At 39.5% G+C, this 144,179-nt stretch overlaps 9 protein-coding genes and 1 long non-coding RNA gene across 11 annotated transcripts in view; 3 read left to right on the top strand and 7 right to left on the bottom strand.

Annotated features, from left to right (window-relative positions):
* insra (insulin receptor a) overlaps positions 1 to 5,144 on the bottom strand; it is a gene marked incomplete at its 5' end in the record, with an annotated part of 45,054 nt that extends 39,910 nt beyond the window's left edge. Inside the window, one exon of the mRNA XM_079223829.1 lies at positions 5,045 to 5,144. Within this exon, the coding sequence (XP_079079955.1) occupies positions 5,045 to 5,144 (100 nt within the window). The remainder of the gene's footprint in view (positions 1 to 5,044) is intronic.
* Positions 5,145 to 17,898: 12,754 nt separating this feature from the next.
* mfsd14a2 (major facilitator superfamily domain containing 14A2) lies at positions 17,899 to 31,408 on the bottom strand (the record flags this gene model as incomplete). The annotated part of the gene is made up of 12 exons (XM_079226814.1): positions 31,298 to 31,408; positions 28,246 to 28,341; positions 25,180 to 25,242; positions 23,681 to 23,808; positions 23,382 to 23,496; positions 22,925 to 23,143; positions 21,916 to 22,029; positions 20,851 to 20,922; positions 20,163 to 20,275; positions 18,579 to 18,676; positions 18,197 to 18,354; positions 17,899 to 18,111 (listed from the first exon to the last, which is right to left on the bottom strand). The coding sequence occupies exons 1-12, from the start codon at positions 31,379 to 31,381 to the stop codon at positions 17,899 to 17,901; spliced, it is 1,473 nt and encodes a 490-aa protein (XP_079082940.1). The 5' UTR covers positions 31,382 to 31,408.
* Positions 31,409 to 32,239: 831 nt separating this feature from the next.
* LOC306738796 (myosin IXb) lies at positions 32,240 to 60,631 on the bottom strand. The gene is made up of 42 exons (XM_079220714.1): positions 60,541 to 60,631; positions 60,372 to 60,462; positions 59,240 to 60,064; positions 53,926 to 54,020; positions 53,662 to 53,724; positions 53,309 to 53,408; positions 52,597 to 52,697; positions 50,466 to 50,589; positions 50,072 to 50,161; positions 49,790 to 49,906; positions 49,368 to 49,502; positions 48,974 to 49,095; positions 47,985 to 48,126; positions 47,481 to 47,670; positions 46,178 to 46,253; positions 45,742 to 45,834; positions 45,591 to 45,630; positions 44,963 to 45,085; positions 44,558 to 44,638; positions 44,340 to 44,450; positions 43,662 to 43,784; positions 43,119 to 43,268; positions 42,679 to 42,824; positions 41,895 to 42,215; positions 41,552 to 41,633; positions 41,120 to 41,317; positions 40,154 to 40,260; positions 39,952 to 40,031; positions 39,365 to 39,549; positions 38,397 to 38,504; positions 37,912 to 38,085; positions 37,754 to 37,810; positions 37,544 to 37,655; positions 37,362 to 37,435; positions 37,077 to 37,269; positions 36,477 to 36,605; positions 36,092 to 36,197; positions 35,750 to 35,881; positions 35,340 to 35,463; positions 34,915 to 35,015; positions 34,692 to 34,807; positions 32,240 to 34,188 (listed from the first exon to the last, which is right to left on the bottom strand). Exons 3-42 carry the CDS (start codon positions 60,017 to 60,019, stop codon positions 33,899 to 33,901), a joined length of 5,691 nt encoding a protein of 1,896 aa, XP_079076840.1. The 5' UTR covers positions 60,020 to 60,064; positions 60,372 to 60,462; positions 60,541 to 60,631; the 3' UTR covers positions 32,240 to 33,898.
* A 20,363-nt stretch (positions 60,632 to 80,994) lies between these two features.
* On the top strand, positions 80,995 to 87,195 carry LOC306753566 (uncharacterized protein; the record flags this gene model as incomplete). Its single annotated transcript, XM_079237451.1, has 3 exons — positions 80,995 to 81,996; positions 83,423 to 84,070; positions 86,567 to 87,195. The coding sequence occupies 2 exons, from the start codon at positions 80,995 to 80,997 to the stop codon at positions 83,966 to 83,968; spliced, it is 1,548 nt and encodes a 515-aa protein (XP_079093577.1). The 3' UTR covers positions 83,969 to 84,070; positions 86,567 to 87,195.
* An 8,061-nt stretch (positions 87,196 to 95,256) lies between these two features.
* LOC306753556 (protein-lysine 6-oxidase-like) lies at positions 95,257 to 98,950 on the bottom strand (the record flags this gene model as incomplete). The annotated part of the gene is made up of 7 exons (XM_079237440.1): positions 98,068 to 98,950; positions 97,640 to 97,748; positions 97,074 to 97,211; positions 96,743 to 96,899; positions 95,639 to 95,734; positions 95,410 to 95,525; positions 95,257 to 95,263 (listed from the first exon to the last, which is right to left on the bottom strand). The coding sequence occupies exons 1-7, from the start codon at positions 98,939 to 98,941 to the stop codon at positions 95,257 to 95,259; spliced, it is 1,497 nt and encodes a 498-aa protein (XP_079093566.1). The 5' UTR covers positions 98,942 to 98,950.
* A 1,643-nt stretch (positions 98,951 to 100,593) lies between these two features.
* LOC306737375 lies at positions 100,594 to 115,587 on the top strand. Of its 2 annotated transcripts, XR_013771000.1 has the most exons (5): positions 100,620 to 100,664; positions 100,904 to 101,091; positions 113,286 to 113,404; positions 113,574 to 113,675; positions 115,455 to 115,587. It is a non-coding gene; the product is annotated as an uncharacterized lncRNA (long non-coding RNA). The 2 variants fall into 2 exon arrangements; XR_013770999.1 differs by lacking the exon at positions 100,904 to 101,091 and having other exon boundaries at positions 100,594 to 100,664.
* On the bottom strand, positions 104,518 to 107,162 carry LOC306736205 (nicotinamide riboside kinase 2-like). Its single transcript, XM_079217814.1, has 8 exons — positions 107,004 to 107,162; positions 106,835 to 106,925; positions 105,946 to 105,994; positions 105,549 to 105,723; positions 105,381 to 105,452; positions 105,185 to 105,291; positions 104,911 to 104,996; positions 104,518 to 104,821 (listed from the first exon to the last, which is right to left on the bottom strand). Exons 1-7 carry the CDS (start codon positions 107,027 to 107,029, stop codon positions 104,911 to 104,913), a joined length of 606 nt encoding a protein of 201 aa, XP_079073940.1. The 5' UTR covers positions 107,030 to 107,162; the 3' UTR covers positions 104,518 to 104,821.
* Positions 109,736 to 119,764, bottom strand: LOC306737366 (caytaxin-like). Its single transcript, XM_079219090.1, has 13 exons — positions 119,665 to 119,764; positions 117,416 to 117,522; positions 115,749 to 115,807; positions 115,442 to 115,669; positions 114,913 to 115,071; positions 113,866 to 113,968; positions 113,599 to 113,730; positions 113,355 to 113,441; positions 113,009 to 113,107; positions 112,507 to 112,542; positions 112,346 to 112,393; positions 111,955 to 112,001; positions 109,736 to 110,465 (listed from the first exon to the last, which is right to left on the bottom strand). The coding sequence occupies exons 2-12, from the start codon at positions 117,490 to 117,492 to the stop codon at positions 111,962 to 111,964; spliced, it is 1,068 nt and encodes a 355-aa protein (XP_079075216.1). The 5' UTR covers positions 117,493 to 117,522; positions 119,665 to 119,764; the 3' UTR covers positions 109,736 to 110,465; positions 111,955 to 111,961.
* Positions 119,765 to 121,894: 2,130 nt separating this feature from the next.
* On the bottom strand, positions 121,895 to 125,809 carry LOC306753547 (excitatory amino acid transporter 1-like; the record flags this gene model as incomplete). The annotated part of the gene is made up of 9 exons (XM_079237428.1): positions 121,895 to 121,988; positions 122,479 to 122,613; positions 122,825 to 123,019; positions 123,120 to 123,353; positions 123,731 to 123,905; positions 124,477 to 124,519; positions 124,637 to 124,836; positions 125,470 to 125,607; positions 125,791 to 125,809. 9 exons carry the CDS (start codon positions 125,807 to 125,809, stop codon positions 121,895 to 121,897), a joined length of 1,233 nt encoding a protein of 410 aa, XP_079093554.1.
* Positions 125,810 to 138,512: 12,703 nt separating this feature from the next.
* LOC306736388 (retinal homeobox protein Rx2-like) lies at positions 138,513 to 143,538 on the top strand (the record flags this gene model as incomplete). Its single annotated transcript, XM_079218021.1, has 3 exons — positions 138,513 to 138,795; positions 142,661 to 142,917; positions 143,101 to 143,538. The coding sequence occupies 3 exons, from the start codon at positions 138,513 to 138,515 to the stop codon at positions 143,536 to 143,538; spliced, it is 978 nt and encodes a 325-aa protein (XP_079074147.1).
* Between the last annotated feature and the right edge of the window lie 641 nt (positions 143,539 to 144,179).

Here is a 144,179-nt window from a genome sequence, read left to right as displayed (position 1 = left end):
TCTTTTGTTGCTGGGAATTGTTGCTGGGAATGTTAAGTCAACTAACCGAAATGTTGAGGACAGAAAAATGATCGTCAACCGTTTAATTTGATTAATTTTGTCGGTTTAAGGAAACGTTGTAGCTTCCTAAATTAGTTTATTTGCTACTTTTCATTGTATTAATTGATAATCTTGGAGACGACTTCTGTGACTCCACTTTTGCAATTTCATGTCACAATTCCATACAATAATGCAGAAAAGATATTGCAGATAAGACCAGATAAGTAAAACCAAGTATAAAAACTGTGGTAACAATGACATGCTCGTAATACATCCAGATAGATCCCATCGTGAGTGCCTGATGTAAATGGCGTCTAGATCACAACATGGCCATAAATTTATGTCAACTATAACTCTGACGCATGAACATAAGTACTGTTCATTGCTATACGAAAGGGAACCAGTCCTATGCAGTCTGAGCTTCACTGTACAAACCCACAATCCATTCGCTACAGCTGCAAGCATCAACAGGCACAGGCGCTTCTGTTCTTGAGAAGGAGGTGTATTTCCAACAGTAAGTTAGACTGATAGTGTATTTCATTGTTTGGCCTCAGAGAGAACGGAGGCCTCAATGAGCATGCATGAACAGAAGCACTCACTGATTGCGACACTTCCCGTTTAAAGGTTTCGCTGCCCTGTTGTTTTCCAACCCAGGCTCAGACTAACTGCAGATCCACAAAATGCAGGGGACACCGAGATACATGTTCACTATAAGTGATGTAATCCACTTTAAGAAGGGTTGTAAAATCTAATCACAGGTCAGTATTAATTGTATATCGTAAACACAGAAAACGACAAATAAAGGATTCTGTTCTCTGAATTAAATAATGACACATAGGGCTGTCCTCAAGCAAAAACATTCTGTCAACTAACCCTCAAACTATTTAGACTACTAAATGATTTAATCAAAATCTAAGTTTTTCCACAAATGCAACATTTCTAATATTGCGTTTACCAAAGATTTTCACATTCGTTTCTCTGAAGTTATTCAGCATGAAAGAATAATGAAACATGACTAATTGACTAACGAAATCTTGGTCGTCAAAGAGCAAAATTACCAATTGGTTGACTAAACGAATAAGAAGGGGCCGCAATTATGACATTATCCAAAACTCCTGTCCTGAAAGCAGAATCAAAAAGGCAAACCAACTGGAATTCTGACAATTGCAATTACAGTTAATTAAGATTACGTTTCTCATCTCCTCAACCACATAGGATTAAATAGAACGGCAGTTAAGACTGTGACATTACTACAACCCTCTTGTCAAGAGTGCAGGCTCTCCTATGTGTCTGGTGAGCAGGGCCGATGGCAGAGCGGGTTATCAAATGTGCCAGCTGTTGGGTAAGGCTGACATGGCAAGTGCAGCACACTGACGATACAATACAACAGTCCAGGGAATACAATTTAACCAAAGTAATTCAGGCCCTGGTCTATAAATAGAGTGAAAGAGAAAGCCTATAAAACCACAAAGTTCCCTCTTGGGGTTGTTTGAAGTGGATCCTATTTGGATGGCTCTGGACCAAAGATCATTTGTTGATTCAGTTGCCCAAAAGCTGCACTCGGATACACATTATTCTCTTTGCCAATGTTGCAGTGAGGTAATTGTTACCTCTAAAGTACGAGAGCACAATAACAAGCACATTTCCTCTTAACAGTGTCAAGGGTAAAGATGTGACACAACAAGACTTCCTTGTCAGACGCCTGTGTGGTCGGAGTGAAACAGTGCAGTTGTGCCACTTAGTTTACTCCATTTTCAAGTGTTATACCATTTCAAACGTAAACTTGTCAACCAGAATTGGTTGAGGGAGATGTAAAGGTCATTCCTTTGTATGCATGTGAAACGTACTCATGACGAAGGTTCTTCAGCAGTGACAGTTTTTTGTAGTGTTTTCGTGAGTGTTTTGGGGAGGTGGTGAGAGGGGTGACAGTTTCATCACCTTAAAATGTCTCTCCTTGTTCGGGAGGCTTAAATCAAGACAACCCGGTCGCTGGATTGCTGCACGCCTTCAAGACCTACTCGGACCAGAGTGGTGCCGCTAGCTTTATTTTGAGACCCTGCTGATTGACTCTTGATAAAGTGATGTGATATAATGGAACAACAATACGCTGCAGTCTGACAACCTGAGACCTCGACACACCATATTATATATATTTTTTTATAAAACTTGTTTTACAAGTTCCAACAGTTTCCTATCCAGATAGTTAGACATTACCTCCTCCGTCCTTGTTTTAAACACGTTATTTTGTATTAAAATACAATATAGCATCGATAAAGACAAATTAAACTGAAAAAAGTTTCAAATTGAGTTCACATTGCAACAGGACAGACAAGACAACATTCACTCATATTAAAACTATCATGAACATAACAACACACTAAACTACACAAAGTACTATAGGAAAAAGGATACGCTAAAAACAATATACTTTAAAGAGTGAGAGGTTTGCAAATCAGAAATCAAATGACCCTAGACATATTAAGGCACCCAAAATACCATAAAAAAGACAACTGTAAACTAAAAGACATGTACCTTAAAGTGTGAATGATTTACCATTCAATAGTCAAACAGCCTGCAGAAATAGAAGCATAGTTGTTATGTCCACCTAACATCTTTATTAGAAAACAGTGGCACAACTTCAGAAATGGTTTAAAATGTTTTTCTTCGTGGAACTGACGGAATATTTGTTCATGCATATTGTTAGGATAGAGATTTTGGAGCCCTCAAAATAGCAGTTAGCGATGTTGAACAACCTACTGGGTTTTTACAAAGATCACGGGGCCTCTTGTGTAGTAACATGTACTATTGAGTCACACAACTGAGCATCCGTTTCTCTGAAAAATAAATACCCAAATTGGGGCGAACTTTAAGTATGAAATATGCAATTGTAACAAAACATAAAGACACATTTGAAGTTGCATGAACACATTGACATAACAATTGTCAACTGCCAGCTGATGCTAAATAAATTAGATCAATTCACGCTGCCACTAAATATAAGCTTCCATTATTAAGGGAATTTTTCCATCAAGCTGAGTTGGACTGTTACCAACAAGTAGCTCAGATGGTTTCCTGACTTCGACACTGGTCAGTCCAGCTTATGAAATCAGCCAGTGTGAGGCCCAGGTTTCACTCTTGCCTTCTGTGGTTCACTCTCAAGTCTGAGAGGAGCACAAGAGGGGGAATGAAGTGCAATTACACAACTTGCTTTTGATTTGTCTTAAAATTCTTGCTCAAACTGGTTTGGTGACATCGCTCCATTCGCCCCTTGCTGAAATCTGATGAAAGGTGAGAGAGGCTGTGCTTTTCCTTCACAGCTTTTAAAAAAAAAAAATCAAAAGACGCTTTACACTGTACAAAAAGGATTATTTACGCGTTACTGCGTAAACGCTTGTGTCAAGATTATTGTAAGACAACACAAACTGTGTAGCAATGTTTGCTCAAGCAGAAAAAAAAATGGATTAACACAAAAGAGCCATTTAGTTGTATTTACTGCATAATACAGTCTCAATAAAAGCATCTATAAAAAGCCTATGATATGTTTTACTAGTGCACCAAAACATGCATTCTCTGTTGTAAAGAGTTGAAGAAAAATATTGAGGGAGACAAAATCAGTCTTTTGTATTCATGACATACTACAGAACATTAATTGGAAGCTTAAGACATATTCATTCCCTATAGTGGAGATTGCAGCATTTATATTTTGAATACATTTTCTTTGTATTTCCATAGATGCCATCTATTGTAGCAATAGTTTGAGTTTGTTATCTTCACAACTCAAAACGAAGTAATGACACATGGACTGAACACAAGCACTTGTTTCTTCCAACTATGCAAAGCTTTATTTTGCCACTTCAACAGGTCTGACAGTAAAGTAACTTTATGAAGAGCTGTTTTTAGACTAAGTTTGATAAGCAAGCCTTGCAACAATAAATCACCATTAAATCCTCTGCTTACTAAAAACAATAACATTTCCAAGTATATGAAACAATGAGTGGGCGGTGCAATGTCACGTTTACCAGACTGATCTCATCTGTACTTTATGTACAGTAGTTTAAACCAGCATGTGATCTCACAGGTTTGCTGTACATTTATTTACTTTAAAAGAAACAGATTCCAACAGCGGGAAACACTGAGTGTGTATTTACTGTGGCGTTTGAGAAATGTGAAAAAGTCTCTGTGTGATCCTAAATGTTGTTCATTCATTCTTACAACACTTTGCTTGTTGGCTGGTGAATATAAAGGGATCGTCAGGAGCTGTAAAGAGGGCTTATTGTTACATTCCTGCACTGACCACAGAAACAAACCAATGCTCTCCCTTTCACACAGCCCTATTTTTTTTATTACAGCCAATTAATTATTTTAAATTCTCAGACTTACTTACTTTTTGGGGACAAAAACATTTTGTTTACAGTTCCTGCAAATAGCCGATAAGTGTTAACCTTTGTCCCTGCATTGCAGTGACTGTCTACAACACGGCTGTTGCCTTCTACGTGCCTTTATCAAGTCGCCATCACTAACAAAACAAAAATCTGGATGCCAATATTGCAGTGCGTCCCAACAGCGTGTCTGCACTTATATCACGAGTTTGTTTATTTCTAAACAATATAAAATGTATTTGCACTGACTACTGCATAGTTTATAATGTGTATGTAGTGTATTGATAATCAATGTCACACAATGTAATTATTCAATTTGATCCATGTCCCCTGTATCTTGGCACCATCAAATAATGTGTAATGATTTATTAGTATTAACCCCCTCACATTCAATAGTCTGAAAACTGAGTCAAATTCGACAGATTCTAACAAATTATTCTAATTAAATGCAAATCTGTGTCTGTAGATTATCATGTGTGGATTATTTGCACATGGAGTAATGTATATTATCTTCAGTATATACACAAACATCTGTACAGATCAATCAGCCGTTTATTCAGACGGTTCAACACAACTAAAATGCTTGCCAGTGAATATGATCCAAAGTGGTAATAAGTGCTACTTACCCTCTCCACTCGCCCGATGACAGCTCATCACAAAGCAGATAGCGGTCAAAACAAAACACAAAGTCCGGAGCCACATAACTGAGTCGGAATAAAACACCATCCACCACTATTCCGGGTCAAATGCAGAATAATCCTGGGCGAGCACAGTGCAGGACTAGAGGAGAAATACCTTCAGGAAATCGGTTGTGTTTTGCGACGTGGGCTGACAGGTAAACAAAAATAAATAAAAGACATCCCGGAAGATGGGCGGAGGATCGAGTCCAACGTGTTCAGTCAAACACAAGCTAACGCTGCTGCTGCTAAAGTTAGCCGCCTCATGGGGAAACAGCACGTTTGACACCCCCACCCGCCCACACCCACCACGGGAAACACGTGCCCCCTTTTGTGTCCTTAATGGGTGAACTGGTCCGGTTGGGTTTGGCTTGTGTCCGGGAGAAAAAACAAAGAGCAAAACCAGAACTTGTTGTTCCGAGCAGAAGCTAGCAGCTAAGCTAACAAGCTAAGCTAGCTGCCGAGCTTCGCTCCACCTATCAGGGTTAAGGCCACAAGTGAAGTTTGAGCTGCTTTACAGCCAACTATCTCACTTAATTTAAACTCGTATGAACCCAGCGCGCACCGCCCAGCTGTAGTGCGTGTTCGTTGATAACAGGAGATAAATTGCATGCGGGAATATCGCAGGAAAAGCGACCGCTAACTTAATTTAGAGGGATTTTTGTTGGAGCTGCTGACTCGATGGTCGTGGCTGCGTGGCGTCACGTTAGCGCGTCTAAAAAAAAAAGAAAAAATAAACAACAATACTCTCAAGCGAGCTCAAAACATCACAGTCGGTTTTATTTCGCTTGTGAAATACGGTGTGTTTGAACTCGTTAACTCCAACGAGACAAACTCCTCTTCAGTCAGCGCAGAGATTTCAGCGAGATGTCCTCTCTCCGCCTCTGAAAGGGTTGACAGGCGGACTTAGTTCGTTCAGCTCTTCTTTCGTTCTTTCTTCTTTTTTTGCTTTGTGAACAGATCATGAATACGATTGTTGTATGCTCCAAGTTGTGTTCACGCTCCTGCCGCCACCTTTGAGGCTCATGCGTGTGTCCGGATGAGAGAAAAGTAGGTGAAATAAAGTTTTCTCGTTATTTCCCCCCACAGACAGAGGTAGATTGTACAGTCTCTAGGTCCTGCAGGATCCCTTCTTCCCAGCCTCTCCGCCAGTAAACAAACCGAGCCAGATGGGCTTTAGGGGAAATACGGACTGGAGCTTATTGGATTACACAACAAACTGATCCTACTGTCAGGCGGTAACGCGTTAAAAAGTTATTAATGTACTTCTACCGGGACTTTGTAGTATCAAAGACTTGAAATGTGAAGTACTGAAGGCTGCTGTGGATGTATTGCCACTTAAATAAAAAATGACCGGATTGCTAACTATGAATATGAATAGACTAGAACTGATACGATTCATTGATGATTTCATTGGGAGAAAAATTATCTGCAACCATTTTAGAATTTGCTGATATTCTTCTTTGACCGTGATCAGTGGTACTTTTTATAGACTAAACAAATTACCGATTCATTGATTAATTAAGAAAATAATGGATATTGAAAATTGACTTCGTATAGTATATAATAACAATAATTATAATACAAATAATACTTTTTTTTCATTTAAAAAATAAATAAAGTTAAAAGGCAAGTTTTGACAAATTGAGTCTAAATAGAATTTAAACTTTCTCCAGTGGATGGAGCAGGTTGTCCTCAACTTCAAAGGTTTGATTATGAACATACTAGGATGATTATTCATGCACAACTACAGTGATTGGCTAGCAGCATTGCCCCCTCCCATCAGGACACAACCATGTAGCAGAGGAACAAATCAGAATGTGTCCACTCTGGACCTTGAACTTAACTCAAGTACCTCTTGCTAACTTTTTACAGTCCTTTCAACCACATCTCCCTGACTTCCTCAGTGGCTGGTTTGCTGTGTTGTCAGGAGATAGAATCAGTTGTTGTTGATCTCCATTAGATTTGTTCTCATTGCGACATCACACAGAAGAGCAGATCTAAGTGGCTTATTCGACTATTTTATTACAAAACAATTGTGAAATTTCATGTTTTTTCAGAATCACTCAACAAGATGTAAGTTGCACAGACATTAAGCATGATTTCTAAGAATTACAAATATTATAGCATAGGTGGTTTAATGCATACTGCAAATCCCGATACAGTTTTGAGAAACATGCAAGGTAGTCCAAGTGTGGAACATTTTAGCTAAAGTAGGCAGAGTTGTAGTTAAATGTCCATCGTAGTGCGATTGTAGCCAAGTAAGGGTGAGATTTTAAAAGACTGTTTGTGAGTGATGATTACAAATTAACAGGATTCTTCTTCAGCACAAACCATACAAAGCAAAAACATGTGAAAATAAACCATTTTCTTTTATCACTGATACGTTTATTTGTAAATTGTGTTAATAATAAAACAAATACAGTACGCAAATATTTAGTGTTACAATAAATTACAGATAATGTAATTTTATAGTTAGAAAGATTCAGTAAACTCAATACCAACAGTACTGACTTCCTCCATGAGCTCAGAAACTGGCGTAAAGGTTTTGTAAAGGCCTTTAATGTGGTGGTGAAGTGGTTAGTAATAATGTTGAAGTGCTGCTCAACTAATTTGACCAATATCAAGACAACAAGTCTGCAAATGCTAATGTTTGTCCAAAAATAAGCACTTAATTGGCCACTATGAGCTGGCTGTATTCTGAAGGTTTTTCCAGTAGTTTTAGGTTTAAGTTTGATTGAGTTTAGGGTTTTGCATTTATTTATACAAGCACAGTAGTTTGGATTTCAAGGTAGTGGTATAACTATAAAGTTTCCCTGTTTGCATTCAACATTTTAACTTTTAAATACGAGGTCCAGGAAAGTTTTCCAAGGACCCAAAACAAAAATCCATGCTTAATTCATCTTTGCAAAGAACTAAAGAGTGCAGTCAGACGTCATACAACTGTACATGTTCAGAAATGAAGAAGATCCTCTGTTATTTTAAGAAGCCGACGGGAAACGACAAGGAAGGAAATCCTTCTGTGATTCAACCATTGTTTAAAAACATAACTTGATTCTTCTTTTGATCCCGTGATGTTCTCACACTCAGACGGACTAATGGAAACACATCAAGATTACTTATTTCGAACATGAGCTCTCGGAAGCTAAAAATATCTGAGATAGTTCTCACTGACGTGTTTGTGAGAGCTGCAATAGTGCCACAATGCTGATTCACTACCTGTTTACATCCTCCATCATCAAAGTAAGAGCATCATGTCCTGTTGTTTATGGTACTGGAATAGATTTGACTGGAATACCACAAAAAAAAGCTGGATTTAACAGGATTTCTGTGGCAGTCGTGTAATCATCGCTTTTTTGGTGAAATATACTCTGGCCAGGTTTTTCTATAAAGCAGGCAGGTGATACGAGTGAACACTAACCGCATGCTGCTGGTGACGCAGGCATCAATTCAGTGGGAAGTAAAACAGGAGAGCAGCTCATTAGTAATATCAGCAATTAGTAGTAATCAGTTATTTACCGAGAGAGTTCACAACAGCACGTCAGAGATGGTGGAAGGAAAACCGAAGCAACCGGGTCAAGAGATGATGCTTGCTAACGACTTCAAAACAACTTGTAACAAGGGGGAGAAAAGGGTCACCAAAAGGGATCATGCGGAACTAATTATTAGTAAGAAGTTCAGGTTGTCAGCTTGAAATGGAAATTCTGTAGAAGAGAAGAAAAGGGTTTGTGAATGGAAGATCATGTTATCATACCCCAATCAGTAAAATAAACCATGCAACATATTCAAACTATTTTTGATATGTTAAATGTGTTGTATGTCCAACAGTGCCACAGCTTCATTATAACATCAACTTTTTTCAGCTCTAGATGTTGATGTTGTGTGGAAGTGAACGTCCATTAACTAGCTGTGAATGTCAGACATCTCTTTAATCTTGAAATATTCCAATACTGTATATATATATATATATATAGACCATTTCACTGTTGAAATGGAATCATTCTCAATGTGTCCCAGGTTATTTCCAGCACTGTATGCGAATGACACCAGCTGACAGGAAGTAAACATGGACCCAAGCTGTTGCCTAGGAACAAACTAAAAAGGGGCCTTTCAGACAATGGACCGGTATATTCAGACAGATAATGTGAGGAAAATAAAGATGTTTTTAGCATTAAAGTAGTTCTAGGAAGAACTTGGATATGAGCACAATGTGTCTTCTTGAAACCAGTGTAGCCAAAGCAAAGTACGTGCCCTTCTTTGCTATTTTGACCAGATTAGGGTCATTATGACTCAGCACTATTGATGTGTTATTGAGGCTGAGATGAACCAACAACAAGTGACTCATAAATGCATGATGTGAATGCTGTGACCAGCCTGCTGCCTGTTGCTGGGGGCAAAGAAAAGCTAATTTCTTTGAGCTGTCTTCTTATCCTGACGACCTCCTAATCCTGACCTCTGCTGGGGCGTGTTGAAGGTGGAGCAGTCCGACTGTGCTAAACTCAACATGGACACAGTGCCTGTAGCCACTTTCCCACTCGACAACACCCCACTAACACCCACTAACATCTGGTTGTTGTCTTCAGTGGTAAAGTTACGATCTGCATTCATATTGTCATGTATTCTTTGGAAACGCTCAAAGGTTGCATGTTTTATATTTAGTTATGGCAAAGAATATTGATTTACTTTAAATCAAAGCTAACTATTTTGCAGATGATGCTGCTGTATTTAAGACCTTCACATTGCTCATACAGTAGGAACATTTAGCAGGTTAATTTAAGGTTATTTCATCCCACAAAGTAAACATTACATCCAAAAATGTATGAGGAAAACTTGTACTTTAAACAAATTTTAAGTTTGTTTTTATACTATTGTTGTTTGAAGCTGGAGCTAGTGTGTCAACAATCTTATAATACCTTTTCATACTGCAAAAAATACCAATGGACACCATTAGCTGCCATAGCCAATAAGGAAAATAAAAAATAAAAACGATATATTTACATTACAGAATGTAATCTGTAAAGTACACATGATTTGCATGGGAGGAGCCTTAACACCTGTTTGTTCTTACAACCATAAACCCATCAGCAAATACTGGGTACTTTAAGTCATTGGTTACCATTTTCCAAAGCACACCAAGTATTTAGAAAGATTTATTCCAACAAGCAATGATTTCCATTCAATTTTTTTTATGAAAGTCATTCTTGTGAGCGCTGAAACTTGCTTAACAATTTCCCGCCATTTGGTTTCCTGTCAAAGGGACGTAAAGTCAACTTATGTGGTGATGCTGCTTGGAGAAAGAACTCTTCCTTTGCGGTGCCTTCAAGGAAGTATCAACATCCGATATTTACATGTTGGCTGTCAAAAAGCATTGATTTCACAACCTATGTTGTCAGGAAATCAGATTCGGAAGACGAACAATAAGTAAACATGGACTTCCTGGAAATTACTCTGAATTTGGCACAAACATCTTATGTGGTTTCATGGCCAAAACAATGTGAATGAACCAGACATAACAGGAAGACAACACAATGAAAAAATAACTAAATGTGTTAAATGGTAAATAAGAATTTGATTAATAAAAACAATACACATTTTAATTTCGCCTCTTAGGTCTCCACGACACCAGAGTTAGATGTTTTAACTGAAGTACAAATTAAAAAATTTGCCTTGCAGGGCTTCACGATCTGTACACATACAACGTCCCTGTCCCGGGACCTCACATGTCAGCTACACATCCAACACACGGAACAACATTGAAGTCTTGTTTCTGGTCACCTGGAAAATGTGAAATCAATATCCTCTGGCTTTTCAAGCTCTAGTTTGGTCTCCACCAATCGATTTTGTTCTACTAAAGTGAGTTGAACACATGTATGGTAACTAATGGTGAAAGGGAACTAAACACATTTATTTATGCACTTAAAGTTTTTAAGGTAATTGTACTTTAATTGAGTATTTCCATTTTATGTTACTTTATACTTTTAATCCACTACAAGTATAAGCGAATACAAATACAAATATACACAAATATTGTACCTTTTGCACCATTCCATTTACTTTAAAGCTTAAATTACTGAGCTGATTCAATTTAATACAAAATAAAAATAAACCGATAAACAATGATAGGTTAATATACCCATCAGTATATTAAGAAATTAGAATCATCTCCACCTTTACCAGACAACTACTTAATGCATCAGTAATTACACAATTATATAATAACATTATTCTGAGTGGCCCCATTTGGCCCAATGAGCACTTTATTTTTGGTTCTTTAAGTATATTTGATGCTAATACATCTGTACTTTTTACTCAAACAAATTTGAATGCAGAACTTTTACTTTACAGTATCTCTACATGATAGTTTTTCTACTTTTACATATCCGAGTACTTCTTCCGCCACTGATGGTAACCCTGAGGCTGACTTTGGTACAGCTAAGTGCAACATTTGAAGTGTTTGATGAGACTGACAAGGAAATAAAAACTGTAATATATAGCTTATTATACACTGTAAAAAAGGAAAAGTGCGCCGCAATTTAAAGTAGACAAGAATTGTGGTAAATAGCCTAAAACACTGAAAACCCACGGATGTGGTACTTTAACTGCCAGTCACAGCAACAGGTGCATTAGTTTACGTTGTTTCTCTCTCAGTAATGACATCCTGTAAATGTGCTTAAATGATCAGCTCACTACATGGAGCGATTAAAGCGCTCCTACTAAAACATGCCTGCAGCCGGCACTCTTTAGGCGTCTGCTGCATGCAGCCGCATTAACGAGGACCTCACTGTACCTCGCTCCAACAGGAAGGTATGTAGCCAGCACCCTGTTCGAATGTGACAGCCAAAACAACAGGGCCAGGGTTCACAGTGATAAGGCTGAGTCACTGTTATTGTGAACACACTGTGACATACTGGTGTCATTTCTGTAAGGCTACAGTATCTATAAGAGTCGAAGAAGATACCTGAGAGGTAAATACAAAAAGTTGCAAATTGATAACACTTTTTAAAGCGTGGCCTTGTGTGTGAAACAACCATTGCCCGGAGGCAGTCACACTTATCCTCGAGTTAATCGTGGAAATACATGCGCTCGGAAGTCATATGAGGGAACATTGGTGGTCTGCATATAGAACATGGGAACGCAGGCATCGTGGCAGAGGTTAGTGACAAAGACAGGTTCACACAGACCTGTTTGACTGGAAGAACAATGAGGTTCACACATGATTCATTCCAGGGCTCTTCCTAGACGCCAGTACGCTACACTTCTCCACCACAGGAAAAGATGCTGCCGTGTGTCAGGGCCGAGTGGGACATCCACCACTGGGTCCACTTCCCCTTCCCACTGTGTCTATGGTGCTAAAGAAAGATTTCTTCCTGCTGACATTCAAAGTATTAGCAAAAACAATACGTTATGTTTTGAGGCTGAGCTTGATGGATGCTCAGCCTCTCTGAGGTTAATGGACACTCACATTTATAGCAACGGTGCCATGGACCGTGTATGGCCTGTAGCCAAGACCAGGAGGCCGGTTTTCAAACATGTAAGCACTCTTCCACTCTCATGCACCTAATTGAAGCCTGGAAAGTAAATGTGCTATGACAGCGACTCTGCATCACAATACATTCCAGCAGCTCCCCCAAATAGTCACATGGCCTCTTTTCATCCCCAACCCGAGCACAACTAAATGACGGGGGGAAACTCTAGAGGGACTCTTGCGCGCGCGTGCACACACACACACACGCACATACGCACACGCGCGCCTTGGAAGTGATCAGGTAGCTCCTCTGAAGCGCTCAGCAAAGTTGTTCTTGTTAAAACATGCTCAATCCCTTCCCTGCCAGAGAGCTGTTAATCCCAACAAAACTGTGAACCCCTAATTCCCATAGAGTTGGCGCCTACTGTTTGTTGACGAGTTGTGTAGCTACAAGCACTGGAGGCTGCAAGTTACAACATCCACCCCCTCGTCCTTTTAGTGCCACGAGTGCTTTAAATGGGAAAATAACATTATACATGTCAAACATGAGTCTGCAAGCCTTTACATGTACAGGGATCTAAAATCAAAGTGGGATATAAAACTGGAGCACGGTGGTCATCTTTCTTTCACCAGCCACTAGATTTATGAAGCTCACAGGCCACAGTATGCACTTTATAAGAAACCCTGTTGTGCTGATGAGTCTATCGGACTAAACCACCACCTACCTCAGTGCCCAGCGCTGTGAGAGGGCTTCTCATGAAACAATGGGCATGGATTACAGTATATCTAGTAATATCGCCTCTATCCCAGGTTAAGACTGCACAGCACCTGTTGCTCCACTTGGACACGTCGCCCCGCTGGTGTTTCCTTCCATCTGCTGGGATGTGATGATGTCGGCAGACTGCTCAGGCATGCAGAGATCACGCTGTAAATGTAGAGGGGAAATGTGGCTGACGATTCTTCTCCGTTCCGTCTCGGTAGACACGTCGCTTTCAAAAATCAAGAGTGGAAGTGATGTGAAAGCACCATTAATTTCGCGGAGGATCATGTTGGCACGTTTTGTTTTAGCCCAATTGTCAACAGTCAATTCACCCACATTTACATTCATATTATGCTGCCGATTTCTGTAGGAAACCAGAAAACACAACATACGAGTGAAACAAACCCTTGATGAATGTATTAAGATTTAAAAAAAATTCTGAATGATTTATTCTCAACCTGTTCATACACCAGGCAACGGTTTCTAAATAAAGCCAAATTCCAAAAAGATAAATAAATACAACTAGACTATTTATGTCTTTATAGAAAAAGTAAAGGATTATAATGCATATTTGTGGTCCGTGTTGTAATGTGGTGCAGTACACCCCAGTGGCGGGCCCAAAGTGTCAATACTACAGACAATAGCTTCAATAGGATCAACAACCTGAATAAACAAATCATGTTAGATTACATCCTGAGCACATGAACGCTCTTGGTAGCATGCTTCTGTGTGCGTGCGCTCAGCAATGACCTAAAGATAATCTATTTACTACAGAGAATGACAAAAAAAGAGATTCAGAAAATCACATCACGCTCCCCTCACCGTAGCTGCTTTTAAATAATAATAAAAAGTTGTATTACTCAGGCCCCGAAATGACTATTGGATCGAACCACTCGCCCCTAGCACACTTGTTCAGGGGAAAGCAGCGTGACGGACTTGTTGAGGGTTTCTGCCAGACTTTACTACTGCCTGCATGTGACCTCAAAGAAAGGCTCAGACCACAGAGAGTAAATAAGCTTAGGGTTTGTGCATTAATAACAGCTGAGTATACACAGCGTCTAAGTGGAGGAAAGCATTAGAGCCTCAATATAACTGAAGGGCAGGATTACTAAACAAACATCCAACATGTTAGAGCATTAAACAAAAAGTCTGGTTCTTTGAATAGTAAGTAAAAGTTTGTAAAGGGCTCTAATGGGATTTAGCAGACATAAAATCCAGGATTCACATTTTAAACATAACACTAAAAGGAATTATAAATTGATAGAGGAACATGATGATACAACATGTATGTAAACACCCCAGAACCCGCAGAGGCAAACTCAAACATTTCATTGTACAATAAACCTTTAATAAATAGTTTGTCATTAGTTTCCCATATTTACATAATAACCACCATTTACTTATGTTGCCATACTCATTTCTTGGCTAATTTTAGGCACACACAGAGAGAGAGAGAGAGAGAGAGAGAGAGCGAGAGAGAGAGAGAGAGAGAGAGAACGAGAGAGAGAGCGAGAGCGAGAGAGAGCGAGAGGAGGTTCAGGCCACAAACCACATCGTACTAAAAACAGGAGTTGCCAGCAGGTAACTCTTGAGAAACATATCATAATAATTGCCCCAAATAGACCGAGAGGTGGCCATCTCCTTGAGCAATAAATATATACACTGTACGTACGAGTAATTTTAGTACATTTACAGTTGTCTGCTTGAAAGCTGTACGAGTGCACATGGGGCTGGTGCAGAATCTACCTCTATCCAGTAGGATCTGAATTCAATGTGTTGGTCCAATAAATGTTAAATAATAAAAAAGTTTGATATTCAGAGATTAATCAACACCAATGGCCTTCTGTCTAGTAACACCCCTTCTGAAATAATGAAAACTAAGAAGTCAAAAATGTTGAGGGTATAGCGGGGTCAACATGTACAGCTTGGCTTTGAACGTTCAGTGACTTTTGTTATCATCTACTGATAAATCTGAGAAAAATATCAAATATAACTAACCACAGTGAAATGCTTGTTATTAAATGACGATTGAGCTCGAAAGACAGACAGATGGACAGTCGATAATTTACCATCTCGCCTTAATGTTGTAAAGACTCCTAAAAATTACTGGGTGAAGTTTTAAAAAGCTATAAAAAAAATAAAACAAAAATGCAGCCCAAACAAATTAAGACAAGAGAAAACAAAACAATGAAAAATATTCAAAATCACTCAATTGAACAAGCACACATTCACACAGTATGAAACCCAGAAAAAAATTGGCACAAAATATATGACGTACATTTCTCTTCAGATAAGGTTAAACAGCATGAAACCCATTGGAAGCTACTAATCCATATCAAGTTGTTTTTGGCTAATTAAATGCACTTGAGGCATTTTATAAATCAACTTCTGAAAATTGGGATTAGGATAATTTACCAGTTACGAGCACAATATGTGAACAAAGGGAACACAGTGTCACTGATGCGAGCCACCAAAACCAGTTCATGTGCAACCAGCGCCGCCTATTGGCAAGAAAGATAACAGCAGCAATTTAGACCTGCAGACAGAAATGCTGACGTCCACCATCCACAGCAAGGAAACAGAACACAGGCTGCAGCTTTGACACGTACGTATTTGAGGTTTTACATTTTGCGTGTTGACTGGATCATACTTCCTAAGGAATATTGGGTCATTCATAATTCTATCAAAGACATTATGTAACCTCTGTCTGCCTGGTTACTTTGTAGGTGGCTAGTTTTTTTTTTATTACATTTTTTTTTCATTTTAATCATTTTGTGTTGGTTTTATCCAATGGGTGTTTATTTTGGTAATGGTATTGTGATTAGGATGCGAGCACTGTTATGTTTTTATGAACTAACTGAATCTTGAGCGCTTATAACTTAATGCTATATTTTTACTCCATCACGTTGAAAAGGTGTGGAAAATGTAAAACCTTATAAAGCACTCATCACACATCATCCTTTAAGAAGACAAATGCACAACTTTAACGTTTGTTAACAGCTGTTACCTTCCTTGCCTGTAGGGGGCGACAAACTTTTCTCTCCCTCTACAAGTCTAAACTACTGTTGCAGCCAGCTGTGTTCCCTCTACGTGGCAGGTTAGTGTGGACTGAACTGGTCTCACAATGGCCAAATGGCTTTTGTTTGTATGGAATCTGAAGGCCGTTAAATGTCAGTTTGTGAGTTCAAAGCCAGCTCCTTGAGGTGCTTCACATCTGAAAGTTCTACCATTTGCTTGTTATGGTTTGATAGATTTCCAGGGCCTGTTAATCGAAGCTTAAATTTCGGGGGTTCTGTGAAACCATTTCATTGTTCATATTATCACTGTAGAAATGTATATCCGCCACATCACACTTAACCTTTGAATAATCTACCGCAGCAGCACGAGTGATATTCTGTTTAACCTAATGATATTAACTCAAAGACTCCGTATTAACAGTCAGTGCCACCACTGACATGCTGATAGCGACACTCTAGCTCCAAAAGGTCCAGAGGCTTGTAAAATAAAACCATGGTTCTGTAAGCCTTAACCCTGATGGTGATATATGTCAGGAAACAAAGAAACAAAAAGGGCATGTAACCAAAAAGGAATTCAAAGTTTGTAACTGCTCCGATGAGAGCGATAGCGCACGATTACTGAGCCTTTTCAGACCTCGGTCTTCATACAGGCAGTTCGAACAGAGAAAAATATACAACCCAAACTGTACTACTAATCTAGAGAATGGCAAGTAAACACTGAAAAACAGCTCCGGCTAATAAAGTGGTCTCTCTCACACACCTCTCTCTCTCTCTCTCTGTCAGAAGTGTGATGTTTAAACAAAGTCTGGTCTTGCGAAGCTTTTTATATCTGAACTGGTTGACCCATCCTGACCTAGATTAGGCAGCCGCCTCTCCCAACAACGGTTCGCAGAGACTCCCCTCATAGGTGTAACGTTGTTGCTGTGCATTCAGAGGAAGAACTGTGTTCCCTTCTCGGACACTTTAACAGAGCTGTATTTGCAAAGACAAGCATCAGAACAGAATTTAGCTTGTGAAAGACCAGCAGGCAAGTGCTCAACATGACTGTTTGTTACACTCCCGTTGGACAAACAGACAAAGTTGCCACTTCACTGGATACAGAAGAATAAGAGGAATCACACAGGTATTTAGTAACATTTGATATCCACCCCACTCACTCTAAACCAAATCACTCCTGTTCTGTTTTGCACCAGGAGGGGACAAGCTGTTGTATGCTCCACTCTGTTACCGCTTTATAGAAACCAAGGATTAGAGTCCAGCTCAGCAAGACACACACACACACCTTTCCACAGCAGCCCAAAAGAATACTCAACACACTCTCGTCGTATAGGGTGTTTAGACAGTCCTCACAATAACCCGCTTAAAAAATAAAAGAAAGAAAAAAAAAAGGTGGCTAAGGAAGGAGTGCTCACTTTTGTGCCGTGGACACAAACACCTCCTCATGGCACTTTAGTCTGATGTGTGCCTGAGGTGAGAGTGTGTCCATGTGGTAAAATGTGTATTTCTGTCCGTGTGTGCGGGGGTGTTGGGTTGGAGCGCTGCCTGCCCCCCTTAGCTGTGGTTATACACTGCTGTCCTCCAGCAGCGGCTCCTTGCCCTCGGCCCCGCTGCCCTGAGGGCTGTGGGAGTGACTCTGTGCCCCGTTGCTGTGCTTCTTATAGGCGCCGGGCCTCGCGCCGGGCCCCGTTTGCTCCGGGATAAACAGTGCCACCAGCAGAGACAGCAGCACTGAGCATGCACCAAATAGGAAGGGTGGACCTGGGATGATGGCACTCTGAGAAGAGAGAAACATTTTGATGATGCACAGCTCCCACATGGGCAACTTATTATTTGCATGCATAACGGTATTGTGTATCTACCTCATCAGTGGGGTTGGCCATGTTCGGTTTGGCACCTTTCTCAGAGCCGTCCGTGTCAGTTAGCTCCACGTGGAACAAGTAGAAGACAAAACCGTAAAGAGCAGGGCCCAAACCGTTACAGAGGCCCCGGATTCCAGTAATCATCCCCTGGACAACACCTGCACGCAGAAGGATACAAACACAACACTGTCAGGAACATCTGTAAAATAAAAGTAACTAAATGTAGCATTGAATGCAGGGAACTGTGATTATAATAACTTAATCAATAGCGGCGCTTATTTAAGACTGTGTTTAAGTTCATATGTAGCAAAATCAAAATCTGATGCATGCTTATTTTATCAAACAGAAAAAAGAGAGAGACGTTAACAGTTGAGTAACTTACCTTGTTGGTCGGGGTCTGCATTACGGGACACGATGGCGCTGATGGCGGGGAAAGTGATGCTGGACATGGCTGCAACCGCTCCAGCGGCCCACATCATCCTACAAACAACAACACAACTTTTGTTAAGGATGCAAACAAAACTTTTTTACCTTTCAAGAAGTGGATTAATACATTTCTTGAAGATCGTTACGCCGACTATGGTTCAAAGATTATGGCTTAAATTTGATTTGTTTTTAAAATCAAATGTGGAAAATGTGGTTCTGTAACCAAACTACATCTATATATAAATAAGCAGTGACTGAGCCTCAAAGTCAGAAATGTCAAAGCTACTTTGACATACTGTTGTACTTCTCATTCAATTTATGAAAAACTAAAACCATGACAAAGATGTGTATGTTTTCGTTTTCAAATCATCATGTGACTGCTTTGGAGTTACAATGTTGAGACTCTAGAAGTCTTTTTTCTTCCTCTTTTTTTGTGAACATGGAACAACCTGACCTCAATTTCCTGGGTATTGACCAAAGCAGAGAGCAGCAACAAGACGACATGTTGTGAATGCTTTCATCCAGAATCAATGGATATAATGGGTCACTCTGCCCTCCCCTCAAGGCAGAAACAGCTAACCAAACTAACGCAGTTGCTATGATCTATGACCGGTGTGTGTCAGGGTGGTGGGTGTTTCGTAAAAGCACCTTTTCTTCATATCTACACACTTCAAGTCAAACAATAGTTGAACTATTGCTTTGGGATTTTTTTTTGAATCTCTAACTTCCCTGACAGTGAAATGCCTGTGCAAAAAAAAATATTTTGACATTGGTCAAACGAAATCTTCTGAGTTACAACACTATATTGATGCCTTTATAGAGTCACAGTTGTCAGATTACAGTCTCACGAACTATTGAATAAGACTATGCTCCCCTCTGGTGGTTTGTCAAGGCATTACAACAACAGCCAACAAACAGCCAGAAATTCTAATGAAATAAATTGCAATAGTGCATGTACTAGTGTCAACTCGAGGATTGGTCCTGAGACACAAAGGGTTGGGTATCTTTAGATGTATAGATTATGGTTGGTATCTGACCGTATCTTTAGGTTCTTGGAATATTATTTGAGTAACATTAAAAGCAAAATAACACACTTTCAGCAGATCTGACTTCCACAAAGATTTGTCATAAAAGTATTTTGTGAATTCTTTACTTGGAAGTTTAAAAAAACAAACATAAATACTCTCCATCTTGCCGTGCACAAGTTAAATATACTGGGGTTGAATGAGCCACCATTATGCCAATGACTGGTTTTGCACAATGCTGCAGGAAATGCCTGTTCATATTAGACAAACTTCCTTCCTTGCTTGCTTGAATTATACTGCTGTGTGATCAGATTTATACGTATCACTTCTAACTCAAGCGGGACATTCGGAATCTGAGCTGCAGATGGAGGCATGTAAATCAAACTTTGCTTCCAGGAATCATAGTGAAATCGAAAACCATATTTCTCAATTCATTTCCGTTTCTTAGTGTGTGGTGCGTCTGCCCCTTTGAATGAATGCAGTGAAAAGATGAACGCGTATTAGATGCTACTAACCAGGGCTGAGACCCGAAGCCGTACCACGCCAGCTGAAGGATCTGGAAGCCGAGGCCGAGCAGGATCGTGTTCTTATTCCCTATGGACCGCATCAGGATCCCCAACACCACCGTCTGCAGAAACACAGCACACGGGTCACACAAGTAAGCTCTCAGGAAGCATAAAGTAATGCAGCAAGTAGTTTGAATCATTTTCAATTCACTGGAGTCTTGACTCTTACATAGAGCTGAAACAAACACTTGATTAATCTACGGACAGAAAAGTTATCTGCAACAATATTTAAAATAAACTATCCACCCAAATGTTAAAATTTGCTGCTTTCTTTTCTTTGTCTCCTGTGATTGTAAACTGAATAGCTTTGGGTTGTTTTTTGGACAAAATAAGCAAGTTGAAGACCGTATTGTTATTTCTGTCTACACTGTTCACACATATATCATGTTTGTCTGTCCTCTGTTGTTCTCTTAGTTTGTTCTAATCCACTGTGGTTTAAGGGTGTGGTTTGTTGTACAGATTCTAAAGCGTGATGCAAATAAGTCAAGACAAATACAATTTGACTTGATTTCAACTTTCGTCAACATGGGCTCTGGAATATGTTAATTAAAAATTAAGAATAACATTAATAAACATTCACGAGGAGGAGATGACTTAATTTGACATGTTATTCAACAACAGTAGTCTTATTCAGTACCTGGGCTATTATTGAGAGGATCCCCACAACAGCGATAAAGGCAGCCACTGTCTCTGATGAGAAGTGTATGACCTGAGGGGGAGATAGCATTCAGATAACATGAGTTAGAACATGTGAAAACAAGCACAGTCACAGACAAACAGGTTGATCAAAGCCTTCCCTCGATTTCCACGGGTTTGTATGTGGCCTTTTGTAAACACATGCTATGTACAACTGCATTTTGGAACAACGAAAAGGTGCACCTATTTTCTCCCCTTGTATTTAGGTCAAATATGCTGCCCTTTATCTCCTTCAATACAGGCAGCCTCAGGTGTAGGGCAGCTGGTGCGAGGTGCGTTTCATTTAAATACATGATAAAGCAACTTCGGCATGAAGGGAACTGGAAGGTGTGAAGAGCAATGTTAGCCTCAATGCTCCAGAACTACTATGTGGTCCTTTTTCAAGATGGTAGGTATTTCAGACTTGCCCGACTGGTTCATCTGACATCGTGAACGCAAACTAAACAATCCTAACTTCAAGCAGTTTGAAAAAGGACTCCACGTCACCTCAAAGCTGCCAGGAGCTACTGTACCTTTAGTAAACAACTGAAGGAGTCTAAATTAGGCTACTTGCGTTTCTAAAATACATCGTTTTTTATTTTTATGGCGGCAAACGTTTGTTGGGGAAAAATTCTCCCAACCGGTTCAAAGATTACTCCTTGAGTTTTTCTGTAGAAACTCCAGCTTTTTGCTAGCAAAAAAATGGTTAAAGTATGACGCTGCCATATTAATACCAAATATAACAAACCCCAACTTCATGTAAGAAAGCAGCGTCTTAGATTCCGAAGATTTTTAAATCAATTTTACACGCCACAAAAATAGATTTAATACGACAGAGAAACTGCTGTTTTTGTCGACTGAATACGGTTTACAGATGAATCCTTAAATCACAATTCCATGTCACATTTGGATGAGTAGATGCTTTTACATGTGGTGTACAAGTGTACATGATGTGTACAAACAATGTTTGGATAACTTCCAGTCATGTTTATGTTCTTTCTGGAAGTGTAAAAGAGCAGCGCGTTACCTGTCTGAGATAGAGGAAGAAGCTGGAGTACTGGCCAGCCTCGGGGAGGTAGGAGAGAAACACTGTGATACAGATGAGGAGCACCGTGGAGTCCTGGCCCACCTTACGCAGCGACTGCCAAGAGAACAGCAAGAACGATTCAACATTAAATTGATAGCTGCATAGCCATGCGCAGTGTTAGTGGAGACCATTTACCATTGTTTTCTACTTAAATGAGCCTTCATTTATACCAAAAATAAATTAAAAAAAAACATCTAAAAAGGCCCAATGCCCTGGCATAATCACCATGGATATTTGAACTGCCATGTGAGTATCTTCTAAATGTATAGTACTTTTAGTACAAAATTCTCTCTGTTTTTTGTTTCGTTTCTCTGGACAGTGTTTCCTAGCGAGCTGCAATGGAGGGATAGGAACCAAAATACAAAAAGACTTGATAAGTCACCCTCATACTGCCGACTAATAACTTACTAACAAACTTACACACAGGTGCTGGTGAGAATTGTTTTTTGACTGCACTTTTCTATAATCAGGTGTCCAGGTTGTTAAGCGACAAAGATGCAAAGTGCCTCACCAATCTGGGAGGCTTCCTGCAGCTACTTCTAGGTTGATCTTACAGGCTACTGACATTAAACGCTTTTGTACGCAGTAACGCACCACTGGTCTTTATTTATTGGTAGAAAGATAAATGATTGGAGAAGAAATGTTTCGCCCATGTCTCTCGTTTAGCATAGCTAATTTGTTTATCCATTTCCATCCAGGTGTTCAAGGAAGAAAAGAAAGAAAAAAAAAGAAAATGGCCGTTTTTTTGCGTATCTTGAAGTAAAAACCCGAACCAGCGTACTTGGATGTCAAAAAGCAGGCAGGCTACACTAAATGCGTACAGGTTGGCAGGTTTGCAAACAAAAACAGAGCTGATCAAACTCACTGCAATCAAACTGCTGTTTGGGAAGAAACCTGTGCATAATACTGGGTCATAGTGAACAACAAAATGTGTGATGTTGTTACTCACAGCGAAGGGGTCTGCCTGTTCCCAGGAGATGGGTGCTCCCCATGATGCTGGCCTCATCTTCTCTGGCAGCGACTCCGGTACGGCCACCAGGATGAAGCAGATGTCCAGCAGGGCAATGGCTGTGGCCAGGATCACCACCAAGGTGTCGCCGTAGGTCACAGATAAGTAGGCTCCGATGGCCGGGCTGGTAACCAGGCTGGCTGCAAAGGTAGCGGATACCTGGAGGTAGCGAGATGCAGAGCTGAGCAAAGCAGGAAGGGACGAATCTGTTTTTTTTAAATGCATTTATTCATATTTTCTAATTGGTTAGGACCCTTTGGTTGAGAACGTATTCAGTTTTGAAAAGTGGAAAACTATACAGGCATAATTCTTCACTGATAATCGCCTCATGAATCACACTTGAGGCATTTAAAAGACACATTGTTTAACATGACTGTTTGGTCAACCATCTCCTTACCAAACCGTATGCTGTGGTCCTCTCATGCTCCTGCGTGATATCTGCCACGTAGGCAAAGATCACAGAGAAGGTGACGGCAAAAACGCCGGACATGGAGATAACTGCAAAGTACCACCTGAAAGAATAAAAGAGCTTTTAACATTGTAATTTTACATTTGGGAAGTTTATAATGTTGTTTATTAGTCATTTTGGGGCTATAGTTTATTCAGTTGTTTTTAGGAAGAAGGTGAAGTACTGTAAAGCAACCTAATACAACAAGACTGAATAACCAGATAGAGCTGCTAGTGTGTTGTATTCACCATGGGCTGATCTTCATCAGTGGAATGGGTGCACACGTGAAGAAGACCGTGAGCAGCAAGAAGGATTTGCGTCCCCACACGTCTGACAACGCTCCAATCAGCGGAGCACTCAGAAATGATAATATACCCTGGAGAGGATGGAGAGCCAAAGATGAGGCACAAGAGACCACAAGTGCACAGCGACTGTGATTCAAGTACACAGAAACCTGCAGGTTTTGCTTTGAGGTCTGTTTTGAAGTAAAACCAGTGGGGGACATTATTATCGACACATGGTTACGCATGTTTTTGTGTGACCTCAAAATTGTTTTTGTCCTCATCAAAACAGGATTTTCTTGAAATGTGGAGAACAGCTGGCAGATCATTTCCATATATTCTGGAGCTGCCCAGCCATTCAGCCATACTGGCAGGTGGTAATGCAAGTAATACAAACTGTTTTTGGAGATGGATTTGACTGTTCCTTTTCCACAGTTTATTTGGGCAATATCGCAGATCACCTATTGGTGCAAGACAAATATTTGCTAAAGATATTACTAGCAGCCAGCAAAAAAGCTGTAACACGAAAGTGACTGCAGGCCAAGCCTCCAACAGAGACTGACTGGACAGATATTGTAACTGATGTTCAAAATATGGAGAGAATGACTTTCTTGCTGAATCTACGGTTTGATAATTTTTTTAAGTATTGGGAAAAATGGATTGTGTTTGTGACCTCACAGGATCATCACTGATCTGTTATTGGGTGAATTTACATTTATTTCCATCAGTGTACCATCAGCATAAATGTATAGGTGACCAAGTTTTTGGTCCATGTATGTACGTTTGTCTTATTGTAGCTTTGTCTCTTTAAAAAATAAAGTATAAAAAAAGAAAACAGGATTTTTTTGTCACAATAAAAGCAATCAATCCATGGTGTTGACATATAGACAACAGATTGTTTTGTGTTCTTCAGTGGTCACGTCTTCTCATCCTCTTTAATTATTGTCACAATCAAATAATTACATATCACTGAATGAGGTCCAATGTTTTTTTCAAGAAAATATAAAATCTAAAATAATTACAAGCATGTACTCTCCAACTATCTTTAGACACGCACTCCTTTCCCCTGAATTGGGACCACGAAGGTGCACTTGAGGCAGTTGGCGCTCAACGAGCTTCTATGATATATTCTGCAGCCAGCTGGGAACCTGCTCGGGTAACTGGACAGTTTGCAGGCGTTTACTTGCAACTACATTGGTGTTAAGCAGGGCGTCGCTGAACAAGCGTGCACATTATCACCCAATCTTCCAAGGGCAAATAAAAGCAGGACAATCTTTTTGAAGAAGAAACAATATTTGTTAACGGCAGCTTTAGTGCTAAAAACAGGCTGCTGGCATGCCTTACTGTCTGGCTTTTTGTTGGATTTTGGGCTATACTAAATACATTGAATAACTTGCTAGCATGGCATCACCGCTAACTTGCCGTCATGAGACAGAATATTCTGTTTGCGTGTACTGATAACTTACCTTGACACCATGGATAAGTCCATTCATCAGGAATGTGTGTTGGGGGAATGTCTGGTGTAATACCTGAAAAACAAACAGATAATGCCACATGAAACCACATTAACCACATAGTTTGCATCACATTTCAAACAATGACCTACACTGTTTTTCCCAGAGTTAAACTATAACTAGGGAACAAAACAACTGGACAAACATCAACCAAATGATGGGGGTTGAAATCCAGAAAAGAAAACCAAAATCATTAAGGCCGATGGCAGGATGTTTAAACTTGTCACAACAAAAACATGAACGACATTAAACATAAATATCTTTTATACGTTTTCAGAGACCTACCAAAGATGTATTACAAATAATAGACAAATAATTCAACATTTGACATAACTATCACAGACAGACACACACTTTTCAGCCTTATCCAACAGTACCATATCTTTGAATTTTCTCTATCAAACACCTGTTAATAGTCTAATGCCTAGCCATTTTAGGTATTTATACATTAATAATAATAAACGTTGTGCTGCATTTATTGAAGGAATGGTTGCTAGACAAAGTGCTACAATACGGGAAAATAAAAAGACTGAACATAAAAACAAGGAAAATAAGATTTTAATTCTTGAGACCAAACGGCACATGGCTTGCTGAAACTTAGTTGAATGTTGGGATCACTCTGCGGATAAACATTGTTGGCATTCCTCATGTGAGCACTAAATCCTGTTACTGTCATAAAATGAACAGAGAAAACCGGAGTATAGATTTAAAATACATTCTCAGCACAGTCTTCCCACAGGAGTTGTATCAAACAAACAAGTTTTGGGTTGAGACGATCCAAATTGTCCACAGCTATGACACATCAAAAGATAAACATTCACCAGGAAGGGAAAGAGAGGAAAGTTGAAGATGTTTTGCTTACACCTGACGGACAAACTCACTCTCCACTGTAGGAGCAGTGAAGTGACCTGAATAGTTTTAGGTTTTGGTCTGTACTTATTATTGGCATGGTTACATGTGACGTCCAGGCACCCAGTCGAGCAACAACCATGAATTAGTACATTTACCCATTACAACTGTGTTTGTTTGTTTCCCTCAGCTCTGCAAAGGTTGAACATGAATTATTTTAGCGGAAATATATCAGGGAAGAAAATAATCTCACTTCTGTCAAATTTCTAATTTTGTAACATTATCTTCCAACATTTGCTGATTTTTAGACAAACCGTTTTACAGAGAAAATGCTCCGATATCAAACTCTTGCCATGCATACCCCGTCAGCATGAGCAAGCCTCTACATTTTATCTTAAAAATGGTAGAAAATGTTTATAATTGGAATTTGGCAGCCAACATCAACAGTAGCAGTTCCAGCTAAAAATGCTGGTGCCGAAGCACAGTAAGCACCCTCTTGTTCCCCTTCAAGTAACCACTGTTAGCTCTGCCAGCACTTTTGCAGTTGTTTACATTATAAGCACTGTTAGCCAGAAGACGCCAGCTCGGCCTTCTCCATGTTGAGAGCTAATAAATGCTCCCAATCTCGTATATAGCATCTTTAATAAAAATGTTTACTCATTGTATAAAAATTCAAATGTATTTGTATATAGCTAAAGCTTTCTTATAAACAAATGATATGTCTCACAACACTTAAAACCCAGTTAAGGGGTGGCTGTGGCTCTGGAGATACAGTCTGATGAGCCGTTTGGCCTCTTCCATCAGTGTATGAATGTGTGTGAGAAACAATAAATGTTTTGTCAAAGCGCCTTGGGTGGAAGACTAGAAAGTATTTCAGGATACGTTCAGACACTGTTCCTACAATACTGTATTTTTGGGAAGAGGGGAAAGGAGAGTCCAGTTCTAAGTCCATACCGTCAGTGTCATTGACACTGGTGTGAGAACATGAAGCCTTGGTGTAAATTAGGACATCCGTAGCTCGACTAAGACTAAATAACAAGATCGAGCTATTGTTTAGGGGTACAGAAGGAAAAGCTCATGGCATGGCTAAGACTCTCTTCCTCTGGGAGTCAGTTACCCAACACACACAGACTGTGAATGCTCAATGACTACTGTTGCTGCTGGATACTAATGAAGCAGTACGCTCATTGGGAGCAGTGAAGCGGTCCCTCTCATCTTCAGGCGCCCTCTGATTAGTCCAAAATGCAAATCCTACCTTCGCCCAGGGATCTTGAGTGCAACAAACCCCTAGTAATTAAGGCTTTACAAACCCCCAGTAATTAATGCTCAACAGTTACACATACAACCTCTTCAAACAAGAGGCTGCTGGAAAGCCTGCATTGCATAAGCCTGTCTGGTTCACATCCTGTGGCGTTCAGAGGTTTACTCATCTGTCTGAGGTACCAGTTTCTATCCAGAGTAATTTACGTAGAGAAAAAACGTTAAAAAAAAGTTTAAAAAAAAACCCAATTTAAATAAATAGAGAGCTTGGCTGAAAAATGGAACGCCACTGTCAAAATAAGGACAACTATTAATACACAATCCTGGCTGTATGAAATAAAGCATGTCACCACTATTAATGATCTTAGCACTTTGCTTACAAATTAGACCTGTCTTTGAGGAAACGACCCATCTGTGTTTTTTTTAAATTTTGGCTTAATGTTCTTCTGGTGCCAAAAAAATTTAAAAACACAGGTTACATTTTGGAAATAATGTTGTCTGAGTTGCATGGAGCAAATATGAAAACCACACCACTCGCCGGTATCTGTGCTGCGGCCTGACAACACAAACCAGTGACCCCCTGATAAGCCTTTTCAACAAAGAACTAGTGCTCAGACAATGTAGCAGTTTGATGCCCTTTTCATATTTCTCAGGCCATTAGCACTTGGCAAAACATCTGCCAATGCACACAAAACAAAACTGCGTCACACAGGGCCTCACTCATTTGATTAGGAATTCAATCATTCACAGACACTGATGGACCTTGTATGATTCCAGTCAATAGGAAATGCCACTCTTTGGCTGGGATACGAGAAAAGAGAGGTGTAGGCGTACGAATATATTACAAACGGTAATGTCCGTTTACATAACAGTGTGTCTACGTGAGAGTGAGTGTGTGTCCGGGCTTACCGTGAGCATTGGGGTGGTGAGAAGACCCCATGCAAAAAACTCCAGGAAGATGACCACCACAGCATGGTAAACACTGGGCTCACCGATTCCCTGTGGCTGGATGGAGACAGACGAATACAAATAGAAAGGTGGTCAGCCAAGAAGCTACAAACAATTTTTGTATGCATCATAAACGGTAACACAATAACAAATCGAACAGCGTTTGCATCACCTGATCCTGTGGCACAGCACACAGTTGGGATCGATTAAGTAAGCAAATATGAAATATTCTTTCTTTCTGGACTTTTGGAATAAGCATGTACACTAAGGCAAGTTTTTTTACTTGATCAATGTTGAACTAAACCACTAAAAGAAATCAGGATTGTTCTGTGATTTTCCTTCAATTAAAATTATAAATAATACCGTCGTACTGAAATCTGCTCATGGGACACAATCAATTAGTGGATTTACATCTACACAAATAATGTGATTACTGCACACAAATAGATTAAGAGAACTTTTCAAAAAGGAAATTGATACAATTCACAGTAACTCCATTAGGTTGACTTTACAAGTTGATGGGAAAATCATACAAAATTAGCTGCATCCTGGAGACAATTAGGTAATAAAAAACCTAATGGAAATTGTATCGTTTTCTAACCTGATAACTTACAGAGAAAATGCTGCATATATGCAGCCAAAATTAAGCGGGTTTATTTTTTTTATTGCCACAAGTCATTCTGCAATTTTTCCTACAACATGAGCTTAGTGGTGCCTGCACAAACTATCAAAATAGAAGATCCAAGAACATAAGCGACTAAGGTGCATAAATGTCAAGACTAATTTAAAAGCAGTATTGTGGCTCTTTTAATCCTTTCATACTTAGTCTAATTACAACATTAATGTGATTGAGACAAGGTTAAGCTGTTTACATGCAATCTGCTATGTCAGCTATATTGCCTTACTCTTATTCCAAATTAATTTTGTTGAGCACAAGTGAATGCACGGACCGTAAATAGAGCGGAGACGATTCATTTAATTTGAATTTCATCCAAGTGTTCTCTGTGATTGTCCCTATTTACAGGCACAATAATTTGTAAAAAAGATTTTAATTCATTACTGACAATTCTTTAACATCTAAGTGAAGCGTTTCTTCATTTTAATTTTTACAGCTGCGAGTCAAAGGGAAAATAACCAAATATTCTGTGCTATAGTTTACTGGGTCACATTAAATATAGACCTATATCTATAATGAGTAAAACACAAATTGCCACCCTTTATGTTTGTAAAACCGACTCCCTAGAGAGGAAGTCACTTTATTGAAGGACAGCAAAATATATACAAGTCTGTATGGTGAAGAGGAAGTTCGATCGAGTGAGCGTGGATGCTGAGCAGAATCTTTGACAGGAATCACAGTGAGGTGTGATAATTGTGGAGAATGTAAAGGAGGCCAGGGCCACCTTAACATAGACATTCGCTGCTAGTTTACTCACTCATGTGGTCTGTCATTTCTCCACTTAGGGAGAGTGAAAGCATCACAAAAAGTGTCGCCAGGTCTAAGTATGACTGAGCGGGCCACAAGTGTCAATGTTAGATTTACTGGGAAGGACTGTATAATTCCACCAATTCATTTAAAGTTGTTGTCATAGGCAAATCAGAGGAAACTTCCCCCCATTTTGTTCTATGTCTATGATCACACCACCTGCTGAATTGGACAAAAGAGGAACAGTCTGTAAACGTCTCATTATAGGGATGTTGCAACTTCCCTTCCACTGAAATGACAAGCAGCTACATAATATACATGCCATCTAGCTATTGACTGGATCAAGGATTGGATGTTGAAAGTGAAATCTTAATGGGCTGAGTAGTCAGAAGAAGCTGCAGTAATACAGTGAGGCAATAACAATGATCTGAACTAAGGACCTCATTGGAAGAAAGCCACATCATGTCAGGTGTTTAACAAATGTATAAAAGGAGGACATAAACAGAATGACAGGATAATTACTGAGAGAAAACAACAGTTTGGGGGTTTTCTTCATTAGGATTGCAAATCTGTGTTTAGATGGATACCCGGAATATTTGGCATGTCCAACAGATTACATAACCACAACTGATGCCTCACTGTATTCATAACAATCCTACCATACACCCTCTTTGCCAAAAGCCTAATTTGAGACCATCACCATCTAAAAACGAGGCAAATCACTAGAACCTCTTCCTGGTTCGCTGTCTATTTGATCTGTGTATCGAGGTTAAGGATGACGCTTCCTGCTGAGGGCATCGCATCACATTGTGGTTGAAGCGCACCTGGGCCACAGGTGCCAGTGACCCAGCGAAGTGTACATGCAAACAACAAGCTGATATTTAACCAATTACGAGCACCACATTATGAACAGACACCATATAGTTATAAGCTTTCGTTACGTCGCAGTTGTTAAACAGTGGCAGTCAATATTGTTGCTTTTCTTGAATGTTGACTTAACGTTAATCGTCGTGCTTTTTTTTTTTCAACCAACATTAGCGAACCTTGCGTTTTAAAGTACTGCCTTTTCCTCATTTATGAAACACATTATCGACTACGCATATTTTACGTTGACCGACAAGTGACACTACTTTGTCAATTAGACACATATGCTAGCGAGCAAACGTCAGTGTGAACCAAGCCCCAGTCTAAGACTCATAGTGAAGCATCGTCATGCGACGTTTTGAGCATTTTACCAAACGCGAGACACCGTGAAACATTACGTGCTGGTTTACAGTTAGATTAACTAATATTCGGGTGAACTGAAATACTGCGGGAAGATAAACAAAATGACACAACGTTGACGTTAGCAAGCTAGCATCACCAGGGCTGACGTGTGAAAACGTAGGCCGCTAACGTTCTAGCTGCGTGAGCGAGACTCAGCTAACGGTGAACGTTATCCATTAAAGACAGACAGATATATACACATGGCGCTGCGACTGATACGTTTTTAGTGAAATAAACAAGGCTACTAACTAACTCCGGTAGCAGAGAGCCAGTTTAGTTCAATGGCAAGCTCACTTAACGAAGATAAATAAATATTTAACTCACACTTCCTCCATCTTTTATTATAATTTTCTTTGCAAGAAGAATGCTGCGGTTCAGCCTCTTTTTCTTCTTTTTCTCCCCCGTCATTGTTAACTTATGTCCATTCTTGGTGTTAGAGGGTCATCGTTTCTCCTATCAAAACTAAAACAATCTATTGATGTCGGCTACAGAGCTCATAACACATCGGAAGTCGGCTATGGGCAGCTAGCAGCGAGCTACCTAAATGATGATTTCTCTACCTCACTTCAACCCTTCTTCCTGTACTAAATGTAGACCCGCCCTTCCAGTGCAACACCGCTCAACGATTGGTTGACTAGTGTGTGAGTGAATCCAATCCGCGATTCTGATTGGTTAAGAAAAAACGTTGGCGCACCTGATCCTCAAATGGCGATTTGGGAACGTCACACCGCGGGTTCGACGTACAAGAGGAAATCCCTTATATGGTGATTGGCTGAGTTTATGAAGAAAGTGTACACGATGTTCAACTACTTCCACTAACACAATAATAACAAAACATCACACCGCGGGTTCGGTATACAAGAAGAAATCTCCTATACTAGATATTTAAAATAATTTGTTGTTGTTATTTGTCATATTGTGTTAATTTGAAAAGGTTAGGTTGTTGTGCCCTGTCTATATTGTACTGGGAAATAAGTAGAAGAGACAGATGTGTACACAACCCAATACAATACAATGTAGGCACACAGTAACACATTATACATGTCTTAGTAGAATGAAACAGTAATCTAACATAATTTTAACAACAACAAAAAACATCACAAGAATGATAAAATGGCACAGTATGGTGTAGTAATGTGTTAAAATATGTTCAAAAGTAGATACAAGGACAAACACCATCAAAGCAAACAATGCCTATAAAGCTTTACATTTTTATTGAATTGCATAGTGTCAGAAATCCATTTGAAAGTAAAGAAGACAGGAGAAAGGCAATTTTCTGGGCAGTTAGTTTATTTTTTTTACTAGTGATTAAAAATATCAAAAAGATTTACTCTATCTTTTCATTTGCATTGGGGTTTTCATCAAATTCAATGAAGTTCAGCATTTTAGATTTCTGGGAAGACAAAGCAGTGGAAAATTGTTACAAAAAAGATTCTGCTGGAAAACTGTCACAGTATGTGTGAGAAATGTATAGCCAAAAAAAATTCTGATTAAGAAAGAGTAATTTCCCCAACAACGTAAGGGGTTACTGACAAGCTAGTTTATATTAACATGTCAGTTACATTGAACAGATAATCAATATTTTCTGCTGGAGGTGTCATTTTCATCCATGATCTCATTGACATAAAAGGGTGGTTCTTCAACTTCCACCTGCAGTACAATTTCAGTTTCCACACATAACACCAAATACATGGTTCTAAAGGTGATATTTGATCTATTTAACCATTCAAAATAAATCATATTACATTTGTTTTTATATTAACTCTCTTGTATCTCTTGTAGGATTAGTGTAGTCCAAAAAAGTATAAAATTGTAGTAACAAAACATGGAACTTAACAAGCTTTTTCCCTATCTTTATTCATGAGCGTGGTCTTTCAATAAATAAAACAGGGATGCATCGGAACCAATGTAATATAGCATCTTGAAATATTAATATAAAATCAGGTCTTTTATTTCTACTTGATATGGCTCTGTTCAGACATTTCATGTTCTTTTATCATGTTGTACAGTTTTTCATGTACAGTATTTTATTTACCCAATGTTTGAACATAATATGCAAAATACTGTGAAGAGACGTATCGCTGTCGAAGCTGCATTAGTGGTTATAGACATCTGTAATAGAGCATGAGACATTTGATAATGGTCAGTTTATTATACAAAAGTCAAACCCTGAGGATGTTCACCCCAATATGCATTATTCCTTATGAAATGTACAGGTATGCATATTTAAAAAATCTACATGTATATTCAAAACATTTACTTTGTGAAACTGCACAGCCTAGCAATACCAAGAGCAGATACAGAGGGAAGTATTTTCAGTCAGTCTAAAAGCCAGCAATAGGACTTTCCCCCTTTCAGGTGTATTGGATCAGTGGTCAGTCAATACCACAGGAAAAGATGAACAACAACAATGCACTCAATGAGAGCCCCGAAACGCAATGTCGCTCTGTATAATGGAGAAGCACTCAGATTCTCCTACGGACCTTTTTGGTACACACAAACGCCATAAAAAACATTAATACCACAGTGGTGGAGCTCAAATGAATGTTCACTAGTAAAGGAGGGACTTGAATCCTTAATTGCTCACCAGTTTTTCTCTATAGATGAAACACGGCTGGTCACACAGCTTCACATAAGTACCTACCTTTTATAAAATGTGACCTGTACAATTTGGAAAATTGTTTTAAAATCACATACATGTAAAGAGACTTTGGATTAATTGCCATTTGTTCTTGTCCAGATCAGTTATAAAAACCCTGACGGGACAGTCCGTACGATCAACCATCCCAAAGCACTTTGTTTCCATAGCAGCATTGAAAAATGGACAAGTCTATAAAACAAAGTGCACAGTTCTTTTTTTTTGACATTCACAAATTTTCTTTGAACACATACTTAAGAATATTCCAATTATTACAACTTGTGGTGTTATGAGCAGGTTAAATCTTCATCCTCATCGATGTAAGGGATGTCCAGGTCATCAAAGTTCCTAATGGAAGTGTTGTTGGTGATTTGGGGCTTGTTGTCGGGAGAGGGGTCCGCTTGGCTGGGCAGGAAGTACATGGATTGGGTAACTTCTGTCTTTCGTCCTGGTGCGAACTCTGTCTGTGCAGCATCTGTCTGAGCCATCAGACTTCTGACTCTCTGCGCCAGGTCAGCAGGTTTAGGTGGGCAGTTTGGTTTCTGGGTTTTTAATCGCATGGTCACCTTTCCTGCGACTAGAAACATCAGATTGGCAAACATTTCTGGCATGAGCTTGTAGTAGATACACACACAGTCAATCCTAAGTACTTGTGTTGGTTTATAGCTTAATTATGGAAACAATGAACAAAAGACATTTGATATAAATAGACTCAGTTATTCTATTAAGGGCAAACATTCTGTATATAGTTAAAGAGTATATATATAAAGAGTTCAGATTGGATTGTTTTTTTGTCCCGCCTTTGGCCATGTTCAGACTTTATCCCTGTGTAAAAAAACACAGCCCTCTAATGTATTTGTTTTAGGCCAGTCCAGTGATGTAGAGCAGTTGACAACATAGAGGGCCCGAGCAAAACAAAACAACAACAACGCAGGAGCATCCTGGGAAAAACTTCAACCTGGCAAAATCTTTATTGGACCACAGTGTGAAAAAACCTGAAACACCCTTTCCCCTTTCTTTCCAATTGAGTTGTCTCTTTAAATCCAGAGGAAGGTGAAAATACCGTACCTCACTACTGACCTTCCGAGTCCAGGCTGTCCTCTAGACTGTCTGAGCTCATCGACGACGATGAGTCGAGGTTGTCATTGTCAGATTGCTCCGGCTCCAGGTCAGGTAACCTGCAGGCCAAGTCCACCCTGAAAAATAACAAAACAAGATATTATTATTCAAACTAATGTAATTTATATGCATTATCCACTGCACATTTATCTTCAATGTAGAAAAAAAAAAAAACTCAGCTTACTTTTCTTGCTTGATGGATTTGATCCTATCGATCAGGGTCCTCTCCATTTCATCAGAATGTCCACAGTCTGGAACATCCAGCTGTGAAGGCGTTTCAACAATCTGCAGAGATCAGAGTGGTTGGAGTAGGCTGGGTTTCCGCTGATAAATGAAGACACTGGCTTCAAATCAGATTCATTTTATTCCCAAACAATTGCTCCAACTGTTAATCTACTCTTTAGAATGTTGTAAACATTATATGTAATAAATATTGGGTGACCGTAGCTAACTCTGGCTATCTCCTAAGATTTTCTTGAATGCTACTTTCCTCAGTATTATGCATCTTAGTCCAGCCAGATCGACAGACGTAAAAACTTACATTTAAATGACAATGACAGAGGCTGCTTGACCCAGGTGTTGTTCTTTGCTCTTGAAGTTTTCTCTCACCGTATTTTGTCTCCTCAGTTTGAGCTGATTGACAGCCAGGGCCTCTGCATATTCCAGCTCCTGGATATTCTGCATCTTCTCATTGTAGCGTCTGAACTGCTCAGAGATCAGGACCTCGACACACCTGCAGGCAACACGGTCAAAGATGAATATACCCCCATAAAAACAATGTCCATCTATAGAGACACATACTGTGTATCCAACAAGAGCACATACAGTATTTTGAAAACAGGCATCCCCACCTAGACTGATCCCTACCGATGACCTCTTTATATCTTTATGATCCATACGAATTATTAAATTGTATATATAAATTTCCGCCTTATTGTTATCTTAGACTTTTTTAATTTGCACTCTTCCCATTTTGTATTGCAACTGCTGCACAGCAATTTCACAGCAGTATCACTTACCGTGTAGTCTTGCCCACATCCTTCATACCCAGGAAGGGGTCATCCACATCCGGTGAACGCAGGATGCAGGGGGCAAACACGATAGCAAGAGAGCTTGGTGACATCTTATTGTGCTCTTCCTCCTTCGCAACCCTGTAAAAAGACACTTGCATGAAGATTTCAAATAACTTTGATCTCACACTAGTCAACAACTGAATCAAATAATCACTGTGAGGAGTGGAGGATTCTTTGCATCACACATTTGAGAATATTGTGGAAATATTTTTCTTTTGGCGACACACAAGACATAAGCATTACAGTTAATGAGTAGACGCAGAAGAAGGGTATAAGAGATTGTCCTACCTGACAAGGTGAAAGATGAGTCGCTCTAACGTGTTGTAATTAGCAGATGGAAGTTCATCAACCTTTTGGTAGACAGCCCGTATCCTCTCAGCTTTCTCTGGCAGCTCTGAGGTGCAAACAAACATGGAGATCAATAGGCTGTATGTCCTAGAGATCAATAAACTTCAAAACAGGTCAGAGTAAACACTCATATCAGGAATTTTGATCATGTATGACAAGTCCATCAAGTAAAGCTGAAAGGATTATTCTTACATATTGATCTGCAACTATTTTGAAAATGGATTCATCGTTAAGCAAATAAGACAAAATAAATGACTAGTCGCAGTTTCTCCAATGTGGGGATTGGCTGTTTTTTCAGTTTGACATACTTTCAACATTTACTCACCCACAGCATGCAGAAAGTCAGTGTAGAGGGCAAAGGTCATGAGGGGGTCCGGCAGCTCTCTGAGCCAACGTTTAACCAGACCTGTGATGGTGTGGATGGGGTAGTTGTCTAAACATGGCCCTTCAGGATCTAATGCCACAAAACGGAACACATGGATGAAACGCACCAACAAAAATTACAATCATGTCATTAGTATATCAAATTACTTTTCATTCTTCACAATCAGGGGACAAAGGATGTAATAATGGAATTTCCTCATAATGATAAAAGTATAGTTTTGTAGTTCCTGAAAAATGTTTTAAAAACACAGCATACAAGTTATCATTTTCCTTCATTTAAAAAACTAATTACTAAACATATACAATAAGAGAGAAGTTTAGACTAAGAAAGCCAAAAAAGAAAGAATCTATATGAATATGGGATATGAGAAATCCCGTGGCTCTCCTTTAATGCACACCAGTCATGCAAATTAACAGTAAAAGTAACCTTGTGTTATGTTGAAGTCTAACATAAACTGACTAATCCCAATAGATTAGTTGGGTCCCTAAAACAACATTTTGTGTATTACAAGTTACAGCTGATGTGCATAGAATTTCTTACCTGTCTCCAGAATCTGGTGGAGCTCCCTCGCTTGGCGGGTTGAGCCCGACTTGCGGTAAATACCCTCCGTGTAGAGGCCGTTTAGCTCCACGTGCATCAGCAACAACTCCACCACTTTGGGCACAGGGTTGGCTTTACTGGTGAGGACGGACACCAGCACCCCAAAGTGAAGGGAGCCTGGCAAACTGTCATCCTATCACAAATAGCAAATACAACAGGAGGTTAAAAGAAAGTTAATCAATCATACTATGGTATTTGTAGGAGTATTTAAAAAAGTTAATCTACCTGTCTCGCACACCGTGTCAAGCAGTCTGTGATGATTTTGCTCAGGCATTTCTTGTGACATATTAACTTGCAAGCTTAAAATAAAAGAAATTGATTAAAAAAAATTGTTTCCCCTCTTTTGAATATTAAAGAAATAAATAAATGCTGTCACATTTTGTGTTTATGCAGCTCTTTGAACTCACCACTGCACATGTAGGCTTTCTCCATTCCCCAGATGTAGGAGCCACACAAGTCACACGACTGCATAATGTTCACCTGGTATGTGCTGAACAGGTGATCCAGAGGACTATTAAGCTGTAGAGAAGAGAGTATGTAACGACAATGCACTGGGATGATTTACCTGGACCTGTAATGAGAACACTTCACAATGCAGATAATGATAATTAACGTACACATGTGTCCTTTTTCCTCCTCCTCTTCTTCTTCTTCTTCTTCGTCGTCTTGGTGGCCTGGGAGAAGCCAGAATTGAGATTTATGAACGAGTCTAGGGATAGTTTATACTCACCAAGTAGTTTGGAGACTGATGGTTGACTGAAAATCTCCAGTTTACCTTTGCTGGTTCAGACTCCACTCGTTTGATCTCTCCTCTTATAAAGCCATCCAGCACAGACTGAAACAAGTTGACCACCAACGAGATCTCTGTCTTCTTCTTCTTGGACCCTGCTAGTGTGTTCACTTTGTTGTGGTAGCTCTTCATCAGATCTTTGTAGCCAATTTGGGGCTTCTGTTGGTCGCAGAGTGTTCATGAAAAGTTAGTGACCACTTTCAACCTTCTTAATTTGGCTTGTTTGTAAGACATTCAGTAGCAGAACAACAGTAAATGACTCAAGGGTGGAACAAACTTGAATGAATCAACATAACAACATACAAAACCCTGTAAAATAACTGCAGAAGCTAAATCAGCAACTCTAAAAAAATTCCGACCATGATCATGATTGATGGAGACATGGTGGTATAAGGTGTAAAATACTATTCCCCTACTTTCTTCCTCCTGGATCAAACTTAATGTTGTGCAGAGGAAGATGCTGAACTCACCTGGAGAGAGTACATGCCTTTGATGGTATCTCTGAACTGCATGGTGGCTGAGAGGAAGATGCTCTCTGTTGGTGACAGATCTTTTATTCTACTTTGCAGCTCATTCACCTGAGGACAAAGAAGATGAATTATGAGCAGATGGAACACAGGGTTTTTCACATTTGATGGGGGTATGACATGCAACAAAGGACAGTTAAGTGCATGTGCCTGAACCGTCCGGCTATCGGGGTAACATTCTTTGGAGATTAGACAATAATAATAATAAAACTATTTATAGAACTCTTCCACTATGGAAATGAACACATTACATCTATTTTATATGTAAATAAGGCATTGTAAAATATATACGTATAAAAGAAGTATCATAAATGGTGTACATTAACCAGTAGATTATGAAATAATACAATACATTTTCAAAACTCCACTCCAAAATGTAGCTATTTTAAATTTTGTACCTTTATTGAACCTTTATTTTAGCAGGATAGTCCCATTGAGATATAAAATCTCTTTTCCAAGGGAGTCTCAGCCAAGAAGGCAGCAAATAAGTTTCACATCAAATTACAAACTTAAAAATAAAACAAATTGAATGAAATATATATATATATATATGTATAATATAGTACTTTTACCAAAGTAATTTCACAGTGGAGTTTTTTTCAGTTACACCTTTCATTTCATAATGACACTTTTAATAACATTGTTGTTGGTTATGCACGCCACATCGCCCCTCAGCCACTCACACTGCCACATCCATGACAGCTGGATGGTTGTGCTGAATGTATGTTTATTCTGTGCAGAGATAAACAGTGTGAGACTATTGCTGGGCTACAGTATGTGACAACCCTGTACAAAACTGCACATCTAAAGCAGAAGCAAGTGAGAGCCATATGCGTTTCAAGATTTGAATGTCCTTTAAGTAAAACCTGAGTCAGCTGCTTTAGATTCCTCTCCTCAGTTGTAGATCTCACCTGATTACCGAGGAATTCGTCCAGGTTTCGCAGCTCGTTGGTGTCGGTGATCTCACGCTCCAGAGACGTGTTGCACTGCAACGCCCGTGTGGCCCGACTGATTCGAATGGTCGGGTTTCGGACGACCCTCTCACTGCTCTGGTTTGTCCTGGGGTAGGGATGCGGAGTGTAGTTGGCCAAGGTGACTGCAGTCAGACGAGGGAGGTAGTGTGGCATTATTAGTCTGACACGACAATTCAAAATTTAAACACGATATCTCCTGGTGATGAATAAGGAATCTTCTTCAAGAAGACCTTGTTTTACATGTGTTGATGGTCAGCAAATAACCTCCAGATGGCAGTAAAGAGAATAAGTGTGTTAACCAGTGATGTATGATGGTAAACGGGGACCTCTACTTGTTAGATCCAGTAAACAACAACATCAGAAGAAAATCTGCATCCAATAAGCTGCGATTGTTTCCTCTTTCCTTTAGACCTTGTCCTACATACATGTTGGTCACTGTTGCTGCCGATTTATAATGTATGAGTATATTTCAAAATCCTCTGCATTGTACAAATAAATATATTAAGATTGCTGCTTTTGGTCACCTGCTGTATTTGATGGAGTCTCGTCGGCTGGGAAATACTTAGGCGCCCGCTTTTTCAGGAATTTACTGAGAAACCAAATCCTATACAAAAAACAGTCTGTATTAAATACTCCATGCAGAAACATATCAATTATATTACTTATTGTTCAAACATAAAGCTTAAAACATTGAACAATTTCCTTTGAACTGAGTAAGAGTTTTACCTCTCAGGAGTTGTGAGTTGTGATTGGTTAGATCCCTGTTGTCCCGACTCCTCATTGGTGCTCCTGGCTAGGTAACTGAACCTTGACCCATCAGTTTCTGTTGGTCTCTGCAACAGTATCAAAACATGAACATGCTCGAAGCCAAAATATAGAATGTGCTCACCAAAGACAAAAAAAACATTGTAGGAAGACCACCTTGCCCCACCATGTCGCCATGCAGCAGCTCATCAGTACCAGCACCAAAGCAGGCGCCATAAACCTGATAAAATATTAGCACCGTAGCGGTAGTCCTTCACCATTTTGAACTCATGCAAAGCTGCACTGTCTCCTGCCACCAGCTGAACGTTGACCTCTTTTGATTTAATCAGTATTAGCAAAGTTAGTACATATGTCAATAACATTGCGTCAGTGTGTTAAAACATTTGTTATTTACAGATTAAAGTAATTGTTTTTTAAAATCTTATTCCCCTGTTTGTAGGTTAATTATTAAATGTTATTTGCTCCAAAGACAATTGTATGATATTTGTCATCAATTTAGATTTTGTGAGTAACACTATTCCAGTGATGTTTACAATGGCCTTAATCAGATTCCTAATGGATTTGTCCAATGGCATTTGGGGTTTTAGGACTGTAAACATGAACAAAATGAACAGAAACGAATCCACAAGCTAAAATAATTAAAGTTACGATCCCTGACTTAATTTTAAAGTGACGAAGAAACACCATATTCTTACTCTGAACTGTATCTGCTGACCTAAAGCTCATTTGAAGAAAAAAGAAAGACAAAAAAGGTCAGAAAGGAGCTTTGGAAATGATCTTGGAGATTTCCTTTTTGTGTTTCAGTAACGAGAGCTTTTTTTTCTCCACCAGAGCAATGCAACCTTCAATCCGTCTGGGACATACACATGCAAGGCTTGCATGCAGAGGGAGAGTCGTGGTCGGTCAAAATGTCCCATAGGTCAGTACCTTGACCTGGGATTTGACGGCCCGGACATCCATGTTACTGGCTGAGCTCTTCAGGCTGGCCACATTGGGGCTGATGGGAGGCAGTGGAAAGCTCCAGTACTCGCTCTCTTTGGAGCCCCCAAGGTTCATCATTAGACCGCTGCGGGCGTAGGCTAAGCGCCGCTTGCGTTTGGGCTGCTTGCGGAGACGCACCCTGACCTGATTGGGCCAGGAAACGTGATGAGGCACAGACTGGGAGCCTTTCTTAGATTCATGCGTAAGTTGCCTCCATTTGTGTGGTCGTCAGTTTACGGCACACATAACTACAGTACTTTGAAAAGCCAATGCCAACATGTATTGTTGGACAGGACAAACTGTATGAGGAGCAAAATGTAAAATGGATTGAATGTTTTAGTGTTTTGTATTATGTAAAAACATATTGACAAAGATTACCTCGTTGGTCGAGGGTGAGCTATCAGAGCCGGATGAGCTGATCTTTGAAAGTTCATCAACGGACAAGGACTTCACTTTGAGCCTGCATTGCAGAAGGAAATAAGAGCAGAGCAGTGGACTAATGTGTGACCTTGCAATTATTGGTAACAGCATCAAGATATACATCCAGAAAAATTAGTGCCATGTAAACATTCTTGTTATGAGATACTCAAAATCAAAACACATGATTTGATAGGTGAAACACAAAAGAAGTTAATGATGTTTGTAAATAAGATGGTTGGGACCATATTAACAGATGTCCAACATTTGTGGAGAAAGATTTCTATGACTTTAGGATGCTTACTGAAACTTATTCTTAGGTCGCCGTCCTATTTCTGGACTCGATTCATCCGTCGGTTCGCCCTCGCTGTTTCTTTCCTTCCACCTCTCTGCCTTCTCCTTGAAGCCCCCGATATCTGTGTAGCGCTGTAGCTGGCTGCTTTTAGAGGGGCTGGTGCCGCCGTCATCACTGCAACCTTTAGGGTCCAGTGGGAGGGAGAAGGGCCTGTTGAGGGGGGGCGGGGATCCTCTGCCCTCTCGCTTCTCTCTGCTCCTGGACCTCTGCTGGGTCCTGTCCGGGCTCAGCTCCACTTTGTGCTGCCTCGTTAACTCCTTTTTTGTCGAGCTGTTATGCAAGAACCACCACATCAGACTGGCGCCACAAAAACATATCCATAATACAAATGCTTATGCTTTATTTTCTGTTTGAATCAAATTCCACCAAAAATGCTTGCTGAACAGAAAATGCAGAACAATATTTATTTGTGCTTTAGAATATTTGACCACTAGAGTAATTTGGTTTACATTGCTTATGTGGCTTTAAAAGAAAATAGTTTTGTGTGCACCATTTGTTGTTTTTTAAATAAACATTCAGTAAAATTGTTATTATAGATGCAGCTTTTCTAAGTTCTGTACTTCAGTCAGGGTTGGGTGGATGGCATGCAGCACATTTTCCCAGTAAACCAAAGTCATTTTATGTCAACAAAATGGACCCAATATTGACACTTTTCGTGTATTGGGGAACCTGCTAAAATACATGTGTTGGCTTCTTTTCTAAAATCATGCAGTTGTGTAGGTTTGCTATGTACCTGTCCCATCCAGGCCGGGTGTTGGACATGTTCTTATCACCCTCCGTTTCATGTTGGTAGTTTGACTTCTTCAGCGAACTCCTCCACGCTGTCTGGATCACCGTAGCAGCTCGGTTTTGGTTCTCGTAAAACTCACGCCAGTTTCTCTAAAAAAGAAACACCAGAAATCCTCTGTCTTTAATCTGTTGTAACTTTATTTGTTAGTGTTACTTTTTTTTAAATAGGACACTCGGCAGGAAAGTTTTTTTTTCTTATTCTTTTGTTGTAATCTTTGATGAACTCAGGCACAACAATTTCCTTTGGATTAATAAAGCACTATCTTATTTTATCTCCGACATCCTAGGAAACCTGTGATGGGATGTTTTTATTGTCTGCTTGTTGTCTCCATGAGGAAATGTCCATGCCCTTTTTTTTACAGTATTTTATTCTATGAATAGTACCTGTATAATCATTGTGGCATCTTTTTTTTGCAGGAAGTGCAACCTTAACAGACAGGCACGGAACCAGCGCTGCAGGACGATGATGTGACGCATCACTTCTTTGTTGTGAGTGTCTTGGAGCAGTTGCCTCTCCTTCTCCTTGAGGAACACCTGAGTAGATGAAAGAGAGGCACACACATTACGAAACCACTGGGATCCTTTATACTGTGAAATCTGTGGTACACTTTAATACATGCATTACTTACATTATGTGACTTTATTATGACTTCAATAAAATAAAAAAATTCAGGAAGTGATTCATGACAATAATTAACTTTAGGGGGACATTTTAATGTTCGTAAAATTCCTGCTTGTCCCGTCATTTGTTGGATTCTTTAAATTCAAAACATATCAACAGAAACATGGGTACATGCATACCCATGGGTGACCAAAGTATGAAGTAATTTCCCAGGCAGGGCAATGTTACTTTAATCCTCTGGTGATACAGAGGACCATGGTGAGTTAAATTCAGAATACATTACTGATATGATCAAGAATATTTACCTTGGTTTGTCCTATTTGATAATTGGTCTTATCCAGCTCCATCTTCTCAAACAGTTTAGTTATGTGCTCCGGCGTTACAGTAGCTCCTTCTGGAAGCAACATTCTGAACTTCCCAACAAATTCCTGTCATCAAAAAAAAAAGGTATCAGAAGTGCAAATCAACTTTCTTCTCACTCGTCAGGTTTCCTTCTAAATGTATAATCAAATTTTGAGCAAAAGTACATGTGAATAAATTCTTGTTTTCATCCACTAGTTATGCAATAATTAGGAGTTGGTTCATCCAGGTGGCACTAATTCTACCGTCAAGAACCCATTTTACCATTGCAGAAGTAGAGGGCGCAGCAAGATGATGGACTTAAAAGAGCGCCAGTTGACCTCAAACGGGGAAAATCTTGATAGAAATATGACATTTCTGTTTGTTTCATGTAATAATGTGAGGAAGGTCACATCAGAACTCTGTGGAGCAATGAGGAGACTCTTTTAATCTGCTGCTATCTTTCATTTATTCAGTGCAAGTTGAAGTCTCATGCTTCATCTATTTCATCATTTATCAGCTAAATCTGTTTTCATTCCATTGTGTCGCATTTTGCTTTTAACGATACAAACGTTTTTACCTAAACCAAGTGTAAGAAAACAAATATATAAATTGCACACCACACATAAATCATGAATGTCCACCTTGAATGTGTATTTGGCACTGTAGCCGGACTTCTGGATATGAACCATCTGCAGTATGCCTTGGTACTTGATTTGCTGAAGCACAAGTTCATCATCAAAGAGCAGCTCCTTCTGCAAAAACAAAACATTTTCCCAAGTGATGAACTGTGTTATACGGTCCAACATGAAGGATTATATTCACAATGAGGACAATGCAACAGAATCACAGACAACGTTACCTTTTCAGCGTTGGAGCGAACACAGAAAATAAAGAATGGCTCGGCTTTTTCAAGTGCCTCCATCAGCTTTCCGAGTGAGGTCTGCGAGACACAGAAGTGCAGTGAGCGATTGGTTGATTGTTTTGTGATTATGAAAGTACATATTTTTTTATGAAAGTATATAATTTTTCTCTAAAATTGACTTTGATTCTAAATGGACAGTGAGTGTGAAGGCGTGGGCAGTAGAATAGTGCCTTACTTTAATTCAAGTAATACAAAGATAAAAGGGACTATCAGCTTCAAATAGTTAATCTCATTTTGAGACTTGAATCAAACTTTTCCCTACCACATACATGAAGTCATGATTAAAGTTGCCCTTTATGAAACAGAGCAATAATGTTCAGCAAAGGTGCAGAGAGAACAAACCTGAAACTGAGTGCCAACCGTCGGGGGCTTTGTCCTCCGATGAGGGTGAAAGATGAATTTGCTGGTTCGGTCATGCGCGGTGAGACCAACAATATGTCTGAGGGACTGCAAATCCATCAGGTTCTGTTTGATAAGACATAATACAGTCTGTGAGCTTTCAGACTCACAAAACAAAAAGTATTTGGACTGACACATGGATAACAAACAGAATGAATTACTCATTCACTTTTAAGATGTACAAACATCGGTGTAATAGTGCTGGTTTTGAAATGATGTAAAAAGCTGAGCTTCACCAACACTGCAACCATCTGTAGCAGCAATCTCCTGTCTGTCTGATAATCCACATTCTCACTGTCACAGTAATTGTCTGTGTATTTGGAATAACCTTCTCGCGGATCTTCAGAGGAAGTACCTCTGTTTTAAAAGTTTACTCAACAAAAAAGGTACAAGATTCATTCTGTGCTCAACTTGGCACACCCGTCAGACTGATTAAACTTAACCGAGAGCTATTGACGATGACGTAATCAGTAGCATTACTAAAAGGAGCATTTCAACATCTTTGCTACTAAATAACCAAACACATCTTATTAAGTCTAATTTGGCTCTTACACCAGCATTAACAGTTTACCTTTGGAATAAGCTGCTTTTGTCGACTGCCTCGATTTTTCCTGCAAAAAACGACAAGATGAAGCTCCATTCAACATATAGCTAGAACATTTTTTAAGCGTAACACATCAAAATCAGTGTGTTTAAACTAAAGCCATATGACGCCCACTTACTTTCTCTTTTCATAATTGACAAAGATGTCTTCAAACACCTCAAGAGGATGTTCATCAGAGCGATCAAAGGAGAAATCCAGAGTCAGGCTGTGGCTGTAAATGTCAGAGAGGTACTTTAATATATATATTTTTGTGTGATTTATTTGTATTTTAAAAAGGTATATTTTTCTTTTGACAAGCATACGTTAACAGCTGTTCATTAATGTGAAGACACATGTATCGTGCATAATTATTTAGTCTTTGAAAAAAATGTGTGCATTAGTGTGATGGTTGTCTTGTGAGAATACATTTTCTTGGGGCAAACCGAAAATGCCTGCCTGATTCAAAACCCATGTTTGAAAAAATGTCATTGTATAATAATGAATATTAAGTGTGAACACTAGACTTGTCGGTGGCAGTAAAATCCACAACAACTGCATTAGTGTCGCAAAGTTACCTGGACAGACTGTCCATACCACTGCTGCGCTGTTTCATCTCTTTGAGGGTTTTGCGGGAGCTTCGTCTGGCAGATACTGTGGTGACAAAACAACAAATCAGTTGAATGTAATCATCAAAACATGTTGATAAGTTAAAGGCTGACTAAGTCATTCAGAACATGACATTCCTGCAAAGACACATCTGAAGTTTTTTGATTCATTTAAAACACAGGTGTCAAACTCAAGGCCCGCCGCGTCATTTTATGTGGCCCGCGACGGCTTCACGGACCCGTTTTCAGTGAATCGCGGACCTTTGCATGGGCTTTTATTTTGAAGGGGATTTTGTATGTGCTTTTATTTTGAAGGAGATTTTTTATGCAGTGGAGTGCCATCTATCCACACTCCGCAATGCTGCGTTCACAACACGCTTTACTTGCGTGAGTTTACACGTTGGACTATTTGTTATAGTTACACTTCATTACCGACTTTTTTATTCCATGTTTGTGCATGAAAACACTGAGTCTGTTAAAAAAGGCTGAAGTTATACAAATATTATGTGTGTTGTATTACCTCATATCCTTAAGATGCACTTTTTGTGTTTTAATTGAGTGTAAAAGGGAATATTTTTGTGTTGGCATACTGTGATATTGTGTACTTTCTCAGGTTTAAACTGCACCATATCATAAAATTAATTTGAGAAGTTGAAAATGTTCCTCGCATTGGATCTCAGCTTGTCATTAAGGGGTCAAGGTGGGTCCTGCAGCCAGACCAGCTCAGAACCACTGCCCCAGACCAGTTGAACCACTGCCCCAGACCAGTTGAACCACTGCCCCAGACCAGTTGAACCACTGCCCCAGACCACATGCATGTTCTTATTTGCTCACAATTATTTGTTGGACCAGTTATGTCCTTCTCATCTGTGACAAAAAAGCTTTGAAGAAAGTTAATATAATAACAACGTGCGTTTGATCTTTGTTTTTGTTATTTATTCTGTTTTAAGTTTGATCTTTAGCAATGTGGGTTTCTTAACCCTAAATTAAATGGACTTCTGTCATAGTAACAGAGAAATTTGATTACACATATTTTTACATTTATATAAATGCATGTACAATATTTTTACACTTGAATAAACAATAATCTAATACAAAGACAGTTAACATTATGTTCGGGAGGAGTTAAATGTATACAGTGTTACAGTTACAAGCGGCCCTTTGAGGACGACCATGATGCTGAAGTGAAAATGAGTTTGACACCCCTGATTTAAAACAAGGAGAATTATTTGCAACTGCTGAAAATGGGGCTTGATTAGCAACTGAAGCTTACTTGATTCTGCCCGCTGGCGTCCCAGTTTTTTGAATACTGTGAGGATGCGGATGGTAGCTCGGAGAACTCCCCACCTGAACAGGGCTTCTGGACTGGATGCAACCAAGTGATGAACAAACGCCCGCTCACTGCTCCGTAGAAGTGATATGACTTCAGGACGCATGTGCTCCGTGTTTTTCTGTCGGAAATCCTGAAGAACAAGAAGAATCACGATTAACATGCTGTAATCCTTTTTTCTTGTTGCAGTTTCACAAGGGAGCTCCACATGCGTTACTTGCATTCACAACCTTCAACTTCACAGTGCAACAACAGTCTTCTTGAGGGAGGGAGCAGCATTAATCATTCACTTAGTTCAAAGATTTTCCGTGTTTTTCCCACAGTGGCTTATCTAACAAGGCTACTGCAGACCCATCACTGTGTTACAGTGTACTTTTACTGAGTTTCAAATGTTTATTATTTACTTTGTAGAATAAAGATGTTTGCAGTGTGGGAAATATACCCCACCTTGATGTGATATTTAACCTTTCCAGCAAAGTGTTGAATGACAAAAGTAGGCTCTGTGTGTGAGGAGGGAACAATTAATTGGTTGTCCACATGTTGCTGCTTCAACTTGTCCAACAGTGTTTCATCTGTGGCCTGAGGGACGCTGAAGATACACAGAGAGAAGGACAGAATATCAATATTAGTTTCCTAAAAAACAATGTATAGACTCATACAAAAGTGATCCCGCTGAATCATCAGTTATGACCCGCTAGACGTATGTGATGGTGCCTGTTTCTGCAGAGACCATGCCCTCTGCCTGTATTTTCTTATTTTGCATTGTTCGGGACATTTCTGGGCGTCAACCACCATAAAAACATAGCGATCAGGTGTCAGATCGAGAAGAGGAATAGCGGACACAGCGGCAAAAAAAAAGCCAAGAGGACAAAGCTCTTTCTAAAACAGGAGTGAATCAACGATAACATATGGTATGGGAAAGAAAATCAGAACAGCCCGTAGCACCTACGTGATATGTCTATAATTAATCTTTGATTTAATCTGCATCATATATTTACGCTCATTACATTCATTGAATCAGTATTTTGTGCCATGAGATGTTGAGGAAAAACAGGACAGATTGTTGTTTACTTTAAGTACATTTTCTGAAAAAAAAGTGGTTGGTTGAATAAGGAAGGAATCTAATTCAGCGTTGATCAAAGGAATTTTTATCTTGTTGTCCTGACTTTTTTATAGTTATGACTAAAAATAACCAGACAGACCAGTTTGTTACTACATTGTATTTACATGCATTTTGATTTATTTTACCCATATGATGCAACCATAATTTCATGTTCATTTGGTAGGGATAAATACATAGGCATAAAGCATTGCAAAACAATTATCCAATGCAGTGTATCACAGAATTCTTCGCTAGTGTTAATTTCCAACGCTCGTCCCATCATGTGTTGAGTGAGAGAAATCACAGCGGGGGAAAATGTTACATGTTCACCTACTTGCTCTCCTTATCCAGCATGTCAAAGAGTCCAGTTGACTTCTTGCTGATCAGCTGAATGCAGCCGCTGTTGTCAGTGTAGTCGATGGTTTGCCAGGTGATGCCCTCTGCCGCATAATCTTCCTGTAATATATTTCAATTTCAACAAATATATGAATAGGTTACTCAGAGGTGAACGTAAATGAATGTGTCTCTGTGGCACTGACGAAGAAATGTATTATAATTTCAGATATTTAAAGATGTTGGCAGGAACAGTGGTAACTCACTGCACAGGCTACAAAGACAGTTGGATATTTAATTTTAAAAAGTGCCGGCATGCAGAGTACAAATACAGAATGAATACTAGATACCCCTGAATGTCACAAAAGATTAAAATAAAGGAAAAAAACACTGACTTGCTCAAGCTTGAAGACGTGCTGGTTGATATAAAACTGCACTTTCTCATTAGTGTAGTTGATGCACAGCTGCTCAAAGCTGTTTGTCTGGAGGTTCTCGAATCCAAACATATCAAGGACGCCGATGGACAAACACTAAAGACACAACAGAAAACAGCCCAGTTCATCACCAACAGACAAAACAGCAGCGCACTGGAAACATGGTAATGCTACGTATTAGCAACATTAAGTGATGCTAAACCTATGTTTTTATACACGTTTGTACACAGATCATATAATTCCCTTTTCAGTATTGGATCTGATGATACTTTGTTATATTGGAAAAAGTTTTGGGGAACCATTGAAAATATTTGTCCCTCTCCAATTTGACTAAAGATAGGCCTCCTGCAGTCAATATGGCTGTTTATGGCGGTGAGACTTACGGAGACTGACTCCTCCATGTCCCGTCTGTTGAACATTGCATGGTTGATGTGAAGGATGATCCAGTCAAACAGAGCACTGTATAAACACGTGGCCATGGAGTCTCGCATTGTGGAGGCCTGAACACACAGAAACATCAAACAAAGCAAATTCCAACTCCGACTCAAGTGAAATAAAAAGCTGTTGCAGACCTCAACTCATTATTAAACATTTTCATATCGTATTTAGAGATGTAATAATTAAATTTCAATGGGGAAGCTGTAATACTACATTTTACTATATACCTCTTGTAGTGTGTACTGTGAAACTACGGCGGCGTCGGCGGTCACCACTCTCCTCTTGGTCAAAGTCTTAACCAGTAGCTCCTTTTTCACCTAGAAAAACAGTTATACACAGTTTCACAATACTGGAACACATTATTTATCACACAAAAGCCCTACGAGTGACTGTATTTGACAAACAGAACAGGTTGAAACAGGGTTGTTCTTAATCAACAACACAGAGAGCTATTTTAGGTGTAGCGATGATGCAGTTCATCTCCAGGGATTACTGTGATTTCATCCCAAATACAGGTTTTTTATTTAACACTAGAAATACAATGGAGTCTGTAGATAATAATTCCAGATGATAATTCAGCAGTTAGCATCCATAATCAACCGTTTCGCTTCAGGAACGTACTTTGAGCAGATTAGACAGTGTGGACAAAACTTCAGCAGGTCCAACATCCAGGACTTCGCTGTCCTCTGACTGTGTGTACGTCACATTGCCCAGGTGCAGGATGGCAGAGAGGATGGAAAATATGCTGCAAGTAGAAATAAGACACACACAAGGAGATGGCATATTTCTAGCTGAAAACCATATACTTAATTTTTACTAGCTGTGTATTTTCAGTTACACTGCGAAGTGTTGCTCTACATTTCATGAAAGGTTTTAGTCTCAATATCCATTCAAACAACAAACCTGACCAACTTGTTTCATATTCGGTTCACCCTTCAAATCACTTCACCCACACTTTATTTATTTATCACACTCTGTGCTGATGTGTATATTTTAGAATTCTATTTACATCTCTTTTGCGGTTTATTTCAACCTTGCTGCTAGTTCATCAGTATGTAACCAACAACCCAACGCTGGTATGCATGTGTAGCAGCTTAACATTGCTGTGTTGATATGACGACATATCAGTGTAGCCTTCCAAGCACGTCTAGTACTGGAGAAGACAATAGTTGATAGGTGCCGCCATCTAAATTACACCATTAGATAGCTATTGTTCTTTCAAAATGAAAAGACGCAACAGTGTTTCCGCTGATGACGTTTGTCTCTGCCATAAATCATCTGATCCTCCACCTCAAAACATACGTGGTTGTAGTTGCTGTGCAACGCGTTTGTTACTGCCGCCTCAGGTAAACCTCGACCCAGAAACTTAGTCCAAGCTCTAAAATATGTCAGTTTTTGGTGTCACTGTTTTTGTGTGTTGACAGTTTGATGAATATGTTATAAGAGTAACGCGGTGTGGCTGTAGCGAGTGTGGTGGAGGAGGAGAGAGAGAGTGACATGGGATGCGCTCAGAGAGCAGGCAGGTGTTGATAGTCAAAGCAGAAAAGAAATGAACACTGACAACACTGCTGTCAGGTGGTTGTAAATCTGGGCTCTGGGCATCATTATTATTGTCATGGGATGTAGCCATGGTCTGGTCTGTTTTAACAAAGTAACATGAATTACACAATAACACTTAAAATGAGTAATCCAAAACAACACATTTTTGAAAATAGCATGATTAGATCGTGGAATTTATGAAATTAAAGCAGTCCTCATGTATTTGACTCAAACATAGTTTCATAACCATGTCATATGATTTACTACTTAAGTAAGAACAATTAATATCGAGGAATTCACATTTTCGATGCTACCGTCACAATTTGGCACATTGAGCACACACGGTCCAGCCTAAGAGGAGTCCACCTAGTCGTGTTTTATATTTATGTCTCATCAACTAGATTAGGCAACCAAGCCAAAAAACAATCTGTACTTGCAGGTTTAGACACAGATTTAGTTCAACGTCCTGTAAATGTAAGGAAGAATAGGACTTTTTGTTTAAAACAAAGTCTTCACTGGATCTCTACTGGAGGTGTTGCTAAAGAATGTATGAAGCCTGTTATTTAAGGATTTTTTTTTACTTTGTCCAAACTTTCTGTTACGTGTCCAAATGGTTTGAATTTATTCATTCAAACAGTTACTGTCCTCAGTGTGGTTATTCAACAGGAGGACCGACCCGAACAGGTTACAAACTATGCTGCGAACGCTTTAATGTGTACGAGGTGTCCCAAGGCTGTCAGGCGCTTGATGACATGCTTGCTGCATTTTTTCACTGCTTGACTTGACAAGCTCTGACCTGCTACAGACACCAGTGTGGGAAGGAGGAAAAAATGACTTTACCGACCTACGAAATGATTTGAATGCTTCAGCTAACTGAGAGCAGTGTGTAAGCGTTGTGAACACTCTCCAACTGGGAGTGATGTCGGGCCATGTACAGCAAATATTTGTTAGCTTTCTTCATTCTCCAAGTGAGTGGACTTAATAATAATAATATACATTTCTGGTCTTCTGGCATGTGTTGTTGTGTTCTCGATGACAAATCGCACATGTTGAACAGAAAAATAACCTAATTATTATTTAGAAACAAAGTGTTTTGTGGGCAAATTTTACTTTGGACAATTTACTTTACTTTGGTCGGTAAAGCTAGACTGGTTAGTTTGACACCTGCTTTCAGCTTTCCAGTTGCGTTGTTCATTATCAAAATTATACATACTGTTTCTTGGTGGAAGCCAGGAAGCCAACCATCTCCATAGCTTGATGGAGCCTCTTGTACTCATGCCCAAGTTTCTCCTCATCATTTAATTGGAGGTCTTCCTGCAGAACAATCGGACGGGATACGGAGATAAAGCTGCAATTAGCCACAGAGGCGTATGCATGGAAACAGATCACAACAGCAATCTAAAGGTCCACACATAATGTAGAAACCAGGTGAAGGAATTGTTTTATAATTAAATCCAAGATAATCGACGCCCTCACTTTTACCAATTCATTGATTTCTTGTTAATATTTTAGCTTTCATCTGATTCTCTGTAATGCACTTCAGTCAACATGTGTTATTTGTAAATGCTCTCTATAAATAAATTGACTTGGCTATATATACAATTTTCCAGGTAAATTCTGTGAGTGACAGCAAACTATGCTGCACCTGAAAATCTGCAGCATAAGCTGAGCAAAGCAATAACCAGAGCAAAGCAATAACAAAAGACTTACAGAAGTTAGTTATGAGATTTAGTTGAAACTGCAGCTATAAATTGTAAAAACATAAAAAAGAATATGCAAAATTTCTGGTGGTTGGTGCATGTTGCATTGTCAATAGATACACAATTCACCAGATAACTTGAAACCAGTTTGATGACATAAACTGACGCATCATGTGTAAACCCTTTTCTGTCTCTGCTGCTGTAAAGTGTGTGGATCAAAGGTACCTGCTTGAGATAGAGATAATCTTGTGGCTTTAACAGATGAAACTCCTCCTGCTCGTCTTTGGACGCGCCCACCAGCAGATAGTAAAACACGTGGTAGTTCCTGCAGGTCAGAGGTCGCACAGCGCCGATACAGTCAATCCAGGCTCAAGTACGTTTTATTTCAACTGTTATTTACTCAACATTTCACTGCACACAGCAGCGAGTTTTTACTGGCTTACATTAGAGGTCAGAGTTCACGTACAATTTGATGACAATGTGAGCAAAGTTTATGGCAGTTAAGTATACATTTCAATTCCCAGATTATGAATGTATGAATAAAAAATAAATGTGAATGAGGAATGTCTTCAATATACCTCTCCCCTTGATTTCTGGACACCAGGCGGAACTTTTCCAGTAGGTACTTCTCAATAACTGCCCTGCAAGAGAATGTCAACAAAACCTTTGAAGCTTTGGTGCGGTTGCCAACATTGAACAATTATGACATAGGAAGAAAAATGAACCGTTAAACAAAACAACTATATCAACCAAGATAAACGGTTAACTCTGCTGCAGAAGCCTTGAAGATGTACTAATCAAGTAAAGAAGGTTGGTGAGGAAAATAAAACATGAAGCCTTACCCTCTGATGACGCCGCTCTCCAGATAATTGAGCTGGATGAACTTCCCAAAGCGACTGGAGTTGTTATTCTCCACCGTTTTAGCGTTGCCAAAGGCCTGTTTAAAACATAGCGAACATAAGTTTTCACTGAAATAAACAGACAAATGTGTAGGCATGTAACTCACGGACACTGGCACCCAGTACTAAACACTGTAAATGTTTATAGCGCAGAGCAGCGATCCAATAAATCACTTTGTTTTTTGGGTGGCAGAGGGGCGTTTCTGTTCGTTACATTATGAAACATTGAAGATCAAATTGGTCGAACGCTGAACCAGGGCTGCAACTAACTGTTATTTTCATTAATTCTTGATTCATCTTTTGTTTAACTTGTGAGAAAAAATAAATCTAGTGATCAATTTTCTTAGTCTGAGCTGAATAGTTTTCTTGATTTAAGAACATTTGAGGAAAAACAGGTTTTGCCAGTATAATCCTTCTAATTTCTGAAAAAAAAAGAAAGAAAATCATCTGTGCCCGGGTCATTTAGTTTGGGGTTTTCTTCCAGGTGAGTTTAAATTTCCCCATGCACTCCGAACATAAGGTATATATATTGTATGTTCACAAGTTATGCAAATTAAAAACTCACCTGGAAAAAAAACATTAATGCTTTTGGTCTTATTTAGTACGTGGGGTAGATTTGCACTGAAGCCTCTTGTAGCCAAAATGAGCATTGTAACAGCACACATTTTATCTTAAAGATAAAAAAATATGACTTTTGATGAACTTAGAATACTACATATGAAACCTTTTTCATCTGTTCTTAAATCATAAACACAGGAGAGAAAATAATTTAGATCAAATGTATCACGAGAGGTCTTTTTCTATAACATGAAAATATAACTGATGTGTTATTTGATATTTGACTTCGCATGAACACAGAGGTTCCATTACCACAACATTATCATTACTAATTCACTTGCCGCCTGCCTGAACTCATTGACTGCGATGCATTCTCACTGTTTGTTGAATGCAGTTAAACCAGGAGACTCACACTACTTATGCACAGGATTAAGTGGCCAAAAGCATTGGAAATAAAAGCTCCATTAAGCAGCCTTATTGTCCAGTTCTCAATAAGTCTTCTGAATAAAAAGAGTGTTTCACTCTCACTTATAGGAAGACACACTTCCTTCTTCAGTGGTTGGTGAAGGTTCACTATCAACAACTAAACAGACTCCACCAGCGCAGAGCCACCACTTACTGACACATACAGGATTATGAGCGCTCATGAGCTGCATCTGACTCTGGATCAGCTTCTACTTCCTAAGTTTTAACCTTTCCCAAAGGAAAAAAAAAATCCAAACTGAGCCCATGTCAGAAGTACTCCCTCATTCCAGATTGAGATATGCTGCTGGTCGTGTCTTAACAGGCAGAGCAATGCCGACAGTGAGCTAGACCTGCAGACCGCGCTGACGCTGGCAGGTGAACCTGAGAATTACTGGAATGTTCCTTCCCTGTGCTCCTCTGTAAATACAGTGCATGGTTTTCATTTTTAACCAGATCAATGAAATGTATGGAAAGAAGTTGAAAAACAGCACGTGGTGAGAAGATGGTATCTGGATGAGGGTGAGACACAGAAGTTTGCCACGTCCGAGTTTGGGCTCTAAAACTAATGATGCATTCAGGTAGATCTGGTTTGCTTGTGAAGTAAAACAAATTCCTAGCTTATCATCAGGAATTTGGCCTTGAAAAACTGCCAACAAGGTGGGAAATACCAGCGGAAAACTGGGGAAGGTTCAATGACACCCAATTTGACAGAATGAGCTATGCCTTTTCACTTCCAAAGCCGCTTTATTTATTTCGAAAATAGACAAAATGATTAATTGAGCAAAAGGGCCAAACAATTTTGCTTCCAGCCTCTCAAATGTCAGGATTTGCTGCTTTTCTGTGGCTTATATTAGGGCTGGGTGACATGGAGAAAATCTGATATCACAATGTTTTTTAACCAAATACAACAATATCAGTATTACGACAATATTGTAGGGTTGACAATTGGTGCTTTTACAATATATTAATACAATAGGATTTTTTGATAACTAATCATCAGTAATGCAGACATTATGACTAAAGAGAGATTAAAAAAAAAAAGTCAGATAAATTCATAAAATTACATCAGTTTGAAAATGCGACCTTGTTTTTGGTAATTGAGATTTACATTTTTATTAGATTATGGCATGAATCAAACAAATAATATATAGATTCATTCATAACTAAAAGCCCTAATTCATCTAACATCACTGTAATTCTAATGCTTTCTAAAAAGTAAATTAGGCTAAAAAGGGGAAAAAACAATGACAATGGAGTTTTCGTTTTTTGGTCTTTGTCTACTTGACCAATCATCACTAGTCAGATAGGTTTAAGCGGGTAACCCAAAGAGTCAATCATTTTTAGAAGCCTTAATTTTTTTCATTTATTCTATAAATCCCAAAATAAAAAGCAACAATTAGAGGACGGTCTTACTTTTTGTCTTGCAACCCCTTGAGTGGGTCACAATCCCCAGACTGGGAACCACTGGTCCATATTTCACATTTCCCACTGATCAGTGACCACCTTGTGATTATGTGACATTTCCTCACTTTGTGAGTTGCAAACCCGAACATTGAATTAAACAACTGATGCAACCAGTGCTAAATGAACTGCGGGATACTGAATGCTGAAAAGGTTTTCAACCAGATTACACCTTGAAATGTAGACGTCAGAGAATCTGTGATCCCTGAATTAAAACACAGCTGAACAAAGGGGGAAGAAAGACTGGAAGGGTGCAGAGAGAGAGAGAGAGAGAGAGAGAGAGAGAGAGAGAGAGAGAGAGAGAGAGAGAGAAAGAGAAAGAGAAAGAGGTTTGCACACAGACCTGGCTGAGCCTGTTCTGACACGTTCCTCCTTCTCTTCTCTCGCTGGTGATCCCTCAAAGACAACGCCCTGCAAATTCCCCCACTGGAGCTCAGCGCTCAACCTACTGAACTGGGGGGTGTTGTTGGTGGTGATTGTTGGTACCAACACAAACATCCACCAACAACACCCCCCCCATACTTAATGAAGGCAAGTGCAATCACCTGCTGGCTACCGACTGCAGATGTACTCCATATTTTAATACTTGTAAAACTGGCTGCAGTTTCACAATCGCGTGCAGTTTCTGCCGCATTCTGATGTCAAGTGAGCGATAACATTGGATTCCAAGTTAGAGGGAAAGAAAAATAAGTCACGGTGTTGTTATTTCCAATAAAAGAGGAACAAACATGTTAGCGTGTGACTCATGTGTTTAAAGGAAATCCCAAGACGACAGAGGGCGTTCTGCTAAGCAGCCAAACTACAGAACCATGAAAAAAAAAAGATTAAAACACACAAATTGATCCTCATTAATACAGTGGGCTTCTTGCCAATCGGTCTGGCTTGGCCTATATTGATATTCTGTTTTGGTGTCAACACATGTTTTTCACGTTCTCTCGTCTTTAGCTGATCTCTGCCTCTTTGAACACCAGGAGAAGAGCACAAAAGGAACACTGATCAGTTACCAGGAAAAAATACGTAAACTGTTGCTTTAGAAACTCGTTGGACGTGTTCAGAGAGTGAATCCATATTATCCATATACTCTCTAAGTATATGTCGCTGGAACATATTTAAACTGGTTCAAAATAAAGAGACACAAGCAGCATTCTCGAAAACAGCATGAATTTAAACACAAAAAAAAGGTTTTGTTTGAGAAATGAAAGGAAACCAACTAATGCATTACCGCCCACTTGGAGATTTGTTCTCAGTTCTTGTGAGCCTCTAAAGGTTTGGTAAGTACCACGGAGGCGAATACTTCCCAAAAAGAAAAGCATTCGGCCTATTTTCATGTCAGTTATTATTTGACATTGTGTAATTCGATCACAATCACAGGGAGATGTGCCGTCCTGGTACTTGTTGACAAATAGTTACTGCAGCACACCGCTCGTGGCTGCCAGCAAACACATCTTTTAACCCAAATGAGTGAGAGTGAAACTGAAGTTGTTTTTTCGTTTAAAGTGTAAATTCCAAGTTTTGCTCTTTGGGGCTTTATATTTGAAGAAATGGCTGAACTGAAATGTCACGATACAAACACTAATATGTAAATATACTGTATTACTGATTACTGGATTCTCTGTATTACTATTAAAACTGGTAAATGTTTGTGGCTCTTTACGTATTTTTCGTGAGTTCTTCCTAATCATAGATCTGACAGCCTCTTTGTGGTTATTGTTGATGACACTAATTCACTTTTCATTGCAGAAAGTGAAAAACACCTGTTACTGATATTACATATATCTGAGGGAGGTGGTTTCTTTATGACACAGATCTAAAGAGGACATAAAAACAAGAGTGGGTTATTTGTAGGATGCAAGAAGTAGTTTCAGTTAGCTGAACCCTGACCACATTAATCTGGTGATCAGCAAAACCATATCCGTAGGATTCTATGAAGTCAGAGTGGCAGAGTCTCGTGAAGCGATTAGTTTAGTCATCATAAAATAGTGAAACATGCCCATAAAATAGCCCAAAGTGGTATCTCTAAATTGCCTGTTTTGTCCAACCAAGAGTTATAAAAGAAACAGACAGTTCACCTCAAAATCAACCAGTCGTTCTATTTATCTGCCGAAATTGTTTTGGTGCGAGTGGCCTGAGCTCAAGCCGCAGCGCCCACAGGACCATAATAAGTTTGTAGGCAGCACCGACTCATGTCATCAAAGCAGCATACAACTCACAATGTGTCATAATGAGTCCTCGAATTATGTTTTTAGTCCTTGTGTGGACGGTGCACACGTCTCTTTCTGGGCTCAGCGTCTCCTCTTATCGTCCCTCTGTGTGTGCGAGTGTACCTGAAATTCATGTTTTCGGGCCTTTTCCCCATTAACGGGGGCATTTTGAGGCTGCTGCCTCTGGCCATTAAGATTCTTTGGCCAGTGTCAGGCTGTGTAAGTTCTCTAGAAACTCACATTCAAACAATCTATGTTGACAAATAGCACAACAGGTACGATTGTCTTGATTTTGGGCTGAACTGTCCCTTTAAGAAGTTAATCTAACAGTTGAGAATCTGGAACCAGATCATGTTTGTCAGTTTTCCTTGGCAAATGACCCGGTTCATAATATTATATAAATTAATATTCATTTTCTGTTGATTGACTGATTGCTTCGCCCTTGGCCTTAGCCTTCTGAAGAACTTTTGTTATCCGATACAGATAATGAGACACCACAAAAGTGTCCTGCTGCAACAGATGGGTGTTAGTTTTTTATAACAGGTGGCCAGATTCACATCACAGTGACCTACCTCTAGCACCGGGCCGGCCCCGAGGACGGTCCGCTCCAGTCCGCTGGAGTACGTCTTCTGGCTGAGGGCAGTCAGGCAGTGGATGAGATAACTGCTGCTCTCAGTCTTCCCTGAGCCACTCTCGCCAGACAACACAATGCACTGGTTGACCTGCCGGTTTAGCATTGCACGGAAGGCCACGTCTGCTATGGCGAATATATGAGGGCTTAGTTTGCCCAGTGGATGGTTCTCGTACATCTTGACATACTTGGGATTGTAGTAAAGCGGTAGGAACTTATTGGGATTGATGGCGATGAGGATATTGCTGGCGTAGGTGTAGATTTTGAGCTTGTAGAAGCGCTGCCGTAAAGCCTCCAGAATACTCTCCTCAGTCACAGTTTGGAGGTTACAGAGGTCATCATAGTCCTCGCTGCCGTGTTTGACTTGGTTGCCAGGCTTGCTGGCTTGCTGGTCCTGCAGGATGAAGTAGTACCCACTTCTCTGAGGGTGCCACCGCTGTGCCTGTTGCGGCCACAGCAGGATCCTCTCCAAAGGGCAGTCCTCGGCCTCCAGCAACCTCTCCTCTCTCCCAGGTCTCCTGACCTCCAGCAGGCTGTACATCTGGTTGGCGTCCAGGCCCAGAGTGACCACGGCATTGTAGATAACCGCCCTCGCCGTGTCCCCAGCGCCGACCTGCAGGGGACAGTAGGTGGCCGTGTCCTGGAAAAGCCTGGGGTAGATCTGCACAACACGGGCCTCGCCATCATATTCAGGGAGCCCGGCTTTTTCTGTAGCGCTCATCCTGATTTATACATATGCTTCAGCATAACTCACTGCCAGCCTCCACTGTAGAAACAAACACAGTATGTGACCAAATGGCAGTTTAACATGAAGGGGAATACAAAGCAGGAATTACTGTAAAAGCCCAGGTCAAAAAAAATATAATATAATATTCTTTACAGTAAAAAATATGTATTTATGGTACAAAAACCTCTGCAACAGGTATAAAGAACCGCATGTCTATTAAATTGCCTTATTCCCCCCAGTGTATCCACATGTACACAGGGCTACCTACTGTACATATATAAATTCCCAAGCATGCATCAGTCCATAAAAGTGTCAAACAAAACCAAAATGTCAAAATAAGTCTCACCTTTTGAAAAAGAAACACTCATTTCATCTTTAAAAGCCGAACTACTCCTGAAAGCGACGAGGAGAGGAAGATCTCTGGCGTCAACGAACTCCTACACAACGTAAGGAAAGAAAACTGCTTATTCACCTGAGCTTCCCCGAAAAAGGTGCGCCAAGAAGCTGCTTCTTACCTGTTTTAAATGAGTAAAAAGTAGATTCCCATCTGTTCGGCGACGGTAATGCTCTCACAAACTACAGTTTCTTTAAGAAATCGAGATTAACGTCTCCTCGTCGCCTGTATCAAAAAGTTAGGCGAACGTTAACCTACTTCCTAGATTTCTCCAGACTGCTGACACACGCACGCGCACACACGCACACCCGTCGACGAGGTGGACATAAATCTCTTTCCCTCCACTGGCCTGTAGAGATGTCACAGTTTAGCCAACAGGAGACAAAGCTGCTGAGGGAAGAAAAAAAACCCGCGGAACTTTGTGTCAGACAAGAGTGAGAGAAGGTGACACGTGAGAACGTGACGGGGGAGAAGAAGTTAATAGAGAGCGACACGACGGAGCAATTAAATTGACTTCATTTGTTATGACGGGTGAGCTGTGGGGGTTGAGCACCCCCTGGTGGAGGTTTGATGTATTACAACCAGAGTACACTTACCAGATAAAGGCAGTACATTTACCCAAGCACTTGTATTTATATGTTACTTGTACCTCACTGTTGTACTTTTTATAACACTATATTTTGTATCACTCCATGTTAGTCTTTGAAACCGACTGTCCTTTCTTTCAATCATTGTAGTTTAAGTTACACATTAGTAGACGACAAAAAACAAAAAGTAAAATAAAAAAATAATACATACCAGCTATACGAACAATCAGACAAGGACAGAAAAACACGGACATAAATCGAACATAAATCATCATAAATCATCATATTGAACCTACTATAACAATTGTATATCTCATTCTTACCACCATTTTATTTTCAATTTCCTACAGGCCACTTGTCGAATGTCCCCCCCAAGAAGGATTATGTACAACATGTTCGCTACACAGGAAACCGACTGTTCTATTGTTTTACTGATTCTTTGAAAAATATTTACCTTATTCTCTTTCATCCTATAGTATATTACGCCATTATATGTTTCTGTTTGTTAGTTGCTTTCTGGAGCTATGCAAAACATACATAGTATCATTGTGTATGTGACAAGTAAATGGGATTTTATGTTAAATTGACACTATAAGTACTTTACAGATTAACATTTAATATACATATATAATAAGCTTATAAAATATGGTGTGTTGGAGTAAACAATTGGTTTCTACCATTTCTTTCCAGTTGGGGTCCATTTCAGATTGAACAGACATTACCCTTATAAACCTCTCAGATAATCAATCACAACCCTTAGTTTGGCAACCACTGGACTGATTACTTAAAAGTATAAAAAGTAGTATAAACTAGCTCCATCTGGAGCAACTACAACAGTAAAAGGCTGCTTTTAAATTGTTGGTTCAGTATTATTAATCTAATAATGTCATAAATGCACTCTTAAAATAAAAAACACAGTTTTTCTTAGCACAACAGAATTTAATATATATAAACAGAATAGACTAGAACAAGCTTTATTCTCCCATGTCAGGAAATTTGTCTCACAAACGAAATAAATAAATAAACAAAACAATTACCATTACACAAGAAGTCCCAGTCACACTAAAATCCTCAGCTTTATATGTACAAAAGTTGAGGCAATTAATTTAAATTAGTGCTGTTTGTTTATTATATTGGTTGCATGTTACGGTCCCCTCGGTCTTCTTTTTGTTGACCTGAGGTGTTTCATAGTGTTGTCCAGACTCCAGAGGGCATATTCAGAGTGGAGAAGATGGTCAGCAGCAATAACAATAGACATAGTGTTTGGTTTGGTGATTCAGGTTTAATTCCAAGGTGTAGTAATGGCAGTATCCCGTGTCCTGGTCTGCACTCTTAAAACTCGTCCAGAGGCTCCAATTCCTTTTAACAATTTTAATTAACATTATGGCCTTAACCCATTTTGTGAAAGTAGCAGCTGAAAATGAATTGGGTGTTTGGACTCGAAAAACATGTATTTATGCATTTATAAGGGGATTTGGAGGTTTTATGAGAGTATTCCAAGGTTATGTTAATAATATGAGGCGTGTGGAGCTGCTTCTGGTCATGACGAATCAATAAAGTATTTGTAAATAATGTAAATAATGCTGTTGGACTATTGTGGGCATTATAAAACTGCACAGGGACTGAGACTTGTGGCAGTGAGTATTGAACCTGTGACCTTACTTGTTCATGTGCTTTCACTATAATTTGGCCTTTTATTCACAAAGTATACTATTAACTATTAACTGTATGCAGGATTCAATAAAAGCAATTTATATAATGCAAATCTGCAGTAAATCTTGAGACGTATAATGTTGGTCCGACTGCAGCTGCGTTGATGTTTTTATATCACCTGCACAAGACACATTTTCCTCCTTTTCTTGCTGGTGACCCACACACAAAAAAAAGCAAGGCAAGTCTTTTCTATATCACATTTCATACACAAAGATAATTTACAGCACTTTACATAATCGTACAAGAGGAAATGCAGCATACACCATTTAAATGTAAGGGATAGAAACAATTAAGAAATACATTAAAAATATTTTAAAAAACCAGAAAAAAATACAAGATTGTTCAAAAAGTAAGTGTAATGTGGATACCAAGACATAGTTATAGTGCCACAGATATGTTATTGTAGAGTATGAAAAACATATATATATATATATATTTTTGTATTGGCTATATTACATTTGGCATGTGTGCATCGTTTTTAATCAACAAGTCCACAGGAAGATGGCCCATTAAACAATTGTTCACCCGTGGAAGATGTCCAAAATCAATAGCATCAGTTTTGCTCATGCTAATGCAGCGCCTGTCTGCAGAGGTGTTGAGCCGCTGTATCCCAATTTAGTGAAGAAGCTCGCAGACACACTGACAGCTTATTATAGGGTGAGCAATGAGGAGAGGCAACGGGAAGTGTTACTCAGCACAAATCAGCTGCTGTTGATAACGACTACCTGCAGAGGCAGCCAGATTCACCCACACAGGAAGACAGATTAGGACACACACACACACACACACACACACACACACACACACACACACACACACACACACACACACACACACACACACACACACACACACACACACACATACAAACACACACTCACACAACGCAAATTCATCACTCCTGCTGCTGAATGCTGTGATAAACATGTTTGTGGGGTCATCTGCAATGTGCTCCTTTTGAGTAATTTAATGGGGACGATGATGACAGCCTTGTTCGCTCTGATTGGGTCACATTAGGTGCCACTCTTGTTCCTGCTGGACTGAGCCAGTTCTGCAAAGACACACTGCATCCAGTTCAGTAGGCACAGGAGTGCACAACTCGGAAAGACTGTTATCACAATCCCAAAATGATTTAAAGCACACAGTTTAACCAGCAGTGGTTCTATTTTAAACTCTGTGAGGCAATTTAAGGTCATAGATGACACCTTGATAATACTTTTATTGACTAAAATCTTACTTTGAAAAAGCAGCGTTGTGTTGAAAATGAACGTGTTTTGTCTTTCTCTTCTCCCCATAACTGTTCTGTACCGTGTGTCTGGACATGCTAGACTTTTAAAGCATTCCTCTTTTACAGTATAGGTGGCCCAGCTTTTTCATCAAGTGCATCCTTCTTCCCTCACCTTTCTGTTTGGGGCCAATGTGTGAGAGAGCTCATTATTTCATGTCAGACACTGAACTTAGCCACTGTGAACAATCCCTGTTTGGTTCAATGCTCACTCATGAGCTAAGTTCTGCATCTTCAGAAAAGTCATCCCATAGTAATATTCACAGCAGGAAATCTGAGCTTTGTGTGTCTCATTCTGCAAGAAAAAAAACATTCTTCAGACAACTCATACAACTGTACAGATTTAAAATGAAGAACATGCATTTAATTTATGTTGCAATCATGCCCAGACCTCTAAAAGTAATAATATCGGTTGCGTAATCCACTAGCTACTTTCATGCTGTAATTTATCCAAATGACAAATCCTCGTCCACTGCAGGCAAAGACATCATTAAATATAGAAAAAAAAGAGGTAAATTGCGAATAACATCAAACTGTATTAGTCTAATATATTACACTGGCCACTGTTATGAAAGTAAAAGGTGTGGAGACATAAGATGATGGGGCTAGACCGCAGTTTTATAATTCCAAATGCAATCTGTAAAGCTCTTACAGTAACCTGCATGCTAATAAGCCTCGTACAAAGTGAATTGCCTCACAACACTCTTCAAATCCAGTTGTGGAGGAATTACTATTTAAGTAATGGCACCAGTCAGTTTTATATAATTATATCAGATATCATTATTGTAATTTGTAAGACATGCAAGCTGCATTTGTAATGTTGCAAATGTTGAAATGTTAAAATCCAAGTTTGCCCAGTAATTTGTAACTATAGCTTTTCATTTATACGTAAAAGAGTAAATAGTCATGTAAAGTATCTCTATGTTGTACTTAAGCCCAGTATTTGTATTTAGCTACTTTCACCATCTATAATTACCAAAGAAGGAGAGGCCGCATGCCAGAAGGTTTACTACACTTCATGTAAATGACTGCTCAGTGTTTCATCAACTTTAGATGCAGCTATCGGCTTTCTCTTCTCACACAGTGGGTATATTCCTTCCCTACCCGGCGGTGAAGAGTCTACCTCCATCGTTTGTACTCGGATAGTTTGTCTGAGCCTCAGGACGCAGGCTCAGTTTTCAGAATAAACTGTTATTCTGACCAAACAGCGGTGTCATGACATCACCGGTATGTGGAAAACAACTCTCTCTCACGTTCACGCCGCCTCCATCTGGAGCCTTACGAGTAAACGTAATGCACACGCAGACATCAATTGTATCTTGATTTTCAAAACTTACAACAAATTTCACTTCAAGCATCACATGATCGTATTTAGACTCTTCTCTCCTCCGAGTTGCACTAGTTAAATCTTATTTAACAAGAACATGCCTACATGAGAAGATACCACTTATTCCCAGTTTTAATTAGATCATCATGTAATTTCCTCACTTCTTTATCCTTGTTACCCAAATAAGTCCCCATCATTGTCTGTGTGCACAAAATGACTTGGATTTCACACTCTCGCACAAATCTTGTAAACACAACCCAAGAGTTGGATTAGTTTCAAGGGTATCAGTGTCAAAGTGAAGTTACCTGAGCTCGAATGCCATTATGCCATTCTTCACCCTGCTTCAGGAGAAGAAAAGGCAGCTGCAGCCTTTGTCATCCCGCCTCCTCATTGTTTCCTGTTGAGAAGATCCATCTTTAGTGTTAAATAAGCAGGATAACAAGCCTCCACCAGCACCTTCATACATGACTTTATTCAACTTCTCCACTGCTGAGGTTAACAGCCTCTTCTAGAAGTTGTGATGAGAAAACGTGGGTGTAATAGGAGGACGGAGAAAAATAGGGAGGAAAGAGAGGCACAGTCTAAATCAGTCTATACGAGCAGTTTGGCAGCACCACATTCAGCAAAAATATTCCCAAATAAGATAAAATGCACTTAAATGCATCACAATATAATTCCAACACAAGCTCTTGATTTCATCTTTGATTCGTCTTCTGTCGAACAAAGAGCTTAAATACCAGCCTTCAGGCATCTAGTCATAAAAGTGCCTCTAATGAAGTGTGAATCTCAACGTACCTGTTTGTAAAGAGAGGAGAGAGGCCCTTTCACTTTCTGCTGGTTTCTCTGCTTTCCGTTGCATGTTCTTAGCAAGACAACGCTGCTTTCTGCTCCTCAAGCTGTTCAGTGCGAGGTGTGGGTGAGCGAGGGGGAGAGCATACGTGAAAAGAGAGAAGGCACAAAAGGGGAGGGGAGACGGAGGGAGGGATTGAGGGAGAGATGATGGGACAGGTGTGGAATTTACACACCCTGCTGGTAGCACACACTATTGACATATTTTCTCCTGCGTGATGAGTCACCCGTCTTGTGGTGGAAGTCCGAGGAAAATGTGGGTTTTCTGAGCGAGACGGCAAATATAAAAGTAACTAATTGTCTGCAGAACATATCATTGCTTCAGTCAGTTTTTGACAAAAGTATATTTTATTAGAGTTTAAGATTACAACTCTTTGTGGAATTGACACGCACTCTCCCATCTGCACATAATATACCGAGCAAACTAAGTATACAAGAAGCAATCTAGTTCTCCAACCAATTCCCCACCCAATCCCAGAGGAGAGATACACTCCATATTGATAAATCTAATTTCCAGGCCTCAAATACCAAAACTTTGTTGCGTCCCTCGTCGTCTGATACAGACACACAAGGCAACCTTTAGCGTCCGTAGACACACCAGGCTTTCAATGTAATGTCATCCCCATTAGGTATGGGTGGGTGGATGGGTCAAACAAACACAGGACCTTCAACCACGACTCTTTGTGCCCCAAAGAAGATTCATTTTGAAGTTCATGCTTTCTGTGATTATATTTATGTTATTGTGTTTTACCTAGTTTACATACTTATTTGAACCAAAACAACAAAGGGGTTTTTGTTTGAATTCTCAACATGAAGCATGTGTTTACTGCGACTGTAGTAGAGCGCCATAGTGGACAATGAGAAAAATATAGAAAAACTTAGAAAATAGGAGAACTTGGATGGATGGATGTATATTTTATTCATCCCCAAGGGGACATTTGTTGTCAAAGTAGCAGCTTACAGATACAAAAACAAAAATAACAAGGATGAAAGATACATACAGTGCAGGGAGTATACAGCCCAGTAAGTTCCATGTTTTTCTTAAGCAGAACAATATCAAATGTTTATAATTCCTTGTTAGTTAAAGTTAGTTACCAATCCCCAAAAATACCGACAATCACTTTTTTGCAAACTCTGTCCAGTTGTAACAAAGCAGAAGAGTAGAACATGTAAAATGTTCCCCCTCCATCACATGAGGGCCCTCATGCCATTCACCATGATTGTTTTGATTTGATGGCTGCAACCCGATACCGGGAGCTTACATACATGGTTGGTTTTTGTCACTGTCCCTCTACAGCAGGGCAGCGGGGCTGAAAAACACAGGGAGGCTATCTCAAGTTGTTTTTCTCCCCTCGGCTTTTAAGAGCACTCTGCAGCGTGCTCCTCTGGCCCCTAATGCTCCCGGTCCATTTAGCAAGCCAGAGCTGTGAAACCCAAGATCACAGGCATGGTAAAAAACAATTTCACTCTCTGATTGAGCCAATATCCACTTTACATTTTGAGGAGAAACAGTAATCGGATATGTTTTACCGCACACACACAATATACAAGTTTTGTAATCTGTTCATTTCAGAGTAACCCCCACTTGTAACCAGTCACAATGTATTTGTCTCTAAAACCTCGGAAATGTTTATTATTTTTGCCAGATACCTATATCCTCTCCTAAAGCTTAATTTGACCTTAGAACCGAAGCTCCTAAATACACGAGAATAGAATGAAAACACAGGTTTTCTCAGGAACAGTTTCTCAGGCGTCGTTGTTGTTTTGCAGTGAGAGAGTTGCCGCGAGCCCAAAGAGATGAGGCAGCTTCTGTGTGAAACCAGAGCCGGTCTGGAGTGATGGGCAGTGCATGGCCGGGAGTCCTGGACGCATTAGCCAAGGCTAATGGGCTAGCTGGCTCCGAGAGGCCTGGCTGTCCTTTATGTGCGGCTACGGCTGAAAGAGTTTGGCGGTAAACTGCTTTTGACCGCTCTGATGTCCAACAAGCTCCTTATCTCTCAAATTATTCTGATGTGATACTGATGGCTAGTGTTTGAATTTCTAAAAAATAAACAACAAAACACACACACACACACACACACACACACACACACACGTGTGCCACCACGAGGGTCACATTTGTGGATTTGAGTGAAATGTCGCAACAAATATTATATGGATTGCCGTGAAATTTCCTACACATTAATATTTCCCTCAGGATGAATTGTAATATCCTTGGTGATCCCTGAACTTTTACTAGTGCCAACATTTTAATTTATACCTGCAAAGCTAATGACATTCCCATCAGCCTCAGCTGAACTTAGACAAACTCGCTCTTTCCTTCATCTATTTGTTCATCTGAAAGAAAATTGCAACCAAACAGGCCTCCAGCTGTAGTGTGGAATTATTTACAGCAATTAAATATAAAGTTACAGTATCAGTTTCACCACATAAAGTTTTTTGAGTCAATATGTAATTTGACAGTCACAAAAAGTGCTGAGACAAATCACCATGGCCTGTGAGAGCGAAATGATCCATGCTTCACTGAAAAGGTGAGTGTTAATAGTTTGAATGGAAGTGGATAATGAGGGACTTGAATGTTTTCTGTCCTTGCAAGTTTCAGGTCATTTGGCATCGGCTTTAGAGGGAGAGTGTAAGATAGTTAAAAAGGCCACAGAGACGGGAAGGAGCCGCATGATGAACAGCTCCTTATGTAGAGGAAGTGGATTGATCTGCATCCCTTCCTGCATGCAAAGCCAATGGGCATTTTTTGGAACGAGAGAGAGAGAGAGAGAGATAGAGAGAGAGAGAGAGAGAGAGAGAGAGGGGTGGGTGCTGTAGAGGGTGCTGTTGCATTAATCAAATGTGGAGGTGATAAATGCCTGATATAGAGTTTTAGCAGCCAAGAATGAGAATGAAGGACAGAGATGGGCAGAGCTTTTGCGGCAGTAAATGTTCTTTCACTCAGCAGAATCATTCTGAATAACATCCATGAAAAAGCTGAGCAATTCTATATTTGATGAAGGTTAAATGTAATAATTTAGAATACATCAGATTGCAACATTTACAAAGATGTAATTTGCACTGAAGAAAAAAACAAACAAGGAAATGAGTTAATTATTGCAGCAATAATTAATTAATGTGAACATATTACCTTTCAAAACTGTCAAGGATCAGGAGTGCCACCTATTGATCATAATGAGAATTTTAATAATGAGAGATCATTTAAATCCATTTCATGCGTGCTTGGTTAAAAAATGAGAAAGGAGCGTTAACGATGTTCTACGATGTTTTAGCTTGTGAGCAGCTGCAGGACATGTAACACACTCACCCCGATATCCTGGACTCTCAGCGGGATCAGTAGCTATAATGGATAGCTACTGATCCCGCTGAGAATATCAAACAGGAAAACACCATCTGTGAAAATGACTGGGCGACCTTTGGCCCTCACAGCGGTTAGTGGGAGTCAGTGACACTGGTGCATACCAAGCTGTCAGGTCGGCTGCATCGCTGACTCCCCGAGCCTCTGTGGTACAAGTATCACACAGGAAATGCAAAGAGCAAATTATATTACATATTAATTTGAAGGTATATAAATAATCATCCAGAAATGATGACATTATGTTGTTTTTTCGAATGTTTAGATTTTTTTGTTAAACTATTACTTTAGTAAATTTCTTGTGAGTTTCCCTGACATCGCTAAAGAACAATACTATCTTAATATAATATATAATATAACAATATCTATACATCCTGTGTGGCATAGCTGTGTCCGAACTCCATTAAGGTTGCAACTACTTACTAATTATTAGCTGTTTGGTTTTATAGAACATCAGACAACAGTGAAACATATCCAAGATAATTTCCTAGAGCCTAGTGATGTCAGACATGTCTTGTTTTGTTGGTCCAAATCTCAAAAGATATTCAGTTTGCTAGAAGACAAGAAAAGGCAGTTCATTTTCAGAATGGAGAACTTCTCAAAACATGACTGAATGAATAATTAATTATCAAAATAGCTCCCAATGAATTTAGTGTCTATCAACTAATTAATAAATTACTATTGTATACTGTATTATTGTTAGCAATGTATTCCATATACTAATCTTTATAGTTTCCTGTTTTTACAGTTAGCATACAACATTTTTGTATGTACTTTATACAAACAGGAAATGATGCAGCTAAAAGCTAAATGTTTTTTTGGTCCTGTTTATTTATTGTAGGATTTTCTTTCTTTCTGAGATCTCTGGAATTGTTCTCACCACCATTTGCAACTTATTTTAATATTTTGCATCTGTGAGCACCACTTCCACACCTGACCTCCATTTTCTTCAAGCATTAGCAAAATAGTTTACAGCAGCAGAACACTGATGTAAGTACTGAATATTTATACTTTAAAGTGCTAAATTCAATATTCAGAGCATTAACATAGCAGCAAACAACCTTTTGCTATGTAAACATATTGAGTAATGTCCACCTGACAGAGAGTGAAGTCACTCTCCCGCTGTGCGTGTTATAATTTGAGCTTCTCCTTGCCTTTTTGACATAGCAGGCCGTGCTTTTAATGCATGTGACTGTCACTTTTAGTAACGTGAACACTGAACACACTATATGCTCTACACATTGTGAGATATTAAAATTCTTAATATTCATAAGAAATGTACTGCAAAAGAAAAGTAAAACTAAAATCCTAAGAAATCTCTCAAAACAATGTTGATGCTTACCAAAATGTGATTGGAAACAATGGCATCTAAGTTGGGTTTTCATCTAAAATGTTCAGTGGATGTGATGTTCATCATCCAAAAGCTGGAAGATGGCAGAAAAACAGAGGATTTCATTTATTTTTCAGGCAACTTGGTGGGACAGTGAAGGGATGCTTTCAGATGGCACACAATCACCCTGTCATGCTCTTTGTACATTTCCCAGTTTCCAGTCTCTGTCTTCTAAATACTAGGTAAGTAGGTTTAAACATGTCTCCATGACATTTTATTTGGGTCACTCTTTGTGTATAATTTCCAAGTTATTTCCGGCTTATCTTCCTACTTTAGTTCCATGTATTTCTATTTCAGCCAGTTTCACAAGGCAGCCGGTTCGATCCCTGGTCTCCCCATAGCTTGCATGTCGAGGTGTCCTTGAGCAAGACACTGAACCCCCAGTTGCTCCCCAGGCACCTCACGGCCATCCTTAATTACTAAAGATGGGTTAAATGCAGAGACCAATTTCCCCACTGTGATTAATAAAGGATACTTTCTTCTTTTTAATTTAGAGGAGAGAAAAAGACTCAGCTCTCACAGACGAGGCTATGTAAGAGCTGCGGCACTAAATAAGACACTGCCACTTAGGAAAATAAGAGAGGTCGCATAGCTTGAGCCAAGATTGAACATTGTGTCAGCACAGTGAATTTAAACAACACTCCCAGACTTGGCTGTTTCTGGAGGAGGTTCAACCAAGGTCTTGCATGCATGCCCATCCTTCTAATGAATGTTTACGAAGCATAGAAACACCTCCACTGACCATCGGTAGCTCCTCTCACGCCAAGGCTACAGGAGGACATGTTTGCAAAAGATCTGTAAATGCGACCACAATGCCATTTTTAATGATCCTCCATCTATTTGATCCTCGATCCTCCAGATCAGATGTGAACCACGTAATGGTCTCAACAGCAAGAAACTGTTGCTCTCAAGCGTTTCCAGAGTACATCAGGGGATTGTTTTTCTTTGCCATCTGCTGTACTTTCCATATCTACACAATGAAAGACACTGAGAGCTACTTGAAACATCCACAAAAGAGCAGCACTATTTATTCAGAGCAAGTTTTTGGTTGAGGCTGATTTGAAGTCGTTGTTTGAAGCAAATGTGAAGCAGTGGGAAGCAAATTATGATTTTGACATTAATTGCTTACCATGGAGAATTTTTATCAAAACAGATGTGAAATTAAACACAGTACTGTAGATAATAAGTGTCTGTCAGGTTGAGTACGGCTTTGATTTCTCCCTCAGTGCACCGATTTAAGTGCACCGCTATTCATCTCAGATGCGAAGATTTGAAGGCTGGAGGCTTCACTGTTTGTGTTGCAAGACAGGGGCAGAGAATTAATGACTCAGCTGTTGTTTGTCAGCAAACATGAGAGATTTCTCAGAACAAATGGACGGCCGTGAACTTGAAGGTCAGGGGAATGGCAAAAATTGACGTTTTGGACCATCGCTTGCTCTGTATCAATGAAACCAAATTTTAAAATTGCAGGAGGCTTGGGGGAAAAAAACAAGAATTGAATTAATGTTTATATGCTGAATGTAATACAGTAAGGATGTTTGCAGTTATTATATATTGTCTCCATTGGAGAATGAGTTAAAACTGAGTTCATTCATGACAGAAGCAAACTTCTCCTATGTGAGCTCTATTTCTGTAACCAGTGTAGCATGAAAGGGAAATTAGCAAGCTAGCTAACTAGACAGCCGCGAAATGAGTAAAATTAAACAACTTCATGTTTCATCACTGACTCTTGTGTAGGAAAGATCATCGCTAACGCCAGATCAATCAGACGGCAATCAAAGCACAGCCATACTACCAAAGGTCTGATACCAAAAGTGTTATGATTTTTACTTATGAGGTTACGTCACAATGCTATACCACTAAATGACAACCCCACCGCCCCAAATGTAATATGCCAAGATTAGCAAGCTGAGGGGATAAAGATACAGATTTTTGCTGGTGTAAAGATATGCAGACAGGTTGCAGACATATTAAAAAGCATTGCTTTATCGTTCCCTTTCTTCACTGTGCCTGCAATCTACTTCAACTTAGTGTAAATGTTGAAAACATGCACAATGTTGTTATAACATTTTCAAAGGTCAAAGGTTATAACATTTTCAAAGGTCGTGCTTTTTTTGTAAAACAGTTGGATCCTTGGAAGCTTCTCTGTGAGGCCTGGTCTTAATAGTTTCTGGTACCTTATACTTACAAAACATGTAATCAACCTTTTACATGTAATGTATTGTTATAGATTTAAATACCAAAACATTAAACTACAACAGTAAAATACCACTTACACATTAATGCAGCAGTATTAATAAATAATACATATAATATATGATTATATAACCCTCACAGATTCCATTTCTGTTTTACTTAATTTTAACTCTGAATGCTTATTTTCGTATGTACTGTAATGGACTTTGGCAATGGTCATTTAAAATCTTCTGCCCTGGACTAATGACCAAATGCCTTGGCATTCGCTGCTTAATGAACAATGGGATGTAGGTTTATCTGGGCCAGTGCATGTTACTGCTGCTGGTTAGATTATAGTGAAAAGAAGTCTGACTGTCTGTTCCTGTTGTAGAATCAGTGTCCTGGACTGTTAGACAATGCAGGCTGGGCTTTCATTTCAAAAATGGATGTTTTTGTTTTGTTTTTGTTATTTGGTAGCCTCTGGAGGGATTGTAGTGTTTTAGTCTGCCCTTTAAAAAACACTTTAGTGGGATTTGTATCTGTCAAACAGCATCTTGACTCACAAGCAGCATGACTCAACAGATGTGTTGGTCTGTTATATAATTATAGATAATTGTATATGATATATATATATACTTTCATATATTAATACCTCAACAACTATTTAATGGATTGGCATGACATTTGGCAGATAATATATTCCCCTCACGAATTGTAATATCCCTAAATTTCACAACTGGCGCCATCTTCTGGTAAAGATTGTAATTTGTCCAATTCTTTTTTTTTTTTTTTCCAAATACTAAACCTGCAACACTGATGCCATTCCCATCAAACTCAGCTGCACTGTGTTCAGTGCTAATACATTAATGTTAGCATGCTGATACAATAAACCAAGCTGGTGAACATGGTAATCATTGTGAGCCTGTTAGCATGCTGATGTTAGCATTTAGCTTAAAGCACAGATGTATAAAGTATTATAGAGCCACTAATGTGGCTAAATGTCCTCCTCAACCCTAAACACTTAATTTCTTACACTTATGTACAGCAATGGTCCTCACACCTATAACCATTGATTTATCCAAACATAAATGTTATTGCTAATTCTCCAGAATGACCCCCATTGCTGTATTTTGTATCTTATATTTGGAATGACGTCATACCGCATCACTTTGCTCTTGTGGAGATTTGCACTGCTTTTGTCTTAACGCTGTCTCCTCTTCAGCTCACATCTGGTTTTAGAACTGCCGTATATTCATTTGAAGGTCAAACATGACCTTGCTTTCGCTGTAGCGTGTCCTTTTGTGCTGTCAGTCCAGACCTGATAACACTCCCCTCCCATGTCTATCTCTGCTTCCCACTTGTCACCATTCAAGAGCCAAACCAGGTGTACACAAGCACTTTTTCTTAAGTCCCCAAGGAAAGTTCCATATCCTGCCACACAGGGCAAAATTAATAATTTCCTTCCCGTTTCCATTACTGTCAGCCATGGCAACAGCTCTCTTGCAAGACATCTCAGCAGCTGGGCTTCTCACCACTCACTCTCCCCGTCCTTATCCAGTCCATTAGCGATTTTTGACATTGTCATTTGGATTTTGTTTGTCATTTTGGACTCCCGTGTGGTGTCCTTGATGCTCCCCATGGAGACAAATTAGCTACAGCACCCTGAGGTCTTTACCACTTTGTGTGCAGATTGTGATTAACCACGTGGACTTGTCTAAAGGTCTAAAAGCAGCCAAGTATTTTTCTTAAGACAGTAATTTTCCAACCTTGCACAAAGAACAAAGAAATAACAGTGATTTGCTCCGTAGTCTATTTTAGTGTCCTTATAAGCAAGAACACAGTGTCTCTCAGCTGCCAACGTCACACTAAAACCATTTTGTTCTCACACAAAAACTCAAAGGATAAATTATCTTATATGAATTGCATGATGTAGCGTTTTTTATGGCACCATGATGCAATTAGGTTTCCTGACTCAGAAATGGAAATTGTTTTATATTCTTCTTTGGTACAATGAAACCATTGTGTTCCCTAAAAGCAGGACATGCATCGACACACTGATATGAGATATGACCTCACTGGGTGTTAGATCTAGTGTGGTCTTCTGTAAAATAGTCTCGACGCTGTCACTAGTCACTATCATGTGATGAGAAAAGACTTCTGACTGCAATTTTTCAGGCCATTTCCTCTTGTCTCACGGCATCCAATCTTGCCTCAACGGTTTTTGGACACTTTTACAATTCTACCGGCTTAATTTATGTGATTTTTGGCCTGTTTTTGGTACTTTACATACACCATGGGTCTTTTTTTCCTCAAAGAAGTAATATAATCTACTTCCAAGGCTAGATGGAAATTACTATTTCACGGGGGTGGTGGTTCTTCATGACATGCAATAATTGACTCACAATAGAAGATCGTTTGGGAGTGAAATTAGATTGACCTCAACAGCAATGTTCATCCTTATTAAACCACCCAGTTTGCACTGAATGTGCAAACTATCAGGGATACTCTATTTCTTTTCTGCTTGATAAATAACAGGTAAAAGCAATTCCTGTCATTGATTCTTTATTAAAATTGTAGAAGTTGAATATATTTTAGAAGGAGAACATGATGATGAAAAGAAGCAGAGGAGTACTGCAGTGTCAGGGAGATGCCCCTCATATTTTATATATTCACAAGAGGATTGCATGGCTTTTTGCGGCCACTAAACCTGAGCAAATGAGACAAAATCATGCAGCAAAGGGTGAAATGCACGCATAACTGCACTGCCAAGCAGATAGCATCTCCGTGCTCCAGTGCTATTCCCATGTAATTAAAATGAGGTAAAAGGGATACATTTAGCGAAAATGTGACCCTCTCTATGCAAATACTCTTCAATTATTTGCATATTCATGGTGTTGGTGGTAACTGAAGCGCATAAGGGTTATCCGCTCAAATTAATCTATTTTCATCTCTTAAATATATTAATATAATGAAGGTATTTAATCAACAAAATCATTTCTCAAATGTATAAAAAATACCTCTTAAAATAAAAGAATGTAATTCATATTTATATCCTCTTTAATTATGTAAAATTTCACCTATCCCCATATGTGTGTTTGCGGTGCAGAGGTGTATGTGTGCAGTATGAAAGGAAAGAATTTATATGAGCCAGAGTTTGACCCAAGCCTGGTCTATTTGGCCCAAGTCCGGCTCGATTCGACTCAGTATGTCTTCTGGCTCAGGCTGACTTTCACAATTCACAACTGACCGCAAAAAAAAGTCAAATTGCACTCAGCAGCAAACTTTTTGGGTGTGTTTGTGCTTAATATCTTCTGTGTAATATCTTTTGTGACCTTGAGGCATTGCAGATAGCGGTTCATTCATGGTGCTATCAGCGGCCACAACATATGTTTTTGTATTTGCACCTCCGTGTACGTACAAGCATTGATCTGAGCAGCTGCATGAATGAAGTGTCTACACAGGACTCACTGCGGCTGTGTTTTCTTTTGGGGGACGGTATCACTATTTGCTGCTGCTCTTTTTACCTTCATTATGCAGTGTTATAATTATAATGTACATGACGGGAAGCTTAAAATACTCATGAGAACATAATGTTGAAAGAGCATATGACGTATAAAAAAACCCTGGTATATCTAGAGAACTCATTTAACACACTGTGGCTGTGTGTTGGTGCAATAGGAGTCCGATACGCTACTCCAAACAAGTATGTTGGGGTACTGTACTAGGTTTTCACTGAATAGTTATAATGGTTATGTTGCAATTGCGTCAGCATAGTATTTTAAATTCGTAAAAATCTTAACATAAGGGCATAGAGATAGGCTATAGAGAGAACAATAAAACATATATAGATTGAGACATAAAGACCAATGTTTTTAAAGGTTTTAAATGAGATTTTAACATCTTGGCTATTTGTTTGACCATAGGCGGATGACTGCAGACCGACTGAGAGACAATATGGCTTTAAACGCTCTGTGGCTTTTTCATGTTGTGCCCTTTAAGCAGTAACAACTTTAAATCAATAGGACACACTGGAAGTGAGTTTAATGAGGCTTAAACAAGCCTATACAGTATGGTGATATCACAGACAAAACATTAATCATGTATCGTATCACTTGCAAACTAACGCATTAAATTACAATTTGCATACTGTTTTATGTGGGACACTCAAGTCTGCATCAGTACATTTCTGGGCCCTTGTATCTGCCGGAGGGTAAATAGGCCACACGCTATCTGACACATCACCGACACCATATTGAGCACCTGTTATAGGCTGGTTTAGAAGTATCCATATGTGCTAATTAGGTCATCTTGACCCTGGTGAGGACAGCAGAGTGCAGAGTGGCAGAGCGGAGAAATGTGGCTCCCACTCTCCACCTCGTGGTTGCCCTCCAGTCGTGCAGCCAAGCGGGAGGTTTGCAGGCCAACACAAAAGAGTGTGATGTAAGAGCTGCATGAGATGGGAACTTTCTGAGGCAACACACACGCACACAAACTAAACCCGCCTATAGGTAATGGTGCTGGCAGTATGACAACTACAATTCTTGATATTCCTTTTGTAGCTTAGATACAAAGGTCTGCCTGAGGAACCCCTACTGTGAAATACTGAGATTAAGAAGACAGGTTGAGGTGTTGCTGTCTCCTCCTATCGACTTTTGCGTCTTTTTATCTTTCTCTCTGGACTGTGTATGTATGAGATAGATAGAGTTGGAGGAAGTGCTTATATTCAGCCGTGTAAAATATACTAAAATGTCCAACTGAGGTGGAAATATTGCGTCTTTGCTAATATTGTGCTCAAGTCGAGAAAAGTAAAAAAAAGTAAAAAAATAGTTAGTTTTCAAAGTTGTAACTAAAAATAGATTGAAATGTCGTAGTTTACTAAGAATATATAGGATTCTGGGCTCATTAAATGGACAGAAATCCACAGAGAATAATCACTTGAATCGGAAGTTTAATTCAGCTCTGTGCAGCGTTTTAGCTCATTGTTTTGGTTTTACAGTTAACAACTGGTTTAACAACTTAACTGTTTTGATAAACTCAAACCGATCTCATAGCATCTATCTGTACACTACCTGCTCAGCAGCAAACAGCGAACACATCAACATAGTTGAGCATTTAGCAGCTAATAGATAGATATTTCCCTCCGGAGTTGGTGGATAGCAAAAAATACTTTAATTTAAAGTAACAGTGTGTCACATTTAGTGGGATAAATTGTCAGCATATAACTGCCATGTTTCTACAGCAGCCCAGAACAGGCACTGGCTTCTGCAAAAGCCATTTGGGTTTTACATGATCTGAAGGTACGTGCAATAAAATATTTACAAGTAATAAGCCAATACTTTATCAATCCATCTGTGCAACATGTAAACGAAAGTGAAACTTAATTCAATCGTCCACCGCTGCTATGTTTACACAAGCAGAGCATGCACAATCTGCCAAAAGCTCTTTTTTTGGTAAACTTATCTGCAGGCTGAGACAAAGCAGTCAGGAGGGCAGAGGACAGAAGACATGAGGACAGAGGGTAAGAGGATAGAGGACAGGAGGAAGGATACTGATTTTATTAACATTTTACATTGGTTTCCAGTGAGATGACTTTGTCAGAACTTTGATGTTTTAAACATAAATGTTGCTGCTCTATAAACAATATATTAATATGGATTTTATGTATACATTTGATATGAATATTAAAAAAAATGTTCAAGAAATTCTATATATGTTTTTAATTATTATGAAGTCATGTAGAAAAGCATATTGATAAAGTAGCTACTTGTATACAATCCTAAAGATACCAGTAGGCCACCGTAGTTCTCCAACATGCAGGTTAGTATGGAGTTTTGGACGCAGACAAGACTCCAGAAGGCTAAACTCTGAGCTTAATTCCTTTGTTTTCACTAAAATAGAAATTCTAAATCACCCAGGACTAAAATCTTAAGGATTGCCAAGTGGCAGGATTTCAGTTCTGGCTGATGTAGAATTTCTATTTGAGTGAAAACAATGGAATTGTGCTTCGAGTTTAGCAGTCTGGAGTTATTTGTTTGAGACATGAGCTTCAGGTTTTCAGAACTGTCTGTATAATTCAATTTTTTTTGTGGATGGAGAAAAAACTGTAATAACGCATTTTTTTTCACAAGGAATGTTGCCACAGACACAACGTTTGTAATACTGCAAATATACAATACTTCAGTGGGCCATAGGCTCAATCACCACTGTGTTAGCTCTTTCTGAGATAGTTAGTGACTTAACAGACATTTATTCAAACTGGAAGTACCGCCTCACTGTTGCATGCTTCGGTCAACCAGTCACATAACAGTTAACATCCATATCTGTTCAAAATGTCATCACTTCATAATTTTATCCTATGCAACATTTGTATGAAATTGTCTTAAATAGCATATGAATATGAGTTATGACCAACAATGGGTTTCATGAGGTCACAGTTACCTTTGACCACAACATTTTAATCAGTTCCTTCTTGAGCGGAGAGGTCCCCAAAGTGGACGTTTGTGCCAAACTTGAAGAAATGTGCTGAAGGCGTTCCTGAGATATTGCGCTCATGAAAATGGGACGGATGTGAGGCCACACTGACCTTGACCTTTGACCTCAAGAATCTAATCTTTATACTATCTACAGTATATATATATATATATATATATATATATATATATATATATATATATATATATATATATATATGTATATATATATATATATATACATATATATGTATATATGTATATATATATATACGTAAAGTCACTCCAGCTGTGTTTCATCTACAACAACAATGTAAACACCATTGTATGGACTTGAGAGGTAGAAGGGTGCGTGATTTTCTATATAGTTCAACAAAAATATCTGTGCTTGCCTCAGCAGAGTTAAGTTTTGCTCGACTGTTGAGGTGAAGCCACTTTAACCGAGACAATGAGAGAGTGGGAATGACAGGAATGACAAAGGACAAAGAGGGGAAGGCATTGGTGGAAAAAAAACTGAATTGTGAAAAAATGTTCCCTTGTACAAAGGCAGTGGCTCTGTCTCCTTGACTCAGAGTGCCATCTACTCCCTCATATGTGTATGTTTGAAACCCCACCTCCCCCTGTGCGTCTCCCCTCCCCTACCCTCCCCTCACCTCCTCCTTCGGTCTACGGCTGAGGAATCCCAGGCAGCGTTTAATTGCAGAGTGCAAAGGCTTTAGTTGGGCTAATGAGCTCAGCACCGGAGCTGGGACTCTTTCCCGCACTCGCTGAGAGACAGAAATCCTTTACCGGAGAAGACTCGCAGGGCGGCTGGATTTTAGGTGGAGGGGAAAAGAAGGAATTCATGAATTCAGGTACAATCGACTCTGTGAGAGAATATACCAGAGGCAGGAGACGGAGTAAGAGGTGGAGAAAGAGAGGAGAGCGGGAGAGGGGAGGGGAGGAAACGGGAAATACACAGTCACACACAGAGAGAGAGAGAGAGAGAGAGAGAGAGAGAGAGGAAGCCTGCAGCAGCAAATGAGACAGAACAACGAGGCGGGAGAGGTAGAAAGAGAGACAGAGAGGAAGGGAGGTGGAGAGGGGCCCCGTGTAGGAGAGAGGGCTACAGGGTGAGGAAGAAGTAGAGAAAAAGTTAGGAGAAGTATGAGAAGGAGATTTTCGGGAAAGAAAATAACTGGTGCAGAGATTAACAACTACAGGAGAGAAGGAGAAGGGAAACAACAGACAGGAAGGAAGGGGAGGGAGAAGTCTTGGGTAGAGAGGAAGAAAAAAAAAGAGCTGAAGAAAAGTTTTCTTGTGGGAAGACTCAGATGAGGAAAACAGAGCGAGTGAATGACTGGGCTAGAGAGAGCAGAGAGGGGAGGTAACCAATTGTTTTCTAAGGCGTTTCCCACACAAGCCTCTGGACTTCTTTGGACATGTACACAGAAGGCTCAGAAACAACGGGACACCACCGATTTCTTCAGCACATCAACACCACCGCCCCCTGCTCCTGCCAGCGCTGCGTCCACTATGAGCAGCCAGTGTACGGCCATCACGGTGGGCTGGGATACCAACCGGCATCAGCCAGACAGACGGACCACACATCTCTGGACTGCAGGAGAGACACCCAGGCTCCTCGGCTTAAAGACGGAGGAGGGAGAGCTTTCGTAGCGGACAGAGCTGAGAGAAGCGGTCATCGCAGCCCACAGAGGAGGCCTGTGTTCGCAGGGCCGGGCCCTTACAGCCAGTCAGACGACTTGAGCCAAGTTTGCCCATGGGAGTTGAACCCTGCCCAGTGGAGCAACCCGCCGGAGCCTGGGGTGAGACACTACCCGTCTGTCAGAGAACAGTGTGGCTGTGTGGTGCACAGCGACACCAGGGCACACCCCTTTAACGCCGGAATACCGCATCCTCTCCCCCATCTTCAGGTCAAAGGTCAGGGTCACAGGCACCGGAGGACAGTCAAGTATGTCTCAATGGAAGAGGAGGAAGAAGATTTCGGACGCAACTCTGAGAGCTATCATTCGGAGCCACACAATCCCTATCTGGGTCATTTACACATGCCAAATGGCCACTGCAGACCAAGGCCTGTGCACTTTGAGGGAGGGGAGGAAAGAGATAGCCATCAGGACCGGGGCAGACTGAAGGGTGGATCAGAGGAAGACTGTAATGGACGCGGTGGCTCTCGTAAAGGTTTCTTCCCCACTGAAGTCCCACAAAAACACTTGAACCAAAGAAGACAGAAGGAGCCCTGCGTCCCACCCTCTGGCAACAGCAGTCCAGAGCCCTCAACCAACGGGGACCATCAGTGCCAGGGTTCGGCCGTGGCGAAGCAGAAGAGGAGGCAGGATTCTGTGAGGGATCAAATAAAACAAGTGGTGACAAATCTGGAGGATGTGTTGGGGGGTTTGAAGCAAGTTCACGTGGAGATGAAAGAGGTAGGAGGGTCTATTATTATAGATGTCTATTCTTTACATCAGGCGTCTAAAGATGAAGGTCTGCATGTAGGTGTCTCAGATTTTTATCCATACTCGTGACATTTAAAAAGATAGATTGACACATTGTGTATCTGTGTGTACATGTTCATGAGAACATGCCGGCATGTGTGTCTGTGTGTGCCTGCATGCTGACTGCATGTTTGTGACTCACCTATCGTCTCTTACCGAAGCTGTGATTGAGAACGATTTGCACTGACCTTTTGCAGAACGCTGCAGAAATTGGCAGCGTATTAAAAAGCACATTAAAAAGCCTGGCTTGAGACTTCTACTAAATTATACCTTGCTCTTACAGTATCCATTTTGCATGCAGCTGTACAATAGCTTTGATTCACAGCTGAATGCATATGTGCAACGCTTGACATTGGATTGAAACAACATTACAAATGAAATACAGTACCTCCATGATTGTGAATAGAGACAGCTGAAAACCAGAGGACATAAAAAACACTTTGGCAGTGGTGGAAGAAGTACTCAGATCCTTTACTGTAATGTACCAAGATCATAACGTAAAACTACTCCATTACAAGGTTAAATCCTGCAGCTAAATACCACTTGTGAAAAAGTAGGAGAAAGTTGTATCAGCTAAAGTAAAAAAAAGAGGAAAGAACTGGTCCATTACTGATATATAATCATATAAGATATCATTAGATTGTTAGTGATATATCAATGCATAAATCAGAATTGTTCTGTTGTAGCTGGCCGAGGTGTACTTTATATACAGATAGTTAAGTCCAGTGTTTCCAACGAAGGGGTCAGGGCCCCTCTTCAGGGTCACAAGACACATCTGAGGGGCTGTGAGGTGATTAATGGGAGAAGAAAGAGGAATAAAACTAAATGCGACGTCACAGATCTATATACATTTTTTGTGTATATTCTCTGTATTAGCTGTATATTCGCTGTAGCTTTTTGTAAAATATTGCAAAGACTTACCTCTTCCATTACATGAAAGCATACCAGCTGTTCAGAGGGGAAAAGTCTTCTTGATTGAACTGCGAACAACTCATCTGAAATATAACAAGGAGCCAGAATTAGACACTTTTTATTTTGTGAAGGGTTACAAGCCCCAGAAAGTTTGAAACCACTAGTTTGAATTTTAGGAATGCATTGTATTGTATAAGCTTATCAAATGCTTATCAAATGTGTTTAAGTAAAGTCTTATTCTGACAAGTAACTGATGACTATAGTTGTCAAAGACATAGTGTGGAGTAAAAAACACAATATTTCCCTCTGAATTGCAGTGAAGTAGAAGCATAAAGTGGGATTAAATAGAAATAAGTGAGTAAAGTACTGTAATTGAGTAAATGTACTTAGTTTCTTTCCATCACTTCAGTTTGGACAAGTACAGAGTCTCTTTATTGTCATTCAGGTGGTCCAGCAGATTGATCGTCTCACAGCCAGAATTGACCTCAGCGAGGAGACGCCCTGCATCTCTCAGGGGGCGTCCATTAACCTTCACGGCTCAACTCATCCAGGTGACCTGAGGGTGGGCCAGCTGCATGATCACAAGCCTGTTCCAGTCCAGGCCATGCAACACATCGACGAAGACCGCATCATTTTAACAACTAACTCTCCCTCCCCTGTTCACATGGCATCAGTCGTCAAAACCAGCCGCTTCACTCCACCCAGCATCACCAAGGACATCAACCACGAAAGGACAGGTGCAAACGGCCACCCGCCTCACCTCTATCCCCGCAGAGACTCCAACCACGTTGGCCAAACTCATCCTGAGCCGCACCCCCAGAGCCTTGACCCTACGGTCATCATTGGTAACAGCACCTCCAGTTCAAGAACTCAGAAGCCTCCTCTTTACCCTCAAAACGGGCGCTGTGGGAAGGGCCCGTACCCGCCTCCCAAGCCTGTGAGGACCCCTGCCTACCCTGCGGGAGGCTGCCAGAGCATCAGCATGGTGTGAGGGAGGGGGGTGATCTGCCCCAGTGCCATGGGGGCCTGAAACATGAGACCCTGCTGCAGCGAGTGGAGGTCAGAATGGGACCAGGCAGGGGAACAACTCATGGTAAGTTCAGATTTCTCTCTCTTGTTTTACACTGTTGATGTTTCCATCAGTGCTCTCAGCTGATGACGTTTGCCGTGCTTACTGGCAGCGTAGTTTTCAAAGTCAGTAAATGAATTGCAGTGTTTCCCTGTTACAGAAAAGGGTTTATGCGTGTGTTTGATGTCTGTGTGTGTGTGTGTGATGTCTGTGTGTGGGCGGCGGCGGTGGAGGGGGCGTAATGTGTCTGTTTTTGTTGATGTCACATGATTTCCCAGTCTTCACTACACTGCAAAATGTGTCTGCCTTGGCAAGTGGAATGAGAAATGAGTATTTACACTTCAGATTGGTGACGCGTGTTGTCAAAATCAACCAGCAGGCTGAAAAAATGTCACTTGCTGAAGTAAGATTACACTTTTTTTAGTAGTTTTGAGGAATATCTGATCTTGCAGGACAAGATTAGACATTGGTTATTAAACATCTTAGAACATAACTCAAAATTAAGGCAAGATAAATTCTAGCATCTTAAAAAGTCTTTGAATTTTGGCAATTTTTCTCACTTTAATCACTGTAATCTGACAGCAAAAAAGCAAGATAACATCTTGAAACATACTTTTTTTTGCAGTGTAACTTAGTCATCACGTCGAGGGAACAGAGTTGGCAGGAGCTCAGTCGTTTTTGGCGAAAGAAGACCCCACAGCCGCTTGACTCCAATCATGTGACACTAAAGAGGCGTCATTATATTTACAGGATAATCATCGCTCTGACTCAGAATTGGCGGAATTGACTGTTATCCGTGTTGCTGAGGAGAAACTAAAGCTTTCTTCTCGTGTCACAGTCAGATGTTTAATTAATGACTGGGAACTAGGAACAGACTTAATAACAAGATCACATCTGTGAAAAAGTCCTTCTAGCAGTTGAGGGGAAAAAAGTACATACAGTCCCTTAAAAAAAAGTCCACCTTTACAGATGCTACAGAAACAGTGGATGTTTCTGTACTTCCCTCTTGTGCAGAGTATGCGTAACTGCAATCTGTTTTTCTGGCCTTTCTGAGTTGGGCAAGCACAATCTGGTTTTAATCATAAAACCCTCTGGCCACATGCCAGAACGGAGTGAGGCAAACTTGGTATATTTGTGACGTCCATATAAACATAAGCACCGCTGCACAGTAAAGCAGCTCCTCACATTATGCTGCAGGGAGAGACACGCTCCAAACTTCAGGTCGAGGCTGGCTGCCAGAGAAACGTGTCGGAAAAGTGTATGTACTTGAGCTTTCATTTATAAAATGAGACGAGAGTTTTATGAGTGGTAAGTGTAATGTAGTTTTTCTGTTAAACACTGCCCTTTCTTTTCGCTTTCAAAGTCTTTCAAAGCGTCGATGCATTTGACATTTTAAATGCCTGAATCATCTGAATTAATCACCCAGAGCAGGTTCAGTGTTAAAATGGCGAACACAACAGATTTTGTTGTACGTAACCAAGCCACACACACACACACACACACACACACACACACACACACACACACACACACACACACACACACACACACACACACACACACACACACACACACACACACACACTCCCCAACCGTAGTCTTAATACTCAAGCAGCTCTTTATTGTTTCAAAACAGATCCAGATCCCCTGGGCCCCAAAACTGAAACTGAAATGAACACATGTCCTGTCACAAAATCTAAATTGAAAAACTCCATAACTTCAGATAATATCGTGTTTTAATGTTGCACATTCCTAAATACAATTCTATTTAATCAACTTACAACATATTAATTGGTGCACAGCAGTCTTGAGGCCAGGTATTATTCCTGCGTAGGAGTACTGGTTTCTGCAGCTCTGGGCTGAATGTCACTGGCACCTGTAGTCTGTTTTCAGGTCTGTGCTTGATGAATACCCAAAGGCAACATGTTATAGCATTTCAACTTATTTTTCAACTGTTTTAACTTGTATTCTCTGTGTTCACTAATTTATACTTTGTATTTACATGCTGTGCGAACATGCTTTGTGTTTCTGTTGCTGCGCAATTAACTGCCTTTTGATTGCAGAATGGAGTGGTCAATATTGAGCCATAGCTCATTTGTGCCCCAGGGCAGTTTTCTGGGTTAGACCATGAATAGAAGTCGCCTTGAAACTCACTTGCAAAGACAAGTACTGGCATAAATGCCCTCCCTTCTCACAATGCCCTCACCCTCAAGGTATACACCTACATTGGTCTTCACACAGGCAGCACAAGCAAACAGCTTTCTCCACAGTACAACTTGATAAAATCTGGTTTACAGCGCTCCTCCACAAGCGAGGCATCATGACTCACAACGACGCGCACACGCAGACCTTCGCTTTCAGTACAATAGAGATTAACACAGTTTCTATGGCTCCATCAACGAATGATGAAAAGCCTTGAGAAGAAGCCCAGTCTTTACATATTTCAGTCTGAGATATCCGAGGTGCTCAGTTCAGAATCTAAATTATTTTTTCCCCCCTCTTTTGTCATGTTATTTCCAGCAGGAGCTGATGCCAGTAAGACAAGCTGTCAGCCGGTGGAACCAGAGCACGGCCTGAAGGTGGGGATATTTCCAAAGGGAAAACTCACCCCCAAGAGTCGACCTGCAGCTGTACGTCACGCAAGCACAGAAGCATGGAGGAGTGGCAGTCAAACCTCGACAAGAATTTATGCTTTTGCTTTTTCATGAGAAGTAGCGGCAAATAATGAGGAAGATAAAGCAAACTACTATTCAATAACCACCAATAGAAAGATAAAAGGTATATTTCTATGACAATGTTAATTTATTTTATACTAGGCTATTTTTTTATTGCGAAGAAATATATTTTCAGGCAGCTTACACCAGTCTGGATACTACCTAACTTAATGTATGCTATATCAAGATTTATATCATCGACACTATTCCACAGATATTTTACAAATAAAGAGCTTGGACAGGTTTTCTCACTGCTATGTGGTTGTCATTTCATGTCAGAAGAATAATCAGCAAGGAGACTGGAAAGTTGGAGAAGCAGAGCTGAGATCAAATTGCAATACAATAGATTCTTCTTCCGTTTCTCACACAGTCGGACGTCTTAATTAACTAACTCTCAGAGATGTGCATAAACCGCTGAATGTCCCACATTTCAATATGAAATAAAACATAATTGATGCCAGCATTTCATTGACCCTGACTATGGGACATTATTTATGCATTCACTGAGTCTGATAGAAGAATCCCAAATGGTTGTGGAAGTTGTGGAAGTACTTCTCAGGCTGATCTGGAGATGGCAGTGTGTGATCTCTCATGGCCTTATTCTGTCAGGGCGGCCCGGGCAAGCCAGGCCAGCGTCTGTGTCTCTTGTTTGTTTAAATCTTGTCTGAGATTTTCACCACTCTGCTCACACAAGCTGCTGCTGCTGCTATCAGAGGACACCGCTTCGCCTTTGACAACTAGTATAATCCATCCACATCACGAAACATCCCCCACTTTCTGTCTCTTTTATTATGTGTAATACTGACGGGAGAGCTATGGTGACAGATGGAGGATGACACGTGCAAACTGTTAACTGTCCTGAGCACGTTGTCACTCACCACCATCTGTGTCTGCAGCCTATAGCAGTTAGAGTTATTGTGTTATAATGGCAAGTGAGGTTGTAAAGAGTCAATAATCCCCTGACGGTTAAATAGATGGGTGACGTCAAGTGCCAGAGGCCTTTATTATTTGTTGAGAGCATCATGCAAAATGCACCAAATGATCATATTATTTCATAATAGTATAGACCAGAGGCAAGATTGTTTTACTCATCAATTAATCCTTTCATTACTTTTGAGTTTAGATATTATGCAGATATTATTGTTAGGAAATAGTGATGAATTCCATTATCAATTTCCTAGAGAAAACCCCCAAATCAGGGCCATAGGCATACCACTGAGGACGCTGCCCCCACTGTTGCTATGCCTGTTGAGCACTGCACGGATGCAGTTTATGATAACAGTGACAGATTTACCTGAATTTTTTTTTCTAACCAGCAACCGCCGATTTTACAGCTAAAATGACAACTGTCACTGCCAATTTTATCAGTAGTAGCAGGATAATGTTACAATTAAGCTAACGTTACATTACGCCGTTATTCGTTTTAAAACATGAACTATGTAAAATAATTGTGTAGTGGCAATAATCGATATCTTTTCTAAAAGATATAAAAGCTTTGTCTCGCTTTCGGCCCAAGCAGGCAGATGTTTTCAATCATAATCCACACAAAAAACACAGTACTCAGCACCAAACAGCAGACAGACTCCGTTAGCTAGCTGGTGAACAACGTGGAGCATTAGGTAAAGAGCCAGATATTCCCCTCAGAATGGGGTAGAGACCAAAAAACAGAAAAACTCAGAATGTAACTGCTGGATGTGTAAATAAACAAGTGTTTGCTAACAAATTCACCATATGAATTTTAAAGGTGATCTTTTTTTCAAACCAAAATAAGGAATAGCCACAGATATTATCTTTACGCTGTAGAGTTAACAATAGAGCAGATAAATGCACAGTTTACTCCATATCCTTAGGCTCAGTTTAGCTTGTGCTCTCTATTCTGGAAAGGCTTAAAAAAATATTATGAAGTATTTCTATAGAAAGTATGGCTCTAAAGACCCATGCAAACTTCTGCAACTTGTAGAGAAATCAATATGTTTAACTTACCTGCTGTGCCTACAGGACAGCATGACAAGAGAACGTAATGTAAGTGTACCTCACCGTACCTTCTACAATGTTGGACAGAGTACATCGTAGTAATGATGTACCATAAAGTCTCTGGTACATAAAGTCTACATACTGTACTGTGTGTGAGAGAGAAAGACGAGATGGAGAGAAAACACGTGTGGACTCTCAACTGCTTTTACTCTCACATTAATTAAGAATGGTGGAAAAAAAAAAGACAAAATAAAGAGTGGCTTACATGCATGTACTCAAACCAATAATATTAAAGTAAGGTTCAACCATCATTTCGATAGGCATAATATTATATTTCATTCATAATAGCTTATTTAAATGCTATATTGTGCTGTATTGGAACTTTCAGTCAAAGTTTCTTTCTTTTTTTAATTAACATCTTCCGGATTTATATATTTTCGATAAAGCATGTTACAGTTGTATCTTTTATGTATATTTAAGTTAAATGAAAAGTGGAAAAAATGAACAGTTGTATTAATGTAGAAAATATTGGAAAGGTTTGTGGTGGGTGGTCAACATTTTTTCGTGAGATTGATGCACTGTGGGACCATTTGGACTCTTGACCTCAGTGTTTTGTTAATAGCTACAGACATGCCCACACCTATTTACTTTAAAATGTTATTAAACACAGTACATCCTCAGATTTGAGAAACGTTAACTGGTGAATATTTGCCATGTTTGCTTATTGAATTACTGGACTCAAGAAGAATCATGAGTGCAGCATTGTTACTCCTAAATTATGTATTTCTTGAGGGAGCAAAGACTAAATATTTTATAGTTTAGTCATGAACTGTGTCAGAATATTTTCCATTTTCCAGACACTCTGCCTGCGATAGGAGGGGTCTGTTTTGGCAGTGAGCAGAAAGTATGACTTTTAAAAAGATCTTTCTTTCAAATCTTTAGACCGAAATCTAACTTTTCCAACAAATAATCTTGTTCAGAATGCTCTATGAATACCAAGTTGGAATTGCAAAACAACCATCAATCCTCAGAGCGATCACTTTCAGGTCTGCAGGCCTGGATCTCAGATGTCTGCTGCAACCTAAAGCCTAATAGACTTTGAGAAAGGCCATGTCTTGGCCTGCTGTCCAAGTCTGAGCCTTTCCGCATACTTTGTCTATGAATCTTGTCAGACCGAAGGCACAGTGCCGCCTTTGTAAATACTGGAGTGACTAAGGAATTTCAGACAGAGATTTAGACCAAGAACAACACCAACTTTTAGAACAGCCACCTCCTATTGGTCTTATCCACCCAAAAATAATACATGAGTAGGATGTTGTTAATATCACAAGTGTTCGATTCCTGTCCAGAGGAGTATTGTTTCCTGGTCTGTTCAGATTCTGGATGGAAAACCACAGCAGGCTGAACCACTGCAGTCTGAGAGGCCCGATCCTGAATAACAGCTAGGTGCTAATGGATCCAACCAGCCTCCTAAAACACTGAGCCAGGAAGGAAGAGACAGTAGCCGCTTTAAGGTTATGATATGTAGTTCTAATCAAAATTTGATTTTGGTGACATATTTAGTCAAGTTGGTACGACGCATATGTTGGCATATATGTTGATGTGTATGTTGACCTATAATAACAGAACAGAAAAGCCATGGGTAAGCTGAAAATATTTTTTAAAGGGCAACTTAACACCAGTCGGAAAAGCAATTGAGTTACAAGCATGTTTTTGTCAGAAATGTGGTCTGTTGCACATGGTAACCACACCAAACAGGGATGTCACGGCCCTTCACTGCAGCAAGATGAGAAGTTCAGAGATCAGCAAAAACAAGTTTTCCATGGGGATGTAAATGACTATTTAAATTTGGAAATGTTTCCTTACGAGTGAAAGTGAAACGAGCCAACTGGCATGAACACAAACACACACCATGACACATTTGGCTTTTTGGCCAAATTTCAGGCTCCTAGGATGAAAACTGTGCCTGTCAGAGGGTTGTTTGTATATGATTGTCTATAAGCTTAAATCAATTGTTGCCAATTGAGATAATAATAGAGATAAGTTGCTTTCCCTTTCAACAGAAAAATGTGTATGATCAATTAGGGTTTTTCAGTTTTCTTTCTGTTGTCAACAAAATAACAACAACATTTAAAAAAAAGAAAAAACATTTACCATTTCTATTATCTCTCTGAGTTTCTTTTAGGCAATTTAAAGTGAACAAAACAGATTAATGCAAGTGTATGATGATCTTACAGGCAGACCGTACAGTCGATCAACAATCAAAGAAAAGCAAATCCTTTGTGCTATCCCTCCATATACCACCCAAGTCACGATACCACCCAGCTTGAAAGAGAAACACAATTCATCATCAGTCCCACTCGAAGATGACTCCCATGTGTTCTGTTTCAGCGCACAATGTCGTTTCCTCTCTATAAATATATACGACACTGCTGGTTGTGTAAGTGAGAAAGTAGCCTAGTATGTCTGCCCTATACGCCTTCGCTGGTCTACGGCTGACCTCAGCACTGTTCTTAATCTCAAAGGGATGACAGAACTGCAAAGGAATTTCTCTGCTCTGTGCCTAAACCAACCTGTCAAGACGCTCTTTTTAGGCTGAGCACGTTCCTCTGCTACGTCTCCGACGGCTTTCACTTGGCCCTGCTTTGTTGAAATATGACCTGGAAATACCAAACCCTGGCCTTAGTAACCTCTCCAAACACAGTCTACCTACGTGCAGATGCTTCCGGAAAATGTCTCTCCCTGCCACAGTATGTTCAGTGTATAGACTGCAGGCAGATGGCAAAACCCATCCCCTCCTCACCTTACCTACCTGTTCGCTGAATTGTGTTTGTTGAGGCCAAATGAGAGGTGCCAGTCTGCCTTTTTTTTTCTTTTTGGCCTTTGCCAAGGCTATTCTGTGCTTGTGTAAGGCTAACGAGAGACTACGTCCAGATGTTGCTGTGAAGCTCCACAGCTGAGCAAACAGTTTCTGTCTTCTCTACAGCATGACATGTTTAAAATGACATGCTGGTCCAAAAAGGAGGAGACCAGCTGAGTTCTGAGGAACACCGTCAGCCAAACACTCATCACCTGATCGGCTTGTTAGAACAGCATTAAAGTTCAACATCCCTTGAATTTGTATTGGCTCTGGGGATGGCAATCTTGGTCGGACTTATAAGTGAATCAAAAAACAAAGTCAAGAGAGTGAAAAGTAAGTAAGAATTCTGAAGATTAACGCCAAATGGTAAAACAAACAAGGAAATCCTGCAGAATCTTTGATTTTTTACAAATAGCAATGGAAGATATCTTTCTTGGTTGGTGTAAATCAAGTAGGAGATCAGTAATGGAAATGTTTATTTATTCTATTATGGGCTTTGGTTGGACTGCATTTGCCGGCATGCAATCTCATAACCCACCGGTTATCATCTGATGATGATTTTGCTTTTTTATTGGATAAGCTTGTGAACTGGTTACTTGAGAAACAATGAGGTCGTCATCTCTCAATTCTAACTCCATTCTAGCATTTGTTGCTAATCGGACTGACAACAATGAGCAGAGCATAGAGAAGGAAGTCTTGGGCCGAGTACTCGTTGGTTACACCGGAGCCACAAAAGTGTAAGTCATTGTCCTCAGAGGCTTATCCGTCTTCAGACCGATAGCAAAGCAGTTACGAGATTGATGTCTGTTCTGTTTGTCCATCACTTTGGTCCAGACAGGAATATCTCAACAACTAATGGATGGATTGCCATGGCATTTTGTACAGACGTTCATGGTCCCCAGAGGATGAAGCCAAATCACTTTATTGATGCACTTACTTTTCTTCTAGCGCCACCACAAGTTTGACATTTTGTTTTTTTAAGTCAAATGTCTTGACAAGGATTGGATGGATTGCCATGAAATCTGGTACAGCACCACCATCAGGTCAAAAGTTGTCCAATACTTTGGTCTGTGACCAAACACCTGCAATAAAAAGAAGAAGAAAAATGTTTTCCTGTCAACCTCAGCTGTACTTTGTGTTGAGTGTGAATTAGCAAATGATAGCATTTTGTTGTTAGCATTTAGCTTAAAGCACTGCTATGTCTAAGCATAGCTTCGCATAGCCGCTTGCATGCTGCAGACTCTTAATGATATTGCCTCTGTTCAGATCAGACTTCAAAATTCAGACTGATTTAACCCTCTGCTACAGCCTTCCTTTGCTAAAACAGTCACTGTCTTTAAATATTGTCCTGAAAATTCCCAGACAGACAAGAAGCCAGACGACTCAATAGGAATCAGGGGGTTTTCCAGACACTTTCAATAACATAGACAATCTACTCTGGCAGGGAAGCACCTTGGTGACTTCCAACGTAAACATTTTCAATTGCACTTAATCTTCCCGGCACGCTGCTTTTTTAAACTGAGACTGAGCTCTGTTTGGTTGTAAATATCCAACATCTGTGCATTTAACAAGGCATACATTGTCTGGAGCCTGTATGTTTTCCAGTACATCATTCAAAACCGCTTCATAATATATAAAGAGTGATTTGTTGGAGGTACAAACATCTATGAATAAGCTGAAGCGCCGCCACTGAGAGAGAATACAATCTATAAAGCTTTAGTGCTCCTCCTGTCATTCTTCTGCGGTTTGAAACAGTTTAGTGCTTGCTGCGTATACGCATTTGTCCTTGGTAAAAACATCTTTAAATGAATTGCTTGAGATATTCTCTGACGGGTTGTGTTAATCCTCCCACTCAGACAAAATATCCCAGTGCTGTCGCCTTGGACAACCCCCAATGGACCTGAATTATATGATGGATTTATTGCCAGGAAGGAGCTGGGAGAGGCACTTCTTTTTACATGCACAGAGGACGAGAGTGAGAAAAGGCCTCCATTCATGGTGCTCTGGCTGTGTTGTAGTAAATGGCATGGTCATATAAGATCCTGCGGCTTGTGTCTTCACAGAGGCTTGTCAGCAAACATGCCGCCAGCTTCTGCCCGCAGGCCTGTTTGTCTCTGAGGCCTCCATCAGCACGCATCCCTCAAAGTAAAGCTCACCATTCAACAGGACAAGGACGAACCACTTACTCAGTCCTCCACAGTGGGATACTTTCTATGAAGCGGATCCTTTTCTCCATAACTCTGGATTTACAACGAGTAAAACACTATTCTGTGATAGATCTTGACATTTCATGGTAAAACATGGACAGCTAAAATCCAGAAAATAAAATCTTCACAGATCAATAGATAAACAACTATGATATTGTGGCATTTAAGAAGATTAAACTTGCCTGTGGTTATCATAAAAAAAGGAATTGTTATGATAACAAACTCCTTTCTCCTCACCATCTTTATTGCATTAAATCCAACATGCCAACTAAATATAATACTGTTTTCAACAATGTTTTAGCAATATTAGCAGTTTTACAAAACAGTTTCCCACATTTCATTCACTCAGTTATACATAAAGCACACTCTCCAACATACCATTTAACATACAATTAGATATTTGCAATTTGCTGATCTGACCACAAAGTGGGTAAAGAATAATTGATATTCTGCATTTTTCATATTGTCAATGTATGAGATGATCAAAAGCAGCAGTGAATTGATCCTACAGTACAAACACATACAGCATCCTGCAACCGTGAATACTCACTTTCACATCCGAATGCGCTGCCAGAAATAATCCCTATCAATTTAACAAATGCCCTATTTGCTCCCATTTGAGTACAATTTGCGAAGAACTACAGTGCCCAGCTGTTTTTGGCAATTTTATCAAATAAAATGAATGAAAATGTATTTTACCTGTTTTACGCAGATTTCTCTCTTGCACCAATGGACTTGAAAGCATCGACTGCAGAAGTCGGAAAGTATTGAGAGAGATGTTTTTCTTTACCTTTAGCTTGATCCGGCCTCCGAGAAGTCTTCTGAATACCTTGTGATACTAAGGCCCGGTGAATCACTCACTTCCTACCGTCTTTCTGTCTATGCTTGACCCAGACTACCTCATTCCTCGGACCGTCAGCTAGCTGAGCCCCGGAGGTGACTTTGATACTTTCATGAGATTTGCTGACAACAACAAAAATAAAGAATATCATATCCTTTAAAATAAAAAACATAAAAACACAGTACACATAATAACAACAAAAACAATAACACAAAGCAGAATAACTAGACAAAGACAACATGATGCAACAACACATTTCAAGCAATAACCAGCATTCAAGAAAAATGTATATGAACACAGTACTTGTATTTGTTAAGGGAAAAAAAAGGAAAAAAGAAGATATCTTTTTGTTATGACTTAAGGCACATTTGTAGAAATACATAATCAAGTAAATGCGAGGATCTCACTAGTTTAATGTACAAAATATGTGTAAACGTTGGAATTCATTTCCAGTATATGCAACACTAGACTATAGCAGGAATGTAGCACACAGATACAATTAAACACTTATACCCATTGCACTTTTTGTTAGTCCTACGGTTGATGTTGCCGCGCAGCACAGGGAGAGATGTTTGCTACAAAATTCCTGCAGGGAATACTTGAAAAGGAAGATTTCAACTCCTGAAAAGGGGAAGAAAGAGAATTATTAAAACACAGGCATCCAAAATGAGAACACACAAGACCTGATACAGAATCTCCCAATTGTCATCAGAAAGTTTTGCCCTTTTTTCTGATGTAATCGTTTAACAGAAACACTCTTACTGTACCTTGCTACTCGACAGTTGCGCGTCTGAACATAAGTTCCGGTGTATATGATATCACATCTCACTATGTTGTTGGTGAAGTCTGACTCCAGGACGTGGAAATTGGGATTGACAGTAACCTGAAATATATAAAAGCAGTTTGAGAGGCTCTGCAGGCAGGTTAGTTAAATAAATAAAATGTCCATGTTGAGAAATGTAACAGTTGTTGTAGAGTCAATGTAACACGTGCTACCTTCAAGATGTAGTTTCCTGGAGGTACGTCAGTGATGTCGATCCATTGACAGTCGATGTTTGCAGCGTAAATGTCATGGCATCCCGGACTCAGTCCCTGAAAACACAACCCAAACAACCCTCAGTGTGGTTTAAAGCTTTGACTCAGGCTCTTCTGACGACTTTGACTACTTTTTTCCTACAAGCGCTTCAAATGAAGCACATTGGAGTTTTAGTTAAACAAACAGTTCTTTGGAAGCGAAGCTGTTACAAGAAACCAGCGCTAAGCAGTAAAAAGACAGAATCACAGAGCCCAGACAATAGATATAATAAATATTCCCATTTCTCAAGAAGCTTATTTTTTATTATTTGGCATACTGGAGTTTACTCCAAGTTTACTTACTGTTCGACTCAGAACCTTGCTACTTACATTATGTGTTGTTTGTCTAAATAAAGTAGAATAAAAAATGTGAATCTTTGAACTACACACCGAAAAGGGGAAATGTTGATCTACATCTCTAAAACTAAAACTAGTGGTGTAGAGTTTTGGAAGAAGGGGATGTTAATTTAGGGAGGGTTACCTTGAGGGATCTTGACCCAAACCAGAGACTAAAAAACAGGTCCAAGACCTCTACTGAAAATATTAAGATGTTAACTATTTTAGAAAACATCTGTCTCTCAAAAACATATCTTTGTTGATCATTTGTTGTCTATCTGCAGTTTAAAGTGAACATGCACTACATTCTTAAGGTCTCCTGCTAAAGTTGCTTCTGTATATTACATCTCTTTGTTCACCAGACCAGACTTCAACATGACTGACTGTGATCTGAATGGGTTTTATTCTGACCAAGATATGACTCTCTCATTCAATTAAAATCCACCCAAATCAAATCAGATGTGAAGAGCAGGATTATGAGACATGATTGTTTTTTCTCTCTCATGATTTCCAGTACTTTACAATACATTGTAACCGTACAACGTGTCATTTAACTTTGTTCATATTTAGTGATGCCTTTGATTGTTTCTGATTCCTCATTACTGATTTTATCAGGTCTCTCTCGAAAAACACATCTTGATCTCAGTGAGATCACCTGATTAATTAAAGATTAAACAACATTTACTGTACCTGTGTATGAGACGTACAGGCGTAGCGCCGCCTGAATCCGGAGTCACAGCCCGTGTCCTCCAGGCAAAAACTGGCCTTGTGTCCCTCGGCAACTTTCTGTCCAGTGACGATGTCCAGCAGGTCGTAGTTACTGAAGGCCTCCATGCTGTGGAAGTGTCTGAGGGGGTCGAACAGAGTAGAATAAGAGCGTACTATTTATGGGATGGCCCAATTAGTGTTCAGGGATGCTTTTAAACCCACAATGTTACGTTCTTAAGTGAATTTTGAGGAGGGTGGAGCTGTGTGAATCATATTATTTGAGTCATTTCACTTTTATTCTGAGTGAACTTACTGGTGACAGCTGTGCCAATCCCACTGATATCTCGGCTTGACAGGAAGGAAGTCAGAGGTGCCTTGGTTCTTTACTTTCTGGGGGAACCGCAGGAGGACTCTGAAGTCAATGTCTCTCACGGCAGGTCCATAGGCTGACCTTGAATGGATCAGAGGGGAAACGGGTGAGCTGCGTTGGAAAGTGCTACTGGCTGAGCTTCGGGGGGCAGTTGTGTTGAGAGCAAAGGGTTTGTTCCATTGTGCTTAATGCTTTTGGGAAAATCAACCCAGAACATTTACATCTTGGCAGGACATCATGTTGGAGAATCACTGCTGCATGCTCCATAATACCATCACACTGTTTTTGTAGCACTCTAAAGAGAACAGTTGTACCACCACATTGAAAAGTTATACAGATGTAATAGAACGTTATCCTCAAACAGCCAAACGTTGTGCAAAAACAAGTCAAATCGACCTTCAATGAGCAGTAAAAACAAAGGGAATACCTGTGTTGAGTGTGTAGGTGTGTGTGTCTGCTTCAGTGTCTATGTACTGAGGACGTGAATCACTTTTGGCACCACAGATTACCTGGCTAGACAGTTCTCCTCAGCGGCACAGCGGAGCGCAAACATCTGCATGCGTTGGATATAAGCACCTGCTTGGATGGCATATGGGTCTGGTATGAGGTCTGGAAGTCCTAGAAGAGTAGATTAAAGGAACAATCCAAGTTTTTTTTTTGTCATTTTGCAATCGTAATGTTGCCAGTTTATTGCCAGAGAACAATTCAGACAATAGGCCGTCTCCAGGTTGAAAATGAGAGTGTTGCTTGACATAAATCAAAGGGTTTTACATTCCTGAATAAATTCAGTCTGGGATCCAAATCCATTCAAAGAATTTTTCCATTCTTGCCATTCATTTTTTTCCCCTCTCAGTGAGTGAGACATTAGATGATTTAAAACGTAATTTCTGTTTTGAAGAATATTTAAATCCATGCAAATTAAGAAGGCTAAACTTACCATTTTGGAAATACCTTGTTCCATATCCTGTGCCAGGCGGACGGCGCGTGCGGGCCACTGACCTCCCTCTTGTAGGATAGGAGTTGTAGAAAACCGAATTCCTGTGATTTTTTAACGGGTTTCGAGGGTCGTCATTAACCATGTCCTCTGCATTACCGTTTGCCTCGTTTGAAGCATCCTCACTTAGTACAGGGGATGGAGCCGCATATTCCCTTTCCAGAGTTGTGGGATGTACTGAGGTGGATTGAGCTGTCTGTGCGGGTTGCCTGGAGGAAGACACCGCGCGTACCTGTTGGTACTGCGCACCAGGTCCTGGTTCTCCTCCTCTGGTGTGCAGTGCAGTAGCACCCACACCGACACCTCCTCTCCTGCCTGCCAAATCTGTAAACCTTCCCGGTGCAGAGGCGTTGATGGTGGTGTGTTCAGAGTTAAAGCGACGAGCGCCTATATGACCTGTAGCCGCTGCTCCGTTAGGCCGCTCAGGCGGCTGTCTGGCCCTTGACGCACGGCCATTAAAAGGCGCATACTGTCTAACATCGCGTACTGACGTAATAGATCTTGGCTCTGCACTGTGATCAGTCCTGGACTGTCTGGAGTCAGCCGGCATGGGTCGTACAAGCGTCGCTCCTCTGTGCGCTCCGGGCATTTGGCTCCTGGTGCTCTCCCTCCTGCCGGTAACGTACAGCCTGGACTGGCTTCGGGACTGAACCGGAGCATGGTACTCTGACCCAGTGCTCATTAAACTGTAAACCTGCCCGTTGTTCTCCCACTGAATCCGGTGCCGCCAGGGTCCAGCTGCGCGCTGTTGCTGCCCAGATATGGAGGGAAGTTGTCCATGGAAAAAGAATAGAAATAAAACTGACAATTTTGCCATGGCGATAAGAGAGAGAAAAAACAAATCTCGCCTGTAAATCAATGATAATTTAGATTATGAAATGCACACACTTTGTGGAAAGTTGCTGAAAAGCAGGAGTGCGCTCTCAGTTCCAGCTCCGGCACAGAACAAGATATTAGTTGTCAGGAGGACTGACAAGTGGAGAGGAGAGGAGAGGAGGACTGGAGACTTTTTTTCGGCTCATTTATCGAATTCAATTCGATTACGCAAAGTCAAACTTCCAAGGAAAAAGATTTAACCCATGCCTCGCTGTGGCTAAGTTCTGCTACACAAGACCAACACAAGGACGTTTGCTTAGTAGACTTTACGCACGGGTGTGAACTTAAGTCACCTCAATGTTAGCGTTCAATCTGGATACAGTTAAGATCCAATCAGCCCAGTAGAGGAACATAACAAGATTATCTGGTTTTGATTTCCCCTTGCATCAGTTTTTCCGCTGACAATATAAACAATACTCTGAAGTGAATATGGTTGCATTTAGATGCCATTATAACACTTAAATAATCATCATAATTAATAAAGTTAACAATAATTTTGCTATTGAAGTGCCCCACATGGTTAGTTCATCAACATGAATAAACAGATCCCAGATCTATTTAAATATACTAACATGATGCAGCAACGTTGGAGCCACCACATGGCTTCATGGCCTCATGCAGGACTGAAGAACCACCACACGGTGGCAGGATGCCTCTGTGTCGCCATCCTGCAAACAATGATGCTCTTAAGAAGGCTTTTTTGTAATATCCAGTATCATCCTAGAGTCCAGGTCCATCAAACAAAACGCTGTTTTCATTAATCATGTCATTTGTGTTTTGCAAAGGGCCCAACACTATATTGTCAATATAGTTATTGTTTTGACTACATTCTATATTCATATATTTTAAAAGAAGCAATATATGCAACAGTATTCCCTTTAATATGCAAAAGAAGTATAACTTACAAATGCAAAACTTAACATTCTTTATTATTATTAATAACTTTAATTTGTATATATACTCTGTTACAAGAAAAAGTCATGCATTTAAAATCTTACAGAAGTAGAAGTACATTAGTTAAATAAAAACACTTAATATAACATAAGTAGAAGTACTGTATCCATTATACAGAGCGGCTTTTCTATTTTCTATTCACAATGTGAATGTGTAAGCTAACTACTAAAGCTGTGCAATGTTTGGAGCATAACATTGATCACGTTCACTAAAAGCCATTTCAAGCTGTCATTCACACTAAAAGAAGATCAGCAACACTAATATAAAGCCAGTTTTATTGTACGTGTTTACTCGTTAATTTAGTTATTTGTATGGACTGGCTGCATATGTATATCACTGATGTTGCCTATTCAAATCTGTTGCTCAATGTCTTTTACATAAAGACTATTATAACCTCATCTGGTTTCAGGTATGGAACTTGTGTGATGGGTCACAGATAGGGGAGAATACACACACTGAGAGAAGCAGAGCACAGTTCATGTCAGCTCTCACATGAACAGCCGTGGTGTGTGTTTCCTCGGCCATATAGGGCATCAGGGTGGTGAGCCTGCATGCTTTTCTATTCTTAGTCAAAGAACCCTTCCCCTGCTCCAAAGTCCAGCCCCGCCCCGCTCTCTGCTCCGGTCCAGATTTATAAGAGCCGCAGATCCTCGGCACTGGTTTGGCACAAGACTTCCTCAGCAGGACATGTAACCCACACAATTTAGCCAGTAAGTATTAATGTTGAATTCAGTCTTTATTGTGTGTCTGACCTGGAAGTAAACAAATCACAACAAATGTTGCCACAAAAAAACTAATGTTTACTGTAAACTAGGAGTGCTTGTACATAAAATAAAGTTTCTGGTTGTTTTCATGGTACACCTTCAGCAGCAGCAGCAGCAGCAGATCTTTCCCCGAGTGAAAGACTAATTATTTTACCCTTTGAATATATCTTATCCCATGAATCTAGGTATCCAGGGCTTCTCACAGCTTTGCTTCTTGTGAGATTTAACGACGATGGTGGTCATAAAATGGTTTTACCACAAGAAGGAATACACCTGTTATCTTCCCCTGAGGCCTCACACTGCCAGTCTGAGGAGTTTACAACTATTTGATAAATCCAGAGGGTTTACCACAGATCATGGGGAGACAAGACAGGTGAGATGCTGAAAAATATGTGTGAAGAAAATGAAAATGATGAAACAAATCTGTTGTCCCGTGAAGTGAACATTTAGTTCCACCTGAAAGCGGCAAGTGTGAATCCTTAAATAAAACAGATTTTTTTTCTAACTTGAGTCAAAATAGAAGTGTCTATGAAATGATGAATTATAGGATATTTGACGACTGCAGATCATCAGGTTTCTTGTGACACGTGTTGCTTATCGTTGATTAACCGCTACCAAAATCAGCACGGTCAGCGCTCCTCACGTTTCAGGTTTGCGCATCATGCGACTGTATCTATCTTCACGTTTTGGTTCATCTACATGTGACAGATTAATGTTGAAGGCACTCAATATGTCAGCTATTAAAAACTGTCTTTTCAGTGGACCCTTAACTCAAACTTAAAAGTTAATACTTTCGGATGTTAAGGGCTTTAAGCTTTACTGTGTGTGACTGCTCCTTCTTCTGTTTTAACACTTCAATGAATTAGCACAACATGCCATTTATTTCTCTAGTATATTTCAGACTTAATGGCAAACCAATGAGGATCGAGTGCCAGTTACCTAATCACCCACCTTTTGACCTTTTAAGGGGAGACACAGGTGGAAAGATAACTTAAAAAATGTAGGTATTTATTTTACCACTTAGTATATTTGTATCTGTAGATTTCTCTAAAATTCACCAAAAGTTAGCATAAGATAATGCCTAATTTTCATATTTAAACATACTATTTCAGAAAACTTGTAACAAACAAATATTGCATTAATAGTAGTAATCAATCTAATATATATTAGTTAAACTCTTTGACTCTATCAACTGCGATGTCTCACCTTAAAGACTAAATCAATGATAAACACACGGCCCACCTGTTCCTCTATCTATATTTAGCACTTAAAAGTAGTATAAAAGCGTTTAATACATGGTTTATAACACACACAAATGTAGCTGTAAGCAGATATAAGTGTTTATTAATTCATTTCTCTTGGTCTTATAGTATAAAGTCTATCAGACAGCTGCAGCTCGTCTAACATGTCCCATGAACACCATGAACGTGAGCACATTCCTGCGGTCCTTGACCACTGCATTGGCTTCCTGTGTGTTGAAGGCTAGATTTAAAAACTGTATTACCCGTCTATAAAGCATTATATTCTATTCTCAGTCCCCCTCAGGTCATTTGAGACGGGTTTACTCAGTGTAGCCAGAATAAAAACCAAGCAAGCTTTTAGTTTCTACTCCCCACGCTTCCTGAATACCTGTCAGCTCATTTAAATCATTGATGATATTTTTCTTAATCTGGAACTATTAACTTGCTTTATTTATTTATTTAATTGCTCTTTAAAAATGCAACTTCTTTCACATTTCTAACTATTAATTTGCTTGATCTTGCTTTTGGCTTTTGTTTTCATTGTCTTTTAAATTAAATGTTAATGTTCTTCAAGTCTTGTGTTTAATATATTTCTATAAAGCACTTTGAATCGCCTTGTGTCTGAATAGTGCTCTATAAACAAACTTATATGACCTATGGGCACCCATTAAATGGAGGCTGCTGTATAAACAGATTACTTTTGACAATATTGTAAAAACACTGTATAAGATATGTCCTAACACAGACACACACTTTACATTAAAAAGCAGTTCAATTGTTCTTGTCGGATTACAGTGACATATTAAATGTTTATATACAGCTTGTAAATGATTGGGACTTCAGTTGTTCACATGTGTTTAGTCACGGCCGTAAATATTCCTGTCTTACTTCAGGGGCATAACCACAACTGTTCACATGCCTCAAGGGCCCTCACTCACACACACAGGGGATTTGTACAGCATGTGACAGCCGCTCATCTCTTGTGTCCCTGCCTCTCCACCTAAATATGGATGCCACGGCTGGACTTTCGGGGGTTGCCATAGTGGCCGGTGACGTTGGAGCACGAGGCTCTCACCTTACCAACCCGGTGGTGGCGCGTCGAGTGGGTGTGTGGCAGTCAGCAATTGGCTGTACACTCATTTAATATTTTCCCCTGACACCCCAGACACTTGGTCTAAATATAAACTGACAGACCAGCTACCCTCTGCTCCGTGCCAACTGCTGGCATCTAAAGACTCCCAGAAACGTATCACAAGACCCTGAACCCTCCCCAGCACTCCTTCCGTGGCTCTGCCGGAATAATGTGCAGCGTGCGTGATCAGATGGGGACATTCAGAAAAAGCCCATGACACTGAAGATGTCAAATATGCTTGCACTATAAATCCTTAGTCATCACCGCCGGTCAGACGCAAGTCATGTCGTCGGGTGCAGATAGAACAGACAACCCTCAAGGTGAACATATAATTCACAGATTTTTTTTATGTTGACATGTCAATAAAAGTGAAACTATGCTATGTTTCCATTTCTGTGCAGACAGTGTTGGCCGAGGCTAGAGTGATGTGGGTGACTTCTGAAAAGACGTTTGATCTTTTAGAGAAGTAGTAAACTATCAGTGACAAAGACAAGCCCTTCCCCTGCGTGCCTTGATTAAGTTGATGACAGTAATTGAAACCAATACAGTTGACTCCTTTATTCTGCAAAGCTACAGGCTAAAATATAGAAAGGTTATAACAATATAGAGGTTGTTTATTTATTTCCTGTAACTGGATGGGTTGCAGGGAAGCAAGTCTTCAACCGCTCTGTGGCGGATTCTGCCGCTGTGTGTGGAAGGTTTACAAATACATCATGTAGGCATTTTGTGCTTTGGAGGCGGACGTTGTGGCCTGATAACTGCTCCTCATCAGTTGACTATTAGATTTTTCTCTTAGCTTATACATTAATACACTCAATGCTTAATTGGAGAGATGAGTGTAACAGCAGACGGGCGATTGGGTGAGAGAGGGATATGACCTGCACCAAGGGACCGGCTGGAATCAAACCAGGGATGTTGCAGTTATATGGCAGGCGTCCAAGGTCAATTTTAGATCAATGTTAGACTAATTATTTCCCCCATTTCATATACAGAAACAATAATCATGATATGACAATATTTATTATTAAATAGATATCCATGGGTGCAGCATTACAAATCTAGTTGCGGGTACTTAAGAGGATGATTAATAAAGCGCCTTTAATAAATATGGGTAAGTAAAACACAACAATTTGCACAGTAAACTTTCTCATTATAAAGCAATCTTCTGTTTTTTTTTTTTCTTTCTGCAGTTATGGCTGATTTTATATTTATATATCCTTCAGTTAAAAATGAAGATTAAGTTCATACATTGTCTTTCAGAGGAAAAAAAACATCCTCCGTTATTGAGTTTCCAGACGAGGAGTCTCATTCAAGAGCCACAGGATGTTATCAGTCATCCTTAACGTACATACATGTATATGTTGTAAAACGGGATGTTTGTGAGCTACATGGGTGTGTGTGTGAAATGAAAAACAGGAACCACAAATTATATTTAGTCGTTTCATTTGTTTGCGAGACACAAATCCATCCTCCAGTGGGCATTTCATACGTTCACAAACAACGAGATCATAGTGGAGATCTGTCCCTGATGTTAAACACTGGGCAGGTGGCTTATCTTTTAGAAAAAATTACACAGGACTATACAAAAGACAACACTTCTGCCATTAGTTCTTAATAAGTTACAGGATTAACTATTTACAAATTAGGCTCGAAGTGCAGAACCAATGTTACACCTTGAGGCAAAGTTATATTTACAAGTCTATACACAAATCCTTGTTGTCCCCGTCTACCTGCGGAGAAAGAGAAAGGGGAGAAGTTACTCACACTGACGCTGTCACACTCTCAGTGATAATGTGGAGGATAATATTGTTTTATTTACCTATAAGTTGTTCAGCAGGGAGTTCTGAATACTTTCATGTACTTTGTTGTAGATATCTTCCTTTGATGTCATCCCATCAAGGTACTCTGTCCAGAAAAAGACAAATCAGTGGTGAATGACAGTTTATGCCAACAGTGAGCAGGTAAAGCTTTATTTTGAAAGGAGAGGGGGATATTTTGCATGTATTTTGACGTGTCTATAATGAGAGAGAGCAATATGCACATCAGTGGTCATGGATATTTAGTTTCAGATGCGAGGATCTGGCTTGACGTACTTATTCTGGCACAGTTGTTCTCCATCTCTTTCCTGTGTTTCAAGTACATGGGCCAGACGTGGCCATCGAACAGGCCGGGGGGGTCAGGGAGTGTGTATGTCCTTGTACTGCAGAAACATAACCAATCAAGTCACTTTACAAGCCTGGAATTTGTCCAACACATTGTCGAATCTGTGTTCGGTCGAGAGCTCGTTACCTTCTCCTCCTTTTGCACTCCTCGTAAGGAATGGAAATGTAGAAACATTTGTCATAAATGTCAATTAGAGGCCTGCAGAGGGGAAATGATGCACCGATTAGTGAAAAGCTATAGAGGTCAAAAGACCTGTAGGTTTCACTTGATAGCTTGCGTCAGAAAACGACTCACTTGTAGTTGTAGATGAGGAACCCCTCCACGATGAGAATGTGGATCCTCTCCTCCGAGTCGGATACCTCAACTTCAGGTGACAGGCTGACGCCGTGCGAGCGGGCAAACTTGACCGGGTTCTCCTGCCAGCCTTTCACAGTGTTGACCATGGCCTCCATGTCCATGGCGCTGATCACTGATACAGAGGTGGAGAGAGAAGAGCAGGCTTCACCACACATGCAACAGACACTCCTCACTAATGTGCTTCAACACACAGTAGTCACAGTGAATGTTTATAGCATTCACAGAATAGATGATAGAATATCACACAGTTTAGGACTGATTTGTTACAAAAGAAATGTGCAGGAAAGAAAAAGTACATTACTGCATGGTTTTCCTACGCAAAATCCATTCTTACCATCCCACTGTCTAAAGCCGTCCTCCCCGACTTCTATTTGATCGGGTTTCTGAAATAACAGTCACCAATAAAACATTGCTGCAACCTAGTAACCAGTTGGAGCTGATCACACCTGGACAGGACAGGCCAAGGACTCGTCTCCACCAAAAGTAGCGCACGTTGACAATTTTGGTTGCGGTTAAAAAAATGTGTTTTCAATGTTGCGCTTGCGAAATATCGGTTTCAATACCTCCAGTCTTAGCTTTTGCTAAACTTATTTTTAAGTATTTAAAAAATATGCAGGAGGGCCGTAACGCTCATTGTCGTCTCACTTTGACGAAAGTGTTTTTAAAGATGGAAGCTAGCTCGTTTAGCAAACTGTCTCAGACTGGAAATCGCAATTTGGATTTTTTTTATAGTCCTCGATCTATTGCTAAAGCAGTATAATAAGCCTTTATAAGTGGTAAATCACTCTAATTTTAAAAACAAACTGATTGGTGGTCAATTAACCTTTACAGGCCCTGAATGCAGCACGAAGAGATGGATGAGATCAAATCTTCAAGCTTTTTGTGAGCCAAATGAGGTTAATAATTATGCAATAAATTGGTTTCCGGATTTGCAACATGATTAGACAAAATCTGACTTTAAGTGGGGACGCTCAGTCCTTTTATTGAGTGTCCAGGAGACAATCAGCCAGAAATATTACTAGGGTGCTGTGATGACAGAACATCTGCAGGTCAGACTGGCGGTTCATTTCTGAACTCAAGAGTAAATTTAACGTAGCAAATGAAATAAATAAAAAAACAACAGTTACTATCACTCAACATTAATACAATGAAATAGTTACAGTAGCTTTAAACTAACCAAATAGTGATGTGAAGCTTAAAATAATGACTTTAATTCAGCTTACCTTGAAAAAGTCATCCTGGTGCACCACACAGCAGTTGGGTAACGTCTTTAATAGACTATTTGTCAAAGTGGTCTTCCCACCGTTGGTCACTCTGAAATTAAGATGAATTTCATTCTACGTTTCACCACAAGACAAGCAGAAGGAGGTGGATAAATTAAACGATACTTACCCTCCAATGCCAATGATGAACTTCATTTTGTCTTTGATTATGTCTTGGTCACCTATTGAATTCAGTAAATAAAAGAAGGGAACCCACCCAAAGCAAACCGTCTACGAAAGGCTTCTTCTGAAAACCTTTTCCTTCTTCTCTGCCACAGACGTTCCCCCCTTTAACTACTTCATTGATAGACAATCTCCTTGCCGGACATATATAGGACATTAGCTGCAGCGTCACCGCCTCTCAAACCAATCAGCCCCCCTTTTCCATGCAGCCTATAAGTCGCTGCTTTACAGCCGGGCAGCACCAATGGGAGGAGGGGCACCTAGGAGCCTCACAGTTGCATGAAAGGATATCCTAAATGTTCCACCTGCTGTCAGGGGTCAGTGAACATATATATATATATATATATATATATATATATATATATATATATATATATATATATATATATATACATATATATATACATATATATATACATATATATATACGTATATATATGTATATATATATATATATATATGTATATATACATATATATACGTATATATATGTATATATACGTATATATACGTATATGTACATATATATATATACGTATATATGTATATATATATACGTATATATATAAATATATATATATATACGTATATATATATATATATATATATATATATATATATATATATATATATATATATATATATATATATATATATATACGTATATATTAAAGACATTGTGATGGGGCTAAACTGTTTAATTCACAATGAAATCTCTCTTTGGAAGAGCCCCAGTCTCTTGTCACAGACATAAAGATATCGCAGACTGATGATGCTGACATTTGTATTTATTCTTATTTTGAGATACATCTTATTGAAAAAACTGAAAAGACATGTGATTTAAGTGAAGATGTGATTATCATAAGGGAGTTTTTTATAGAAAAGGCAACATGTGGAGAGGAACATATCGTACAATCAATACAATTCACTGTTAAACATGTCATAGTATAAAAGTCACGTTGTCTTACTGAGCTCTGTATCACAGCTCAGAAAGAAACCTCATTATTTGTCTTTTTAGAGGAAAAGTTTTCCGTGCTTGGACGGCTCTGGCTGGGTAAAAACCAGAAGCACTATAGTTAGTCGCCTGTTGGGTGTCTGCTTGCTGCGTCACACATATTTCTGATGCAACCAGCTGGAATATATGATTGTCAGCCATGTGATCACAGTGTCTCGAGTCATTGCTGTGCAGTAGGTCTGATAACAGATCTACGTCTTTGAAACTAAATTTTTTTAGCCCTGTTTGTTAAACACCTCCGGATGTGTTCAGTCTAACCTTGTATTCATTATATTTGGACGATGTTTTTGAACAATCTCTTATCTCTGACATTGTTAGTGTCAAAGAGGTGAACTTTGAGTTCCAGCTATCAGAGCACATGTTTTCATGCTCAGGGCTTCATGTTTTAGAGCCACGATGTTGATCTCAACGTAAAAGAGATGCCCGTTGACACCATGTCATAGTTCCTTTACCTCTTATATCAAAGTGATTGTCAACTTTGTGACAGTGTTCCAGTAATCTGATGTTAGATAACAGAAAATGTAGCATTCTGGCAAAGAATTTGGGATAACAAAACTGTCCCAAATAGGGCACTAAACCAGCATGCATGTGTTGCACATACTTTTTCTTTCTTGAGGACTTAACACACTGGAGGAATGACAAATAAACAACATTAAAATGCTAAATGCTTGCATGCAATTATAGCTTTCATTGTGAAAGGTAAGCACGGAAGGAGTCGATCTGGTCTGCGTTGCATTTGAAAGGACTACCGAAATATAATTTGCTGTCTAGGTTCGGACCAGTCTCAGTTTTGTTGTTTCATAAATATAGGCACAACTCAACCCAGCAAGAGGGCAGGGCTCTGATGCAAATTTTGCAGTGGCCAATTGCAACTTCCAGGTCTGTCACGTGACACCATAGGGGTGACTTTTCCCCTATAGACATCCCAGACTATCTGCATCTTTTTTTCTTTTTGGTAAATAAACTACCCAGAACAAATACTGGAATCATTAGGTCCTAAAAGTTATAAAGTTATTTTGCTTCCTCCGTTCGTAAAAAATTAACTCATGATAAAAACAACAGTTTGTCAAAATATATTGACATACAAAGTAATCACAAGACAGAAACACATTGAGTAAAGACAGTTTTTTTGTTGTGCCTGTTTTCCAAAATGTCAAACTATTCCTTTAAATTTAACACTTCCTTCATACTTTATTCAATCCGTTTTCCTGCTGAAATATCACTTTCATATTATTATATGTCTGAAACATTCTTTGATTTGTTTGGTAACCGTTTAAATAACTAAATTTGGATAATTTACTTAATGGTAAAAATGTCAACAAACATGCAAGAAAAAAAGTACCGTCTATTATGGGTTGTGTATCGTGTTCATGCCTTGTGATCGCAGCATCCTCGTGTGTCCAACATGTAAAAATAAAGAAGGGTAACCTCAGGAGAATTATGTGACCCTACGAAGAACAACACAGGACTGAAAGGAGACACAAAGAACAGTAACACACTCACACTCACTTTTATAAGTCATCATTGAATGCCTGTTAAAAACATTCTGGACCAAACTGAAATACATTAAGAGGCAATAAAAGAGGAAACTATAAGCTGTCCTGTGTCAGAAGTCAAGATTGGATAAAAGAAGAAACTCATGACAATAGCTTGTTTTAGTTAATTCATTTGTTTATTTTTTTTACAAACATTAAATGGCACATTTCCATAAATAACACTTTTAGCAATTAATTAGACTCTCTCTTTAAATATATTTAATTTGTAACAATGTATGATTTCCATCTTGTAAAAGTACGTTTTGAAACATGAGAAAAGACAAAATAAATGACAGAATAGGTATAAACAAGCATGCCACCTGCATATCAAACTCTGGAAAACTTGAAGACTGTAACACACGTTTGCATCAGTATCATCTACTGTCTAAGAAGAACAATATATCATTGCACATTAGGTTGAAGTAAACGGCCATGAAATCAAATACCATGCCACTCATATCAAAAAACGGATATCTGTGCAAACGCCTTTCTCAAAAATATCTATACAAGTATGTACACTTTGGAACGGACCATATTCCCTGCCATGTCTGCAGAAGCTTGAGTGTTCATCCAAGTCTTTTTATTTTTAATTTATATAGCTGCTCATGCTGGAGATGAAACTCAACTTTCATGCAGATATTTTTTTAATTTAGCTATATCTTGTTATGCTTCGGCATATATTAACTTTTAGTTATAAGCAAGCATGTCACTGAAAATATATTATTTGAGAAATGATTGTCTTGCAGCTAATGGATCCAGTCTGGAGATTTAATCCTGTGCAACAAGCGTGTGATGGTGGTCGAGGCTGGATTCCACTGTAATGAATGAATGTCCCCCACTGGTTCTTCAATGTGAAGCTCTGTAAATCAAAGACAGTTTCACAGTATTTCCTTCTCCGTCCCCTTCACCGCGACATCTGAATGATATCAATTGTCATTTGTGAATCTCGAGAAAAAAAACATTTCCTATATAATCCTTAAATTTGGCAGTGTGTCAATAAGCATGCACTCAATCTAAACTAAGTCCAACTTGACACATTGCCTATTTACTTTTCCCCTGCTTCCTCCCTTGGCATTTGGTTAGTGATGGTGCCCATATTCATTCCTGGGATGTCATCCATTCCTACAGCTGATAGCTCCTTTAATATATGGCGGCTGATAGGAAGGGTCAGCAGAGACAGGGGGAAGTTTAAAAAATAACCCACCCAGACCTGCTACAGCAGTTATAGAGTAAATGAAGATGACACACAGGAAAAAAATTAAAAGGTTTCAGGTCCGCCTCGAAAAAAAGCACTTTCAGGATGATTATTTCTTTGAAATGATGCAGCTGTAAGGTCCAACTCTAAACCAAATCATAGCACAATATGTCAACATTCTCTCTGCAAAGGTTGACTTTGATAAAGTGAAGCAGAAGAAAGTTAGAGAGGGTTTAGTAAAAAGAAAATTCAGGCAAGGTCTCCAAAATTTGCATTAGGGCACATTTGCGCACATCTGTGACATTTTAATTTTTTCATGTACCAAACCATATATTTCACTTGTATATTACTTATGGTGTTCAATACATCCAAATACAGCAGTTTTGGGCTTTTTTTTCATAAAACAAGCTATGATTTACAGTTTTATACAGTTTTAAAGTTTAAGGACAGGCTGTGGGACTCGGATCAATTGGCCAGACCTCGGTTGAGCAGCTCATTAAAAATAGAATTGATCGGTTGTGTGCAGGGAGGCTTAAAGAGATTAGCAGCTGTGCTTTACGTAACACGGGTACTACAGAGGGAATACGATGTTTGAGGGTCAGCTAAAACTTCTTGGATGCAAACGCAGTCTGAAGCTGAAGACCTGAAACATGACTAGGCAAAATAAATTATCTGGATTTGATGATCAACAGAAATCACAAAGCAGTAGATTTGGTGCTTCAGCCTTTGGTCCAGTGAGAAGGACAAAGAGAGAAGTGTCAACGCATGTCTGTTTCTGCTATTTATGATCAAGTACTAGTTTTTGAGGTAACAGATCTGAGTCACGTCTTTCTTTCAGCTTGTGGACTCAGTTGACTGAGAGCAAAACTGTAAATTGGACCTCAGTACCCCTGAACTGAGAGATGAGCCTTTGGACCTTTGGTCACCCAACGCAATTTCCAGCATTTACCTAATTTACTGTCTTTTAAGCACATATGTGTGTGTGTGTGTGTGTATTTATATATAATTCAGTATTGTAGATTTGGCTATGTGCGTGTGTGTGTGTGTGTGTTCCCAGACGAGAACATGTCCCTGTATGTATGTCAGAGTTTAGTTGCAGTGAGCTGACATTACAAACCAGCCTTGAGAAGTTGGTTGTAAAGGGAACCCTTACCTTAATGTCAGATGTCACGGCCAACCTCTGCCATCATTGACTTTGGCCTGAAAATCAAAGATTAAAGTTAAGCCATAAGTAAATATAAATATTTAGCATCAAGGCCATAGTAGTTTGTGCTTCATGTTCCCAAAATATATCCATGTGGCTGCAGTTGCTCACACTTGTTTTAAAAGAGAAGAAATCCACAGATTGATTTTCTATACAGCCATTTACGTCACATTTTCTTGATATGTATTTCAGTGTCTTCATTGACTAAATCAAATAAAGTTGCATTGTGTATGAGTGAGAGAGAAATGGTTTCCGAGCAACCACCAAAGGTCTGATCATTTTCCGTGCTGAAGTAGAAACAAAATGTTACTGGACTGAATGTACGGTAAATCGAGGTCACCTTTCTTTAGGCAGTGTTGAGTTGCTCTGCTGCTTCTCTTGGTGAAGTCTGTAAGTAAGACAAGCAAATATACGTATTAATAATACTACTGAGATGCAGGAAACAGAGTAAGTATCAAAACTCATTTTCAACATAAAATCTTATGGAAAACTACTGCTCACCTTTCCTTTTGTGCTTGTATCTTCTCATCATCATACCTTTAAAAATGAAAATATAAATCTGGGACTGATGTAAACATTACATCAACATACTTCTCACTCGTCTGTTGCAGTACGCTATTGCAAATCATTTAAGTATTAAGTATTCACTGCAGTGCTTCCCAAAGTCTCCAAGGGACAGGCACTTACAGTTTGATTACAAAAACAGTATTCATTTTTTTACTTTTAATAAGTAGAAGAACAAGTTGTTAACTTTGTTTTGACTGCTAGCAAACGATCTTCATCATCGGCTGTTTCAGCTGTGATTACATTAACGTAAACAGTGAGAAAAACAGACTTGAGAACAGTTACACTTACTAAATATGAATGAATTAAATCAGGTTCAGGTTTAGTTTGATCACTGTACTGTAAGCATTCTCTAAAAGGTGTTGCTACTGTAACATGTAATACACACAACACACGATTAGTGTCTCAAAAGTGACCCTTGGTGGCTCAGAGTACTTACTGCAACACACACTCTGGGATCTGCACATGCTCCATGGGGATGATCTGGCTGAGCTCCTCCAGGGAGTGAACGTAACGGATCTTATCCATGAACTTCACGCTGCAGAACGCATCAACAACATGCAAGAAGTGTCACAAGTGATCCATTCTGAACAGGAGTATCATTTATCTGTCGTCATGCCAAGGACTTGTAGCTTGCAGCTCTTATTCTCATATGTTCTGTTATGTCTGAATCATTATGTCACAATGCTGTTATCTATCTTCTGTCTGCTTCTTAGATTTGATAAGACAAGAGCCCATATGTAACTCAACGGATAGATTACAAACCACACTGAATGTATTCTCACCTGATGAAAGGTCTTGAGATGGCCAGGACGGTCCGGATGAACCACGTTGGGTGAGCAATGAGGAGACACTTGAGATTCTTCCTCAGTCTGCAGGAGAAATTTCAAGTGTTCAAGCTTTTCTCCTTCTCATAACATTTGAATCATAATGAGTCCAGATTGCATCATCATTTATCTTCAGCATTGACAACATTAGTTTTACATTCTTGTCTTTATTCTTAGTTCCATCATGGTCGCCCAAACTTACTTCCTGTCGATCATCTGGTAGCATCTCTTCAGCCAGCTGATGCCGGGCATCTTCCTGCGAGGAGTTGCTCCGTTCAGGTAAACAATCATGTAATCTTCTGCCACCAACAGCTCCAGGCTGCTCACAACGTAACTGAGGACAGAGCAAACAAGCTCAGATCTGACTTACATTGTACAGTATATGTATACGAAAAATCCTATGTTCACATTGAGTGGAACCAATCCAGATTTGGACTTCACAAAGTAAAAAATACAGAACAAATCTTACAGGAAGAGATTCTCCATGATGTACGTGTAGTCCTCACAGCCACTGTCAGGAAGGTAGCAGGCTGCAAACACGATGATGGCATTCAGACCCTCGCCATAATAACCTGAACGAGGAGGGAGACACACACACACACACACACACACACACACACACACACACACACACACACTCACTCACACACACACACTCTCTCTCACACACACACACACACACACACTCTCAGTATGATGGCAAGAATGGTATAACTGCAGCTTTATTATGGAGAGCTGAAAAACTATGAAAACTGAAAATGATCTGCCTTTCATAATTTGCATGTTGTATTTATCAGATGCTCAAGTATGATTTATTGTTGCTTTGAAAGAAACCTACCAACGTTTTTGTTCAAGTTTTTAATGTGTGTTCTTTGCATGCTTGTTGTGAACCGGTCTTCCTATTAATTGTCCACATTTATATTAATGAGTAGGAAAAATAACCAAACTCCTGTCACTATAACGAAGCACAGTCCAACAGCACTACAAACTACATCCTCTAAAACACGGTGCCTTTTATTTTATTGTTAATCAGTGTGCCATATCAACATTAAGGTTACCATTAGGGTTTGTTTATGACACATCAACATTTTAATCTCCATCTGAAATTGTATTCCATTTAATATAGGCAATGTGCATAACTAATTGTAATTATATATGAGAGTACTATACAAGAAGGCTGACATCCTTATGAAAACATCCACATCTCAGTGCAAATCATTATCCCTACCGACCTTCCACCAATGTGTAACCAAACCAGTACAAGCCAATCAAGGCAGAGTGGAATAGCCATGTATAAAAAGCCAGACATGTGGATGAGATGGCACAAAAACTCTCTTGCACACTTATTGCTAAGCCATTAGTAAAGCCTAAGGTAGCTGGTCGTGTTCTAAAATAGTCACACAGTAGAATTCCATTATAACCTTTGTGAGGTTAAGAATTACTGCGTAAGGTTTAACAGTGAACCTACCTCATAAACGACACACACACACACACACACACACACACACACGCTAACCTCCATGTGTGACAACCCTGAGGTACTGTCTGATGACCTGCATGTCAATCCTCTGCTCCTGGTCACCGATGATCACTGTTCTCCACAGTCGACCGGAGGAGTCTCTCTCCTCATCACTTTCACCTGGAAGACGCTTGGCAGTAGCCACAGGAGTGTCATCTAGACACAAGGCAACACAAAACGGTTGTCGTCACATTGTTTAACCGTCCTTCCCCATCCCACACAAACATCACAGGCAGATATGGATCGACATGACAGTATTTATACTCTTCGCTGAGCAGAATCAAACTAATTAAACAAGAAAATTAAATGTTATTGAAAACATTTAGTAAAAGATCGGGAAAATTCATCTTTGACTATGATTTTTGACATGCATCTGATCATTTTTTCCACACTTCCCAGGTATGATGACTAAGGCTGAACTCAAACTGAGGACATATACGACGAAATATGATTACCTTGACCTAAACAAGAGAGTGTGCCTTCCACTATTGATCATCTAAATCAATATAATTTGATAATCTCTTACCTTCCCACTCCAGCTCGTTGCCATTGTTGATGAAGTCCAGAGAGTCGGTTTCATCAGGAGTCTCCATGTCGTCCACATTGATGTCCAGGTCGTCAGGCGTTTCCAGAAACTCATCAGAGAGCACCGACCCCTCGCTCTGATCCAGGGAGAGGTTCATGTCGGGGGCGACCAGAGTGCGACGCTTACGCTGGGCCAAGGACTCGCCCACATTCAGAGTGGTGGGAGGATCTGACATGGCACGGCCGAAAAGTTTAGATACAGTGCATCTTAACAGTGCATATTAATGCGGTGCATTTGTTTCACTTACTGGTTCTGTTGTCAGTGAGGCCACATGAAGAATCAACATATCCATCCTCTGGTAGTGGCCTGAAGAGAAACACATTCATATTCATTGTAAAGACAATATAGTATCAATAAAACAGTACAAATAGAAAATAGAATGACATCAGAATTATTCTTTCTCTTTGGCCTTTTGTTTCTCTGTTACCAAGTTACAAGGTGCTTTATGCGATTGGGAGCATTTTGATTGACTCTCAACAGCTCTCAACATGGCAAAAGCTGAGCTGGTGGTTAGTAGTGCTAATAGTGCAAACTACAACAGTGATGACAGAGCTAACAGTGTTTGCCTGAGGGGGGAATCGGATGGTGGTTGCTACAGTTCCACCTCGACGTAACTGCACTATATATTTACATAACAAACAGTTTACTGATATATTAATGCTCTGAATCCCACATATGGCACCTTTAATGATTGTTTTGGTTGTTCTTTATGTCATTGGCAGTTATAAGCATTAACATTACATTTCTATGATCAATGGAAAATAAAATACTATCAAATATGAGCATGTCATTACTAACATTTTCACTCTTAGTATTTTGTTGTTGGAGTGGCACTTTTGTTATCTAACAACAGTGTGTCTTTGGGAAAAATATGTGTTGTTTGAGAAAGCAACACCAGTAATTACCCTCCCCCCCCCCTGACATTATAATAAGACGCTCAATGCTGGTGGGGTACAATCTGGCACATGAGGGCCAGATTATAGTAGAGAACACTCACTAACTCACTCACTCACTCTCACACACACACACACACACACACACACACACACACACACACACACACACACACACACACACACACACACAGAGAGAGAAAGATGTCTATGCATGCATGCATAGACAAACACGCCCTAAAACACCACAAACATGGGCGAGCTGATGGAGCCGTTTGCATAATTGCTGTTATTATGTTGCCAGTAGCTTTGTAGATGTAAATTAAAGACGGCTCCAGATATTCAGGAGTGGATTAAACAGTGGGGAAGAGGAAAACTATTTGCTGCGTTAAAGAATCTTGAAATGTTTCTCCTCTATAGATCTCATGTTTAAACTATCTGCCTCTACATTCATTGTGCTGTACATGCCCATCACTTCTCCTTTATCTAATTATAGTATTTGTATTGTGTAAGCTTTAACCAACAGAGCTACCAGAATACCATTGTGATATTATTATATCTTATAAATACCACAATGACTTGCAGCTGTATATACATGTTGCGAATACACTGAATGTGCTTGAATAATCCATTTCCTCTGCTCATTTTCCACAAACACATTAATTTTGCTATAGAAACAAGTTTAGCCAGTAAACGAGTGGCTGGCCGACTATTTTTTTTCCATTGCTGAACACTGTGACGTGTTTGACTTGTTGTCTTTTTCTCTCTGTGCTCGCTGCTAATTTGTTCACTGACATGATACAACATAATCACGTAACGACTGCATCAAGGAAAGAACACACCTGCTGCCCTTCAGCAATCAACAGAACCATCAGAGCCGGGGCTGTTTGTCAAAGCCTCCAAACAAATCAGACACACACACACACACACACACACACACACACACACACACACACACACACACACACACACACACACACACACACACACACACACACACACACACACACACACACACTACCTGGGGAAGTCTTCATCCTGCCACTCATCTTTAACCTCCATGCTGTCCATGCGTAACGTGGCTTCTGCTGTCCCCATCCTCTGCCAAGGAGGACAGGCTTCAGCTAACTGTGGTTGACAAACAAATGAAACAATGAAAATCAGGATACCAAGAGTTAAAGTCTGTTAAAACATACAGTAATTGTAGCGGTTTGAAAAGGGAACTCCACCCATTTCATGAAACCCTGATGATTTCATCAGGATTATCTGAACTTTAGCTTTAAACTCATAATTGAAACAAACTTACGACAGACAGGCGTGACAAACTGAAGGTGTGGAGTTTGAAAGGTGTGTGTGTGTGTGTGTGTGTGTGTGTGTGTGTGTGTGTGTGTGTGTGTGTGTTCATCAGGAAGGGAGGGTTAAATAAAAGACACTATCCAGTTGCATTGTGGGAAATGTAGGATTCACTGTTTCTGGAGTTTGAACCACACTAGGAATGGAAAATTAGGATATCTCTGCTCATCCTTTTGCTTCAATTTAGACCATTTCTTTTTACATCTTTCTCTCAAAAGTCAAACAACCTTATGGGTGTGCTATACTAAATTTCTGGAGTGTCCCTTAAGTAAGTAAAAGCTTTTAGGAGCTGTAATGATGTGCTCTGGAGAGCAGCTAAAGGATAACATGAATGTAATGAAGAATCAAACCAACAATCTTGCCAAATCTTTAACATTTATCCTTTTCTAACAAACATGAACTGACTTTTTATGTCGTGTGATACATTTGCTATGTGCAAATGTATCACACGACATAAAAAGTCAGTTTCTTAAAAGACTAGTGCTAGTTTGCCATGGTTAATGCTTGTATCATGATATTGTCAAATACAGTATTGTCAAAACTAAGTCCCAGCGCGTTTCCTTTCCCTACATCCCCGGGGAAGGAGACAAAAATAAAACACAACATTACTCATACAGCCCCTGAGGGTGATACAAGCAAATAACACGTGCCACCATAGAGCAGATAGTCATCTGAACTTCCATATTTTACATAACCAAATCAGGCATGAAACAAAGTCTCCATCCGACGCTGCACATCATTTTCTTGTGTCGGTTGCTGCAAGTTGTCATACAAGGGTCAGTCATGTACAGAGTGAACATCATGTATGAGTCCTGTCAGAACTGCGTATATGGGGGAGGAGTGTCCATCCTACATCACTGTCCCAGCCAGAGGCCATGCTGCAGCAGACGTTACCACAGTCCATTTGTCCACTGGGACGGCACTGATGTGCTACAGTGAGACACATCGAAGCCTATACTGAGCAAAACAGAACATGTGGTCTAAAAGGCACAGGCCCCTCAGGCTGCATTCTGCTGGAGCTGCTGTGTTGGGATTGAATCTAACTGATGGTTCAGTGTTGACACTGTGCTATCCCGAGAGGAAGTTGTAGTGTTTGATATTTGCTTGATGGGGAAATCCTGAACGCCACTTTAATAAAGATCTTGTTGGCACACTTTGATTTGCCTTTGTCTGTTCTCATAATCTAATCTTTTGAAGAAGAAAAAAAGGCTTTGAAAAACAGTGCGATCATTTTCCCTGCTAAATTAAGAATGAAAGAGGGGCTCGCTGAGAATGAAGTGGAAAATTCACACGGACTAGTGCGTGTGGTTTGTTGTCTGTGCAGATGTCTCTTGACAAGCCTCAGCTGCTCATACATTGAACTGCTGATTGATGGACACAAAGTAATGTTGCAGTAGCACACGTTTGGGATTTGAGTCCAGATGGCAGAGCAGCCTTCATTTCCCAAACACTATCTTGACCACTATTTATGAACATTATTTATGACCAAATAAGCAGCAATCAAAGTTAAAAACACATGTAGGTATAATTGAATAAATTGGATGGAATTGCTGTGGTTTGATCAGATTAATCCTGACTGGTACAAACAAGTAAGTGACCACCTTTTTCCGAATGAGCCCTGTCCACTTCAAGCAAGTGAGAAGAGCACATAAAGAAGTTTATACTTATATGAAAAGATGGCTGAGAATGAACATTTTCAGGGCCTTAAAAGTGAATGGAGAAAAGCTATTCTATCACGACTGCCTTCTTTCCCTATCTGACAAATGGAAACATCGACTCAGTAATTGTAATCACCAAACAGTAACGGAATGAAACAAAGCTCTAAAAAGGTCACTGATTGAGACTCGGTCCCCTGAAAAGCACTTAATGCAGCCAAAACCAGAAAAATCACAACTCCTGAAAAGGAAAATCCCATACCTTAATTAGGAAGACTTCCTCTTCTCCGTTTTGAAAGCTTCCCTGTTTTGCTTTCAGATGTTCCTCTTGATTTTCTTCCTACTCCTCCTTAAATCTGCCTCAGCAGAGTGAGGATCGTCATTGTTTACATCTGCAGGTGGGACACTAGAGTGCCCAGGATCTGGGCTGCTGGATGATTCTCGCTGTTTACTAATGCTGCTAATGGAGGCTGAGAGAGAAATGAGAGAGAGGACGGTTAGGAGAGCCAGGGTCATCCCACGTCTAACGCCTTCCTGCTCCGATCGTTTCAGTCTCGTCTGCAAATCAGATCCCATGCTGCATTTTGGAATACAGATAATCCTCACCCTGCGCCTTCAGCCCGTGTCATGATGATCACTCTTGATCTCTCTTCCTCCCGTCTACTTCTGCTCATCTCTGCTGAATCCCCCTCTACCCTCCTCCTCCTCCCTCTACCAACGCTAATGCCCCCACCCTAGGATCTAATCCTGATGTGATGACGTCACCCGTATGTGTTATAATGGTTATATAATCACACCTGCCTACCTTCTCTTTGATTCCCTTTGGCTGCTGGGAGTCAGGATCAGCTGTTTTCTTTCGCCTCACGCCTCAGTCCATGATGTAACGTGTTTCTAACCTCCTGCGAACTGGAAGAAATGGACGTTTCTCCTTCAACACTGTTCCCTGGCAACAGCATCTTCCTCCGTCACACACGCACACACACACACAGCTCTCTCTTTCTTTTTCTCACCATCTCTATTAAGCACTCTCGCTCTTGACTAAACCCCACCTCCATATGAATTCCCCTCCTTTTTTCTTGCTTCCTAGCTGTGATGCCTACACCCCTTCTCTCCCTCCTTCCCTCCCTCCCTCCCCTCACAGCAGCACTGAGCTCTGGGCGATATCATGACTAGCTTTGCTTTGGCATTGCACTTATCACCCAGTGGGGGCAGCCACAGTTTCCTATTCTTCTCTTGACATTGGCTGAAAAATACATTTCGGGTGGGTTTACAGTTTTTTTATTAACAACGCTACTTTGCACAATACTGAAATACTGCAACATGCCCAGACTTGTGACTAAAAGCATTCGTTTCCCCACAGATCTGGATTTGTGGCAAACAAATGCATTGAGAAATGTTGAGATGCTGAAAATAGAGGAGTTAGCTTTAGGTGTTTAATAACATACCAGCATTGTTTTAATGACTCATTTGACTAAATAAGTCTGTAAATTGTCAGCTTTTCTATCTTATTTCAACTAAAAAGGCGTGCCTCAATTGTGGCTTATGCCATTTATTGGTCATCTAAAGATGAGATCTTTTCCATAGTCAATAAATTGATTTTCATATCTTGAAACGTTGTTTAATTTTATTTAATTGTACATTCCTGCAGCTTTTTACAGAGAAAACAAAGTCACGTTCAGTTCCAGGCCCACACTGTATTGTGTTTACTTTCATACAGTGTACTACCATAAAGCATTTAACAATTCGATGTATTTATATGGATCGTCTGTGTGTAACTGGGTCACCGAGATATTTCTTTGTCTTTGATGTCCTGCCACCAGATGGCGGTAGATGTTCCCTATGAAAAATATCTGCAGTTCTACTCATCATAGGTTTTATGGGTTGGATTGACATCAACAATAGTACTAATAATTAAAGAATTAAAGAATATTATAGGATATTAGGCATTAAAAAAAAAAACATGTTCATCCTTACAAATGACAAATCTAATTTGCCACAATCCACAAAGTACTGTTCGGTTACTATAGAAAGCACAACTATTTTAAGGGAATTTTATCAGGTGGGGCTAATGGCATGGTTTGATCATAAAATGTCAGTGTATTATTGGGGTGAAAACACATTAAAAACGACAAAAAGATTACAGATAGATAACAGGGACTATGAGGGTTATGTCCATTAACTCAAAAAGGGGCAGAAGGGAATCGGCCACCTTTTTAACCCGTGTTCCAAAAACATCTGCAAGAAAGAGGTTGTTTTTCACCGTTTTGTTTTTTTGAAGAGTTAAAACAATTGTCTGGGGATAACGGTCCATATTGCAAGCTAAATGATTATCAACTTCTACTGTATACTGGGTAGTAAAAATGGACCATATCAGTTCAGCAAGACAAAGAAGTATTTTGTCATCCTTCAACAAAAGCATATCACATTATTAGCCAACACAGATCCTGTCAAGCCTCACAAGGCTCACATCTGGAAGTTGTCCTTCACAAGACCTACATCTGCAGCTCATTGTGAACATGCAGATGCTGCACTACACTCACACCGACACAGTCACCCAACACATTGGTGGTAGTCCGTAGACGATCCCTATCAACAAAGAACAAGATCTGAGGTTAAATTAGGAACTCATCAGTGTGACTTGACCACAACTACACCCAAGTTTACAGGATACTAGGTTAACGTTAACCATGTTACAGGTGAAATTAATAATTGCATTATTCAATGGTTAAAATTAATAAAATATTGGCATTTAATGGTTTGAAAATGGCTTTAAATAAGCCCTGAACATAAAAGGACAATGCCGAGTCAACAGGTTAGGACTTAGAGTTCATGAAAGTTATCTATATTAAAAAGTTAACTACCTCTAATAGGTCACACTCACACATCCACAACTCCAACCCCCTCTCAGCCCCTTGATTTTTACCAAAATGTGCAGTGGGTGAATCAGGCTTAGATCTGGGGGTGAAGTTAGACTTTAAACTCAATAAAACCCCAGAGCCTTTTCAATAATTAATATCAAATGATCAAAATATCAATGTCAACATCTGAAACAGATATTGATTCCATGTGCACTTACAGAATCCAATCAACTATCATGAGCAGTGATATATCTTCAGTGGGCAATCCAGCTGACTCCAACACAAGTATCATGGAGACCATACCGGCCTGTGGGATGCCCGCTGCACCAGTGCTTGCAACTGTGACAATCAAACTGAAGAGGAGAAACAGTGATGTTACATTATGAATTTTTGTGTCAAGCATTGAAAATACACCAACTCAACTCCATGGGAACAATATGATGTAAAGATTGCACTTTTCTATCTCAATCGGTTCACTCTTCAGTCACTCATGTGAATTAATTCAGTGATCAACTGAAAACAACAACATTTGACAAATCTGAGCTCAATGTGTTTTAAGTTTACCTGAGCACCATGATTTGACCCAGGTTAAACTCCATATTGTTAATCTGGGCAATGAATAAAGCAGCTACAGCTTCATAGAGTGCTGCACCATCCATGTTCATTGTGGCCCCAATAGGGAGCATGAAGCGCGTCACTTGTTTGTCCATGTTGAGATTTTCCTCCATACAGTAGAGGGTAATCGGTAGGGTTGCAGAACTGTGAGAAAAAACAAAAACATATATTATCAAAAGTTAGCTGCCATTCCACAGTTGTTGTTCATGCGTCTGCCATGGTCAATATCAAGACTGTGGCTCACCTTGACGAAGTCCCAAAGGCAGTGGTGAGAGGCTGGAGTAGACTGAGCATAAATTTGAAGGGATTCTTTCGTGTAACAATGAAATAGATGAGGGGAAGGGTGAAGAGGCTGTGGATTAGGAGGCCAGTGGCTACAGTGAGAGTATACATGGCAACTCCACGACCGATCTCTCCAGAGTCCGTCACCTTCAGAATCTGTCCTGCCAGTAGGAAGAAGAGTCCCACTGGGGAATACCTGTGATACAGAGACGAGACACAGCGGAGGGAGGCGATGAGGCGAAACGTTGTAGTCAGTGAGTGCATCCACATTTGGGTGTATGTTCTCACAATATTTCCTAGTTAGCGTAATAGTATGCACATGATCACATATTCAGTAAATCACAAGCACTCAACCTCAGGTACGACATGAAAACACTGACAATGAATTGTTTATCACGAACCGAAACCTGACATAAACAAATAAAACAACACATAATCTGCTCTGTAACAGTAGAGATGGTAGCAGCTAGGCCCTCATCTTCGGATAAATATCATGATCAAATTGTTCGCTAATGCAAGTTAAAATATGCATTAACAAGACTACACACATCCCGTTTACCTTCCTGTGCTTACCAGATGACTATGTTGACCAGACGCATAATGGCTTTATTCAGGCAGTCGAAGAAATCCCTCAGAGGTTTTAATTCATTCCCCATACAGCTCAAGATGAGGCCAAAGGCGACAGAAAAAAACAGTAGACCCAAAATATTGACTCCGTCTGTGGTTCCCGGCCCTGCTAGTGTGCCATCTATAGGGGCCGAAGGAATGTAGTTAGAACTAGGTGCTGTTGTGACAATGTGATCACAATAATGAAGATCAGACATATGAGAAATTAAATATAAGTGACACTGGTTTAGACATTTGGCACTATTCAAAGGAATATAAACAAAAGGAATCTCACTGTTTTCACTGGTTGCGGTCACACTCCTGGAATAAACTGTTTTGTACTAGATCAAATAGAATAAGCAAATATTAACCATTAAGTATTAGGTATTCCTTTATTAGTTCCGCAGTGGGGACATTTCAGAATTACAGCAGCAAACAGGGTAAAGTGCAAACAAGAGACATGGTAAAACATCGAAACAAGTAATATAAATAAACGGTAGAAAACAGTGAAATCTACATACATACACACACACACACACACACACACACACACACACACACACACACACACACACACACACACACATACACACACACACACACACACACACACACACACACACACACACACACACACACACAGAATAAAAATACAACTATTATTATGAAACTGTGACCATGAATCTAGAACAAATAGCCCTTGCAGATCTTACCTTTCTGAAACAAGCTTCCACCAAATTTGAGGGAATCATGTTTCTGTATAAAACAAAAACAGTGATAAACGTTTTAAACTACCAACTGTACCATTATTCGATATATTTTACACTGAAACAATTGTATTACCAAGGAATATTTTAATACGCACCTGATTACATCTAGAACTGAATCCACAGTCTGCACAGCCTCTGCCTTATCACTAGAGGACACCGAGGCAGTCCTGGATGATTTCCCTGGTTGCATAAGAACAGCTAAGGAGATGCCAGTGAATGCAGCAATAAATGTGGTGACCATGTAATAGCTGAAGGCCTTTAGCCCAATTTTCCCAAAAGCCTTCTTGTCCAAAGATGACAGTCCTGAAATCAAATTAAAAAAACATATGGATTTCAACATGTTAACGCCATGTTATTGTATTTATTTATTCACAGTGATATATATATATATATATATATATATATATATATATATATATATATATATATATATATATATATATATATATATTATTTTTTTTGTTGACATGTACAGAATATAGTTTTTGGTCTCTACATACAGTATTAAAGAAAACAGAACAATATATTGGATAATGCTCTACTTGGACAGCGTAGGGCACAATATCAAACAAAAAATAAGGTGAAAAGTTAAAAGGTTAAAAAAGAACACTAAAAATGTAATAATTAAACTGAAACCTGTCAATAAACTCAAGAGCAAATGTTTCACGGTTGGCTACAAAAAAGAATAAGCAGCTAAAGTACAGAATCAGTTGATATCTTTTCTGGGGAAACCCAGACTTTGTGAGCTTCTGCTCAACACATGCCATGTGCTCCACTTTCATTTGTCTTAAGGCTTAGTATAATTTGCATCAGCCACCAGTGTACTTTTAGTATACATTTTGTATATCAACCATTATCGGAAAGTCCATATGTTATAGGTTGATTGAAAAATCATGCCTTAAATCCAGTTTAACCAAGCTGAAGTGTGGCTCTCACCTGCAATCACACTAGAAATGATGAGAGGAAGCACCAACATCTGCAGGACTCTCATCAGAAGCTCTCCAGGAAAGGTTAAATATTGTACATCCTTGGCTGACATATTAATATGTCGTAAACTAAAGCCCAGGCCAATCCCTTAGAGAAAAATTAACACAAGTCAGTAAGGTCAAAATACCAAACGGCTGGATAAGTAACATACCTATACAAAGCAAACAAGTAGTTACAATTTGTCATTATTAATGATATGGCAAATCAATGGCAGATTAAAAAACAATATTCAGGCAGGAGAATAAATTACAGTGTTTGAAAACCACTTACCTAATGCAACACCAGCCATTGTGGCAGTGACAAAAGCATTTCTCATGAGAAAAGCCACAACATTAGATTTCTTATTACATTTGAGGAAAGTTTGGTTGTCCAGGGGTTCTGTAATCTCTACTGCGTCCATTTCCGTCATTAAGGCTTGGCATCACCTCTGACAAGAGTATTCCCTAGACACAATAAAAAACGCATTCAGAGAAAAAAAAGAGCATTAAGAAATTTATCTTGAAAAACTTTACCGAACTTGTCAAAATAAATCCAACATATCATATCAAATCTTACAACATGAAAGCAGTGTGAATAACAACCAAATGGCATGATGCTCTGTCCATAGAAGAAACAACAAGGGATTATAAGAAGTCATTTAAAAACTACTCACAGTCTCCTCAGTACGGATGAAAAAAATAATTTAAAAATGATGAAAAACCTTCTATTCCTTGAACAGTCTAATGCATGAAGTCCAGTCACTGCAGACACAATGGCTACGCTACAATAATCAGCAACTTTGTGTCAACGTTTAGAACCTGTTCTCCCAACAGCTCTTCACAAGACCTGTTGCCTCCACTGTGCATTGAGACTGTCAAACCACATGCAAATGATTGTTTGATAGTTTAATTCAGAATACACAACTACACAATGTGAAGTACCTGCAGGAGGTATAATGTGGACGTATTTGATAGAACAAACATTTGGTTTGTTGAGTAATTTATGCACAGTGTGATTCTCAGAAAGACAAGCACACACAGCTTTTAAGGCAAAGTAACAAATCTTTATCGATGTTGCTCATGCTCTAATTAAATCCATACTTGTTCAACATCATCTATTACTCTTGGTTACTCATTCTCTGAAAATCCACATCGAAACTACATTTGCCATTAAAAGAATTCAATTACCAAGTTTTCATTTCCATGTTTGAAAACGCAAAACTAACAAGACTAGAGTCAAAAGCCAGCTAATGCTAGCGGCATTGCGAGGCTGTGCATGCCAATATCCTGATGATATCAGTATAATATACATACAACTGTAATGTTAAACCATGTTTACTGTTGTGGCTGATTTCCTTCTTCGATGATGATTTAACCTTTCTTAACCTGATGTATGAACTTGAAGCTTACCTATCCGACTGCTCATGAGACGCCACAGGGACTCACTCAGGACCTCAGTAAGCGACACACCCACAGAGAGTTTGGTTTAAAGTTCACTCCACATAGATTTATTTGAAACACATAGTTTACAAATAAAACAAATTGCGCATTAGACAACAGCTCCTGTTCCCGTCCGTCTAACGCAACAACCCCTGAATAGTCAAACAGACACATTATTATATCCATTCAAAAAGGTACCACCCCACCTCCAACCTCCTTTTCCGTATGCCAGCTCAAACCGGTTACTATTAAGGAATGCGACTGCGTCGCTGACGTCTCCCCTTATCGTTGTTTTGGTTTGGGCTCTCTGGCTGACTCCTGAGCAGAACAAGGCCACTGCAAACACTTCTACGCTCAATGGTCCCTTCTAATCTGTCGTTGGGCTGATGACGTTAAATTACTTTTACAGTGGTACTTTACACCTAAAGCAATCTAAACACAATATTACGCATTATTATAAAACATTTCTCCTCCACATTACCTTTTTAGTTTATGAATTTTAATTTAGTTCATCTCTAGTTAATTTCACTTCTTGTTTTATTTTTGCATTTACTCACCCATGCTTCCTAGGCTGCTTCACTTCCTGCCTTCGTTCAGTTTCCCGCCCGTTTTGTTCCTTACCTGTGTTTCATTAGCTCATAAGACCTCCCAGTATTCATACCCCAGCTGTTCACGAGCCAGTTGCCAGATTATCTCACTAGTTTTGTAAATCAGCCACTTTCTTGGATCGCTTTGCTTGTAGCCTGTTTTTTTGTATCCAGCTTGAATATTCTGCCTTTTGTGAACCTGCATTCGGTAAAGCGTTTGAATTTTTGCACTTCACTTCAGTTTTGTGTGATCCTTGCATTTGAGTCACTTGCCTGATCATCACACCATTGACTGTGAAATGTACTTTTCAAACTTGTGTCAACTCGACAATGAAACTGCAAACTTGGGTTTGACAAATGTGGTCTTAGCTAATATACAATGAAGATTTCCAAATAAATTTCAGTTTGCACATTCATAACGGCTGCATTCTATAGGGCTTGTTTTAGTAAAATAGTCTTTTTGAGCAAGCTTAAGGTAAAGCTTATAGTTGTTTATGACCTATGACCCCAACGTCCAGAGCCTGATAAGTTCTGTGTTAGGTACAGAGGTTTTAGGTCACCGGGGTGTTAAGTCCAAAGCATCGTTAAAAGTCTTAGGATGAGAATACATGGCAGCAGTAGTGGACAGTACAGCTTTTCAGGGAGATTTAAGTATCTTACAGCTTCCTCTTAATACAGAAATCCACTCACGACCGTGGTCCCGTCAAGACTGGCCAATAATCCATAAAATACATTTTAATTAGTGTGTACTGTAAATTATTTTCTAAAAAGGACATTGTCAAAGGTCTATCCATTCCCAAAGGTTTGGTCATTCATATATATATATATATATATATATATATATATATATATATATATATATATATATATATATATATATATATATATAAATATAAAAAAGCTGGTGTCCATGTAGTAGAGCATCTACGAGTAATGGTTTAGATATTTTTCAGAAGTCCGTGGAAACCAAAACAGATCTAAAAAGGAGTGTAAATATTTAATTTACATTCATATCAGTGCCGATCTGACTATATTCGAACGAATCAGTATCGGCTTGAATAATGATTTGGACATCCCTCAATGCCACCTGCAGTATTTCAATCAGGGGAGACGTCGTTAGAATTGAACAGAACTTTTTTTAAAGGTTTGACAGCAACGATGCGATTGGTTTAAGGAAACCGTGCAGAATCTGGTTGGTTAATTAAAGTGAACGCCCACAATCAACCCATTAATGGCAGGGAGAATATAAAGACAGAGATTATGAATGAAAAGGAGTGCACAAAGAGTCTTCCCGACTAAACTTCCGCTTTAGATTCATATTTGCATTTGATAAATACTGGATATTTGTATATAGTAACTTCTGATAGTTCTGTAGTAACTATTAAAAGGTGTGCCCTTATTGTATCAAGGGATTTGTACTTGCCTTTATCTGTGTTTATTACAACATTACCCCATGTCTACTTTAGTAATTAGCACTGGCTAGTGAGGTAGACAGCAGTGGCCTACATCCTCATCGTTTATCCTGCTACATCTTGTTGACAAGGTAAAGACTTTCCATTGTCTGCTTCCAATTATGAGCTAAGCTCTTTAGCGGTTTTACTCCAGCCACAAGTTATTGATAAAGTCTAGTAATCTTGACACGCAATAGCCACAGTTAAATTTTTGGAAAGTTTGAACAGCAAGCTGTTGTTAATACTTTGTTGTTGTTACAAGGACACTTCTCCCCCACTTGGCCTTGGCTACCCTTTCCACTTCTCATTGTGGAACTGAATAACAGATTTAAACATAGCTATGGTGTTCCTCTTGAATCAAATGTTTAACCAGAGGAGACAATGAAGAGGAACGTAAAGCAGGAGCAGATGAGAAGGAAATGCTCGTCCAAAAGTATGCCATGGGAGGAGTTACATACCTTACCAGAAGCCGCTGGTGGAAGAAAAGTGACTAGTGTCGCACAACAGGTACACAGAACAAGATTGTAACACCCTGTTAGTTCTATGTGTACTGTCAAAGGCATGTGAATGAAAGGAGACAGCTAGTTGGAGGCCTCGTTAAGGAGGGGGTACGGTTGGATATGGGGTGTGTGCTGCAAGGAAACTCCAGTGGGTGCTATAAAGCACTACGCTTTCCCTTGTCTCCTGCCAGATTGTCTTTGTATACCTGTATGTTTGCATCGCCTTCGAGCTTTAGTAGTGTTCGTTTCCAGAATACATTTTTTCCCTTGTTACTTTAATTTTTTTCAAACGTGCCTCCTGTCGTGTTCCTCTGCACCTGAGTCTCTGCAGCACCACACCCGGTTGTGACAAAGATATACTACCTAAAATGGTCATTATGCTTTTTGTGGAGTATGCACACTAAGCAGGGATCTTAAATAACATGTGAGAATGCCTACATGTTTCAGTGTTTTACTTGAAGCACTGCTCAATAGAGAACACTGAGCTATATCATTTCACAAACAAAAGTGAACATAATAAGTGTTTGATATTTCATACTGAATTGTTGAAGAGAGTAAAGCGTAAAGAGAAAATATGACCTACATATCCATTAAGCAGGGATTAGCAGGTGTGATAAGTACTTCAATTTCATGTTTGTCTAAGAGCCACAGATATTAACATAGATAAACAAAACGCCTCACACCTCTTCCCAATGTGGACCAGGTACACAGTGACACTGCGTTGGCTTGATCTTAGAAAGAAACAGAAGCGGTTGGGTTTGCATTTTCCAGCTGTGATTCATAGTTATTTAAAAGGAAGCTGCCATATGTGTTTATAAGTATTGACACTCGCCATTGATGTTGATTTTGCGGTCATATAATCATATCATCGACATTCAAAGAAAATTCTTTATGTCCATCAATATTAGCAACAATAAATCCTCACATTAGATGTTTGGACATACTGCTTTCAGCATTGACCCAAAATTGCCAATATGATATATTAATCAATTAAGAGGAGAACGATTGATCTTAGTAAGATGGTGTAGCTTACTGAAATGGTAGAAAGTTAAGTCTAGATAGGTTAGGTTAGACACCTTTCTATATAATGCAGCGGGCCTTAAAGAGCATTCAGAGTTGAATCAGCACATCTTTGGTCAACAAAAGCTGAACATAATCAGTCTCACAAAGGTAGGTTTAATAACAGGGCACAAGTTATCCTGATCAATCTGAGTGAACACGACATGACTGGTGGTTTCCTGACTGATGAGTAAAATACAACAAACTGTCCTGAGTAATGCATGGTGACAATGAACTCTCAAATGACCAACTACAAAGATTTGTTTTGGTCTTCTATCAGTCTTAAGATGATTTGTGTGTGATTTTGTGTTTAATAGTCAATTTAGTGGATATTTCAACTTTGTGATTGATAGAACAACATATGAATTTCTTTGATATGTAAATATTTTTGAGATCTAGTAAACACAAGTAGTAAACAATATATTACAATATTCATGTAACACCCGGTTAATTGTGTGTGTGTGTGTGTGTGTGTGTGTGTGTTTGTGTGTCTACTAATTGCGTCATTCCCTTCACCTGCCCTCAGCCACTCACATGGGTGTCCCCTGATTGTGATTCCCTTCACCTGTGTTTCCCCTCTCCTATATATACGCCCCCATCTTCCCTTGTACCCTGTTGGACTGTCTTTGTTGCGTGACTGTTCGTTGTGTGTCCCACGTCATGTGCCACCTTTTGGTCATGTACCTAGTTTCGTTTAGTTTTTTCGAAGCTTGCTAATTAAAGAACGTTTTGGATTTTTTTTCCCCCGAAAGAGCCTCCCGGATTTGTCCTCTGCTCCTGAGTCTCTGCGCACCACACCAGGTCTTGACAGGATAGTCCGACCCAGGGGTCGAGGTCACCAGTTTTTGGTTGACTGGGAGGGATATGGACCAGAGGAGAGGTCCTGGGTTCCGTCCAAGAACATTCTGGATAAGTCCCTCATCAGGGATTTCTACCGAGACTAACCTGGGCCGTCTGGAGCCGGCTCTAGAGAGGAGGGGGATGGGGGGTACTGTAACACCCGGTTAATTGTGTTTGTGTGTCTCCTGATTGTGTCATTCCCTTCACCTGCCCTCAGCCACTCACATGGGTGTCCCCTAATTGTGATTCCCTTCACCTGTGTTTCCCCTCTCCATATACTCCCCCACCTTCCCCTGTCGGACTGTCTTTGCTGCGTGACTGTTCGTTGTGTGACTCGCGTCATGTGCCACCTTTTGGTCAAGTACCTAGTTCTGTTTTTTCGAAGCTTGCTAATTAAAGAACGTTTTGGATTTTTTTTTTTCCCCGAAAGTGCCTCCCGTATTTGTCCTCTGCTCCTGAGTCTCTGCGCACCACACCAGGTCTTGACCGGACAGTCCGACCCAGGGGTTGAGGTCACCAGTTCTTGGTCGACTGGGAAGGATATGGACCAGAGGAGAGGTCCTGGGTTCTGCCCAAGAACATTCTGGATAAGTCCTGAGTCTCTGCACACCACACCAGGTCTTGACAATTTCTTTGTTTTGAAATACTAGGCCCTTTTCACAGTGTCCATTTTGACATGGGATTGCAGGTTAAACACAGGTGTAATTAATAACATTAATTATGTCCCTCTTCCATTTAAGTGGGTCAGGGCCTTAATTGTGCATGCTGGCTCACACAAATGTCTGTGACACACTAAATATAACGGGACCATAATTAATTAGATCAATTACACCTGTGTGTATACTGCCTTGACATGTGAAACGGGCTGCTGTGAAAAGGGTCTATAGATTAAGTTTATTTTCTGTTTATTTCAGTGTGAGTGTGACGTAGTCATTTTGAACTCTCTAGCTTGTGTGGCCATGTGTGATGCATGTGTGACATCAACGGATGTGAGCAAGGCTTACAAGGTAGCTTTAGGTAGGGGTTTATTTCCTTAGGGCTCAAATTAGCCAGACAAGCAGATTAGTCCCGTGTAAAAACTTGTCATGGCTCGATTTCAAAAAGCCACCATTAAACACATCTCTTAGCCAGTGTGCTTTAAAACAATAATTATTTAATCACCTTACAATCTCTGCTGCTGATGTGTTAGTTATCTTTAATTAAGTAAAAAGGCAAATTGTAAAGACGACAAGGTCTCATTGTCCAAATGAAATTGTGGTTTCTTTGTGATATGTCAGTAATTTATTTTTGGCATAGGGTGTTTAATAATTCATTTAAATGGTAGTTGAAGTACTCTTCAACTACAATTTCAAGCTATATTCTACATCTGGCTTAAATATAAAGTAAAGAATATAAAAATACATAATAATAATATAAATATTAGTCTGCATATTTAATATTCCACGAGTTCAAAGCATCTTTTGATTTTTTTTTTTTGAGAACTAAATTAATGTCAGAACTGGGGGCGAGCTTTTAAAACAGATTACTTGATCAAGTTATTAAGGATAAACTACAAATCCTATTTTTTTTTTTCGAGACCGTTTCAGTTTCAGTCAATCTGAAGATCATCTTGGTTTTTAAATGACATGGCAGTGCAAGGTAATGAGGTGAAGGAGTGCAGCCAAGGCATCAAGTAACCGTGGGTCTGCGCCAAGCTGCAGCTCTTGTTGAAGATAATCTTATTAAAAGAGGGTCAGGGCCTGAGCAGACCACCCTTAAATAGACAAAGTTCAAACCTATCAATATGGACTGCCCTGTAGTACAGACATGTGTGTGCTTTTAAGACAAATGGCGTTCGTTCAGTTTTTCCAGGCCAGGCATTTTAGTTTGGATTGAGGGGGAATATAATTAACAGCGTCTTTTCTGCTTTAGCTAAATTCACTAAACCCTACTGTTTTTAAACCGATTGTGGAATGAACTGTATGAACTAAGTATGTAGTTGTCTTTTATTAAGTAACCAGGAGAACAACTTAACCATTACCCAAAACAAAATATTAAACCCAAATCTAATCCTAACATAACCCAACCGTAACGAGAGTAATCTAACGTCACCTTAACATTTGAAACACTGACTTACAATGTAACCAAGGAGTGGTGCAAAATCACAGATATGCTATGAATGCAAGAAACCAGTTGAGCTTTTAAAAATCATAAAACAACAAACTGCATTGGTATATAACTCCTCTTGTGCTTTCATCAACTCTCCATGCTTTTATAGAAAATACAAATTTTCCATCTTTTTGGCTTTTCCACACACAAAAAAACATTTGTTCTTATTTTACAACATTTTACCTTTTTGATTTAAGCACTTCCACAGGGGCGAATGAGTATAATAAGATATTTTGGCAAATCCAGGTCAGTGGATGGCAACACCACGTTTTGTGGCTTTTAGACTTTATATTTCTCTTATTTATATTTATCTATAGTCATAGTTCCCCCATCAGGCCAACCTGTTCTCAGTTGAAATGACTGAGAACTGACTAAACACAAGGCCAAATTGTGTAATCCTTTGTAACTTTGTGAATAAAATAAAAGTGAGGATGAAGTAGGATCATAAAAGAAGAGTCTACATTCTCACTGATGCACACAAGGTCATATTACTCTAGATGAGGTCAGTTAGAGTTTTTCAGCTTTCTTATCCAAATCAAAACAGTGCAATGTGACTTGTTGGTTCTATTAACAAGCTCATGTTTATTAATACATGATGTGAATTATTTTTCCCTCGTTAACAACATTACTGATAATATGGCTGCTGCTGATAAGACAACTAACTTCAAGGAAAGTTTTACTCAAAGCCACCTGCTTCTTTTTCTACCCTTTAACCTCGTAATACATTGTCCTTATGCTAGGACACATCGTTCAGGCTTAGGACAGAGATACAGTGTGAGACACATTCAAATGTACACGAAAGGGATTGTAAAGATAAAACCCTTTTTCTTTCTCATGTTTTTGGAAAAATATCTTTTTTAGAAACATCACCGTTTACTAATTAACCGTATTTTGTAGTACACATAAGTTGCATTTTTTTTCCTCTTTCTATATTTATTTACACCAAAATGATTAATCGTATCCCAATATGTTTTAATAACAATAATAACAAGTTTTCTTTTTGTAAAAAGGTATTTTTCATGGTCGAAAAGGTAACATATCATAGCAGGAAAATCACATTACAGGTGTAAAGAAGTAAGCAATTTCCAGTGGTGTTTTACTGTGCATGTTGGCCCATAGCTTGCTGGGTCACTTCAATGAAACCCATCCATTCCATTATCTGAACTGCTTATCCTATTCAGGGTCGCGGGGTAAATGAAACACATCCATTGTTAATATTATTAGTTACACCTGTGCTCTACCTGCCACGACAATGTAAATATCTGCTATGACAGTGTCAGCTCTTCCTTCACATTTCAGCTCAAGCTGATCACATGACCAGTCTCTCAGCTTTTTACCCTCCCTTTCCATCCTCTTCCTGTCATCCCCTGCTGCTCACCATCCCCCTTTCCCCCTGTAAGCTGACACAGCGCCTTGAAACATTAGCTGCTTTCTTCCTAATAGGATCTCGTGGGCTTTACTTGTCATCTGATAAAACTAAGGAGCTTGATAGCTATGCAGCACCCTCTTAACCAATTTGTACTCAATTAGGATAATGGAGAAACAAGCAAAGAGGGACAGCTTTAATATATTAATGTGATAAAATGATTATCAATTTCCCTTGCCTACGACTTGGGTGGTATTTAGGAGCAGTCTCATATATATGCCGTTTATGAGGGCAGAAAGTAAAGGGTATCAGAAATATTTAAATGAGATCTGAGAATATTTTAAACATTATCTGTGCGCAGTGGCACAGTATACAAATATCGAAATACAAATGTAAGAACAGACATTTTGTAGGTGTGTAGATCCTTGCATGCATTGTACATACTGGCACACTGAAACATTTTTTATAATATTAATTACAACTTTTCTTTTTGTGCTATCACATGTCAAAATGTTCACCAGCTACATTCCCCGCAATTTAAAGAGGTACTCCAGTTTTAGTGTTAGTATTTAGTACTGTCACAAAGTTGGGCTACAAGAGACAGATTTTAAAAAAGAACATCTAAAAGCGTAGCAGCAGAGGCCTAGTTAGCCAGCCTTTTAGTCCCTGGTATGGGTTAAGCATTAAACACCTTGGATACTACATATCCCACAATGCAACTTGAAAGCCTCTTTATATCAGGCTCCACCTGCTGCCCACATCTAAAATCTTTCAAACTGACCATGTCTTTGCTTATTAATGTCTCTAAACACTTTATTTGTAGTTCAGTATTTTGATTTTTATTAACTTAAAAGAAACCCAAACAATGAAAATGGACAGTTAACTGTGAATCAAGAGGGATTTTAGTAAGTGTACTTGACATAAAACCTAAAAAATTAAATGTTGGTCTACACTCTAGATAATTAATGAGGTGATACAACATTTTCCTTACATCAACTGAATGTAAATAATCGCTAACAATTAATCTAAGTTTCACTAATCAATGGGACTAATTATCATCCTCTAAGTCCATAGACTGTCTTATGGTATCAGCTTACGAAGGCAATTAATGCTGCTTTCAATATCTTGTCTTACTAGAATATTTCAAAATTCTGGTACAAAATATTTGAAATGAAGGCACACAATCATAAAAATGGCAATACCTAAATAATCAACGCATAACATTTTGGGATGAACATTTTAGATTTCATGCATCTACTGAAAGTTAACATAATGCAAGGCAAATCATTGCTAGAGGGTCATCTTTAGGTTTATTATTATATGTATCTAGTAGCAAAGCTTGTCATTCACTGGCAAATGTAATGTGCTTTGCAGTCTCTCCTTTTTAGAAAAACAACTTTGACAGCCAAGAAAAGTTGCTGACCCAAAGCCACTTATTCATAGAAATTGGCATTGGCATAATAATATAATAAATTCATGACAACTCTTCCTGAAACTCTTGTCTTAATTCTGGGCATGGGCCTAACCTCAACGATAAAATAAATACAATTAGGCTGAATATAGGCAAACCACCACTAATAAAAGGGTGTGGGCTTTCAAGGAATAATAACAAGAAAGTATGCTCTTGTTGTGGCTTGGTTGATGCTTGATAATACTTTTCCATGCTGGATTTCTTTTTGTCTGGCATATATATATATATCATCAGATAGGAAGAGTGAGGTCAGAGAAAATCTCTAGTGAAGTCTTTAGTCTGATTAAGGATGGGATTGATCTCTGCAACACCTACAGTGTACAACTGCCCCAGCTTTGGTTGGGCCAGCTGGCAGAGGAGAAACTTGCAGGCAGGATAAAATGCCCTCAATGCCCCCAACCCAATTCTACTGACAATGATCAGAGGCTCAGCAATGCAATGTTATTTTTTATCTATTTATTTGACTCATGTAAACAAAAAAGTTGCATGTCACACAATTGAAAAATGTTAAAGGGGTGACAGGGACTGTGTTCAACATTAGTATTGTCTACTATTTGCTTTTGTTTGAATCAATTAGGTCAAATAGACAAGTGTATCTTTTTACTTTGCATTTTAATATAAAGTCATTGCTGTTTTGGTTATGAAAAAGGAAGCATCAAAAATTGGAGGATTATTATTATTATACTATTTATTCGACAAAATAGGAAACTATTCAAACATTGCTTTTTATTTCTTTCAACAAAATAATATAATGTGATCAAATCTGTTTTGAACAACACATGAGTCACATCTTCATTTTATTTAATTTCATTATTAAAGCCAGCTAATCCAAAAGCAGTGCTGCTCATAAAGAGTTAAGTGCCTACTTGAATGAAACATTTTTGTTGAATACAAGTCTTTACAGTGTGTACCCATTCAAGTTAAAAGTCCATCTCTGTGTCTTTTCTCCCTTACATTGTCTATAATGAAGGGATTAGCGAAAACTCTCAGTACGAGCCATTATCTTTCAGACAATAGATTTTTTTGAAAGAAAGTCTTGTTGAGGCTTCATTAGCAATGGCCTCCCTCTGTGGTCTGAATGCAGGACACATTTGGAGCAATTACTTGACCAGAAAACAACTGTCAGTCATTCTTAAAGGGGAAGGATTCCAATTAATAAACCTCTTAAACCCTTTGGTTTTACTACCATTCCCCCGCAAGCTTTGGTGTCTTGTGTGGTTAAGGAGAGTTTTGTCAGGAGAGAAAGACATTACATGTGCTTGTTGCACAGGACTCCAAGGGTAGGTTCTTTGCTCACTTGTGTGCAAGGGGATTTGAAGGACTTAACTGGGAGTAACAAGTGCCTACAGTAGAGATTGTTAGTGTCATTCGTGAACTTATGGACTACAGAGACAACATGTTTATAGCGTAGCCTGTGGGAAGAAGCTGAAAGACGGTAAGATTACTTTATTAATTTATGAACTGTGCATTCTGTCAATTTAGTCTTTTGATACACGTGTTTCCATAATGCTTATTGGAATTCAAGAAAAAAATTAAAATATTCTCCAAGGACAGCTGAGTGGATTCCAAACCAAATTAACTGGATACTTATGGAACACTTTTAAAATGCTGATATTTTAAATGTATGAGTAAAAACGGATGGCAATGAGACTTGAGAGTTTGATTGCTTTTTCTAGATACTATAAGAACAACATATTCTTAATTTGTTCCCTTTTGAATTCTTCCTGCATCTTAGTTTTGGATGTTGTGATTATTCATCATAATTGAAATGATACTAACATAGCATAACTTAGTTAAGTTTCTTGTGGAGGAAAAAGCAAGATCGTCAAACTCACTATTTAAAGTGATCTATCTTAATAATCAAAACAAGGGAACCTGCTTGGTATCACATTGGCATGACTAATGTCTAATGTTATGTCTTGTTTATTTTCTCTCATTCTCTTGCAGACAAAGATGTGAATTAGTTCAGCTTTTATGTCAACAATATATTCAGTCTCCTTGAAGGATACGGCCCTCACGCTTCACATAAATCTGCTCCATTTCACGTGAAGCAGAACAATAGCTCTGTACAACAACTGCCCTGCTTTGTCACACTGGGTAGCATTTTGCTTTTTTCTGACAAAGAAGAGAAAAGGTGTCTCAAAAGGCTCGAATGCATTTGTCAATGGATACCCTGGGAATAGTAGACGATAGTTGCCTGGACAACTATGACATGGCAAAAGGTGCTGGATCAAGTGGTGGAGGCAGGGTCCACAGCATTGATGTTATACTGGGATTCACTAAAGACCAGGATCCTTTACTCCATTTGGAAGGGGATGACGACAGCCAAAAAGCCAACGGTGAAAATGCACAGCACCCTGAGAAGCAGGTACCTCCAGATCCTTATGGGCACCTTCCAGAGTTGGGTGACAGCTCCCAACATTCTTCCTACCATGGTGAGTTTTTTCAGAAAATAAACTATTTGGCACAAAAACTCTCTAATACAGGATCATAATGAGACTTTTATCTTAAGCTGTACAACAAGCGGAAGTAGAGCTGTGAGTTTGCCATATGTCTGGTTTAAAACACGTTACTCCCATATAGTTTTCCCAAATGTATTTGACCAGTAAACATTTATAAAAAAAGTTCAATGTCACCTTTCATCAACTACTCTCATGATGTTATTTTGTCTGAAATGACAGTAATGTAAAGTATGTAATATAACTAGCACTTAAGCCCACACAATGCAAAATAGGATATAATGGTAGCAGTTTTGGTGAGTGGAAAAAGGGGAGGCATAGTACTACATATTTGTGAATTTATATTTGTTCCCTTCATCTCCAAAGAACACACTTTGCAGTACGACAACAGAAATACAAAGGCAGCCTGAGAAGGATGAAATAATAGCAAACGTCTCTTAGTGCCCTAGTAATGTGTCCCAGCTACTCTGCAGAATCCTTATTTTCCAATTAACTGTACCCTTATGTTGCTTTAAAGTAAAAAAGAAAAAAAGAGACCTACTTACAATACCACTCTGTGTCTGCTTGTTCTAAAATTGTATTTAATCTATATGAAGCTTGATCTGAGTTAAATAATTTAAAGCAAGTTGCAATTTGTATTATGGCTGCAAATTTACTGGATATGGAACATAACAAGGCTTCATTTATTTGCATTGTACAACACAGGGTTGTGCAATATTGGTTTGTTTGTCCACTATATTATATGGTGGAGGATAGATTAGGAGTTTCATATTCTGAGGAAAGAAGCTCTGAAGTCTGGTGGTACGGCAGGTCGTACTTCTGTATCACTTGCCAGACGGCTGCAGGGTGAACAGAGGGTGTCTTCTACATAATTTTACACACATTTTACAGTATTGGTGTTTCAGTTTTCTTTTGACTTGGCGCGTTTAGTTACTAATGTGAATAAAGTTTACATTCCCTTCGAGTGTTTCAGTGCCACGGCCCCGGTATTGTGCATGCTAGCTTCATGGCAAATCTAATTGAAGGAGAGCCAAGAATGTAAATAATTACACCTGTGCTCTTCTTGCAATGCGCATTGCAAGATTCATTCAAGGGATGTTGGGCAAATTTCTAATGAGTCTGACTGGAAACACGAGATTAAGAAGCCAGTGAAATTAACTTGTTGCCGGCCATTTCTACCAACTGAAAATCAGCTAAACTTGAATGTAATAAGGGAAGTCGTTTCGAACATACTTTAGTCTTTATTCTCTTTTCTGTTATGACTACTTGTATGCTAAAAATTGTAGCATGGGATAGACATGATGCTTCACCTGCTAAATAGTCTATTTTAGTATTTTATACTTTTATATTTTAGTATTTTTAAAATCACTGCTGTAATGTTATGCTGTAGAATAATGGATCAATTGCAGATCAATCAGTGTCCATGCATGAAGCTGGCCTGCTATTCATATACGTCTTGTGTACACCTGAGAACTGCAGATTTAGTAATAACACATGAAATCTTTTCTGTATATGTTGGGTGTAATAAAGAACGGCTCTCTTAATATTTCCTGGTATATGGACTATTGAAGTAGCTTCAACCAATGGAAAAACATACTGCTACTATTTAAGTGCTTCATAGACCAAAACAAAATTTGGCAGACCTTTATCCCTTGTGTTGTCTTGGGGTCAAAATGACCCGTGTACGAGTGTATATGTATGTGTGTTGATGGGTCATTTTGACCCCAAGACAACACAAGGGTTAAATAGATTTTGTTTCCAACTTTCCATCAATCTGCAAGAGTTTGATTAATTATTGTATTTTTCCCTCACCAAGCTTGTAGTGATCAAAAGGACCATTTGCTCCATAGACATGACTGATATTGTAAACTACACACTTCTATTAAGTTCTTTATACCTGTAACTTGTACAGATGTAATTATAACATATGCCAAAACCACAGAGTGACTGAGTCATTTGCCTAAAGAGCTTCATGTTTAATCCAGAGTTCACTATATCACAGTTAATATTAAAACAATGGTGATGACGTGGAAAACCTTTTTTTCCCCTTCCAATTCAGCAGGAAGCACAAGGGCAGTAACTTTTAATTGGTATTAAAAGTCTTCATACTACTCTGTCTCATGGTGGACTCTTTAAAACAAGCAAATAGAAAGCAAATATTTTGCTGCCTGGCATCATTATTTCAAGCCATTGATCTGTTGACAATATTCCCTTAAACTATTTGGTATGATTAACGAGCTTTGGTGCAGTTCACTATTGGCTCACTTGCTCTACATTCATATCTTGGAAGACACAATCTGGACTATAACTGTTTACTCAATTTGTGCAGAAGCCAACTCAAGTCCCTTATTAGATTAGAGGAGGCAGGGAATCATAGGTTTAACTGGTAGCATCTGTTACCATGATTACGGCAAGGGAAGAATTCAGTGAAAGACGTGATGTCATTTGGACTTGCCAAACCCCTGGTGTTTGCAAGCCCTCAACTGTATAAAGGGCATCAGTCATTAAGCTGTTTTATCATGAGGAGAAGAGTTAGGATTTCACTTTTTGATCATTCTGCAGGTTCAAATGTTACATATACTTTGAAATGATCAATAAGTAGCATAAGTTGAGGTGTTGTCTTCTAATGGCACAGTTTTGTCCTAGACTAAAGACAACATATGGTCGATCAAGTATAATGCATTCATTAATTATTTTATATTAAATAAACGGGCAGTCTCCATGCTGCATGAAATAAGAAAAAAAAAAGTAATCCATGTTCATGCACCAAAGTTCAGATAGTCAAACATTTCTAATGCCGGTAACTACAGGTCTGGTTGAAACAAGTTGACATGGTGATAAGTAATGTGACTGTTGAAAAGGCAAACACATATGTATTACCTCGCCTGGATTTGTCCATCTTTTTTTTTTTTTTTAAACTTTATGAATTGCTGCTCGAAGGAATGTTTGACCCTTTCATTTTGATGTGTCAAAACCTTTTAATTATTCAGTATGAATAATTGCTGATGCTTTCAGGTGTAAACTCCTGTCAACAACTTGTTTTTTTTTAACTGTTGCCACCTTTCTTTGTAAATGAAACCGCGGACAACACCCAAACCGAACAAGGCTCTCAATCATAAGTTAGCTACGCCTAAAGCATACTCTGCTGAATTGTCTCTTTTACTCTAAATGGGACCATCATTTGCTGAATGCACATCATGATATATTAAAAAAGACCACCGATTGAGATCATCAACTCATGTTAAAAATGTTTACTGAGGAAATAAATCAAGTGAGAAGTAATCATTTTCTCAAAGACTTCTCTACAATCAGACTTTTCTTTTTCTTTTATTAAATAAGAAAATGTGTAAATAAGGGATAGGTATCTGATCAAAATGTTGCTGAGAACTAGAAAAAAGCTATCACAAAGAAGTCGGGTAGAGAGGATCCCCCTACCCGAACAATGGACAGAGACAGAAGAGGAAATTTAGATAATGGAAAAACTGATGCTTTGTTTGAGATGACAAGAAGCACAGATGGAAGAAAAGTGGGTGACATGGACATTATCCAGAACCCTAAACAGTGATGATGACTACGGAAAGGACAGCTGATCCAGTGGATCTAACTACGAGGATGCAGACTAATAATGACCAAACATGAACCTTTTCCCTTTTTATTTATTTATTTTATATTTGTTTGTTTGTTTCGATGTTCTAAATTCGTTGGCTTTAAGTTTGTAAATGGTCAAAACATCATAAAAACTGCAATGGAAATAAAATGTGAATTAATGGATTGGATATACTTTTTCTTGCATCTTATAAATCATACTATACATATACATACACTTTCACATTTATTTTAGAATCTGACCTATTCTCCGGAGACAAGTGTGATGAAGAAATGGGCAACCTGCAGAAGGAAGGGGACGTTGCTGAGGAGTCTCCAGAGGCCATTACAGAAGAAGAGCACACTAAAAAGAAACACAGAAGAAACCGGACTACTTTCACCACCTATCAACTTCACGAGCTGGAGCGAGCCTTCGAGAAGTCCCACTATCCGGACGTCTATAGCCGTGAGGAGTTGGCAATGAAGGTTAACTTGCCTGAGGTTCGAGTTCAGGTAAGGGCGATATGATATTCTAATGATATTCGATGAGTGGTTACATGGCCTGTGCAGCACTGAGCAGAAACTGCAACTTAAAGTTATGGCTAACTAGACCTAAAATAATGTATAACTTAACATAACATATAATTTTTTTCCATACTTCATATTGTCCAATTTAATTAATTTTTCTTTGTCCAGGTGTGGTTCCAGAACCGCAGAGCCAAGTGGAGACGGCAAGAGAAGATGGACACGAGCACTATGAAGCTCCATGATTCCCCCATGTTATCCTTCAATCGTCCTCCGATGCCTCCTTGCGTGGGACAAGTGTCCAACTCGATGCCCCTTGATCCGTGGCTGACCTCGCCCATCTCCAGTGCTACGCCCATGCATACTATCCCAGGGTTCATGGGTTCACCGCAGGGCCTGCAGCCTGCCTATCCGAGCCACAGCTATCTCAACACCCCACCTGGTATGGTCCAAGGTATGCAGCCAATGGGCCCGCCTCCCTACCAGTGCCCACCCAGCTTCAACGATAAATACCCGATGGAGGATGACCGGAGTTCGAGCATTGCAGCACTCAGGATGAAGGCCAAAGAGCACATTCAGTCAATGGATAAAACCTGGCAGCACATGTGATCTGATGAGCCACTGTGCAGATATTTTTGAGCTGCTCCCATGAATGTTTACAAACTGCTTTTCCACCGTTTGTTTCATGTACCCATGACGAAGACACATGACATAAAAGAAGTCCGTCATTTTTTTGACTGACCATTTTAGTTTTTAGCCCCGAGGAAAAATGATCAAATCTCTGACAGGCATTTATTTTTGGTTCAGTTCAAAAGGTTTGGGAATAGACTCTTGTTTAGAGAAAATTCTCAAGGTGAATGTTTTAACACTTTTGTTTCAACATTAATTTAGTAAATGTCTGATAGATTTGATACAGTGCTGGCAAACTGAAATATATGAGAGGCTAAGATGAGCCATGTGGTCAGAAGTAGCAACGTTTGCGGTCTTAAATCCTTTTTATTGGAAAGATTTAAAAAATGTAATACTGACCTCAACTCTCTCTACATGTACCTGTGTGTGTCTGACTTCCCTGCTGCCCTGAAGTGACAATATCTTCATGAGGTTTAATGAACACTGTGCTGTGCGTTGGGAATTTGCTGTTGCTTAGATTGTCAGAACTACCGGTAGACAATGTTAGGATAAATTTGGTTTTGTTAAAAGAATTTTTTTTTCTCCCTTTGTCTCTTTTGTTGGGTTTCCTCTTTGTATTT

This window comes from Taurulus bubalis (assembly GCF_910589615.1).
Source record: "Taurulus bubalis genome assembly, chromosome: 1".
Taxonomy (NCBI): Eukaryota; Metazoa; Chordata; class Actinopteri; order Perciformes; family Cottidae; genus Taurulus; species Taurulus bubalis.
This window is presented reverse-complemented; position numbering and strand designations above follow the sequence as displayed.

Coding starts and splice junctions, on each gene's coding strand:
- LOC306738796 (XM_079220714.1), bottom strand. CDS start 60,019: ATGAGCGCTACAGAAAAAGCCGGGCTCCCTGAATATGATGGCGAGGCC. Junction 54,021..59,239: donor GGGCCGGCCCGGTGCTAGAG/GTAGGTCACTGT, acceptor TGTTTTAAACAG/GCCTTTGGCAACGCTAAAAC. Junction 37,811..37,911: donor TGGAGTCTGAACCAGCAAAG/GTAAACTGGAGA, acceptor GGCTTCTCCCAG/GCCACCAAGACGACGAAGAA.
- LOC306736205 (XM_079217814.1), bottom strand. CDS start 107,029: ATGAAGTTCATCATTGGCATTGGAGG. Junction 106,926..107,003: donor TTCATCATTGGCATTGGAGG/GTAAGTATCGTT, acceptor TCTTAATTTCAG/AGTGACCAACGGTGGGAAGA. Junction 105,724..105,945: donor CGGCTTTAGACAGTGGGATG/GTAAGAATGGAT, acceptor CCTCTGTATCAG/TGATCAGCGCCATGGACATG.
- LOC306737366 (XM_079219090.1), bottom strand. CDS start 117,492: ATGGGGACAGCAGAAGCCACGTTACGCATGGACAGCATGGAGGTTAAA. Junction 113,969..114,912: donor CAGGGTTGTCACACATGGAG/GTTAGCGTGTGT, acceptor CTCCTCGTTCAG/GTTATTATGGCGAGGGTCTG. Junction 112,543..113,008: donor ATCCCAGAGTGTGTGTTGCA/GTAAGTACTCTG, acceptor TCATTTTTAAAG/GTATGATGATGAGAAGATAC.